Genomic DNA, 144,179 nt, shown 5'->3' with positions numbered 1-144,179 from the left:
AAGTAATCTCAAGCTGACACACAACCCCCTAAACTGTGACTGCCAAATTAAAGGCAACATTTGCCCATTGCTAGCACAATGTAGGATCAAAAATCCTGCCTTTCCCTCCCAATTTTTCCTGTTAGAACATGAAGTATCTCACACATCACTCTGTGGCAATTGCAGGAAAACATCATGATACCATAGCAGGAACAGAGGCAGGAAAGGGGTTGTTACATGAAGGGGAAGATGGAAAGAAATTATACTGTTACTTTTAATTATTATTACTGGAGAGTTGCAAACTATGTTGCTTCTGTGGGTCAAGCTGTAGATCCAATGAGAGAGCAGCATATGAAGCTGCTGCCTGTGATGTGTGTCACAGCAGCAGGGGTACAGGTCCTCTACTTGCTGAAATTTGGTGGTGAGAAAGGGATGTGTACGGAGTGGGAGAGGGGTAATACGGATGGGGGGCAGAGATAGGGATCCTGGGGGTTTACAGATACTTCCCAGCCCCTACACTCAGAGAGCTGCTTTGTCCTTTACCTTCCTGTTTCTCATTAACCTTCTCCCATCCCCTTCCCACCTGACCCCACACATTCACACCCCTCCCTCACCAGAATCCTCCTCCCCTTCTTTCCCAAAGCCCTGGCTGGGAATGGCTCCCCCTCACACACACACATTCCACAGGGCCTTTCTACTTCCAGAGTCAATATTTGTGGAAGTTGAGCTGATAAACACAAGGTTCATCCTCCACCCATTCCTCCCCTTGTCCTCTTACTCTGGATCCCTGTCCCCCACTCCACCCTCTGGGTCCCTGCTGGTTCCCCTATAATTTCCCTCCCAGTGTCCTCTGGGTCCCAGCTCCCCATCACCACTACATCTCTCTGGGCCCTACTCTTCCTCCCACCCTCAGTCTTCCCCATTTTCTCCTTCATGTCACTCCACTCTCCTCCCTGGCTGGTTGCCACTTCCAAACCCTCCCTGTAAGGGTCTTATTTCTGTTTGTCTTTAAGCTGGAGTCTATCTCCCAACACAGAAAGTTAAGCTGGTGCCTCCAACAGAGAGATTCTCTGTGGACCTGATTTTCCTCTAAATGAGGCTTTCCTGGTTTTCCAAATTTCACCATTTCAAAAGGATTCTTCTCACTGATGCCTAGATCATTTCCTGAAATTTTGGCATTGATCAGATACTGTGTTCAAAAGTTAATGTACTACAAATAGACAGAGAGCAATGCCATGAAATTCAGTGTAGATGCCTCACTTTCCTTGGCCAACAAGGACTCCTTCAAAAGCTGCCCCCTTCCACATCCCCCCACCTCCTAGTGGAGGGCTGCGGGGCTGGGATCCCATCAATTTGTTTTCCTATTTAAGCAAAAATTCTTTATACTGCAGTAATGCTTAGAGATGGTCCATACCCTGAAGAGTTTACAATCCATGTATAAAACTATAGACAAGTGGCTAGACATACAGGAAGCATGACGAACTATGAAACAAAAAAGTTCTGTCCTTTTGGCATGTTGCTACTTGTCTACATCAGTCTTGTCTTTTAGATGTAAATCTTTTGGGGCAGGAACCACCTTCTATTTTGGGTTTGTCTAGCGCCTAGAATAATGGCCCCCCAACATGCTACTGAAATAAAATTACAGAGTTCCTTGCTAAAATTTTGCTACCAAACTGAAGAGATGGGCAGGGGCAATTTTCCATGCCTTCAACTGAATAACCCCTTCTCCCCATACTGCTAAATCACTCCTGTCAGAGATTTCTTGGAACACAAACTCTGCAAACACATACTTTGCCTTTGTGATGGGATCAGACTGCACTAAGCATCAGATATTTTCAAAAACATTTCCTGGGGGAGGATACTCCTATAATCCACTACAGTATCTTTTCTGTTGCCCTCAGATGCACATACTTTTCTATGTCAAATGAGATATGTTCAGTGTATGTATACCATCATAGAATATTTTTTCAGAAACAAGGTCAATGAAGTGCAGCTTAATATGAATCAGGTTGCAGAGTGGTAGCCATGTTAGTCTGTATCAGCAAAAAGAACAAGGAGTAACTGTGGCACCTTAGAGATGAACAAATTTGTTTGAGCATAATCTTTCGAGGGCTAAAACCCACTTCATCAGATGCGTGCAGTGGAAAATACAGTAGGAAGATGTGTATGTACACACACACACACACACATACAGAGAACATGAAAAATTGGGGGTTGTCATACCAACTCTAATGAGAGTAATTGATTAAGGTGGGCTATCATCAGCAGGAGAAAAAAAAACTTTTGTAGTGATAATCAGGATGGCCCATTTCAAACAGTTGACAAGAAGACCAGCAATGCCCCTCTGCCATGTACACTGCCAAACCGGACAGTCTCTATGCAAAAGAATAAATGGACACAAATCAGACGTCAAGAATTATAACATTCAAAAACCAGTCGGAGAACAGTTCAGTCTCCCCGGACACTCAATTACAGACCTAAAAGTCACAATTATTCAACAAAAAACCTTCAAAAACAGACTCCAACGAGAAACTGCAGAACTGGAATTAATTTGCAAACTGGACACAATTAAATTAGGCTTGAATAAAGACTGGGAGTTGATGAGTCATTACACAAACTAAAAACTATTTCCGCATGCTAATTTCCCCCCTACTGTTACTCACACCTTCTTGTCAACTGTTTGAAATGGGCCATCCTGATCATCACTACAAAAGTTTTTTTTCTCCTACTTATAATAGCCCACCTTAATCGATTACTCTCATTAGAGTTGGTATGGCAACCCCCATTTTTTCATATTCTCTGTATGTATATCTTCCTACTGTATTTTCCACTGCATGCATCTGATGAAGTGAGCTTTAGCCGACGAAAGCTTATGCTCAAATAAATTTTTAGTCTCTAAGGTGCCATAAGTACTTGTTCTTTTTGCTTAATATGAATGTTTGCCAAGTGGCATTGCTTTCCTTAAAGAATCATTTTAAATTTACAGAATCCCAGTCCCTCAGCCCTCCACTCTGTAAGCCCACATGCACCCTTACACATAGGATTTATTCATCAGTTTGGAAAAATTCCAGAGGATAGCTCAGAGAGAACTTTTGAAAGAGCTCCTCCTTATTGGCAGCACATAAATGTTGACTTTTTAATGGTGACCACTTTACATTGCTTAGTACATTTAACAGGACTTAGACTAATAAAGTTGCAAGCTCTCAGGGAAAGCACATAAAGATGGTAGGAAAACAACTAGTGAGAGATGAAGTATATTGTCACTGCCAGCAGATGAAGGGCAAGCACCACATGAGCAGGTAAAAAAAAAAAAATCTAGTGATTGTGAAGGGTCTGATGACAGCTCTGGGTCTACTTCATTTATTCATCTGTTTCCATTTGTATTCACTTATCTCTCTTATATATTTAGGGTTTTTTATTAGTATTTTGGATGTATTTAAGCAGGTACTTATGCTCATGAACATTTGTTTAAGATAAACAAAAAAGTTAATGGGGCACATTAAATGACACAAGAAGGTTGGTGAGCAAGGCATACTCATTACAAGTAAAATCAATCACTGGTGAACATGGTTATTGGTTCTTTAACATTTAAATAGTTAAAGTTTTTTTCTTTGTTTTATTCATCTTAATAAGGCAAGATTGCCTGGGAAAGATTATAACAAATGCACATATGTACCATACAGGAGGACCTTCACATTCTAAGGTTTCTTTACTGGTCCATCCCATCTCCTCCCATCCCCATATTATAGGATGTTATTTTATAACCCACTTTATGATCTCATCTGCCTTCCTCTGTATTTATCTTGTGACAGAGGCACTGATTCAGGAAAGCACTTACACATGTTTCTCATCTACGACTGCCAGTAGCAAACATCCCCAATGGCCCACCAAGAGACACTAGATGGGGAGAGCGCTGATGGGGAGAGACATTAGATGGGGAAAGCCCAGGTGTCTGGCTGGTGGGTTTTACCCACATACTCATACTTGGGGTCGGGAAGGAATTTTTCTCTAGATCAGATTGGCAGAGACTCTGGGGAGGTTTTGCCTTCCTCTGCAGCATGGGGCATGCATCACTTGCCGGTTTAAACTAGAGGAAATGGTGAATTCTCTGTAACTTGAAGTCTTTAAACCATGATCTGAAGGTTTCAGTAACTCAGACAGAGGTTCGGGCTCTATTTTAGGAATGGGCTGGGTGGGGTTCTCTGACCTGCAATGTGTAGGAGGTTAGACTAGATGATCATGGTGGTCCCTTCTGACCTTAAAGTCTATGAGCTTGAGTCCCATTGACTTCAAGTTAGTCAAATTAGTCACATGCTTAAGTGCCTTTCCTGAATATAGATGCTATACTGAATTGTGGTCTAAGAGCATTCAGAATCATTGCTGATCTGGGGTCATTCTCAAAAAGTGCTCACAAGTGCTCTCCTACTGCCTTCTTGCCACTTGAGGAACAAAATACTGTTGACAGAGTGCAGTGTAAGTTTCTAGCTCTATGTAAATGTAGTAAACTATATTAACAGATGATAGTTTCCTGAAAAGCTTTAGAAACATGTATTACAGAGAATTAGCTTAAAAACAGGATTAAGTCACAAAATGTGGATCTGAGTTTCAACTTCCCTGATTCTTTAGGGGCATAAGGAGTTCTGATGCAGGGCATTATAGACTGCCCAAGCCTTAAAGTTTAGCTCCCCATCTGGAGGTGTAGTTGCCCAAAGTTCAGATCTGGGGATCAAGTTTAGTCCAATGCATCTTAAGCCCATTCCTTATTCTGCACCTGAAGTTACAGTCTTCTCTTTGTGATATCATGATCATCACAGCAAGTAATTGTGATGTCACTCAAAAAAAACTAGGACGTCTAAAAAACATAAGTAACAGGGGAAGATGAACTGAGCGAAAAACATGATTTTGTCTCTTAAAACATCCCTGAATAATAAAATTACAAAGAGAAGCAGAGAAAATATAGAAACGATTATTTCTAAACTGAAAAGGAGGACTTGTGGCACCTTAGAGACTAACCAATTTATTAGAGCATAAGCTTTCGTGAGCTACAGCTCACTTGCATCTGAGGAAGTGAGCTGTAGCTCACGAAAGCTTATGCTCTAATAAATTGGTTAGTCTCTAAGGTGCCACAAGTCCTCCTTTTCTTTTTGCGAATACAGACTAACACGGCTGCTACTCTGAAACCTATTTCTAAACTGTATTTTTCCAAGAGATAGCAGCAGATCCTTACAATTGAACATGTTTTATAAAAACTCCAAGCTTGTAATTTCCTGCAGTGCAGAAAGTCCAAAAGTTCTCTCCAAACCAGTCTTTTAGCTTCTTACTTATCTCATGGCTTTAAATATCATGTTAATGTATACATATACAGATCAATTGCCTCAAACTCTGCGATGCTTATGAAGGGAGTTGGCATTTGGCATGGAAAAATGAAGACAACAGGAATGGCACAAGCACATTCAAAGCAAGGTGACATTGAAACTCAAAGGACTTACCTTCTCTTATTACAACACGGATACATTTTCTCAATTACATACTTCTGTCTTTATACCACAAAAATCTCCTCCTGCATGCAGGACTCACTTCCTTAGTAGAACTGGTTGAAACAGCTGCATTTGTCTTACCAATAGCTTTTTACCCTAGAAAAAGAACACGCTTGTACAATTTATAAAATAAGTAGCAATACATTACATTTTGTATATGACATCATTTTTGTGGCATCCTGCTGCCATTTTGCAAAGTTTACAACAAGACCTGTAAATATGAAGTTAGTGAAACCCCATATGAAGCACTGGTTTGCAAAAGGTGCAGTGGGGGCATGACGGTTCATGAGACTTAGTACTGTTGTGATAAGGCTCAGAGATTTTATAAAAAAAAAGATATATTCAAAAGTGTATGTTGTTGACTAGGCTGTAGTCCCAAAGTGGAAATCAGGATACACATCTTATGAACACACATGAACACATATGTACATACATACATGTATGTACAGAAAAAGAGAGGGAATATATAATGGTGTTGTGTATGAAGATTTATTGGCATGAATTTAGGACAGCTCTCATTCACAAACCTCAAAGCTATGAATGAGTTACACAGGTCATCCCAAACCCTTTATACTACCCCATATGGCCATGTCCCGTGTTTTACCAAATGGTTTTTAAAAAACTTTTTTAAAAGTTTCTAAAATATTTTTTCTCTGTCTGCATATACCAGCAGGATTCTTTGGTACCATACACAACACTGTATAGCCCTTGTAGGGAGAAGATTTTTTTTAAATTCTAAGAAATTCCCTAAAATGACAATATTCTGGAAGTGAGTGATGATTTTAAGCTCGAATATGTAAATTAATGGCCGGGGCCCCACCTATCTTAGGAATTGCCTCTTTCAATGCTACACTGCCTCAGCTGTGCTTGAGCTAGATTCCCCTTGTTACAAAAGGAGCAGGGGGAGAGGGAAGAGGTGGCTGCCAAGCCATTTTCTGGGAGGGCTCCAGAATTTATTCCCCACTTTGTCCAAACTACACCAAAACCAATGACCTTCTAGGCACTCTGCAAAAGACAGCTGTTTGATAAGGTTTTGCGATAGGGCTGAGAGGTGTGCTCCTAGAACAATGAATGGGTGGAAAGGAGTTTCTGTAGGTGTCTGATTGGCTGAGTTCCTGTTAAAATGATTAATATAATGAAATCTCAGCAGCATGAATAATGGGTTAAGGTGCCTGGAGCCTTGGATAGGCATCTTTTAAGGTATTATTTGAAGTCCGAACTCCTGGAGTTAGGTTATGTAAAGGTATGTCTACACTGCACGCTGAACACTCGTTCGGCAGCATTGACAGTACGTACACTACAGTATATACGCTACATGTCCCTCCCAGGACTGATATAAATAGTAGACGGTGAGGCACTGCTTAGGTGAGTAAAGACACGTCTGAACCCTGTGGCTCTCTACCTTCCGTGGCTCTCTACACACTTAAGAAGTGTCTCCACCCATCCACACTGCTACTTTTAGCAGCGTAGTGTCCTCTTGCCTCCCTGTCTCCCCTGCCACAGGGAAAGGCTCCAGCAGCAGGTCAAGGCTCTGGCAGGTGAGAGGCAGTGAGGAAAGGTTCTGGCAGCTCCCTGACGCCTTCCCCCTGCCAGAACCTTTCACTCACATGTGTAGCTACACAGTGCATTATGGACACAGCCTGCTTTGCACGATGGCATTTAACTATGCATCCCCTTCTTTTCTTGATCTTACACTCCTGGCCAACTCTTGCTGTGGATTCCACTACTAGCGCAACTGTCGAGGCAAGAGCTCGTATTCAAGCGATAGGTTGCATGATGGAATGGCAATGAATTAACCTTCAATAGAAGGGTTAAATATTTATACAAGTTGAATGTGTAATTCTGCATAGTCACGGCAACAAATCTTCAATTGGTGTTATAGTTTGGGAGCTGTATGGCTATGAAAAAAAAAGTGATTGAGAATGGAAAAAACAGACTTGTCTGGATTGTGACCAAATGAAATATTTCAAAAGTTTTTGAATCTATGCCCTGAAAGAAAAAAAAAACACCACTGAGGTTTTTTAAACATATCAGCACCTGAAATATCACACCTTATGAAAAATATAAAAAAAGTTTTTCCAGTGACAAAATAAGTTTTAAACTAGTACTAATTCTTTAAGCTGGAAACAAAGTTGATGTTGTGTTGGCTGTAGAAGACAAGTTATTCTTAGCACAGTCAAACCAGACTTGAATCGGGGGAGAGGAATGTATAAATTAATCATGGGGATTTTCAGGCAGTAAAAAAAAAAAAAAACACCACCACAGACTAGTTAGAGGAGACTTGTCCTCAATCTTTGTCTGTTCCCTAATAAGAAGTTGTAGGAGGGAAATATTTCTAGGGTTTGCACCATAAAATAGCTGGGGAAGTGGGCAGGAACAAACTTTGTAAAAGTTTTCCAAGCATGAAACAATGGCCATAAAATTTGTCATTTTTCATTTAATATTGCAGTCTTTTTGTGGTTGTTTTACACAAAAAGTTATTTTCCCCCAAACCAGTAAAACCTGGTTTTCACTGAAAGTATGGTTAGAACTTGTGAAAGTGGATTTTTGTCATTCTCTTCTGAAAATAGTAGAATTGACCACTTTATGTGCAAACATTTCAAACAACTGTAGAAATACTTATTACTTTTAAGTTCCTGTATATAATTTAAACAAACAATTTTTGTTCTATTTTATATAGAAAATTGCTTGGATAGAAGAGATTCTTCCAATGCATATTTATATATCACTCAGGAAGTGAATCATCTTTCTTAGCCTGAATATCTAAACGCCTTAGTGGACACCTCTAAATGGTTTCTGTTCTCATTAAATCTTCTGTGTTCTGCTGCTTAGAAAGAACAGCATTATATTCTTAACAGCTGTACTGGTGGAATGATTTTATGCTCTTTTGAGAAATGACAGTATGATTTATGACTAACAAAAGTGTAACTATTTTGGCTGGAGTGCTGTCAGTAGTGAATGACAATTGTGACTGATTGGAATTTGCTGGGGAAAAAAAGAGCACAAGTTGGTATTATTATAATGTGGTAAAGCTCCAATAAATTTGAGCGAAGTCAGCTTGCCATGTTTTTCACATGCAGTGGCCATCTTCAATCTAGTCAAAGTATGGTTTGTAGAGTCTTTAAACTGAGACATTCTTTGAAACATTCATGGTGCAACTTTTCAACACATCTGAGGTCCAAGTCTGAAAAGGCTTAAGCACATGGAGAAATCCCAATGATTTTGACTACTCGGGTAGAGTTACACACATGCTGAGGTTTTTGCAGACTAAGGTCTAGATCTAAGTTTGCAACAAGTTGGCTTGACTCTATTTCTGCTAAAGTCAATGGCAAAACTCCTGTTAAACTCTGATGTGAACAGGATGATGCTCCTGATAATTGTAAGTGGAGAAAAATCTATTAAGTACATATTTTGAAAGGACTTAGAATTTAAAGTCCATACATTATTTCAGTATTAAGCCAAAATAAAGTATTTTATTTAAATTAACGTAAAGTATCCAAAAATGCCTTTTCGTTCACTGAACTTTTCAAACATGTAAGACAATGTATAACTCCAATTTTTTTAAACAAAACACACCCCTATTTTCTTCTCCTTTTTATATTTGACATAATCTTAAGCTTTTTTGAAGTTGTAGTCAGCAATGCATTAGCTGTTACACTAACAAGTGTTAATGCAGTTCCTGCCTTTCCTCTAAAGAGCTATAAAACCAGAGTACTTCAGGATTTAGGCATGATATAAATCTTGGATCCAGGTGTTTCTAAATCACTTTCCATAATCTGAAATGATTCTAGTCTTGCCCAACTCTGGCTACATTTCTTGAGTGTGGTACATGTTTGTATTAAGTTAAACTATCTTAAGAATGAGTATATAAAATAAAACAAAACTTACTGACATATTTACTTTTGGGAAAGCATATCAAGTGAACCTTAAAATCAGATTAGAAAGTCCAGCTGTGAAAAGGTATGCAAGAATGATAAATGAGAGCTAAACACCATCCAGATCACAAACTGAGCTAGATGAAACACAGAAGGTGAGTCAAAATTCGGCTTAATTTAGAATCTGCGATTAGTCTTCTAATTTATGTCAATATTGATGCTGCAGTTCATTATATAACAAAAATCATGTATTTTTAGCAAGTGCAAGCCACTTTTAGTATAACAAATGTAAGCAGTGAAGGTTTCAAGCACTGCTCCTGAAAGCAGAGTGGAAAACTTCTAAGCTGCCAAACCCAACACAAATTCCCTCAAACCTGTGCCCACTAATCATGTTTCCATTTTCAATTTGGTCCAAGCCTGCTGCCCCTGGATTAGAAATCCTTCTCTCATTAGCTTGACTGATTGCTTCAAATAGCAAATGAGTTAATCACTAGCACAACATTCTAGGCATCAACTCCACAAAGGTACAGGGTTCAGTGACATGCTTTGGGTCCATCTACTTGGGAGGAAAATTAATGTTAATGGCCTAAAAACACGATGTTAAAACAGACTGTATGTGCTCGACTGAATAATCTCCATATACTGTCTGTCCAGCACAAAACCTTCAGTGATTACAGCTTTGTTTACGTAGCATATTTATTCCAGAACAATCAAAGGTTATAATCAGTAGAACTTTCTATTGGGGAAATTGGGAATGTTTAGATGTGTAGCTGGCAAAATATTCACAATGGATTAAGAAATTATAGAATTACTAACACTAAAATTAAATGTTTTACTATAGGGATATTTTCTGAGAATTGTGGTGTATGTTTGACAGTCAAAAAATAGGTCAGTTTTGTTGGTAAAATACAATATTGCCCCACATTGACTTGTCAGGACTTTGAAACTGAGGAACAATCTAGACCAGCTTCTTTCTTGTTAAATTGTCAAACTATCTAATTCATATTTTGTTTTGTGATATTCCTATTTGCTCACCTCCTTTTGACTCCAGACTATACCTCTTACCGTCATATTGCAAGCTCTGTGTTGAAGTTAATCTCATTTCAGATTTTCTAATTGCAGTCAGTTTTTTGTTGTTAGTTTAGGTTTTTCGGGTCTTACCACTGATTGGATTACTACTTAGATAAGCACAGCTATGCTATATATAATCTTTACTAAACAATCTTTTGTTCAACTCTGTGAAAAGTAGTTAGGCGTATTTGGGGACCTATTGTAAATTTGGCACCTGTTATCCATATGATTCAGTTCTAGTCAAGCAGAATAATGACGCTAACCACATATGTGAATAATAATAATGACTTCCCCATCTGTGGTAATATACTGTCAAGCTTATTCACTGAGGAGATAGGAAAGCACTCTGCTAAACATGGTATAGAAGAGTATAGGCTTGACTCTTGTACTGTGCATCAGCAACTTGACTGACTTGGTTGCTGACTGCTTTTATGTGATTATAAAATGGGGGAACCCAAAAATGAAATACAAAACAGACTTTATTAATTTAAAACTAATTCCTTAAAGTCAGCTTTGAACAATGGAATAAAATGTTTGACATCCATTCTAATTTATCATAGACAGTTTTAGCTCTTATCAATATTTAACCTTATACCTGTATGTTAAATATAGATTCTCACAAAAACATTACTTATGCTCCCAACATATCTCTCCTGAGTAGATACAGAAAACATTCCACTTCCCACTCATCCCTCCTCCAAAAAAAGCAGTCATAACTATATTATCAAAAATCATTCCACTGTTGTCATCTCATAGAATCATAGAATATCAGGATTGGAAAGGACCTCAGGAGGTCATCTAGTCCAACCCCCTGCTCAAAGCAGGACCAATCCCCAATTTTTGCCCGAGATCCCAAACGGTCCCCGCAAGGATTGAACTCACAACCTTGGGTTTAGCAGGCCAATGCTCAAACCACTGAGCTATCCCTCCCCCCACCATAAATATCACTGCTAATATAGTTTTATTGGGGGAGGAGGGAGCAACTAATTTTTACAGCATTTTCACCAAAAGGATTGTAATATGCAAATAAACTACATTTGACAATACTTTATCACCAAAGACATAATTGTACCACCTACACACAGTGCCATTCAAAAATGCAAGATTTGCCAGACACCTTATAGTTACCAAAAACTCAGGGTGCCAATGCCTGAGATGATGGGGCATCCAGGATTTCCAGGTTTATGGATCTTGGGTAGCAGATAGAATACCCCTGGTCGGGGTTCTAGGGGTGTGTCTGTGCAAATTTGTTCCTGTGCTTTTTCAGGGATTTTTCATCTCAGGCATTGGCAACCTGACAGCAGGATTATCTGAATATGTAGACTCTCTCCTCAGGCCCTACGCTACCAGCACTCCTAGCTATCTTCGAGACACCACTGACTTCCTGAGGAAACTACAATCCATTGATGATCTTCCAGAAAACACCATCCTGGCCACCATAGATGTAGAAGCCCTCTACACCAACATTCCACACAAAGATGGACTAAAAGCCATCAGGAACAGTATCCCCAATAATGTCACGATAAACATGGTGGCTGACCTTTGTGCCTTTGTCCTCACCCACAACTATTTCACATTTGTGGACAATCTATACCTTCAAGTCAGCGGCACTGCTATGGGTACCCGCATGGCCCCACAGTATGGCAACATTTTTATGGCTGACTGAGAACAACACTTCCTCACCTCTCGTCCCCTAATGCCCCTACTCTACTTGCACTACATTGATGACATCTTCATCATCTGGACCCATGGAAAAGAAGCTCTTGAGGAATTCCACCAGGATTTCAACAATTTCCATCCCACCATCAACCTCAGCCTGGACCAGTCCACACAAGAGATCCACTTCCTGGACACTACGGTGCTAATAAGCGATGGTCACATAAACACCACCCTATACCAGAAACCTACTGACCGCTATGCTTACCTATATGCCTCCAGCTTTCATCCAGACCACATCACACGATCCATTGTCTACAGCCAAGCTCTAAAATACAACTGCATTTGCTCCAATCCCTCAGACAGAAACAAACACCTACAAGATCTCTATCAAGTGTTCTTAAAACTACAATACCCACCTGCTGAAGTGAAGAAACAGATTGACAGAGCCAGAAAACCCAGAAGTCACCTACTACAGGACAGGCCCAACAAAGAAAGTAACAGAACGCTACTAGCCGTCACCTTCAGCCCTCAACTAAAACCTCTCCAGAGCATCATCAAGGATCTACAACCTATCCTGAAGGACAATCCCTCACTCTCACAGATCTTGGGAGACAGGCCAGTCCTCGCTTACAGACAGCCCGCTAGCCTGAAGCAAATACTCACCAGCAACCAAACACCACACAACAAAGCATCTGATGAAGTGGGCTTTAGCCCATAAAAGCTTATGCCCAAATAAATTTGTTAGTCTCTAAGGTGCCACAAGGACTCCTTGTTGTTTTTGCTGATACAGACTAACATGGCTACCACTCTGAAACCTGTCACCATGCCAGGTTATAGTTACTCATTATTTCATATATAGAGCGTAAGGAAAATCTGTGGTATCTAGGTTGCTGTATGGTAAAAGTTGGCAAATGCTTACATTTTTAATAGTAATGACTGTATGCAGGGGGTCATAACTAAGTTTATTAAGGCTACTATTTAGTCCATGGGGCCGCCTGAGCGGCTGGCTGCAAAGCCACACCAGCAACAGCTGGTGTGGCTGTCCACACGCCCACCTGAGCGGCTAGCCCCGGAGCCAGTCGCTCGGGCGACCCTGGGGTCAGCCATGCTGGCTGCTGAAGAAGTCATGAAGGTCAGGGAATCCATAACTTCCGTGACCTCCGTGACAAACACGGAGCCCTAGTCATAACCACAGATAACTAAAATGAAGGGTTGTAACAGTGAAGTAAGTGTTTTTGCTGGTTGTGGGTTTTTTGTTTTAATATATTTGAGTGAACAATGTTGCAGATATACTAGACAGTTAATTTTTTTTAAAATCTTCACAGCTGTCAAACACAATGGAAAACTAGTTAAAAGTATTGTACATCCAAAGATTTGGATGACAGCCACACAAGTTTTGCATTGAGAGCTATTGAAACCTCTAATGTGTCATACATTGTAACTCATGGGTGTTGACCACCGTTACATTCACACACAAAGAAAGGGGGCAAAGTAACTGTGAACAAAAAAGCTATGCCATACCTAATACACTACCTGAGGACGAGCAAAGCTTAGGGTTGGGTGGGAGCCTTTAAAATCAACTGCCTCCCTGAGGCCATGTCTCCATCATGGCTCCAGCACCCAGGGTTTGGTCTTGCCGTAGCCCCTTCACAGTAACTGAGTGTAGGAGCATAGAATCATAGAATATCAGGGTTGGAAGGGACCCCTGAAGGTCATCTAGTCCAACCCCCTGCTCGAAGCAGGACCAATTCCCAGTTAAATCATCCCAGCCAGGGCTTTGTCAAGCCTGACCTTAAAAACCTCTAAGGAAGGAGATTCTACCACCTCCCTAGGTAACGCATTCCAGTGTTTCACCACCCTCCCAGTGAAAAAGTTTTTCCTAATATCCAATCTAAACCTCCCCCACTGCAACTTGACACCATTACTCCTCGTTCTGTCATCTGCTACCATTGAGAACAGTCTAGAGCCATCCTCTTTGGAACCCCCTTTCAGGTAGTTGAAAGCAGCTATCAAATCCCCCCTCATTCTTCTCTTCTGCAGGCTAAACAATCCCAGCTCCCTCAGCCTCTCCTCATAAGTCATGTGTTCTAGACCCCTAATCATTTTTTTTGCTCTTCGCTGGACTCTCTCCAATTTATCCACATCCTTCTTGTAGTGTGGGGCCCAAAACTGGACACAGTACTCCAGATGAGGCCTCACCAATGTTGAATAGACGGGAACGATCACGTCCCTCGATCTGCTCGCTATGCCCCTACTTATACATCCCAAAATGCCATTGGCCTTCTTGGCAACAAGGGCACACTGCTGACTCATATCCAGCTTCTCGTCCACTGTCACCCCTAGGTCCTTTTCCGCAGAACTGCTGCCTAGCCATTCGGTCCCTAGTCTGTAGCGGTGCATTGGATTCTTCCATCCTAAGTGCAGGACCCTGCACTTATCCTTATTGAACCTCATCAGATTTCTTTTGGCCCAATCCTCCAATTTGTCTAGGTCCTTCTGTATCCTATCCCTTCATGGGAGGATTTATGCTAAAATTCTTTTCCAGCAGGAGTGAGACATGCTGGACTGGATTTAGGAACAGTGCATAAGATGAAACCCCTGGCAGGGACAGGATTTAGGAAGCATTATAAAAGGAGTTCCAGAGGTTGTTTTCAGGGCCATCCTTAGGATTAACAGGGCCGTATGCAGTATTATTAAACTGGTGCCCCTATGCCCAATGGCAGCCTGGGCTTGCAGCCTGTGCAGGGAGGGACGAGGCAGCAAAGCATACCGAGCCGCCTGGCCCACCTCACGGCCGTGGAGAATCACATTTCCCTGCAGAGACCCCCGTACCCTCTGCCTCATGCAGAATGCGCGGCACCAGCGCATTCGGCTCTGTGAATACAGCCCCTGCCTAAGGAGGCTGCAGTGCGTGCTGGGTGTGCGGGAGCCAACCCGCTCTTACCTGCTGTCATGAGCAGTGGGTGAAGCTGCCGCTTGGGGAGACTAGCTCCCCAGCCCACCTCTTTTGCCTGTGGCCCCACCCATACTCCTCCCAGGCCCCGCCCTCTCCCCACTGTCTCCCTTCCCCTCTCTGCTCAACTCCTTCCAGACAAATCCCTGAACCCAAATGAAGCAAATGACATTTGAAAAAAACACTCTTCTCCATTTTCTTTAGAAAGAAATTCAGCATATTTTCCACTGCATGCCAGATGGTGAAGACTGGACATGCATAAGGTACCTAATTAAGAGCACTAAACTTGAGAATAAAAAATGTCAGTCACGGGTTTTTTTTTTTTTTTTAAATATACCCTGAAGTTTGTCAGAGATTTATTTGCAAAAACTTTGTAGTAAGGGCAAGTCAGCTGCTGAATACAACATTAAATATTATGGAATACATGATGCAGCTCTTCTCTGTTTTACATTTTCTTCATTAGTATTTCTAAGGTGATTTTATATTTTAAGTGTTCTCTTAAGCCTTCATAAAGCAATCGTTCCAGATTACTACATATTTAACTCACTGAAACAACATTATTTTAAATTAATCAGTCACAGAAGTTTAATGTGTTCATAACAATGTTCATTGCCTTTAGAAAAAGGGAACACTAATTTACTTTGTGTGATCTCCATAACAATATACATGTTATGAAATTTCACCAACTTTAAAAAATGTTTCCAAAGATTTTAGGCATAACAAAGGATTTTATATCTTACTAAGGTACTGATTTTGCTGGAGGGATTCTCTTAAAACTAGTTAATCAAATAATAAGTAGTAAAGAAAGGGAAACTCCTTTGTCCAGCTATCTGGAAGGAAAGGGATGTTGTCCTGTTAAGAGCTCTCTTCAACTAGGTGTGGGTGGGAGATGAAGAGAGAAAGGAATGGACAGAAAGGACAGGAAGACTTTGGAAGCAAGTTTTTTGTACTATATTAATTAAAATGTGTATTTTAGATAAGGTTGGGTTTTTTGAAGGATTTATTTAAAAGTCTGAAGTTCCAAGCATTTAAGGATAAAGATGAATACTCAGATTGTGCATCTAAAAATCTATGCAAGAACTTTTTAGAGATGTGATTTTATAATCTTCAACAACACACTAATGAAATATTTTTAAAGCAAATTTTAAACTAAGGTCCTGGAGACTAACATGTTCTGAGTGAATATTACAGTAATGCACAACTATTTTTGTCAGTAAATTCAGAAACTGACAGTCTATACATGGGGCTTGGCAAATGCCTATTAAATGGCTTCATTAGCACTTTAATGGCTCTTTAACAGTTTCAATATTGTGCTAATAGGTCCAGCAGGCTGGAAGGCTTTTTCACTTTTAAGAACTAGATCAGGGATAGGAAGATGCTGTTGGGTGGACACTAAGACCCAGGGGTGCCCCAAATTTTCAGGTGTCCTACGCAGCCACATATACCTAAGGATGGCCCTGGTTCTTTTGCATCTACCAATGACCTTTTATTTTCTTGGGCATAGTAGGAGGTTTGTATAAAGATCCTGGTTTTGACTAGGATTTCTAATTGTACTATAGGGTGATTCAGGAGTTTGATTACGGTTACTCATGGTGCTGGAAATATTTTAATGGGGAGGAGCCAATACAGATGGTTTATATGCTCTGCCCTTAAGGTTCCTTACTTGGACATTTGCTATCTCATGCCAGTTGCACCACTTCAATAGCCACTAGAAGGTGGCTGTCCAAGTAGAGCTATGCTGACATATAGCTACCCCAGGGAGGGAGTGGAGGTATGTTCTTAGACTCTTGGTTCTGTGGCGATGGATATTTGGCTTTTAAGGAAAGGCTTAAGTGAATCATTTATTCCCAGCCTCACAGGTCTTGTCTGAGGCCTCACCTGAAAAGGAGAAGACATCAGATGACAGGCACGCTACTTTTGGCTGTTCTCTGGCTGAAACTCAGCCTGTTTTGTTCTAGATGTTCTAGAAAAAACATCTAGATGTTCTAGAAAAAATTTAAGCTGCCATCTGCAAATTGAATTCCAACACAACCTGGACAGTTAGAGCAAACGACCAAGGTAATAATGGGTCCATGGTTAAATTCTTTGTGCCTTCCTTAGGGAGCAAAGGGTCACAGCTCCATTCAAACAAACAATAGTAGTTAACCCCTTGCTGATGAAACATCATCATTATATTGAAGACCTTACTACCCACCATCCTGTCAGTAACACACTTTTGGGGGGGGGGGGGTAGGGGGGGAAAGGAGAAGAGACAAGACCACTGAGATTGTGATGGAAAGTCCGCACTAGCATCCTATGAAATCCTTGGATTTCCTTGATCCTCAGCATTTAGATTGCCATAGGTTTGGAAAAGCCTCCAGGAGCCATTCAAAGGCTGAAAAGAAGGAAGACATACAGGAAATAGTCTAGCACTTTGAGAAGAGGCTGGAACAGCAGCCTACAGAATATAAACTTTTCTAAAAGTAAAGCAGAGGAAGCACTCACAGGAAGTTTGTTGTGTGAAAAGACGACTATCTATTCAAAATGGAGGGTTTTACATTGACCAGTTGAAGGAGACAGATCTAAAGTGGGCCTGAACCTTCCAGGTTACTGATGAAGTTAGAAAATAAATACTTGGAGTAATTGATTTAGAAGCGATTGGAAGTAAGAATTGGGATGGTTAGCATGAATAGAAAGTTTCATCTGTTTGTAAATACACCGCCTTCTTCTAAGAATGTGAGGTAAGACTACTTGATTATGTAAGGAAAGAAATCAGATGAATCCTGTGGAATATGCTATTTCCCAAGAGACTTTTTGTCATTAATGTAACTAGTCTACACATAGAGGAAGTGTGGAGCCTACTGCATATAGAAGCTTGGAGCAGCTGCCCTTCATTATGGGTTCCTAGTTAAGTTGAGGGTTAGGCCATCTGGTCTCTGCTGACAATGTTGTGACGTTGCACTCCATATGATTTTATGAAAATATGCTAATGACTGTGAATATAATGTAACTGGAATATACGTCATGCAAAAGGTCTCTTGTAAGGTATAATTACAAAGTTTATAATCTACTGAGTGTGGTCATCCAATTTATATAACTGTATCATTCTTGTATCTAAAACTAGAAATATGAAATATAACTCTGAGGTCCTATTGTAATTATGCCAAGTGTGGGCCATTAATGATGGCTTGGAATCTTGATGGCTCCCATTAACTGGGACAATTGGTTGTAAATGGCTCTGTTTACTTGTAAGACTTCCTGTACACCTGTGTGCTGGCAAGTGAGTAATGAAGTCTTACAGTGACTTGTGATGTCACCTGAACTGGAATCCATTTTTTAACCTGGTGCTATTCCATTTAAAAGGAGGGGTGGGAACCCAGAGAGGGACAAAGGATTCCCACCTTGTGCAAAAAAAAAAAAAAAGGGGGGGGGGGGGTGGAACAGAACAAAGGGGGCTGGAGTCATGAGAAATCCCCTACTACCTGAGCTGGAACAAGGACTGTACCATGGGAAAGGATTGGGCCCACACTAGGAAGGAGTCTAGTCTGTGAAAGAAGCTTATTGGAACATCTGAGGGTGAGATTTATCTGCATTTAGTTTCCTACTGTATTAGGCTTAGACTTGCATGTTTTTGTTTTATTTTGCTTGGTAATTTACTTTTTTCTGTCTGTTATTACTTGGAACCACTTAAATCCTACTTTTTATATTTAATAAAATCACTTTTTACTTATTAATTAACCCAGAGCAAGAATTAATTCCTGGGGGAGCAAACATCTCTCTCTATCAGTGTTATAGAGGATGGACAATTTATGAGCTTACCCTGTATAAGCTTTATAGAGAATAAAACAGATTTATTTGGGGTTCGGATTCCATTGGGAACTGGGTATCTGGGCGTTGGAAACAGAAGCATTTCTTAAGCTGTTTTCAGTTAAGCCTGCAGCTTTTGTGGGGCGTGGTTCAGACCTGGGTCTGTGTTTGTAGCAGGCTAATATGTCTGGCACAACCAGACAAGGTACTAAAGTCCCAAGGTGCCAGGGAAAATGGGCTCAGAGGTAGTCTCAGCACATCAGGTGGCAGTCCCAAGCGGGTTTCTGTGACCCAACCTGCCACAAACATCTGAATAATATTTTATTTGGTTAGTTCCATAAGAAAGGACTGAAATAATTGCCTCTATTGACAGAAACTTTAATAATTCAAATTTGCAATGGTACCTTTTCTCCTAGCTCTTCTCAGGCAATGTTAACTACATAAGTTGGTGGAATCCTTGATGATCTCATCAAAAGAGATTTTTGAACAGCCTCAGTGTTCTAAGTGAGGCAAGTTTCTGAGTCCATTGCCATAAACTTAGCCCGATGCTCAGTCTAGCTGCTGTGGAACAAATCACAGAACAATAAGGAATATGAAACAGCTAATGCAACATCAAGAATAAGGGCTGGTCTCCAGTACGGGGAGATTGCTGCTGCTGCAACTGATGCAGCAGGGATGGACTTAGCGGGTCTAGTGAAGACCCACTAAATCAGTGGCAGAGCGCTCTCCGGTCAACCCTGGAACTCCAGCTCTCTGAGAAGAGTAAGGGAAGTCGACTGAAGAGCGTCTCCCATCTACACAAAGCAGTGAAGACACCGGGGTAAGTTGATCTAACCTACATCAACTCCAGCTACATTATTCACATAGCTGGAGTAGCGTAACTTAGGTTGACTTACACCCGTAGTGATTACAAGCCTTAAGAGAACTGGAGCCTTTTGAGTTGTGTGTTTTTTTGTTTCAACATGTTTGATTTCAAACTAAGATGTGCATAAACAAGAAAGGTGCTAACCACAGCTTAAAGATACTTTAAAGAAACAAATTACCCAAGTCTGTAAGAGCTACCACTGAGGTTCGAGCCATGTGAAGTATATGTACCATGACTGATCACAGCAGCACTCTGGGGAAGTCACTATTTTCCTAAGGGCGTGGCTACACTTGCAGATGTAGAGTGCTTTGGGTTAAACAAGCCTTCGTACAGCGCAGTAGGGAAAGTGCTGCAGTTTGTCCACATTTGCAGCGGCATTGGGAGTGGTGCATTATGGGCAGCTATCCCAACGTTCAAGTGGCTGCAACGTGCTTTTCAAATGGGGAGGGGGTGGGGTGGGGTGTGTTGTGTGTATGTGGGGGGAGAGAGAGTGGGTTTTTGGGGTGCTGAGAGTGTGTCAGCACACTGTCTTGTAAGTACAGACTCCACCTCCCTCCCCCGCCTCTGTCTCACTCACTCAAACATTAGCTATTTGTTTTTTTCCTTGGAGCTGATTAGCGGCCGACACTCCAAAATGGAGCTTTGAAAGGGCCACTTCTTCATTCCTGCCGGAGTTCACAACAAAGACAAGAGAGACCACTTCAGTTAATGGGATTAAGGGATATTTCCGGAGGGCAATCAGAGCACTGTAATGTAACTCCTCGTTCACACTGACGCTGTAGCGTCTCACCCAGCAAACCTTATCCCTCTTGGGGAGGTGGAGTACCAGCAGCGCTTTAACCAGGGAGTCAGAGCTCTCTACATGCCTTGCCAGTGTGGAGGGGGAGTGAGTTAGAGTGCTCTGGGCAGCTTTATTGCAGTATAACGTGTAAGTGTAGCCAAGGCTTAAGAAACTGACAAAACAGGAGTAACCACTTGAGAGAATACAACAAAATTTATCACCCTTGTCCTTCTGTACTGTTTGTGACACATGGCTGATGAGTGTTTTTTCTTCTCAGAGTCCATCCCATCCTCAAGGGACTAGGAAAGGGAAAACAACAGTCTTCATTTTAAGGGGATCTAAACAATTTCTATTTAATATCTATGTTCTGAATAATATTTGCCATTAGTTGATGAAGTTTGTATCGAACTAACATGCTAAAAATCCAACTCTGACCCAGCAAAGGAAAAGGGAAAAATGGGGGGTGATATCAAGACAATTTATTTTCCATGGAAAAGGCTCTACTTTTCATGGCAGCCTTCTTGGAAAACTTCTTGGGAATTTTTGTTTTACCTTACTACTTAGAATTCTTAAGTGCTTAAGCAACTTCCTAAGAGTGCTTAAAGTCTTAGTTTCTCATATATTTTGATTAAGAGAGGAATCCAGCTAGCCCACATAACACGGACTCTTCCATCACTAGGAATTGTAGTATTCTGGACATAAGATATGATCCAGTTAGAGTAGGAAAAAGATCAGGCCAATGATGAGGAAAAAAAGTGTTTCTTGGGAAGCTGAAGACTGGAGATCCCTGTGCCTGTTTCCTGAATGTTACTAGTACAAGAAGATACTTCTTGAGAGGAAATAGTATCATCCCTGAGGAAAATAGAAGGGCCTGTCACATGTGAAGCAAGCACATCCACGCTGGGCCAAAGGTGGGCGGTCTCTGAATAAAGCATAATGGAAAATTTTGAATATGGAGCAAATTCTTTTAACAAAGAGAATCTACAAAAAGTACAGTGGCACCTTAAAGATTAACAGATTTATTTGAGCATAAGCTTTTGTGGGTAAAAAAACCCACTTCTTCAGATGCACAGAGTGAAAATTACAGATACAGGCATAAATATACTGACACATGAAGAGAAGGGAGTTACCTTACAAGTGGAGAATTAGTGTTGACAAGGCCAATTCAGCCAGGTGGGTGTGGTCCACTCCCAATAATTGATGAGGTGTCAATACCAAGAGAGGGAAAATTGCTTTTGTAGTAAGCCAGCCAGTCCCAGTCTCTATTCAAGCCCAAATTAATGGTGTTAAGTTTGCAAATGAATTGTAGCTCTGCAGTTTCTCTTTGAAGTCTGCTTTTGAAGTTTTTTTGTTGAAGGATGGCTACTTTCAAATCTGTTATTGAATGTCCAGCGAGACTGAAGTGTTCTCCTACTGGCTTTTGTATGTTACTGTTCCTGATGTCTGATTTGTGTCCATTTATTTTTATGTACAGACTGTCCAGTTTGGCCTATGTACATGGCAGAGGGGCATTGCTGGCACATGATGGCATATCTCATTAGTAGATGTGCAGGTGAATGAGCCCCTGATGGTGTGGCAGATATGGTTGGGTCCTCTGATGGTGTCACTAGAGTAGATATGGGGATAGAATAGGCAATGGGGTTTGTTACAGACATTGGTTCTTGGGTTAGTGTTTCTGTGCTGTGGTGTGTAGTTGCTGGTGAGCGTTTGCTTCAGGTTGGGGAGCTGTCTCTAAGCGAGGAGTGGACCACATCCACCCTGACTGAATTGGCCTTGTCAACACTGGTTCTCCACTTGTAAGGTAAGTCTCTTCTCTTCATGTGTCAGTATATTTATGCCTGTATCTGTAATTTTCACTCCATGCATCTGAAGAAGTGAGGTTTTTTACTCATGAAAGCTTATGCCCAAATAAATCTGTTAGTCTTTAAGGTGCCACCAGACTCCTCATTGTTTTTTGTGGCTACAGACTAACACAGCTACCCCTCTGATACAAGAGGTAGTTTCTAAAATGAGCTGAAATTGTAACATTTTCTATCTTTAGGGGTTTATCCTTCTGCCACCGTCTCAGAAACAGATGGAAGATACAGTCACATCATCATAAAATGATGTAATATCTATCATTTTCCAGAAAAACCGTCCTAGCAAGCACAGATAGAAATAAAAAAGTTAGTAAGAAGAAATAAAATGTGGTCCAGATGAAACAGTATAGAATGAAAGCTTAGAGATAGGAAGGTGCTGTCAATTTCGTTGTATGGCAGCAGTTAACTTGACCCATGTGCTGTGCTACCTTTCTTATTACAATGTTCTTGCACCAAACTTTGACTGAGCAGCCTTTATGTTGCTGAGAGGGCGGATCAAGGCTGATCTCACCTGCAGACTTGTAGATGCAGTGCAGAGGAAAATTTCAGTTTTCCAAGGAAAGGAGCACCACCAGCAGCAACGGTCAATGACAAAAAGTGGAATTAAAAGATTTTCAATTACAACACGTATTGAAACTGAGAAGTCAGAGTCTTCCCTGTTTCCATATCAACTTCTATTAGGATGGGGATTTTCAAATGCACTCAGCACTGACCTAAACTCTGCTCCCATTTAAGCCACTGGTAAAATTCCCATTGAGATCAATGGAAGCAGAGTTAGGCCAATGAGAAGTGCTTCTGAAAATCCCACCCTTAGCTTTAACTGTTGCTAAAGAGAATTCTGACACTTGATGAAACTAAGAGGTTACACTACAATTACTTGCCACCAGAATAGAAAGGAGAAATGCAAACACATTGATGACATCATGCACATTTATAAGATTTCCTATGCAAATAACCCTTCAAATAGATCAGTTTCTAGTTGACATGAAAGTATACTGCATTTGTCAGTCAGAATCATTTTCAGATTCGTGGGTTCACTGTTTAAGTGTTTATTCCCCAGTGTCTTCCTCAAGGCTGATTTATAAACCTCTCTAGTTAAGATTTTGCTAATGTACTGGATTATAGCTTTCCTGGTATTCTTCCCAACAATACCTTTTCCAGATTGCAATCTTATTCATGAAATATGATCAAAATACTTCAACTTCATGTGCTGGATACATCAACAGAAAACCCTTTCGTGCCTCCCTTTTACCAAAGAATCCCCCAAATGGTTTTATATTCTCTACAATATACGTGGAGCAGATGTCAATAGAATCACTTAAGTGATGTCAGTTGACTGATCCTATTTATTTCCTCTCCATGTCTCATAGGAATTACATAAAGCACTGAAACACTCTCAGCCAATCATACAAACAGTATTATACTCCTGCCAAAAGCACTAGTTATGAAGCAAAAAAATAATCTTAAGGAAAGAAACAACATTGTATTCACCTGAAAGAGTAAGATGTTGCATTATAAATTTTCCCTTCAGTAAAACGGGTGGGGAGGGGGGCATGAAATTGAACTACTTAGTTTAATTAATATTCAGAAAACGACTGAGGACTTAGAGGAATTTCTTTGCTTATTTACATATTAGGACAATACAGCTGTAGGAAGGTTAAAGGATTAATCTAACTATTTTTGATCTGCCAACCAATCTTTCTAGCGTACTATCCTGTACACGGACTCTACCTAAACAAATCTGATATTTTTGCTGAATGTGCACCTAGAGTAGATCATGATCCTATGACCTCAAGAACATTGGCAAGGACAATCTGTTTTTCTCCTTCTCCCCTGCAACAGCACTTTCAGACCTAAAGGAGCTGTGGGGACAATACCAATCAGCAGGAGTAGCTGTAGTATTAGAAGAAACAATACCAGTGACAGCTGAAACGCCTAATCCCCAAACATATATTCCAGATAGAATCCAATGGAGGAGATTTGGGGAAAAGAATGCACAGCTGCATTTCTAAAAAGGAAGGAAATATCAGGAGGAAAAGATGTATACTGTATGGGTGATCTCTCTTACACCTGTCATAAAACAAAGTTATTTGACACAGAAAGAGTTTCACCTCAATGTCGCCAATACATTGAAGACTATTTGAGGTACCTGCTAAATAGCGGCAACAGCAGAAGGCCTGTGAAATGTGTTGACCCATTCAGTGCATCAGACGTGATAAATTTCAGTCTTATCAATCTCCCTTTTCTACTGTGGGGAGAAGAAGTTTGAGACACAAGAAATTAGAGTGGGTGTTAATTTGTAGGCATTGGGTGTTGTAAGGGAAGGTGAAAAGACAAGTGTGCTTCTATTCTGCAGTGGTTGTCCCACTGAGAGGACATAGTTGTCAGTGGTAGTAAGGCCTAAGTATTAGAATTAAAGGTCAAAGTTCTATCCTCTAACAATCATGACTATTGAATACATGAGGTGGAATACTATCTGTGTCTACCTAACTCCAGCTTAAACAGCTGACATGATCTGTATTGTCCATTAGTGACACTAGGTCAAAAGAAAGGAAAAGGAGTAGTATTTGACTAAAGCACCATAGCTAATGTTGAAGAGATGTATAAGTGGGTATTTAACACACATTCTCTTTTGCTTTAAAAAAAAAAAAAGATGATTACTCAGGAAGCTTTGCTCTCCCGGTATATAATATAAAGTGTTCACATGTAAGGTATTAGTATTTGTGCAACGGCTTATCTTACCAGCATATATACAGAACTAATAAAGACCAGAACTTGTGATAACAATATACGGTAAATACATTGCATACCCCGCCCCTCCACCCCCGCCAAAAAAAACCCCAAGTCTTTAGTAGCTCTTTCTCCTCCTAAGTGATTCCTGGTAATGTAACTGAAATAAATTCCATCTTATTATATATAGAACACTAAATTTTTTGTTAATTAACAAGATTGCTTGCTCCCCCCATTACCCAATGACAAATTTGTCATGCTTAAAGTTATATTTAGCCTAATCTCTACCTGAAACACTTATAATGCTATTTAATTTTTCTGGAGTTCTCAAACAACCTTGCTAGCTATATGTCTATAAAAAAAATCATTTGTGGAAGAAATCATTTCAATTGAAAACTCAATTTCCCCCCAATTATAGCTGCTTGGTTAGGGCATCTATAGCTATATCTCACAAGAAACAATAATTTGGCCAAAACTCAATGCCAGAAATATACATAAAAATTATTAAAAATATGGACTATCCCCTGAGTTAGAGTTTTGTTTAATTTGCACTTCATTTTAGGTGTTTATCAGCAGTTCATTTTTCCTATAAGCTACATGGTGATTTTCCTGGACACAAGAACCAGTTGGTCAGGCTGCTGAGAAATATGTCTGTGTTTAGGAAAAGATTAAAAACTAAGGCCCAACTGCAGACCATTTATGCATACAATGACTGCAGCCAATCTTCTCCCTGAGAAGAGTGTTGGCTACTGTTATCTGGAAAAAGCCACAAATGTCAATCTTGTATGAAAAAAATGTAACTTAAAGACTAAACTGTTTACATTATGGTAGACACTTCTGTCTAAGCTAGCCAATAAACTACACTGAAACAGGAAACTCAAATTATAATTTATATGCTTCATTTAGATGAACAACCTACACTTCCAGAGCCTTACTTGTGGTAAGAGTCAACCTTATTTATTTTCTACAATGACTATTACTGGGGCAATAACAAAGAATGATCCTTTAGTAAATTCTGTGACTTGAAAAGTTCAGGTTCAAACATTATTTTTGAACAGGTTTAGTTTACTCAGTACAGGATGTTTATTTTTAGTAAAAGGTTTTGAGGGTTTTTCTGGTTCCCATGGGAGTGGGAGAAGATGCACAAATGCACATTGTCAAGAACCAAAAAGGACTAAAATGTCTTCTTTGTTTCTGATGTAAAACTACTATATTGTTGGAATAACTAAATCTTTACTGTGAGGATTTGTTACGTGACTAAACAAACCAACCAACCTTACACTCTTACTATGCCACACCCGTAGTATTGACAGCTTATTTGTGAGGGAAGTTCTGATTAAGAACTGATGGTGTGCTACAGCCCTATATTATCCACATTACACAGCTGCAATAAGAGTAGAATCTCATTCACCTTAGGTTCTGTCAAGAGTCATGTTCTAAAAGTTTTGGAACTAATTTCAGATTTGCTTTGCCCACCAGTGAAGAAACCATGTTTTAATCAGTTTAAGAACTATATTCCAGACTGATTTTTGAAAACATGGAACCAGATCCTTGGTCCTGGCCACTTTGCATTGCTTCAGGAGCAGCAGAAAGCAATAAAAAAAAATCTACCCTGAAGGGGGAGTTGAGAATTCCCCTTCTACCCATAATGGGAATGCCAAAATGTAGGTTATGGTGCTCTGCCTGATCTTTAGCCAGTGCAACAGTCCCTACAGAACCACTACCCCTAGCTGACTTAGAAAAGCCCTGTGGCTTCTTTAAGGTATGCCAGGCCATTTCAGTTGACCAGTGGTAAACTCAGCGCACGGAGGATTGAACTCTTGGTTTCTGAGAATCATTTTCAAATGTTGTTTGACATCGGCCATGCTGGCAACTCATGCACTTTCAAAACCTGATTTAAGGCGAGCAATGTTCGTACTGTATTGTGAAATGGTAATTTGAACACAATTGCCCTCTTCTATTGTAGACTGTGCCTTAGAGGAGTTGTTGAAATTTCTTAAGTTATTCTCCATCTCTTGAGTTCTACTTATCTACTAAGCAAAATTAAAAAGGATGAGAGTCAGATTCTATGGACTATTTGAGTGATTGGTTTGTTTAAAATTAAGTGGGGCTTATTGTTGAGGATTTTACTGAAAGGCCACTTTTCAAGGTCCTGAGAACCACAGTCCCATCTATTGAGAGCTGCAATGCTAAATAAATTGGAAAAGCAAGTCATATCTATCAGATTTCAACTACTCCATGTCTTAAGCAAGGTTATTCAAGGAGTTTATTGTCAGATTATGAAATATCCACTATAAATCTATTGGTCCTCACTAGCTGGGGCAACCAGAAAAATATGAGAGTTGCTCTCCTACTGCCCATTGAATCTGTTTCACATTTGAACAAGGCAGTTTGCACAGTAGTATAACCTTGGGCATCCATTAAAGGGTTCATAAAGTATAACAACAAGCCTTCGGAGGATACAGAAGTTAGGCAACAGGGACAAGAAACCTGTAAAAGTCTTCAAGGACTTGCACCAATGACGGTCTTAATACAAAATAATTGAGGTTAAGACAAAATGAAACTAGAGTGAATGAAAAGTGTGCATATGCTGCAAATTGACAAGGGACAGTTTCACAGTAAAACTAAATGGGGGAACCTGTAATGGTTACAGTGAAATAAAAGTGTTCGAATAATTCACTCAGTGCACTACTTATTATTTCAGTAGATAGTTTTTACTAACCAAAGATGTTTAGATTTGTTTGATGACTCTTTATGGTCATACATTCCAATTACAGAACAATGGCTCAGTAAATTTTAATAGAGCATTCAGTTTGAAAATGATGGCTGAATTTTGGGAGTTATGAAAATGGCTGATGTTAAAGAAGAGGTTTTGTTTGTTTGTTTGTTTTTTAAACCAAACATTTAGGTCTATTTATATCAAGGGGCAAAAAATCAGACTGGAAGGGAACATGCCATCCTTGTTGGCCAGTAATATATGAAGAACAAGGCTTTACTAGAGAATAATGCATGTGTGGATATTTAATAGTGGGGACAATTAATGATCAGTGGATCAAAGCAGTATCATAACAGCAAAAGTTGAAATCACTTTAAAATTCATTAAACCTTTTCTTAATCTCATTCTGATACTTAACCACAAGCTGTTAACTTGTTAACACTGACTGCTAGAACATCTTCATGAAAAAAAGAACACAAAAATCATCAAGGACAGATCAGAAATAAAGAAAGAATTGGCTGTTACTTAAGACCACAAAACAATGTATAAAGATTGCACAATTGCCATTTAAACTTTTTTTTTTTTTAAGTCTTCCAATTTTTATACATTTGCAAAATTCTGAACTGGGGGTAAAGGTAAAGGTGCTCTTGTTTGAGGATTTTCTTGTTAGAAAGAACAACCTGTTCAAGGCATCTGTGTACCTTGGCACTGAGAAGCACTTAGCACAACTCTGGCTGCGGAGCATGATTTTTTCCAGGAACTTTGACAGATGGACCTACGGAATAGTGAAAAAGAGTACATTGCTAGAAATAGGATGCATGGCAGAAAAAAAATCACAACTCTTAACATCAACATCACTTTGAACTATATAGCATGAAGTGGACACAGAAATGCAGGATTTAACAGTAGTGTGAGAGACAAAAGAAAGGAGCAAAATTTAAGTCGATAGTCTTGCAAGGTCTCGGTGTCACTGTAACACAGGATGAATATTAGTTTGATGAAGAAATTCAAACAAAGAAGCCCATCCAGCACCAGCTTCCATATTTTGTTACAGTACTGATAAAACTTTGAAGTACTTTGAGAGAGGAGGATTTCAAAAAGAGTTAAACATTTAAGACTAGAATAAAATGGAGCCTAAATAAATGAATAAGGAAAGGAATTGATTGGCTTAAAATTAAAGAACTCCGAAAATTATACCTACAATGTTAGAGAAATTATTAGTACTCCACATTTGCAAAGCATAAGGCAAACAACTGATCAATCCTCAAAATGCTCCCATGAGGCAAACAGTCAGGCATCACTCTTCTTTTTACAGATGGTGAAAACTGAGGTACAGATGTTACTGTATATTAATTAGCCAAGGCCATACATCTGAAAACTATGTAATTCTGAATCTTAACTTGGCATAATATGGAAATGGAAACATTACTCTGTAAAATCAAGCCCATCCATACTATACCGGTTATCAAAATAAAATGCACCACTATAATCTATTCACATGCAAATCAGAACTCCACCTATACTCCTCGATATGTTGATAATACTCAAATTACTGCAAATTTGGCATAAAACAAACTGCTGGATTTAGTTTACATCTACCTCCCTATATATCTAAGGTTGGGATAATCCTATTTCATACTGTCTTCCAAGCAAACATTTGCTCTCATTTGATCAGTTCGAATATAAAGTTTCTATACAATAAAGAACTATACAATACATACTATACATACAACTATATAATACAAACTATACAATAAAGAACAGTTTACCACCTTACAGTAACTGATTCTTCAAGATGTTCTGTGTACCTGGATCCCACTCAGATGCAGCAGGTGTATATACACCATGGGCGGGAGCCACATTCGCAGAGACTCAACAAAGAAATACATTTTCTTGTATAAGCCAAGTTCAGGACTTTGCACGAAAAGCTTTTTCCAGCTTTTCTCTCCCTGAAATCAATACTCAAGGCTCACATATAATCCCAAACATATTATCTCTAAATTCTATTCAATTTTCTGACCTACACTAGAACAGAAATATACAGATTAAAATTCATGGACAGTCTTGGAACATATCTGTTAAAAATATACCTTCAGTGACTTATTGCAGGTCAGTGATTAAACACCATATTATGTCTTGTATAAATCATTACAAACACAATACGGCCACAGTTGTCTTTCTGATGGCTCAAGGGTGTGTCACCAAAAGCTATATTCTTTTACTGCATTTGAGACTGCCCAATTACCATCAATTTTTGGTCCTAATTTCAACATGTATCCCCTCAAGATCGCAGGCAAAAACAGCTCTACTGCACCAGAATTTTAGCTTTGTCAGTGATGTCACTTTAGTTATGGGAAAAACTCCAGTGGGAAAATAAAGTGCCTTTTTTCTCGGACTGAAAACAATGATAAATTAAAATTTATTTGTTACAATTCCAATGTATACAATTCCAATGTAACAAATACACCTGCCAGGGAGACAGGTTTCAGATGTGCTTAAGATGCAGAGAGCATTTGTATACTGGAGTGTTTTTTTCAAAGCTGCACCAGTACCTCATGTTAATAGGTTAAAAGAGCGGCATAACACCCACTTCTTAGAATTCACAACATGAGCTCTACACATCATCTATGGAGTGCTACAGAAACAAACAACACTCCAGAAGATTACACCATGGGGAAATCAAACACTAGCAGATGAAATATATAAAAAGGATCTCTCCCCTCAGTAGAGCCACCTGGAGACAATAATTCCATTTCATGGCACTTTCTAGGGTTCAGAATGTTTTCATTCCACATTGGAACAAAACAGAAACCTTTCCAATGTTTTTGAAAAACAGAATTCTGTCAAAATATCCACTGTGGGTTCAAAACCTGAGCAGAGGATGAGTGTACTCTCACCTTCTACAGAATGGTGGTTAGGGCTCTGGCTGAGAATGTAGGAAAACCAGGTTCAAGTCCCTGCTCTGCCTGATTCGGAGTGATCTTGGATGAAAAAGCTCTAGAATCAGCCAGAGCAAGGACTCAAACCTGCATGTCCCACATCCCATGCCAGTAGCCTAAATGTCACCATGCTACGGAGTGTGTTAGTCTCTTTCTGGTTAAAAGTGACCAAAGAACCCTGGACCCTAAAAACTTTCCCCGTGAAAACTTCTTCAAAATTTATGGGTGTTCATGAAACATTTCAGCTTTGAAAAGCCCAGCATATTTCTGACCAGCTGGTGAGCTACTCAATAATATAAGGAAGAAATATATTTCTCCCCAAGGACCAGTGTAAAGTTATGAAATGTAATTCATAGAAACAGCATAAAAACAAGAAAGTGGGACATACTTAGTAATAATGGTGACTAAACCCCCCCCCCCACATATGCACAGATCACAGCTACTATAGAGAATTAAGAATTAAATCCTGCCCCCCAAAAAGCATTACTGTATTGAGACCATTTAGGTCTAGGGGAGTTAGGTCAGGACCTGAGTGAGATACTATTTCTGGCATCTCTATTAGAATAACTAAGCCAATATGATAAAGCCTAAAGTGCATTCTAAGGCCATATACTGCAATGGTTTCCTTACTAGCTATGCTTCACAGCATTCCAATATTAAAACCCAAGAAGCCCTCTACAGCAACCCCAAGTAAGATTAACAAAAGGGCTGTGACTCAGATTACATTTCAATAACTATCAGATTTTTATGGTTATTACACAAGCTAAGCATATTCTAAATAATTTTTAAAAAATACTGGATGACTGCTATGGTTTTGGGGTTTTTTGTTAAACTGACTCTTCAAACAAGCATGCATGTTTCAGTTCACATTTACTAGAAGATTTAGAACCCAGTCCAAGATCAACTGCAATTTTAGGAAGAGCTCCTGCTTCAGTGTTCCAGTTTAATACAATTATGCTTCATTATCCCTTGCATGATCATGAATGTCATAAGAATTGAAAGGTGGGATTCTTTTGTATGATCTATGAGGGGAGAGAGAGAGAGAGAGAGAGAGAGAGAGACTTCAATTAATTTCTTTAAATTATATAAATTAAAAGAAAGGTATTCAGGAAAGGAGTGCCTGTTCTACAGTGGACTGATTTTTCTTCTCTTTTAAAGAAGCATCTCTAATAACTTTAAAGCGTGAATAGCAGCACAGTAAATAGATAAAAACAGCAGTCATGTAAAACATCCACATTTTGAAACCCCGGAATTTTTGTTAGGCAAGTTGAAAGAAACTAGTTGTGATAAAAGCTGTTAGGAAGAACATTCTCTAATGTCTAACTCGTGGGGGGGAGGAGAATCGCCAACTGTTTCATTACCAGTCATGGAGATCTACCAGTGTGTTAGTATACATGGGATACTAGAATTTTTACCTTTAGTCACCACAATGATAAAAGTGGCATTGCTCATCTATGCTAGTGTTCCTGTTGTTGCTGCTAACAGTGGAGCTGCACTTTTGGGAGCATGCCACTGGTATATTTACACCCCCCCCCCCGCCATCGAATAATAAAAATGCCAGTGCTCCATCTCTGAAATTTCCACAGATGGATTTCTACCAAAAAATTCTAGTGCAGACACATGTAAAGACTGTTAAAAGATGAACATTCTCTATCTATAGTTTCTTCTGACTCAGAAAAAAAGTCCTAAGGTTTCAAAATAAGGAATAATATGAGGCACTTCTCAACACCTGCAATCCAAGAATCGCAAAGCACTTTACAAAACTCAGGTGTGTTACGGGAAAAAAAAGTCATCCCACGATAATGGCATCAGGCGAAAACTAAGGAAGTAGTAAAGGAAAGTCTAAATATGCTAAGTTTGAAAATTGGAAAGTGTTGGACAATTGTGTATTTTGAAATGTGCAGTACTATTTTGAGGAATATTTTAGATTGCATGTTACTTTGTCAGAGACACAAAGTTTCTTTTAATATTAATATTAAGCTGCATCAAGTATGCATCAACTTCTTAAATCCTGAACACAAATGTTTGTTTAAAATTGTTCTCCTCTTTCTTCACACTACAGCACAAAACATTAGGGTTTTTTGGTACTGAACTATGGAAACCACACACAATGGACTTTGTTTGCACCCTAATTTCCATGCTAAATTACCAGTTAGAAGCCTATTTCAATACAATATATTAAACAACGAAAAGTCGATACTCAAAACATTGTCATTACTGTTTCAAAGCCAAACTGACTGTCGGTACTCTGTATCAAAACAATTTTATTCTAAATTGCGAAAATACTTTGAATAAATATGCACCACAAGATTGTCATAAATATAAAGGGAAGGGTAAACCCCTTTGAAATCCCTCCTGGCCAGGGGAAAGCTCCTCTCACCTGTAAAGGGTTAAGAAGCTAAAGGTAACCTCGCTGGCACCTGACCAAAATGACCAATGAGGAGACAAGATACTTTCAAAAGCTGGGAGGAGGGAGAGAAACAAAGGGTTTGTGTGTCTGTCTGTAGTCGTTTTGGCCGGGGACAGAACAGGAATGGAGTCTTAGAACTTTTAGTAAGTAATCTAGCTAGGTATGTGTTAGATTATGATTTCTTTAAATGGCTGAGAAAAGAATTGTGCTGAATAGAATAACTATTTCTGTCTGTGTATCTTTTTTGTAACTTAAGGTTTTGCCTAGAGGGGTTCTCTATGTTTTTGAATCTAATTACCCTGTAAGATATCTACCATCCTGATTTTACAGGGGGGATTTCTTTATTTCTATTTACTTCTATTTTTTATTAAAAGTCTTCTTGTAAAACACTGAATGCTTTTTCATTGTTCTCAGATCCAAGGGTTTGGGTTTGTGGTCACCTATGCAAATTGGTGAGGCTTTTTATCCAACATTTCCCAGGAAAGGGGGGGTGCAAGTGTTGGGAGGATTGTTCATTGTTCTTAAGATCCAAGGGTCTGGGTCTGTAGTCACCTAGGCAAATTGGTGAGGCTTTTTACCAAACCTTGTCCAGGAAGTGGGGTGCAAGGTTTTGGGAAGTATTTTGGGGGGAAGGACGCGTCCAAACAGCTCTTCCCCAGTAACCAGTATTAGTTTGGTGGTGGTAGCGGCCTGTCCAAGGGGTAATATTTTGTACCTTGGGGAAGTTTTGACCTAAGCTGGTAAAGATAAGCTTAGGAGGTTTTTCATGCAGGTCCCCACATCTGTACCCTAGAGTTCAGAGTGGGGGAGGAACCTTGACATGGTGGCACAGTGGTGGGATTAACCTGAAATCATTTTGAGATCCAGTTGAGATTTTTTGAACTAGAAATACAGATTTTAAAAAGGAATTTTTAGGAAGTCCAGAAGGCAGCTTTGAAACTGAAAGCAGCTTGGTTTCTCTCTGCTTTGTGGCCAAGCAGAGACAAAAGGGGATTATCTTGTGAATTGCAGGTTTTCTTGCCTGGAGGCAGGGTACTTAACTCCTGCAGGGAAATTCACAGTCTTCCAACCCAGAGGTTTTTTTTTTCTTTCTTTTCTTCCTAAAAGTAAATAGGGGGTGTGTGCTCTACCCATTTGCCTGGAGACAAAAGTGGCAGGGTTTTTTTAGGATTTTGATTTTTTTTTTTGTTTTACAAGGAGCACAGGTTTGAAAAGAATTTTTTTTCTTCTTTGGGCTGGGTAAGCAGGTTTCCAAGTAGTTGGAGGGTTTTTGCTTTAATTTGGGCCCAGAGCAGAGACAAGGGAATTGTCTTTTTCTGTAGGCTGACAATCACTATCAGAGAATAGGTATTCTATTCCAGCACAGCAAAATTTTACAGCCAAGTTTTGTTTGTTTATTTCTAAACCTCGGGTGTAAAGTTAGTTAAAAACAGAGAGGTTAGAATGGCCAAATCCTCAGCTCGACTACAGCTGGAATTAGCCAAATTTCAGGCTGAGGAAAAACAAAGGGAACATGAAAGACAGATAGAACTCATGCAGCTGAAGAAGGAACAAGAAAGGGAGGCAGAACAACACCAAGAGGCTGCCCACAAGAGGGAAATGGAGGCAAGGAAGCATGTGGAGGAGGAGAGGGAAAAAGAGAGGAAGCATGTGGAGGAGGAGAAGGAAAAAGAGAGGAAGCATGTGGAGGAGATGGAGAGGATAAAGGCCCAGCAGAATATACCAACAAACCCTAGCAATCCTTCTCCAGGTACCACTTCCCATCCCAGAAAGTTCCCCACCTACAAGGCAGGTGATGATACTGAGGCCTTCTTAGAAAACTTCGAAAGGGCCTGCCTTGGGTACAACATCTCTACTGACCAATACATGGTAGAGCTGAGGCCGCAGCTCAGTGGACCCTTAGCTGAGGTGGCAGCTGAAATGCCTAAAGAACACATGAACAAGTATGAACTGTTTAAATCCAAGGCGAGAGTCAGAATGGGGATAACACCCGAGCAGTCTCGTCGGAGGTTCAGAGCCCTAAGGTGGAAACCAGACATGTCATTTACCCGACATGCCTACCACATTGTAAAACATTGGGATGCCTGGATATCAGGAGCAAGTGTTGAATCTCCAGTAAATTTGCCCTTCCTAATGCAAATGGAACAATTCTTAGAGGGTGTTCCTGAGGAAATAGAAAGATACATCCTAGATGGGAAACCCAAAACTGTAATTGAGGCAGGAGAGATTGGAGCCAGATGGGTGGAGGTGGCAGAGAAGAAGAAAACTGGTCGCAGTTGGAGCGGAGACCAGAAGGGACCACCCCAGACCACACCCTATTACCGGGGGCCGCCCAAAGCCCCACCTACCTCCCAAAGAACCCTCCAGACCCCTTATCGTCCCACCACCCCGTTCTCCAGCAACCCTCCTCGCCCCAGTGACCCGTCAGCTGGACGATGTTTTAAGTGTAACGAGCTGGGGCATGTAAAGGCCAACTGCCCCAAGAACCCCAACAGATTACAGTTCATTGCACCGGAATCACACCAGAGGTCCACAGGCCCAGATACCTCCCAGATACCCTTGGAGCGGAGGGAAACTGTGAGTGTGGGTGGGAAGAAGGTCACCGCGTGGAGGGACACCGGAGCACAAGTGTCAGCTATCCATGCTTCCTTAGTGGACCCCAATTTAATCAACCCAGAGATCCAAGTGACGATTCAACCCTTCAAGTCCAACTCTTTCAATTTGCCTACAGCCAAGTTGCCTGTCCAGTACAAGGGCTGGTCAGGAATGTGGACTTTTGCAGTCTATGATGATTATCCCATCCCCATGCTGTTGGGGGAAGACTTGGCCAATCATGTGAAGCAGGCCAAGAGGGTGGGAATGGTCACCCGCAACCAGGCTAAACAAGCCGTGAGGCCTAGCTCTGTTCCGGAAACTTCTATCAGGACCCAGTCAGAGGTGATGGACCTGGACCCCAGGCCAATGTCTGCAACAGCAGTAGTGGATCCAGTCCCAGAGACCCAGACGGAACCAGTCCCAGAACCGGAACCAGCCAAACAACCAACACCAGACCCCGTGTCAGCACTGAATCCAGTACTTGCAACCTCAACACCAGAGGGCCCCACCAAACCTGAACTGGCAGCAGCCGATAACCCTACACAAGAGGCTCAGCCGGAGCCTGAATCCCAACATAGTGCACCAGCGGAGAGCGGTTCACAGTCAACAGAAACAGCTCCATCCCCTATATCGCTTCCAGAGGGACCAAGCCTAGGTCCACAATCCCATGAGGAACTGATGTCTCCAGCATCAAGGGAACAGTTCCAGACCGAACAGGAAGCAGATGAAAGCCTCCAGAGAGCTTGGACGGCGGCACGGAGCAACCCACCGCCTCTCAGCTCTTCTAATCGATCCAGAGAATTAAAGGTTTGTCAGTTTACAGCCCAGGGAGGAGACGACGCTGAGTGGCCTGAAGGTGTCTACTACGAAGGGAAATGTGCTGGTGGTGTGGAAGAGGTGAACCTCTCCATGACCCTTGGGCGTATGCAGCGACGACAGATCCAGGAGCTGTGCACTAGCTACGCGCCAACGTTCTCAGCCACCCCAGGACTGACTGAACGGGCATACCACTCCATTGACACAGGTAATGCTCACCCAATTAGGGTCCAACCTTACCGGGTGTCTCCTCAAGCTAAAACTGCTATAGAACGGGAGATCCAGGATATGTTACAGATGGGTGTAATCCGCCCCTCTGAAAGTGCATGGGCATCTCCAGTGGTTCTAGTTCCCAAACCAGATGGGGAAATACGTTTTTGCGTGGACTACCGTCAGCTAAATGCTGTAACTCGCCCAGACAACTATCCCATGCCACGCACAGATGAACTATTAGAGAAACTGGGAAGGGCCCAGTTCATCTCTACCTTGGACTTAACCAAGGGGTACTGGCAGGTACCGCTAGATGAATCTGCCAAGGAAAGGTCAGCCTTCATCACACATCTCGGGCTGTATGAATTTAATGTACTCCCTTTCGGGCTGCGAAATGCACCCGCCACTTTCCAAAGACTTGTAGATGGTCTCCTAGCGGGATTAGGAGAATATGCAGTCGCCTACCTTGACGATGTGGCCATATTTTCGGATTCCTGGGCAGACCACCTGGAACATCTACAAAAAGTCCTTGAGCGCATAAGGGAGGCAGGACTAACTGTTAAGGCTAAGAAGTGTCAAATAGGCCTAAACAGAGTGACTTACCTTGGACACCAGGTGGGTCAAGGAACTATCAGCCCCCTACAGGCCAAAGTGGATGCTATCCAAAAGTGGCCTGTCCCAAAGTCAAAGAAACAGGTTCAATCCTTCTTAGGCTTGGCCGGTTATTACAGACGATTTGTACCGCACTACAGCCAAATCGCTGCCCCACTGACAGACCTAACCAAAAAGAAACAGCCAAATGCTGTTCAGTGGACCGGAAAGTGTCAGAAGGCCTTTAACAAGCTTAAAGCGACACTCATGTCTGACCCTGTACTAAGGGCCCCAGACTTTGACAAACCGTTCCTAGTAACCACAGATGCATCCGAGCGTGGTGTGGGAGCAGTTTTAATGCAGAAAGGACCTGATCAAGAATTCCACCCTGTAGTGTTTCTCAGCAAAAAACTGTCTGAGAGGGAAAGCAACTGGTCAGTCACTGAAAAAGAATGTTATGCCATTGTCTACGCTCTGGAAAAGCTACGCCCATATGTTTGGGGACGGCGTTTCCACCTGCAAACCGACCATGCTGCACTAAAGTGGCTTCACACCGTCAAAGAAACTAACAGAAAACTTCTTCGGTGGAGTTTAGCTCTCCAAGATTTTGATTTCGACATCCAACACATCTCAGGAGCTTCTAACAAAGTGGCTGATGCACTCTCCCGTGAAAGTTTCCCAGAATCAACTGGTTAAAATCGTCCTTGAGGTGTGGAAAATATTGTTAGTCTTTATGTACTTGGTAGTATATTTAGAGATGCATGTGTCTTATTAACTCTGTTTTCCTAGAGCTCCAGGAAGAAATCCCAGCCAGTGTTTCACCCTAGCTGAGATTTGGGGGGCGTGTCATAAATATAAAGGGAAGGGTAAACCCCTTTGAAATCCCTCCTGGCCAGGGGAAAGCTCCTCTCACCTGTAAAGGGTTAAGAAGCTAAAGGTAACCTCGCTGGCACCTGACCAAAATGACCAATGAGGAGACAAGATACTTTCAAAAGCTGGGAGGAGGGAGAGAAACAAAGGGTTTGTGTGTCTGTCTGTAGTCGTTTTGGCCGGGGACAGAACAGGAATGGAGTCTTAGAACTTTTAGTAAGTAATCTAGCTAGGTATGTGTTAGATTATGATTTCTTTAAATGGCTGAGAAAAGAATTGTGCTGAATAGAATAACTATTTCTGTCTGTGTATCTTTTTTGTAACTTAAGGTTTTGCCTAGAGGGGTTCTCTATGTTTTTGAATCTAATTACCCTGTAAGATATCTACCATCCTGATTTTACAGGGGGGATTTCTTTATTTCTATTTACTTCTATTTTTTATTAAAAGTCTTCTTGTAAAACACTGAATGCTTTTTCATTGTTCTCAGATCCAAGGGTTTGGGTTTGTGGTCACCTATGCAAATTGGTGAGGCTTTTTATCCAACATTTCCCAGGAAAGGGGGGGTGCAAGTGTTGGGAGGATTGTTCATTGTTCTTAAGATCCAAGGGTCTGGGTCTGTAGTCACCTAGGCAAATTGGTGAGGCTTTTTACCAAACCTTGTCCAGGAAGTGGGGTGCAAGGTTTTGGGAAGTATTTTGGGGGGAAGGACGCGTCCAAACAGCTCTTCCCCAGTAACCAGTATTAGTTTGGTGGTGGTAGCGGCCTGTCCAAGGGGTAATATTTTGTACCTTGGGGAAGTTTTGACCTAAGCTGGTAAAGATAAGCTTAGGAGGTTTTTCATGCAGGTCCCCACATCTGTACCCTAGAGTTCAGAGTGGGGGAGGAACCTTGACATGATGGTGCTATAATTTCTATTTACTGCACACGACACACAATCTCAGATCAGTAGGAAATTTTTCTTCTCTCTAGAAGAAACAATTTAAAGAATTATTCTTTAGGATAGTGGAGTAGTGGGTTGTGAACAAGGGGTATTTCCAAATAAACTTTAAAGTAAGTTGCCATCATGAGTGTAAAGCTTGCTTTCCAGGGAATCTGCAATTTAAGTATACTGGAAAAAAATGGGAGTTTATTACAAGTGCATTCATGTCCTTAAGCTTTTCACTGAGTTTATGGAGCAACAGATTATTGTATGTTACTCAGTTTGGATATGTAAAATGAAATTAATCACATATTTATGGAGGAACATATTCAAAATTATTATTATCATCAAATAAATCATTTTTAAAAAGGAAGAGCAAACAGATGCTCCATCTGAAAATTATACCATTTAAATCTTGATATCTTCAGCAGTTGCAATGTCATTTTTTGATCTTTTCATGTGAATCCAAGTAATATGGATAGCTACAGCATGTTGTAAAAAGGTTCCTTACATAACGCTTTAAATAACCAGTAATTTAGAAAAGAAGGATGAAATACCATCTCTCTACCCAGCCCACACTGACACTTTTGATTTGACTATATCAAGTTTATGGAAGTCTTACATCTACTTATGTCTCAAAAGAGAAATTTTATATAGTTTCAAATCATAAAAATGTTGTACGTCTTTGTACACTGGATGGTCTCCATCTGTGCTGCCGGTCTTAAAATGTGTTGGGTAATAGAGCACTAAAACACTCACCACATCTCGCATAGTCAAAGTCTGTGGACTTACTTACACATTTTAGTGTTTAGGATCCAAATGACCTTCACTTTGTCAGTGTTAATGGAAGCCATAATGTGTTGGGGTGCTTTCTGACTAACCATGAAAATTTATAATTAAAAAAACAAAACAAAAAAGGTACACATTTACAATATGTGCATTTAAGTCTTATTGAACAGTACAGATGGCAAGATGGTATGTATGAAAGTCTCTTGGGTGCAATATGCAAGTCCCAGCTGGAGTGTTTCCAACAGGATGTAAACCATGGTCCTCAAGCCTGCACTTTAAAAAACATATTACTTAGCACGTTGCCAACAAATGTCAACACAAAAACACACTTCTGTAATGACTTCTTCAACTCCACAAAAAATGCAATTTTCTATAGCAAAAAGTTAAAATTAATGTAATCATGACAAAGGTATGAGAAAACATTTATTCTTCAAGTAAAAATAAAAACATTTTAAAACAATTATAGTCCTTAAAATGGATAATATATTCAAAATAACTTTAAAATTGTACAAATTTACATAATAGTTTTGAGATCCAGAAGTCTAGACAGAAAATGGTCTACGATGTGTTACTTGAATTTTTCAGCAATTCTGAAGTTTCTTCAATCCTAAAAATATTTTTAAAATTGGTTAAAACAAAGACTAAAACAAACATTTACTACTAATTAATAAAGCTAAAGTAACAAAGCAGCATTCCTGACTTTTTGTTTGTTTGTTTTTACATTGGTCAGGCTATTAGATTTGCTGTTATTTGAGAGACATTTAAAAAAAATATACATAGAGAAGGCACAAAATTCACAAAAATAAAGTTAATGGAGGAGATAATTGACACTTTGTAGATCTCAAATTAGCTTTAAAAAGGCTGTCACCATCAGAGAGCTTAGGTTTTTGCGAAGTGGCAGACAAGATTAATGACTTCAGCTTCCTGAAGTAATTCATTTGTATGATACAGAAATCTTGTTGAATAACAGTTGCACTGTGATGATGCATTTTATTTTACTTCAGCAAGTGTAATGAGTTATTTCTACCTGCAAATTTTCATTATAAATCTCAGAACCAGCAGTAGATTCTGCTTATTATTCTGAGGTATCTTTATGTGATGCCTGGCCTGAAACTGGCCTACCTCTTTTCATTTAATATTTCACCTCAAAGTTTGAACACAAATGTTATGTAGTTCCAGTAAACTCTTATCAAAAGACAGATAATACTCCTATTAGTTGTCAACCAAATTCTAAACACTCTTTAATCCCTAGTTAATACCATTAAGAATGCATTATATTGCTTGTTAAAAACCAAAACAGTGACTCATCCCACAAACACAGAACTGTAAGTGGATTTATTATCCAGTGGAGTCATAAGGAAATGCCACACCTGATGTAGAGACCTTTGAGGTTTGGAACACATATGCACATTCTATATATGCCTTAGTCCAGTACAATTCCCTACTGGGAAATGAATTCCTGCTGCCCTTTTCTATTACTTACATTTTACTTATCCTTTCCATTCTTTGTCTTGTTGTCTCCTGCAATTGAAAAGCAACATATTTAGGCAATTCTTCAAAGCCAACAATCTTCAGAAATGGACTTTTAACCTGGAGAATTCATGCAAAAAAATTACTTTAAGCACTGTTTACATATCAAAAGGATTTTTATGAGACAGACCTAGATGAAGTTTTGCATAGTTCTGCTGTTTTTTGCCAGTAGTATATACAACGAAAACTAATGCTTACTTGTTCTCTTGACCTTAGAAAGGAAATCAACTAAGCATTTGCCAGTTTTACTTACCTTTGAAATCTCTGTCAAACCATGATAATTAATGGTTGCGGCTTTGGGAGATGGGTCTGTGGATAATAGTGAACTGTATCCAGACGACTGATGAAGACTCTCTGGCATCTCCTCCTTCCTCTCAATATCTGTGGAGAAATATTCATTTTTAGGTTTTGCCTTTTTGCTCTCTTGCAGCAGGGTCAGCTATCGAACAGTTTGATTTACAGTATGTAATAACAGAAGAGAATGCATTGTTTAGAAAGAAAAAGGCTACTGGTAAAGGTCCAAGATGGGTTTCTCATATTCTTTTAAAATAACATGAACAGAGTATGCTCAGTATGATGCAGACAAAAAAGAAATTCTAACAAAGATTATCCAGGAATGTTGCATTTGTCATGATTATGGTCAATTGAAACACTTAGGCAAGTACAATTACTAGGCAAAACATTCAATAATAATTTCAGACAGCTCACATTTGTTTTCTTACTATAAACCACTTGTCTCATACAGCTGTGGGATCTTTTAAACTTAAAAAAAAAGTTTAAGCAATATAGTAATTATCTTTGTAAACATATTTTACTATAACATGAAAAGCTTTTCCAAACATGTTTTTAATTCTTCTGTTCAGTAAGTGATTTACAGTATAAACAACTGAAATACAAACAAAAATGTAGTCAGTTTCCAATAATCTAGGGCTAGTATTCATTCAGCAGAGCCAGGCTTTAAATGTTTGTACAGCAGTAAGTGCCAGTTTCAATAGGAGCAGAGCTAGGGCAACATATCAAACACATTAGAAAATCCCTACCCTTTGTATCAGGAAAAGCCTGATGCTATCCTAGCATTTTTAAAAAAAATGTAACTATTTTAAAAACCTGTGTTCCTGAGGAAAGCAAAAATTCCCATTTAAAAAAAGGTGGGGTTTGTTTTTTTGGCTTTGGTTTTTTAATTAAAGCTACAGTCTATGGATCCAGGTTACAAGTCCTGAGTCCTGCATTCAGAAAACAACATTGTAAACGGCACTATTTAGCAGTGGATCTCAAAAGCTCCAGATGGCAGCTGATCTATATCATGTGATAAGGTAAATAAATTCAAACTTATATAGCCCACTAACACAAATTTACATATTCTGACAAAACAATTGTGGGTATTAGAGCAAGCTTGATATGTAGGACAATCTAGAAAAATACTACAGAGGTAAATGGTGTATAAGATTTAGTTTGCCACTTCACTTACCAGGCATCACAGTCAGAGACAATCCTATCTTTACTCTGCTGTCTACAAAAATTATGTAAATTAATTAAGGCTATGACTCATTAAAAATATGATTTTGACTTGAGAAAGATTTTAAACTACAGACAAAGGAGTACTTGTGGCACCTTAGAGACTAACAAATTTATTAGAGCATAAGCTTTTGTGAGCGATGAAGTGAGCTGTAGCTCACGAAAGCTTATGCTCTTAATAAATTTGTTAGTCTCTAAGGTGCCACAAGTACTCCTTTTCTTTTTACGGATACAGACTAACACGGCTGCTACTATGGAACTACAGACAGTACCATAAACATGCTGGGTAATATATATTCCTGCACAGAACACTTTAAGGGGAAGTTTAAGTTGTAGGCGCATCTCAGTGCTTTAAGTGTATATTACCAGATAAGACTAAGTGGGAGAATTAGGAAACTAAGGATGGATCAGACTTGGGTGAGTGGCAAGGCAAACCACAGTTTGAGAGGCAATATGGATGAAGTCTAAGTAGGAGAGTGAGTGAAAAATTCGATTCAGTTTTCCACATTTGTACCACTACTTCCCTGGCCTCAGTGATGGGGCTGCCCAGAGGGGGGTATTTACCTGAGAAGATACTTAGTGTTACTTTCTTCTGGGTCCCTTTGTATTTAGGAATTAGTTAACTTCAAAAGCTTGCCGTGTACACTTTCAGAAATTTACTTGGCCACTACCCACTACTTTTACTAGTATTCTACAGTTTGTTAAAGGGAAAAAAAGGATAATCTGGGTCTCTGAATATCAACTAAAAAAAAAAAAAAATCACGTGTGTGTGTCCCAGGACTTTTTTTGAGCTTACTATAAACAAAAAGAAAGAAATATTTTTCTCTAATAATTGATTATCTTTGTGAGGACAGACACAGCAACACAGGAGAGGGGAGAAAACACATCACATTTTATCAAATAGGAAATGTACATAAAAGCCCCAAAACTAACAAGGTGATTTCAGGGGCTGACTCGTACCTGAAACAGCTGAACTTAAACAAACAAACAAAAAAACTAACTATATTTCAAGTTGACAGTATCCATTTAAACAACTTAAAATCCTAACTGTGACACAGTTTTATGCAAGGTTAGCAAAAGCTACTTAAAAGAAAACCATTTCAGTAAAGAGCATTGCAAACACTCACCAGGAGAAACTGGAGTCATATTCCTACTAGAGGTATGGTCTTCACTCATATTGTTAAATTCTGTAGATAAGTCACTCTGAAACAATAATTGTTTTTGCCATTTACAAAAAAAATTGATTATAATTGAGAATTATAATCAAATAGTGAACATATGCATATCTATGTACAGTACTGACCACACTTTTCTAGCATTTGGAAGTAGCTTTATGTGATTACTCCTATGAGTAAAGCATGCAAAATTTACCCTTTATATTAGTATACCCCTTTATGTCATAAAAAATGGTCATTTCATTAAAGCATTTTGTCTTTTGAAATACCAACTTTGCTGTAAAATCTGAGCCCAAAAGTTTCACAGTGGAATGCCTAACAATCCAGGTGTGATTGATCAGACAGAGTGGTGTTTATTAAAACACTGTGCATCAACAGCTCTGAATGACTGATTACAGGTGGCAGCAAGTGCTCTGCTCCTCTGACTCTCTGGTAGCTGATTGGAGGTCTATTGCTGGATTTGATTGTATAAAATTTGTTTTTCTCATCATTTGTATCATGAGCCATGTGGGTATTTTAGCTAAAATTTTCAAACTTGATTATCTAAAATTAGACATTGTCAATATTAATCCTATATTTTCTTCTTCAGGATTAATTTGCTAAGAAAATAAAAAGTTAGTTTTAGAGTTTTTCCTTGACCATCAAAAGTTATTGTTTTTCCTTTCAGAAACATGAACTTATGTTTGTCTATTTTAGACCCGGATCTTGCAAGCTAATCGATGCAGATGGATGCCCCCACCCTTGTGAAAACCCTCTGGGACTAGAACTGTTTTCATTTCAATAATGCACCATATGAATTTATGGAGTAGGGTGTGTGCACATGTAAAATGTACATTCTAAGAGCCACATATATTCTAATACGAAAACTTCATTAAACAACATTATTTTGGTTACAAGTCAAGAACTCAAAAGTTAGCAAGTGCCAGATTTACTGCTGTCAATGCAACCTTAATTCTGCCTGCTAGCATCCATCTTGTACACTAAAGATGTAGGGGTCCTGTAGAAAAATAGCATATGATCATGTAATTGAAGTCTGTATCATAAAGTGAACGTACAAGGAGCAGAATTAAGGTTGCAGTGCCAACTTTTAATCTAGATTTTTGTATGTAATTTCCTAGTTTGATTTAAAGGAAAAGTATAACCCCACCCCCAAGAAAAACATGCCCCCCACCATTGTGAGTGATCAGCAAGGTTTGAACTCTGAACATTCAGTACTACAACACAGAAATCTACCACTTGAGCTACTGGGCTAACTACATTAACTAGCAGCAGAAGGCTATTACCCTGAGGGGGCGGGGTGAGGGTCCCAAGTTCTGCATGGGCTGTCTTTCCTACCCCCTCCCAGGGCATTTGGGGGTGGGCAAACAGTAATTACTGCCCTCAAAGTTGGGAGAAGTTTGGACTGGCTTCCTCTCCCCAATCCCTTCCATTGCAGCTGCCTTGAGAGCTTACAGGTATTCTCAGTGCAATGTGTGTTGCCGCTGATTTGACGATGGCATGGGCCTGATCTTAAAAATGTTCACATTATTTTGAGATTTCAAAGCTTCTCAAAAGACAGTTTCAAGAACCAGATCCTACTGTACTGAAAAATAAGCAACCATGGTGCACACAAACGAAAATCAAACTTGTTTTTGTGTACTCCTGCTCTTACAACAATAGTTTAGGCTAAAAAGAAACAATCTGGTTAGAAGTTTTCAAAAACGGTACTACTGTTAAAATATTTAAGTGGCAAATAAATATCAGGCTAGTCTAATCCACAGTACAGTGCAAAATAATGAATATTTATCTATATTTATCTATTGTTTTAACTGGGTTTAGTGGTATTGAAAAGTTCCAGATTAGAAGGCATTTATCAAGCCACAGAACGGATACAGCTGGGCTAGTTGAGGGCCAGCTTTTTCACACTGTTTCCACCACAATGTGCCTCAACAAGTGACCTGTGAAAGACAGGGCAATTCTCTTTATGCTCATCCAATCCTTGGCTTCCTGAGAGCGCTAGCAAGGGTAACAAACTGTTAACAATGGCTGTGCAATTTGGACAGACACTGAGAAATAAGACCAAATTCATCCACAATGACTGATTAATAGACATCGGATGGTATCACATTTCAGTCACTACTGACCTGAGACAAATTCAGACATGATCTAGAATTGAAAAGCTCCATATTCATCCTTTGAGCCATTGAATTTTCTTTTACATTTTATTAAGTGAGCATCTTGAAACACCATGGAGAGATGGCAGTTTTCCTCATTTATCCCCCACCCAATCTCTTTTAGATAAACAATGCGTTTTCAATAAATGTATAATGAGAACCATATTATATGTTTATAACACCAAGGACATCTACAACTTTCTACAACCAAACAAAATAGTGTGACTGACAACATTCTAACACTTCTGCAAGACACTGCATCATCAGTTAAGTATTTTTTTGCAAAGATTTTCAACTTTTGGACAGCTTTTCACAATAACTGAAGTATTTTGAGGACTGTAATTTACAGCATTACAGGAAGATCCTGAACACATATTCACAAATATACTGTGCTGTGAAAACTAGCATTAGATGTATATAAACTTTTTCAATATGTTTATTTTTATAAACACACCCACACACCCTACCTCTCAAAAGCTTTTAAAGTTAAAAAAAAAAATACATTCCTTTGAGGAAAAATGCTGATTTGCTGTGGCATGTTAAACATACCCAGTATAGTGACGTCACTAAATCTCATGTGCATTTAGAAAGTTTACCTGATGTCACCAACAAGGAGTGAAAGAATTGGAGAAATGCCAACCACTAAATCAGAAATCAATAAGATGATGATCAATTAGAAACTTGCCCAATGAATGAAGCAAGTTTCCCACAGTACTGAGTAAACCATCTGCTGAATTCTCATTCTTAATTTTGCATCTAGTTTCTAGATGCTGTGCCTGAAGATATGAAATAGTGCATTTTTCTACAATCAGAAATGAAGATGTCTAGTGTGAAACCAGATAATGCTAAACAGAATGAAAGTCTAACCTTTTCAAGAAGTTCTTGTAAAAAGATTCTCTATTTTCAAAATATGATATACCTTGCCTTGGGAAATTAAATAGTATCCAGCTTCATCAATGGTACTTTGGCTGTCTCATATAAATTATTACAGTAACAGGGAGAAAATCCAACTGGGTATGATGAGACAGAGTAAGAGAAAAACCACGTGCCACTAAGCAGGCTGATTTTTTTCATAACACAATAGCAACCACTCAAACTGTAATTGCATTCCTTCAGTAAATGTATTAGTACCACATACTCACACAGTGGCTATCATTGATAAACTGCAGAGCTATTTCTGTAGTTCCCTCAGGGTCTGCAGGCTCCTTCTGGGAAACTCCATTACAATGCACAGTGCTGTTCCACAAGTCCTGAAGAAATAGCTGTGCACTTTTCAGTAATAAGCCACTAACTTTTTTTTGGATGAGAGGGAAACAGGGGGCCCCGGAAGGGGGAGAGAGCGCAATTGGGAAAGAGGAGGAATAGCGGGCTCATGAGGAAATTGAGGTTTCTGCCTTGTTTAAAATTTTGTCATGTGATCATGGCAACACATCACCTTACAAATAGTAGATATTCTAATTGCTAAATATTAGTATAGATCAGAGTAGACAAAATGTTTTTTTTTAATCAAAACCATTTTAAAATTTAAATTAAATACATTTTTCTTTTTAAAAATAAACCTATTGACAATGAAATTTGAAATTACGAAAACCTACATCAGGCTTAACCTTACTAAAGTCTATTTAAATCATTTAAATTGAATGAAAAGGTAGTATTTAAGCAGCATGTGTTTGTTGCTGAAGTTGTCAAGAAAGTCAAGCCACTGAAGTGGTGCGAGTCACCAGGAACCATTTAATATGTTGAAATGCTAACCTAGCTTTTGACAGCAGTAATCTCTTCTGTAAGTACAGAAAGAGCACTCTTTCCATTTCAATTTATTCAACAATTTCAGTTTAATCACTAGGTCATTAGAAGTAAGTTGAAGAAGAAGAAACTCTTTGCTTTTCTCTTCCAATGTACAAATAAAAACAAGGTGTGAGGATGAGATCTACTAGCTCTAAAATCTTGAAGGACACAGTGACCAGAATCTCTGGATATGTCTATACACAATTAAACACCTATGGCTGGGCCGGGTCAGCTGACTCAACCTCGCAGGGCTCAGACTACGGAACTATAAAACTGCTGCATAGACACTGGGGGTCAGGCTGGGGGCCGAGTGGTAAGATCCTTGCCCCAGACCCAGCCTCCAGCCCGAGCCCGGACATCTATGCAGCAATTCTACAGGCCCATAAACCAAGTCCCGCAAGCCCAAGTAAACAGACCCTGCCCTGCAGCTGTGGCATGGGTCTTTTATTACAGTGTAGACGTACTCTACGAGTCTATGAAACAATCAGATATACCATAGATAATAGATATAGATAACTATAGATAATACGTCTGCTAAATCCCCACTCTGTCACTTTGAGTGCAGAAGGTAGGAACCTGCAAGGATTCTAAAAATTAATACATGCGACTCCAGGCTTGCATTAAACTCCCACGGTTACAGCTTTTCTCTGACCTTGGCTCGGTAAAAGCCACCACCACTAAATGCAAAAAAAAAACAACTACCAAAAAACAACCCTATGAACCCAGGAAGGAGCACTTGGGAATTCCTCCCTGTGGGATACCCTCAAGCCCTTCCTCTCCCCCAAAAGAGCTGAGAAAGAAAACAAAGGAAATTAGCTGTGGCTACCAGCTAATCAAACAACATGCACAAACCTCTTAGGACACCAAAAATCCAATCCTGATTCTTAAAAAAAGGTAAATTTTATTTAAAACAAAAAGGAAAAAAAATACATCTGGAACTTAGGCTTTTTGCTAGATCTTAAAAGAAACAATTACAAAAATTAAGCACCCAAAATAGTTTTCTTGGGGGTTCAGCTTAAAGGGTACAAGCAAACAAAAGCATCTGGGGTTAGCACAGAGGAAATCCACAAGCCAAAAAACAAAACAACCCTAATTGCATCTATTTAAACATGCTCTGTTCAATAATTTCTTCTAGGTATGGAAGATGAATTTTTATGTCTGGTTCAAGCCTTACACAGCATTCCTGCTGCCCTCTGTTCCCCTCTTTCCCGGAGGGGCACAACACACAAAGAAAGGGAAGGTCAGGTCCGTCCCGTCCCGTCCCACCCCCCCCTTTTAAAAAGTTCTAGCCCTCCCATTGACTCTTTTGGTCAGGTGCCCACTCCTTTTCCTTTACCTGAGGAACTCTGTTAACCCTTTACAGGTAAAGTAAGTTGAGAACAGCCATCAAGAGGGATCTTATAGCTAACTGGCTGGCTGGGTGTCCATAAAAGCAAACTACCCCCACCCTTCATTTATCACAATGTCCTTTGTTTCACAATTCAGTTTTAAATGCAAAACAGGTTTTGATAAAAAAAAATTTACTTTTTTTCTGAAGTACTTCTTTTCTAGCAAACAAATTTTGAATGCTGTTTTAGTATATTTTGAATTGCATTACAATTTTCATCTACATGTATCTTGATGCAAATCACAAGTAAAAAAATTAATCTTGTAGAAAAGAATTGCCTCATTCACCATTTTCTAACAAAGTAGTAAAAATTAAGAATTTGAATAAATGTATGTCAAGCTTTATAATTGCTTAAATGTGCATAGATACAGTGTATTTCCCTGTTTAGCAAAAGTACTACTAGGCTACACAGTGTAAAGGCTACACAGTAGAACATCAGAGTTACGAACCCCCTCGAGAAATGTTCACAACTCTGAACAAAACGTTATGGTTGTTCTTTCAAAAGTTTACAACTGAATATTGACTTAATACAGCTTTGAAACCTTACTATGCAGAAGAAAAATGCTGCTTTTAACCATCTTAATTTAAATGAAACAAGCACAGAAATAATTTCCTTACCTTGTCAATATTTTTTTAAACTGTCCTTTTTTTTGTTGTTTACGTTTAGCACATTACTGTACTGTATTTGCTTTTTTGTGGGGTGGGGTGTCTCTGCTGCTGCCTGATTGTGTACTTCTGGTTCCAAGTGAGGGGTGTGGTTGACTGGTCAGTTCGTAACTCTGATGTTCGTAACTCTAAGGTTCTACATACTTAGGTACAAAACAACATATTTTGATGGTTATACCAACCAATAAGAATCATCCTTTCTTTAGGCAAATAGCATACAAATGCTAAATATGATTAAAACCTCCAATTTAAAATCAATCCACCCTGCTACAGATTCTACCTCCCTAATAAAATAGAAGCTTTATGGTAAAAATATACCTTTTTTGACTGCAACATCAGTTCTGTTTCAAGGAGCAAGACCCGGCTTAGGAGATTATTCCAGTCCTTCTCATCTATAATCACCTTCCCTTGAAGTCTCTCTTCTAAAATATGTAGTTTATCTTCCATCCAACTTAGCTTATGAAGTTTTTCTTGGCAATCAGCAAGCTGGCTCTTTAGCAGCTCCATTTGACTATGATCTTCTGTGGCCTTGAAATAAGGACAATAATAGATTTTACTTTCTCTAATTTTAGGCATAAATACAATTGGACAGACGTGATATAGACTTGTGCAGAAGTGTTGACCTAGCGGGGAAGAAAAACTGTTCATGTCAACCATTGTGATGAGTCACAGTATGAATGCTTTTACCTTCAGAAATTGCTGTGAACTGCTTTATGCAAAAAGTTTGCATATTAGAGACACTTGCCAGAAACCAGCCAGCTGACTCTGAAGTTGTGGGGCAACTGGGGGTGCTTTATACTGAAATAATAATCAAGACAAGACCAACCAATATGACTATTCCCACAGGTTTGTTGTACCTCTTCTCCTCTTAACAAGTAGTACAATTGTACTACCAATGTTCTTTACACATGTATTATATGCTTATAGATCAAGTTTAATTTTGAGAAAAATCAAAAAAGATGTTTGGAAGCCACTTAGGCTATCATACCAAACTCTACATTTTAAAATTCAAATTCTTACTTGTTCACACACAACTTCCAAAACATCATCAGATACACAGGATTCTTCTTCGCTATCTCCATCTACTGGAATGGCGGTCTCATAGACATGCACATTAACTTCATTATCTGGGTGACGTTCCACTTGAGGTTTCTTTGTATGTAAAAACAATAATCCACATGTACGATTTATTACAACAAAAACATTCTTGACAACTAAATGTACAATGTTCTGCATTTAATTATTTTGCTTTTATCGATACACCCAAGTGGCCAGCACATCCCTTGGCCTGCACCATTTCCCGCAGCCCCCATTGGCCTGGAACTGCTATCGGCCGAACGTGTGGACGCTGCAGGTAAACAAACCTGACGGGCTGTGACAAAGGTTGCCGATCCCTATTTTAAACTGTTAAAACAAAAACAAAGTGATCCTTGATAATCTTTTCAGAATCATATGGCTCATCACCACTATTGCCTCCCACATATTTAAAGTCAGAAACATCTCTCCTTTTCCTCTAGAAAAATAGCTTGATTAGGTGGTTTTGTTTATTTTTTTTTCCCCTAGGTAGACTTACTGAGGAAAAGCCAAGTCAAAAGATGAGTTTTACATTTCTTTCTGAGCACAGCAAGGTCTCTTACTTCTCACAAGAGTTCCATTGTGTAAGCCCTACTCCTCTGAATGTTCTGACTTCAAAGGCTCACAAGTCTCTCACTCTACTGCTTAAGAATTTTATTGTTCCAACGGAACTTAGAAGTCATGGGAAGTCACAGTTGTGGAGGGAAGGGCACGCTCACTGGTAGCTAGGTCCAGGCTCATGAAGGGGACACAGACCTTGAACTGTACTCTAATCAGTGGGAAGCCAGTGGAAAAAGCAGAACACCAAAGTGACGTGCTCATGGTAATGTGCACTGCTAAGCAAATGAACTTTTGCATTTTATATCAGTTGAACTTTTTCAGGCTGCGTGGCTTCATTACAAGGTACAAGTTACAATAATCGAGTGTGGAAGTCACATACATATCATAAAAAGAAAAGGAGTACTTGTGGCACCTTGTGGCATTTGTTAGTCTCTAAGGTGCCACAAGTACTCCTTTTCTTTTTGCGAATACAGACTAACACGGCTGCTACTCTGAAACCTGTCATTATACATATCATAGAAACATATGGCTGGAAGGGAACTTGAGGTGTCATTCATGTACTACCTGCACTTCAGCCTGTTTTAAGAAATCTCTCAGGGTATGTCTATAGCGCAATTTAAAGCCAGGTGGTACGAGCAGCTGGCTCGTACCACCTGGCTCAGGTTTGCAGGGATTGGGCCAAGGGGCTGTTTAGTTGCAGTGTAGATATTTGGGCTCAGGCTGGAACCCAGGCTCTAGAATCCTACAAGGTGGGAGAGTCCCAGAGCTCAGTCTGCTGCCCAAGCCCAAATGTCTACACCATAATTAAACAGTCCATTGGCCAGAGACCCAGTCAGCTACAGGTGTCTAATTGCAGTGTACACATTCCCTTGATGGCTTCCTATTGGTGACAGGATAATAAAGGGAAGAATCATGTGCACTGTGGGACTCCAGAGGTGATGGCTTTGGAAGTGGAAGAGCAGGTGTCCATGATGACCTTCTGATTTCAGCACGATAAGAATCTGAGCCATTTTAGAGTACTTCCATTTTCCCCTGAAATCTCTTGGAGACTGGACAGGTGTACTGGGTGATCAATAGTATCAAGTGTCACAAGAAATTTAGCAAAATGAATAGGAATCAATTTCTCTTGTCTATGATAGAAGACCTACTCCTGTCCATAGCAATAAGCTCTTTTCCTGTATTATGCACTGGCCAAAAGCTGAAATGAAAAGGACCCAGAACACTGGCAGCTGAAAGGTAGATCTGGAGACTTCTCTGCTAGCTTCTCAATTAGCATGCTTTAAAAAGGGAGGTAACTAATGGTCAACGGTTTGCAGAGTTGCAATCATCAATCAATGGTTTCTTCAATGCTAGTTGATTAATGCATATTTTAGTGCGGCTGATAGATTCCTCTCTTCAAAGCAGATGTGGATTATCTGTCCATAGGAGTCCCACATGTTCCCCATTCTACTTTATCATCCAGAAAGGGTATGGCCAGGTGGTAAATCACACCAGAAGCAGGTAATCTTTGTGACAGGGACAGATTTTAACAGCTAGTGGTGCTATGTTCTGGCATTGAGCAGAGACTGTCTGGATTTACTAAGCAATTACAGTTCTGTAAAGTTCTGCAGGGTGTAACTTTGCTGCCTCTATGGCAAAGAATAAGAGTAAAAGCTCTTTGCCTCCCTCAGTAGCAGAGGCTAGTAGATCAAACATACAGTACTGAGAAATGAGAAATGTGTTATGAAGAGACATTTTCAGATTTTGGCAGAATATCAAAAAGTATTTCTGATGACAGATTATTGTAGCATTACCTACGGTCAGATTGGAAAGAGTTCAGACTACATTCACAGCCCAAGTTCTTCCCACCATCAATAGATTATGTTTATGCCTCTCCTTTCTTGCAATTTGATCACCAATAGAACAGTTAAATTATAATGATACTTTAAATACCATCATTAGACTTCAGTGTGAACTGAAGCAGAGCACATTTCTCAGAGCCACTCTTTACATCTGTTTCCATCTTGTTTTTACACTTATCTTCACAACTGAAGTTTTTGTTTTTGTTTATTTTAAGTGAAAGCTTACATTCTAGGAAGGTACTGGCTTGCTGAACAACTGCAGATCAGCCCTAATCTGATTTGTTAATATCACCAGTGTCAAAGAACTTTAAACTGTATACATAAAAAAGCAAACAATTTTCTATTTCATACCTGCTGAGAAATCGCAGTCCTGCAAACAGGAACAGCAAGAAGTTTCTCACAATTTGCCTGTGACTCAGATTTTAAAGACCTGTTTTTTTTTCTTGTTTGAGATTTGGCCTTCAAAATAAACAAAAAACCCACATTAGCAGTCATTTTCCCCCTGAAATAAACTGTTAAAAATTATCACTATATGATCCGATTGTATATCATACATATGAAACACATTTAGATTTTTTCATGATAAAATGTTGACCAAAAATAGAAAAAAATATAAAATTAAGAATGCTAATAGTGGATAAATCAAACACCTGAAAATGAATCTAATGTACAAACCACATTTTGCACATATGAAGCTGAGTCTAGCCTGATCATGGATATAAAAGAAAAAAATATTTGTAAGGTATTTAACACTGAATTTTTTAAAAAAAAAATGTAGAAAAATATATCCTTATAGCAATAAGGGTCACAAGTTACAAATGCATAGAATAGAACTTCTTAACGCTAGTGTTACATGCAATGATTATCTATATCAGGAGTGGCCAAACTTACTGATCCTCCAAGCCACATGTGATAATCTTCAGAAGTTCAAGAGCCGGGCGTGCCTGCCAGGGTTCAGAGCTTCAGCCCTACAGGGCTCCTGCTCTGCAGCAGTGTGGTGGGGCTAAGGAATTCTGCTCTGTGGGAGGCAGGTGCCTCCTGTGGGGCTGAAGCCCCGAGACCCTTCCTTCCCCATTGGGCAGAAGCCCCGAGCTCTTCCTGTCCCCCCCAGTCTGGTAGGCAGAGAATGGGACCGGGGGGCAATGGAGGGCTCCGCGAGCTGCACTTTGGCCACCACTATCTATATCCTACAAATTCGTAGGAGAGAGGAGCAAGTTTCAAATTTCTTTTCTGAAAGGAACTTGCCCATACACCCAGTATCAAATGATATGTTAGATTTCTTACTTGCCCTAATACTAAATCAATATATATTAAGATCTATATATAAATAAGACCCAAAATGTGTATTGTGAAATCCAACTAAAACTCACATACAAGCAGTAAGAATATATAGCCACACAATTTGTTGCAAATGCTTGGACTTAAAAGTTTGTTTTCGAACACTGTACTGTTAGTGTCACATTTTTCAGAAAATTAAAAAAAAAAAAAAAAAAAAAATCCCCACTCCAAACGAGCAAATGTTCAATTTTTGTTCCTATCTACCTTAACAGTTGTTCCAGAAGTACAATGAACTGTTTTGCAATGGTATTCTCACTACATCCAGAAGCGTAACAGAGTACATGAAACTTATTGTTAATAGGCATGAATTTGTTTATCTTTGCTTGAAATTTTCTATGTTCACTACAAAATGTTAATATGTCTATGTCAGTGGTTCTGAAACTGGATCGCAACCCCATTTTAATGGGTTGCCAAGGCTGGCGTTAGACTTGCTGGAGCCCGAGTCCCACTATGTGGGGCTGAAGCCAAAATCTGAGGGCTTCAACCCTGGGTGATGGGGCTCAGGTTACAGGGCTCCTGCCACCCTTTGGCTGAAGCCCTTTGGCTATGTTCCCCCCTACACACACACAGGATGGCGGGGTTTGAGCGGGCTCAGACTTTGGTCCCCCCTCCTGGGGTCGTATAGTAATTTTTCTTGTCAGAAGGGGGTCACAGTGCAATGAAGTTTGAGAATCCATATTGGGAGAGTACATACTGAATTTGTAAGGGGATGGACTCCGATTTACAGTTTTCCTCCCTATTCTAACTTCAGTGATCATTATCATAGTTCTTTTTCTAGTTAAAGCAACATTTGAACTGAAATATGTTACAAAATATAGTTAATCTTTTTCTCAAAAACTGTAAATCATATCTGAAGTATCACCTGCTCAGTCACCCTGCTCAGTACCTTATTCATATTACTTAATTCCTTATGCTTTTTCATCACAGCACTGATAATGTCACAAACAATCTGTATTTTCCTTTCTGCAAAGCCACACTGGAGAAACTGCTGTTTTGTTAAAACTGGTTTGTATTGAAACTGATCTCGAAGTAGCTGCAAGAGAGTAAAACTTAATTAGTTTCCCAAACCTCTGTATATTCTCTGTTCTGTAGAAACTATATTTTTGCACAATTGCCCCTTTTGCCCCCTTTGCTTTTACCAGTGAATCTTTTCACATGTTGGTCTTTGTATATTCTAAGCTGCCCCCATAATTGGAACTCCCATCATATGCCAATCTAACAGGCACTCTTAAATCAAATCACTCCTTAAAAAACAAAAGCAAATACAAATACCAAACATAATACATGTCTAAATAACTAAGCAAGTTTGGAAGAAAGTTTTGGAGAGTTCCAGAAATAAGAATGCACAGTAAAAACAGTTTTATTTGTTTCAGCTCTAGAGAGAGAGAATCATAAAATCATAGAAGTGAAGGCCTGGAAGGGACCTCAATTAGTCACCAAATCCAGCCCCCTGCACTGAGGCAGAACCAAGTAAACCTAGACCATCCATGACAGGTGTTTGTCTGGCTTGTTTTAAAAAATTTCCAATTACGGGGATTCTACAACCTCCCATACAAACCTATTATAGCGCTTAAATCCCCTTATAATTAGAAAATGTACAGAATCATAGATACGAAGTGTAGTGTTATGTAGTGAAGTGCATTGCTATAACAAAAAAGCAGAATTTCACAAAACACCTTAAAAAATCTGACAAAAGGATTTTTGTGAACCTCTTTGGATTAAATATAAAGCTCTGCAAAAGTCAAATATTTTTATTCTTAATCTATTGATATCAGTATGATGTTTATTTCAACAATAACTGACACTTACAGGAATATGAGAATTGAAACCATATTTTTACTTAATGTTAAAATGGGCAGCACATCTCTACCCAGCTAAAAACCTACATTTGAGTATTTTCCCCTCACAACAAAAGACCCCCAGCCCCCCACCCCCCAAAAAAGCAAAAATACCCAACAACAAAAAAACAACCCACACCTTTGTAAAGTGTCTTAACTAAGATGGCACCACACACCTACTTTTAACCCAGGTATACGACATATTTATAGGGTAATTTAAGGATAATTACACTCTGTACCAGTGAAAAACCTATACTGCAGTCTGTATATAACAAGCAGAAATCCCTGTAAATTTTCATATTTATGTTTAAAACATGATGACTTAAAATTTGGAAGGTTTAAAACTATAAAGAAATTTTCAAAAAAATAACTTGACAAATTAGTCTATTCAATTCCATGAGGGGGAAAAAAAACTCTTGTAAAAACAGCTGATAGTTTGATTCAGTTTGAATCAAGATCTAAAGGTTAGAAATCTTGGATATTCATTAATAGAACATTATGAACACAAACTTGATGGGAAGATTTTTGTGTACAATCTTTAGATTAAACTGAAACACACATTAACAAACCAGCTAGCAACAAATTACATTACAATATTTATTACCTAACCATATAAGACAAAGTTAAAATTAATAACTGCTGTTCAGATTTTATTTCAATTTTAAAAGAATAAAAATATAAAAAGAGGATGCATTTACAGGCTTAACAGCCTAGCTCTCAGGGTACATGTACACTGCAGCTGAAAGCATGTTTTCAGGTAGACCGATACTTGCTAGCTCTGCTCAAGCAAGCATCCTAAAAATAGCAGTGTGGCTGCAGCAGCAGCATGGGCAGCAATAGGGCTAGCCACCCAAGTACTGATACTTTTAGTGTGCTAACCTACTGTCTACCTGAAGAAGGAAGTACGGTCCCAGCTGCAGTGAAGAGACACCCTCAGTTAGTAACACCAGAAGCATTAAGCAGTCAATCAGAAAAGAACTGGCCAGGCACCTATAAAAAAGCTCCTTTTCATCCCTTCATAATGTAAGGAGTATACCCTCAACACACTCCAAAAGCCAGAGGAAAGCCCATAGGATTACCCAAAATCAAACTATTTTGGACCAAGGTGAGGGAGCAACTTCCAGAGCCATGGAGCCCACACACAACGTCTCACACACAACCCCCCATCTTTTTATAAGTTGAAATCCCACTTGTGCACCACAGCTGACTGCAACCGTGGCAGTATGCCACTGGGAAAAAAGGGATCCCCAAGATATGCAGATTGCAGGCCATTTAGGACTTTAGAGATCATAGCCAACACCTTAAACTAACTGGAGACCAGACAGACAGCACAGATCTCAATGAACTGGTGTCACATGCTCCTAATGAGATGTTCTGCTCAATAATGACCCACTATTGTGTTCTGCACCAGTTTCAGCCTGCAAACTCTTTTAAGGTGTAGCACCAAGTACAGTCTATTGCAAAAGTCTAATCTTACAGTAACAGATGTGGGTAACAGTGGCAAGGTCTGTCTTCAAAAGGAGAATTCATAACCTCTTAGTCAGAACCAGATTGTAATAAGTTGACTGGTTTAGTACTATAGAATCACCTCACTGCAACCATGGGGAGGGAGGGTGTCCAAAATCATCCATAGTTGCAAACCAAGTTAGCTCATGGCAGACACTCTTTCAAGCAAGGAAACCAATATTACATCCATCCTCTCCTCCAATTGCTTCCTGCAGCCAACATCATCTTCTCATTCTTGTCTGTGCTGAGCTTTAGCCAGCTCACTTTCATTTAATTAGCATGTAAGAGTGAAATGTGTTTTTATATATGAAATAGCAACTCTTAAATATTCCTTATGTTATTGTAACCTATGGTGCACATTTTTTCCTACACAATGTATTCTCTAACCCATACTTCCCTCCAGCCACAGAGTTTGGCATTATTCCCTCTACTCAATACTCACCATGAGGATTGATATAAAACAACTTTAAGTAGCAAATTGTAATTTCTCCAATTATTATAAACTAGATCAACAGTAAAATAATCGGGATATGATGCAAGTAATTCTTAGATTTTTAAATCTAATGTATCTTTAATATTAAGATTGTACAGAATTTCTAATTCTCTTGATGAGATTACTGGGGAAGTATCAAAAAGATCAAATTTTCATGTAGCTTAGTTATAGACACCAGTGTGAAAGGTACATCATAAGAACAACTCAAGAACAGTTGTTTGCAAAATGAACACTTAGAATTGGTTTTAATTTCCTCAGTGGCAATAAGACACACACTCAGTCAACTTTAGGCAGCATAATACATTGCACAATGAATGTTTCAGGTAAGCTTACATATCTACAGTCTGTTGATTTAAGATGTCATTTAATAGAAAAATATTTCACAGTATTTGCTAATAACTTGACACTGGCTAGGCTTCTGATATGTTGATACCACAGCTTCTCATTCTGACCACTACTGTCTCATTTTTTCCCCTGTATTCTATCAATCTGCCTGTACCTATTTGTTGTCGCTTGTCTTACACTTTGGTGTAAGCTCTTTGGGGCAGGGATTGTCTTTTTGTTCTCTGTCTGTACAGGATCCAGCACAATGAGTCCTAGTCCATGACTGGCGGGCTTAGCAACTACAATAATACAAACAATAATAGTATCAGCTAAAGAGTAAAGTTGAGCTAATATCAACCTTCACTGTTTTCATTAAGTTATAAATCAAAATTTGGACCTGCCACATACAGGTCATGGCTCTTCTGAAATCTTGACTCTAGACACCAAGCAAAAGACACATTGAATATGCTTTACAAATCAACACAGCTAAGTTTAGACAAACCTCTTGTGCAGGAGTTACCAAATGATTGTGTCACCAATATTTCCATTTCCAAAATTATTCTATTAGCCAGCAGAGACGCATATTAAATGTTTGGCCATGTAAGTATCAGGTCATACTTAAAAACTGCTTTTCTTGTTCAATGAACATAAAGTTAGATACCTTATAGATAGCTTCAATAAAACGCAAATCGCTTTTAGCCGTGAGCTCTACATCAGATTCCACCAAAAGTTCTGCTATGTAAGTTGAGAAGGATGTGAAGGAATAACTGATGATGGGTAAAAACGCAGCTGCATCACCCTTTACAAAACTGCTGGGGAAAAAAAGGAGAAGTATTTTGCACAGTAAATGGAAGTAAATACTCAACAATCAGTATAAACCAGTGGTGTCAAACATACAACCTGTAAGGTATATCTGTGTGGCCCACAAGATGTATCTAAACTGTGTCGAAGCTCAGCTTCCTTCCCCCACCCCACCCTTTTTTTTTTTTCTTTTTTTCTTTTTAAGTAAGTTTCTAGCTCTCTTGGCTTCAGAGATAAAAACATGGTTCATGTTTAGAAGGTCACCTGATTCAGTGAAGTTTGCCTGAGTCTGAAGACAGCCTGAAATTGACTCTCACTCCTCTCTCCCTATGAATCATACTGGAGTTTCAACTCTAAAATGATACAATGATACTTCACTGTCAACATTAAAGTATTTTATATTGAGCATTTTAGCAGATGAAATGCAGAAATAGGAGGGAGTGAAGCACACTGGGTCTGAAACTGGAAGTTGCTGAACAGAAGGAAATGCAGAGAAAACCGAGGGCTCACAAAGACGGAGAAGAGGAAGGATGGGAAAGAAAAGAAACAAAGGGCAGAAATAACAGTGGCCCAAATGGGAGCAGATCTTGTCACTGGGAAGTAAATGTGACAATAATGCACTGAACAAAATAGCCAAACGTTTAGTTACAAACTAATGGCCACATCATTGTCTTGATTCCTCTACAAACTTCCTAGGGAATCAGCAGGCATTTTACTATGCACTGTGGGGAGCATATAATCCTAAATTTATATCCCATAAGTAATTGAATATGAAGTTTAATGCGCTCCTCTATATGAAATAGAGCCCTGGTATAAACAAAATTTTAATAGAGAGAGTGAGATTTTTACTACTTCTGGAAAAGACAATTCCTGAAAAGAATAGATCTAAAAAACTCTCAAAGTTATAAAATGGACATTCAAGGCACATATTATGCAATTTATTTCATAAGCCACACTAATTCCTCATAGAAAAAGACACTCATATATGGTGTTCGAAGACCAGTGTTTAGTAGAGTGTAAATTACCACTTTTACCTGACCTTGAATACGGACACTTTTACCCAATTTAATTGCTTTTTCAGTACCTATTCCCATTTTCCACCAAACCAATCCAAATATGCAACACACACACAAAGAACTGGTGTTGAGCTTGTTGGGACAAAGTATAGATTTTAAATTAAACAAAACTATTCTGAGCTATGGTCCATGATTTTACTGCCACACTTTATAAACTGACACAATGAACAGTGAAAACCTCTTGTGCAAACAGATTTTGTGTAGAAATCTAGACCTACCATTTAAATACTGGAAAAGAAAAGAAAGACGGTACTCAGAAACTGAAATATAGTCCTTCACCTTTACCTAAATTCAGCCTTTGTATCTGTGATTATTATTGTAATAAGTATTTTATAGTGTCTCTGAATATTTTTATTTTTGTTTTGTGTCTTTATATCATTCCAGTTCTTTGGTGCTAATCCAATGAAGCCAGATTTCCACCCAGACTGAAAACACTTTGCCCTGATTCTCACTGATGTGTATCCTTTGCTGTTACCTTCTATCTGGATTACACTTCAGATAATAGGGGTCTGGTAAATTTTTCAAGCTCTGCTTAACACCCGTAATTAAACTGCATTTTGTTATTCAGTTCTTATATTTTTTGCAGCTTCAGCAAACCACAAAGACTAGAGGCAGATACACAGACATCTTATAGTCTCTCTCTCTCTCGTTTGAGTCCTTTTGTGGATGAGCAGGAGGCCAAAGGCAATGAATTAATGAAGCCCTATTATCAGCATTGTGTAACTGGAATACCCTCCTACCTGAAATTAAAGAAAGTTACTATTGCAGCGACAAAGACAAAAGCAGAATGCAATAATGGAATATCATAGTGAGACTAACATGAATTGCCTTCAGTTTCATTAAAGAATTACTGTAATCAAGAATTCTACTACTCGCAATACCCAAAACACGGTTATGTGGGCAACAAAAGTGTTTCAAAAAGGACTATTCCTTCATCAATACATTAAAGGCCAGTCTTATTGAAGTCATATGCACTCAGCCTGAAAACTGATGGAATTTAAGACTTTTCAGAAGGGATTATGGCCACAAAGAGGCATAAACACTTGCAAATACTCACCTATTTATTAAAACAAGCCTAAATTCTCTATTACTTTCCATTTGCTTATTTAATCCATTGACCAATCTTGAGGTCTAGTAATAATTCAAAGAACCCATCTAGCTACAATACCTTTGTTACAATTTTTGGGCTTCTATTAAAAAAATGGTTACTTACCTTAGATAAACTGTGTCTTTTGAAGATTTGTTGCCCACAGACTCTACTGTTGGTGCACATGAACACCATACACATGAGATTGGATTCTTTTGATCAGCATCAATTGAGGCCACATATATGCCCTAGAAGTGTGCTTCCATCCATTCAAGGGCATAAAAGGCAATTAGCCCAACCATCCCTCAGATTCCTTCACCAATGCACAAACCTGGAGGAGCAGGGATTCTGTAATAGCCAGAAAGGAAGGTAGGTCATGGAATCCAGGTGGACAATGCATCTCGGAGAATGTGTCTTGAAGGTACAGTAACCTTTCTTCAAGTGATTGTCCACTTTTGGTGACTAACAAGCAGTTGTCCATTTGCTTAGAAGTAGGTAGAAGGAGTCCTACTTAAACAATGGTTATGGGACAGCCCTATCTAAGTAGGCATATGAAGAGACTTTGTTCCTTCTGTCTGAACACTTGAGTGTGGCTGGAGTCTGCCAAAGGTCTTCTGCAGGCTACAACAACTCCTCATTTGTCAGCATTGCTTGCCTGCCAGGTATGGAAGAGTGCAAGCTCTCCAGAAGCTTGTCATATTTCTCTTGTACCACTTCCAGAAATATCTCCAGAGTCTTTTCCATATGCTTGATGAAGTCCTGGAACACCCTGAAGCTATCCAATGAGTTCTTACTGCCTCCTAGGGGAAGGATGAGGAAATTAAAGCAGGGAAAAGTTGTTCCTTCCCTTGTAGATGTTGTTCCATATAATTTTCCTCCTCCTCCTGTCTCTGTATCTGAGGCTGCAATAGCTGGCCTGCTTAAGTTGGTCTATACTGCCTCTTTGGGAAGGGCAGTCTAACTTTAGAAAGGGAAGAAATTACAGGCTTATGAGAATATGACTGCATATGCAGAGGTATCCAGCAGGGCCAAGGCTGATAAGGGTATAGGTTCGGGGATGGGTGTACCAAGACAGATGTTCCCTGTGACTCCCAGGTTGCTTCCTGATGATATTGTGCTACCCAAGTGGGAGAGAGTAGCTATACAGGAAAGGATTCCCGACTGAGTCTCAATGAGGATCAAGAGAAGGAGTATACTTCTTTCAAAAAGGGGCGAGAAGGCCATCCTTTAAGGAGTGCTCTGGCTCTGCTGTATTTTCCCTATTTGGGCAGGGGATGATGTTGGTACTGGAGATACCTCCTTCATTTGCTGTACTGATGACTCATTAACTGGTGGCTTAGCTATCAGCATCCTCACTGACACTGTTACTAATCCTACAGTTAGATCACTCTGTAAAATATATGCTTTAAGTGCCAGTACAGATGGTACCTGCACACCAGGTACCAAGGGGCCAATGATGGAGCAAGGGCAGTCCACATGTTTTGTCGGTACTACATATACATGCTAAACACTCAGTAACGAGGCACCAGATGTACTTATGTCAGGCCACTGGACTATGCTTTAACTGTTGAGCCCAAGACAAGTCAGATGCCTGCTCGTTCGTGTCCTGACTTGGTAGGCACTGGAGAGAATAATTTATGCCTCAGCTCATATCTGATGCTAGAACGGAGGTAGACAACTGAGGCCTCTTAGTCAACATAGTGTGCAAATTCAGGGTGAAATCTTAGCCCACTGGAGTACTCATGGAGCGGGACTGATTGGAGAACTGAGGTCTCACTTCAGCCTTCCTTTTGGCATCTGTGGAGGCGGACATAGAGCGTTACATGAGGAACTATTTTAAGAATGCTTCTCTAGCTTTCTGAATCCACTTTGAGAAGTGATATATGAAATACTAGAGTGACAATGTGGGTGAGGTAATATCTTTTATTGAACCAGCTTCAATGGAACATATCTCTCACCTAGGTAAACAAAAGCATCTAGAGTACCTATTAAGTGGTGTTGAAATTTCTCTTGAGAGAGTCAAGTTTTAAATGCCAGGGATTTCACTTCTTCCATATTGCTAGAGCTCCTGTATTTTCTTTTTTTTGCTGGAGGGGGTGAAGCAGGCCCTAAAACCTAAACATCTGACTAAACACATTTATTTTTTCCAACAGGAAAAAGACTAAAACTAACTAACTAACACTAAATACAGAGAAGTAACTGGACACTGCAGGGTTTCTGTCTTGCTGCCATCGTTAGTAAGAAAGAAACAAGGGATGGTTGGGCTTGCTCTGCTCTTTATACCCTGTTTTTTGGGGCATGGAAGAGGAGAACAGGCAAGGAAATATAGAACACAGGTGCAGACCCAAACATACACTGCAGGCCATAAGAACCTGATCTCACGTGCATGGGCCAGATGCACAGCAAGAGTGGAATCCATGAAGACAACAACTCAAAGAAGAACATTGACATACACCATGTTTTCTGCACTAACATTGTTTTCAATCTTCCTGCATAGCCATATAAATCTTTTTATTACTCCTCCACCTCTACCAATAGGCCTTATGTATATTAAAATGTATATCTTCTAATAGACATGTTAACTGACATTTACTCCCCATTTTTGAAGAAATAAAACTTCAAAGGGATTAAACAACATTTTTGCTTTATTCAGCCACTTAAGTTTAAGGAACTGGTTAATGTACTAAGATTATTTATAAAGCCAGTCCTCTGTTTCCAGAAAAATGTACTGCTTTTTCCTCTTGTACAAAATTCATAAACATGATTATAAATGAAAGAATTGCATTAGCTTTAAGATCAATTTAAATGAAAAACTCCAGCTGAACTTTCCTTAAGCCAAATGTGAAGTATTCGCTATAAACAACTTTAGTGACATGCTATTGGTTCCACAGCACAGTGGAAGAAGTGTATTTTTTGCAAAGATCCAACTTTAATCAAGGCATTACAGGAAAAACTAGTAAACAGTAGATCAAATTATAATCACCAAATATGCCAAAAATCTCCCTCTCTCTTGCATTTGTGCATGCACCATTGGGAATTTTTGGATAATATTTAAGTTTTGCATGTTACACTTTTCATAATAGCCCTACTGTTACCCTGGGCCTCTAGAATTCTGTTGCACTTAAGTGCCTAGCTCTGCAGCAAGCATAAGGAAACTCTGGCTTATTTTTTTTTTTAGCTTTTGCAATAGTGTTGTGTCATTTAGTCAACCAAGTATATAGCACATCTGCAGTCCAGTAGCTTAGGATCCACCTTCCCTTGTAACAAGCTGTTTTTTCCATTTACTGACTCCTGTGGAGATACTGTGCCCAGGAGTCACACAGACACTAACACTATACTCTTGAGCACAAGTACTTTCCCAAGTGAAACTGAAAAGGAACATATATGAAATGTGCCTGTTCAGTTTCACACTGCAGGGGTTGTTGCTCGGGAAATGCTTGTATACAGAAGCTCTGAGCTAACCAAATGCCTGTTCTGAGGCTGGCAAGACACCAAATAGGGTGGGAGAAGAGAAAAAGACAGCTTTGGGAGGTAGGAAAGAGAATAAAAATCAGGCCCCAAGAACTTTTTCCCAAGCTTTCTTACCTCATACAATAGCTCAGAGAGCCATCATAAAAGTTAGTTAAAATGCTCCTCCTCCCTGTTCCACAAGTTATAGAATACTGAAAAGGGGATATCAAAGTCCAATTACATTAGTGAAGTAACTTCAAATCCAGAGCCAAATATGGATTTTGACAACATATATTGCAGAATTCTTACACCCTCACTGCGAAGCTGGTATTTAATGGTTACAAAATTATAGTGTTTATGCCTGCTGTTTACATGGATCCTGTCATGAGTCCTAAACTGGATATGGCTCCCATTTCCAAGTCACCTGTGATGTTAAAGCATTGCTAAAGAGAAAAAAGGACAAATACACTTCACTCAATTTGTTACTGAGCAAGTCATCTTCATTTGAAATTACTTACACCAATGACTGGTGATACCAAGGAAAACTGAACGTGCAAGAACTGTTGTATTAAATACTGAATATTTTCATTGTGACATTGTACATTCAACAGATTATTAAAATACTGAATCCATTAAATAGGGAGAAGAGTAACTTCTTTGTGTAAACAAGGCAAATCATCTCAGATTTATAACCTTTTCTGTGAAATCTCTCAGCACTTCAGCTGCACTTGGGGTAGTGATACAGTAGAAAATGCACAAGCATTTCATCACTGTGTCATCTGACTCTGCTCAGGTCTAGATGACAGTGAGGGAAGAACTGCAGGGCTTTCTCTCAGTACTGAACTACTACCAATGAGTGCGCTAGTATAGAGAGCAGTGCCACTTCTTATCACTACCTCTCTAGACCTGCACCAAGAAGAGGGCAGTAGTAAAAATACCAGTGTCTTTCTATCCTAGTGCTCTCACTGTTACCAACACTGGTGAAGCTGCACTATTAATAGATTTCCCATAAGAGATATGTAAATAATACCTAGTGCTAGTCATAAAGTATCCTGCTTCCAACATAGGACCCTACCCTAATGCTTCAGAGAAAAGTGAAACCCAGAGAAGTGTCCCAACTCAATTGTGAAATGCTGAACAGCTGCAAAAGGTGATATTAGTATCTATACATATGTCTACTGTTCATTAAAATACCTGCAGTTGAACCAGGTCACAGACTTTAAGGTCAGAAGGGATTCTCATGCTCATCTAGTCTGACCTCCTGCACATTGTAGGCCACAGCACCTCACCCACCCATTCCTGTAAGCAGGTCTGTAACCTCTGGCTGAGTTACTGAAGTCCTCAAATCTTCATTCAAAGATTTCAAATTACACAGAATCCATCACTTATTCCAGTTTAAACCAGCAAGTGGCCTGTTCCTCATGATGCAGAGAAAGGCAAAAAAAAAAAACCCCAAGGGTCTCAAGTCTGCCAATCTGACCGGGGGGGGGAATTCTTTCCCAAACCCAAATATGGCAGCCAGTTATACCCTGAGCATATGGGCAAGACCCACCAGCCAGACACCTGAGAAAGAATTCTCAGTAGTAACTCTGCTTATAGCTTTGCCAAGCAGGTGCATCGTAACTTTAATAAGAATCTGGTCAGTTTCAGATTATTTCAGATTATCCTGCCCCTTCAACGTCCCATCTCTGGCTGTTGAAGATACTTGCTAATAGAAGTCATTACTGCCTACAATGGCAAATGGCCCAATCTCAACCCAGAAACATCAGTATTCTATCAGCTTTGTCAACAGGAATAACCTATTTCTTAGTGCGCACACTCAAAATTTGACACGATATAATTAAATGCTTTGAAATGTGTATTCAATCTGCCTACGTATCTACCATACCCTGCCATTAGCACACGCATGCACAGATCATAATTTCCATATTAACTCTGTGGTGGAATTTCTATTAACAATTACCAGAACTGTTTACATTCTTGTGGTCATCATGATGTATAAACACAAATTCATTCAAAATATCTAATTGCCTCTTACCCTGTGTAATCCACTTCCCTAGGATAGTTTAACAAGCGAAGTCCTTGTTCTAGCTTGCGTAAACTTCCTTTTAAGTCTCCGGTTGCCATTATTTCACACACTATTCTTCTTTTAGATTTTTGGGACAAGTTTAATACAGGATATTCTCTTTCTTAAAAAGAAAAAAACAAACATGACAATTATAAACTGCAATAGGATTACCAGTGAAGTCCAGTTTTTCTTCCCGAGACAACGTCCTATTTCTGACATTCTATAACATTTCCCAATATGCTATTAAGCCAAGGTACCACACAAATTAATGTCTATGTACTTCCTCATTCAAACTAAAAGCATGGAATATACAGGTCAGTCAGTAAACTAGAATTATTACTGTTAGAAAGGGAAATCAGAGTTCAAATTTTATAGTTGGGTTACTGCTTCCTAAATAGCTTGCTCAGGTGGAACAAAGACCTCTGTTTTACTCAGTGTCAGGTAGTCGTATCATTATAGTCTGAAGACAGCTCTATACAACCAGCTTATGGGATCTGGATGAATCTTTATTTCAAGGAAACAAAAGTTTTTTAGCAAAGACGAGAGTATTATAAGGGGAAGTGTGTAAAGCAAAAAACCTTATATAAAAGCTTATATAAATGCTGCATAAGCCCTGAAAAAGCATACTTAACTGTAATAAAAATACAAAAAGGTGTTGCAGACAGCAGTTCTGTGGCATTAGGGGATGGAGTTTAAACTCAGTTTGGGGAAATATGTAGAAAGGCAGAGAAAGAAACTAGGTGAACAAAAAACAAAAAAAATCTTTTGCATGAATGTCTCAAGTCTTATTTTAAACTTAGAGATTTTTTTTCCTTTAAGGTTTAAAGAAAATCCAACCATTTAAGTTAGGAATGTGTCTAAAAAAAACCCAAAAACAAAACAAAAAAACAAAAAGCCTTCAGTGTTTTCAGTGCTCTGTGAAAACTATTCTGATGTCTCTTCAGTGTCTGATAAATTCAGAACAATTCAGACTGAAATCTTCAAACTTGACATGTCTGTGGTATTAAGTGAGGAATGTGCACTTTACTATCATAAATTTTGGTGAAAAGAGTAAAATTAGCTGTAAACCATCCCTACTGGGGGAAAATATCTTTCCCACTAAGACCAGTGTAGGTATTAAACAGACCATAATCAATTCCGTAGCAACTCAAGACCAAATACTTAAAAAAATCTAAAAAATTACTGACCGGTGTAACAAGCAGTTCATCCACAAAATAAATTGCTATTCATACAGCACTTCAACCTTTCTAGCATATTGTGGATACTGGTATATATCAATCAGCCATATACAGGAGAGTCCAACTGTGACAGAACACACATGCATGGTAACAAAAAGTCTACACAGCAGTTAAAAACCCGTGGTTGGACCATACCAGATAACATGGGCTCAGGCTAAGGGGCTTTTTAATTACCATGTAAATGTTCAGGCTCGGGCTGGAGTCCAGGCTCTGGGACCCTGTGAGGTCAGACCCTTGAGACAATTGTTGATCTCTCTCTATTGCCCTAGTGGAGACATGAAGGGCATCCCGAGGAGAAACACATGAATGCTGCTGACAGATATTCCATAGAAATGTGCTTCAGCCATGAGATTTGCTTTTTAAACATTCAGAGGTGCCCATTCTAGGAGAGGGCCATATCCACTTTGGATCAATTCACTAGTCCTGACCTATTGTGTAGCATTTTACAGAATATTTTAGCAAGTTTTCCCAGATACTTGTTTTTGCAAAAGTTTCCCATTCAGGTCCAATAAGATCCTTTAGTAATCCATACATAGAAATTCTGATAATTCCAATTTGTATTCCAAAGGGAAAAAATTCCTACTAATCTTATTCTCTTTCTTGACCCCACCCATACCCTCTTCCCTTTTTTTCCCCTTTTTCTTTTGGGGGATTGTCCCAGAGGAAGAACTAGGCTTGTGACAACTGAAAGCGTCTCAAATATCCTGGGGTTAATATCCTGTCTTTTCCTACTGGTCCTTGGGTTCCAGCACCAACAGCTAACCCTCATTCCAGGTACAGGAGCAGAAGTTTTCCAGTCTTTTTCTTTCCAGCCTATAGATGTCCTAAGTTTCAAGACATTATGCTCCAGTAATTCTGATGAAGAGACAGAAGTTCCTATGGCAAGATTTAGGTTTGTGTTTTCTGGCCACCCGAGCCTTGGCCAGTTTCTCATTGCCAGAAACTCCAACACAGAGATTTGGAACACCAAGAAAGATATGTTTCAGAGTAGCAGCCGTGTTAGTCTGTATTCGCAAAAAGAAAAGGTTTCAGAGTAGCAGCCGTGTTAGTCTGTATTCGCAAAAAGAAAAGGAGTACTTGTGGCACCTTAGAGACTAACAAATTTATCTGAGCATAAGCTTTCGTGATTCGATGAAGTGAGCTGTAGCTCACGAAAGCTCATGCTCAAATAAATTTGTTAGTCTCTAAGGTGCCACAAGTACTCCTTTTCTTTTCAAGAAAGATATGACAGCTTCTTCCTGATTTTGAAGGAAAAGTGGGGAATCTCTCTCCTTTCTGAGGGGCTACCTGTTCTTCTTTCCTTCCAATTATGTGGGTATTCAGGAAACGGAAGAAAAATCTGTGGGTCTCATCAGAAGAGCTACCTGAAAAAGGTGAACACTCTTCTCCTTTTTGATTTAGTCTCTATTTCCCCGAAAGGGTCACTCCACAACACCATGGAGAGGTTCGGAGTAGGTGTTTTTCACTTTTGTGTTGGGGGAACAGGACTGCCCTGGCCCCTGAAAGTAAATCCTATGGATTGGTAACCTCCAATCAAGGAGGACTTTGAAAAATTCCAATAAGGAGGGCCTTCTTCGAAATTAGGGCTGGCCAAACTACTGGAAAAGAGGAAGAAAGAATAGGCTAAATGAATAAAGAGACGGGCCCTTTAATGCCATCCTATTGCTTTTGCTGGGTCCAAACTGTTTCTAAATCCATCCCTTCACAGTTTAGATTTGGAAAGCCCGGGGTGGGGGGACACGACATGAGGGATTATAGTCAGCAGTAGCAACTTGCTGATGTGAGCATGGCGGGTTCTGCAACATTCCAAACTGGCACAACTGTTTTGTGCACCTCTCAGCAATTCTCCACCTTAGAAGGCTGCTCTGAGTGCACTTGGCTCCACTGCAGCCTGATCAAAAGGGGGCTTGGGCAATATCTAGATAGATGAGCCTCAGAAGACAGACCTAGCTTATCCCACTTTCTGTGGTAAGTATCTCCATCTACACATTCCATAAAGGAAGAATGGGCAATAAAGATCTTTCCTTTTTGTTTGTCCACCACATTTGCACTCTCAGCAGTGCTGCAGGGGCACTAATCGCTGCAAAGCCACAACAAGAGCAAGACTAGGAGCCAAAAACAAAACAAAAAAGCTTTCTTTCAAACCTGGAACCAGACCATACAGTTCTGAAAGGATCAAATGTATTGAATTAAATACTTTTCTTGGTTTCAGTTTCTGATTTGCATTGTCTGAAAAAGCCTGTTTACACCTGAGAAGGCAAAGCAAAATTGCTGGGCATTTCAGGGTCACTCCCACCCTGCATGTGACAGGTCTGGCTCTGATGCCCAAGCTGTAAGCAAACTGACAACTTACTGTTTAAGATCTGTGGGCCTTCCTTCGCAGAAGAAACTAAGGCTTGTATTAGTTTCACTCAGTCTGATCTGCAGCAGAGATTCCTACAGAGGAAAATGCCTGTCTTGCCGAGAAGTTTCAAAATTGTGCACAAGGAAGAGGGGACAAACACAGAAAAGACCAAGATTTAAAATTCCTGTAATCCCACAATTTAACTCTTCCAGTAGAACATATGGAGACTGGAAAAAGCTGTGTTATATACATTCTTCCGAACAGAAAAACAGAGGAAATTCTTACATGGAGAGGGGAGGAGAATGTTATGAAGATTAGTTGCCAAAAGAGATCTGAGGCTGTTGACAGTGTTGGATCATATTAAAGAAGTTCTGTATTAAAATCACAAATGAGTTTGATCCCCCATAGTTTAAATTCCAGGGTATTACTAATTAAGAGGTCTCTTGGTTTTTGATACTGTTTCTCTCCCTCTCTGTGTAAAACCTGCAAGCTGCTAATTGTGTTAGTACATTCTAAGACAGAGTCTGTTCTCAAAGCAGTTCTTTGTAACAACTATTCACACAGAGAGAGACTCAAAACAATACTCTGTAACAACAGAAACAGCACCCAGAGACTCCTTGCCCTTTTGTTGTATTCATCTCGCTTTGTTAACAATTGTGATTAAAATAGAGATAGAGGATGTATGCGGATGGATGCTTGGTGTGGATAATAACTGAATAATCAGGGAGGTGCCAGCCTAAGAATCTACTGTCCATCGGCTGAAGGCGGCGTCAAGTGGAAATAACCAGAGGACCCCCGGAGGGCAGACTGGAATCCACCCAACAGCCTCAAGAATGGGAGGGCTGAGGGACTACTTGTTCTTCTTTCCTTCCAATTATGTGGGTATTCAGGAAACGGAAGAAAAATCTGGGGGTCTCATCAGAAGAGCTACCTGAAAAAGAACTAGATAACATCTGGCAGCACGGAGCTGTCAGGAATGTGCCATCTGCTGATTGATTCAGCAACAGCATGATGAAGCAATTCCCATAGACTGTCATAGGAAGAAATTCCTCTAAAAATGGACTCTAGAAAGTGAGGACTTTGGGGTCTGATTCTGCAAACCAACCTCCAGGAGCATCAGATGAGCATTTGACAAGGCCCTGCTCCCTCCTCATGTCCAGGCCACCTGGCCAGTGGCTTGGCATGAGCAACTCTAAGGCTGGTAACTATGATAACAACCTTGCAGAACCTGTGTGTGTGTATGAATGAATGTGTGAATAAATATGAAATTGAATGGAATGTTATAGCTATAACTAACTGCTTACTATGATTCTGTATTCACAATAAATGTGGCATTTTGCCTTTTCCCCTTTCATAAGATCCTGCTGGTTTTTATTTTATTGGTATTACAGCAGCTATGCCTGATTGACATGTCTTGAAAAGAAATTAATCTTGAATGGTGGCTTTGGATCACAGAATCTGAATTATCACATACTAATTTCCCTTTTTATAAAAAATTCATATTGCTTCATATTTTTAAATGTTAGATTTCTATTTAGAAAGGCTTTGTGAAGAGCTTTTGCAGCATCCTACAAGTACGTGTTTGGAAGTTACATGCAACCAAACTTGGTGGCTTTCCAGAATGGTTAGACTTTGAAAGTACAAACTGGCTGACAGCCCAACTTTTACAAGTCCCAACTGAAAACAAATGGTCAGTGTTTCAGAATTCTGCATAAACTATTTGAACACAAGAAGATCCATTAGCAAACTGCCAAGATTCCTCTATCAGTGCTTTGTGAAAAGATTTAATTAGTGAAAGAGTGAGGCAGGTTTCCAAGAGATAATTAGTTCAAAGAAAAATTCTGAAAAATATGCAGTGCCGAATTATAGAAGATGGCATTTTCCCCATTATGCTTGTTTACTACTGTATATGTTTCAATCGGCGTGGCAAGCTCTACACAAAACTGTATGCAACTTCCCCAGGAACTATAAATACAACAGAATCTCGCTAATTCATGTAATGAGAGGGAGATTATTTGCAATTTAGAAAGTAAGCAAATCAATGAAAGGGGTTTTTTGGGGGAGGGAAGTCATTTGAAAAGAGTAATTTTAACTAGTTACAATAATAAATATTCTGCAGTACATTTGTTAAAGCAGGATTTGAAAAATCCACTAGTTGAGACCTCAGTGAGTGAAAAGATCTATATCATAAATTTCTGCAGAATCTAAGCTTTAATTAGAAGAATATGTTTCTAGTCCTTTTAGAAGGTTTTCAGCATACCAAACATGGACTCAGTGTAGAATGATATAGTGCTATAGCCCTGAATCTGGAAACAGGCAGTCTCAGTGCCTCTTCATGTGCTTATAGCTTTGTCAAGCAGGTGCACGGTAACTTGAAGAAGAATCTGATCAGTTTCACAACTATTCGGAACCTCATGCACAACAATGACACTTTTAAGAACCATGTGCAACTTGGGCAAACTGTAGGTAACACTACAGGCAGGATCTGGAGTTATGACTCAGAGGACCATCCGCTCCTTCCCCCTGAAAAGAATAGGCTGGGAGTTTGGGGAAGCAGTCCTCTTTCCACCAGCCAGAAAATTCTGGGAGAGGACAAAAGTAACAAGGACCTCTGTCCGACCACAATGGCCAGGAAGGTGAGTTAGGGTAAAGTAGTTAAAATCCTCCCCTCGTGGCCTGCCTTGTAGTTACCTATAGCCCCTGGAGGTAATGGAAAAGGAGATGCAGATTCAAGTTTCAGACCTACCAATAACCAGAGGCTGATGAGAGAGATGGAGGTCCCCTTAAGTAAGGTCTAGAGGCAGCACACTAACAAAAATTCTAGAAGCTGGTGGGGCAGAAAAGCTGAGATTCCTAGCAAAGGTGGTGCTGCTTCAACACATTCTTCTGGTTTTTTGGTTGTGTTTTGTTTTTTTAACTCCAGCAGCTAGTATGTTTGGTCTTTTTTTTTCCCAAAACCTGGGTAATTTAGTGAAATTTGTGCAATAATACTTTACACTACAGCCACCTATTAAATTCTTGCTAAAAATTGGGGAGAGTGCCCTGGCTGAGTTTCCCCATTGTGATCAGAAAAGAGACTGTTGTACCGCACCCAACCTCTGGATACGGCCTACTATGTCTGAGCAACATCCACGCAGTCTCTAAATCCAGCCTCTCTGGCACAGTCCTGGGGTACAGACCCTCTCTAGTAGTCCTCCTAGGATATGGGACCCCACAGTCTAGCTGCTCTAGGTCCAAAGACCAGTACAAAAGCCCCAAGCCCCCCGATAGCTTTATTATGCCGTCCCCAGAGCTCTACCCTCGTGGGTATCTGGTTTACAATTGAACTCCTCAGGGACAACAAGCCAGTTAAAGCAAGTAAAAGACTTTGCAGAGGAACTTAAGTAAAGCGAATAGTTACAGGCAAGCACACGAGTTACAGATCTAAGCAAAAACAACAAACAGCTACACTCATGACCCTCCCTCAGTTTCCTCACCTTTCCTATTAGTCTTTTGAGTCTCAGTGAGTGTCCCTCTGAGAATTCAGGATCCTCCTGACCCATCTCCTACTGCTCAATCTTCTCTTCTTTGCAATAGTCTCCCTTTTGCACGCAAGCCTTCATGTATATAAGTAGTTTTGATCAGGAGTCCTGCTCTGAAGCCCTAATGTCCCAGCCATGCTGAACTCACATCAACAATCCCCTTTGCTTCAGAAGAGGGATGGAGCCAATTGAGTAAGGAGCAAGTCAGACCTTGGGTGCAAGCGGGATGTCTCATTAAGTGTTTTCTCATCTTGGGGAGTGCTTCAACTCCTTCTTCTCTTGTTATACATTACAACCAGGCTATATGTACACTAGTTTAAACTAGCTCTTACATGACACAAAGTAGAGTCCTATAAAAAATGGAGGTTCTAATCTACAATGCGGGGTACAATCATAATTTTGTTTTGAGAGTATCATTTAAATTAACAAGATGACAGTTTCCCACTGCCATTTTCACATTGGAACGACAGAATGTGAAAAAAAAAGCATTGAAAACAAGTTACACTACCAGAGTTTTAGACATTTATCAGAAGCAGAAGAGCCCATTAAAATAACTGAATAGGTAGTCAAAAGATCCCTTAAACATATGACACCCCTACATTTTAATGGAAATTCCTTGTGTTTACATAGGGGCCAGGGGTCCATTTTACATGGAATACCAATAAGAGCCATTTTTTGTACAAATAGGCAGTAAGATCAAAAAGACAAAAGGAAAGACCTATTCAATATGACTAACAGAGTTCCCACTGAAGAATTACACTTCCAACAGAAGAGGAAGCCAACTGCTGTTTTTACACTTAGGCAATGTCTTAACTGTAAAAAAAGATGGTGTTTTTACTGTGGGATAACTAATGCACATTAGCTATCCTACTGTAAAATTGTACGGGAAACAAGGCACCTGTAGTTTTTACCACAAAGTAGCTAGGTGACATCAATATAATAACCCCACCCATTGAAGAAATATGTAAACTTCCTTCTAATGCCTGTAACAGAAAAATAGCAGTGGCATTCAGTTAGTGTGGCTCTTTCTAAAAAAGCTACAATTTAGCCCTTCCATTTTTCTCACCCTACTTCCCATTTTTGCACGATTTAAATACTGAGGGCATTAGCTTCCAATAAAACATTTCCTTTTGCAGTGATGGAAAGAAGGAAAAAGGATCATTCTCTGCCACAGACTATATATGCTGCAATAGATCCATAAAGTTTTGAACTTGAGATCGACACAAAGTTGTGCATTATACAGTGTTACATATTGTTATTGTAAAAGATAAGAAGTTACTAACTATGAACAGTAATAAACTGCCAATGATTGTTTCAAACTGCATGGGATGAGACAATCACTTAAGTGATGAAGCAGCAATGGGAACAGTTCTACTGGTTTATACCAATGGCAAGAAGCAGCATTAAATCACTATCCTTAGCTTTGAGGTACAGGTAGGAGGATTACAACTAGAGCCTAATCAAATCCACAGCCATGAAAAAAGCATCATAGACTGTGAAATCTGGTCTTTTGTGTGCTTTTACCCTATACTGTACAGATTTTACAGGGGAGATCAGCATTTCTTAAATTGGGGGTCCTGACCCAAAAGGGAGTTGTGGGGGGTCACACGATTATTTGAGGGGGATCGCAGTATTGCCACCCTTACTTCTGCCCTGCCTTCAGATCTGGACGGCTGGAGAGCAGTGTCGGCTGTTAGCTGGGCGCCCAGATCTAAAGCCAGTGCCCTGCCAGCAGCAGCACAGAAGTAAAGGTGGCAACACTACACGAGGCCATCCTTCCTTCTGCACTGCTGCTGGCGGTGGCGCTGCCTTCAGAGCTGGGCTCCCAGCCAGCAACCATTGCTCCCCAGCTGCCTAGCTCTGAAGGCAGCGCCACAGCAGCACAGAGGTAATGGTACGAGTACCACAACTCCCACCCCACAAAACCTTGTAAACCCCCACACACACACACACACACAACTCCTTTATTGGTTGGGACCCCTGAAATTACCACACTGTGACATTTTGGATTTAAACAGCTGAAATCATTACATTTATGATTTTTTAAATCCTATGACTGTGAAATTGACCAAAACAGACCCTGAATTTGGTAGGACCCTAATTATGGCACTCTCCTATTTCACTACCTGGCAGAAGGATCCTGGCGGTTGTGACCAGGGACCTCCCAAAATGGTGAGCAGCCTAGGAGTCTGTTTTCCCAACAGGAGTCTCAGCAAAGCAAAGGCGGGCAGGGTGCACGTTTTGCCCTTTTTCTGCCTTGCAAGTCCTCAGGAAGCTGCAATGACCCCGGACTCAGGTACTGTCCCGCTCCGGAGATGCTGATGTAAGACCGGGAAAAGCAGGGCCTCTAACCCGGTGCTTTGCAGCTGGAGAGAAGCACAAGGGAAGCCCCTCTCAGCCCCTCTCTCGCCCAGAGCCACTTTGCACGGGAGGGAGCAGACTGCAGCCCCTACAGAGAAAACAGAGGCCGGGGCCCAAGAGACTCGGCGGCCCCGCGGAACAGAGCCGAGAGGCGCCGGGACCGTGTCCCACCCCAGGGAAGACGCACAGAAAACTTCGCCCCACCCCCCATGAGGCTCGGTTCCCCCGGTATGCGGGGGGAGGGGCAAAGACTGAAACAGACACTGACCAGCGGGTCGGGCTGGATCAGGAAGCCGGGGCCGAGAGGGTCGCACACAGATAAAGCCCCCACCCTTCCTCCGACTCCCTCACAGCGATTCCCCGCTCTCCTGTACTCAGCGCCCACACCCACCTAGGGCTCCCGGCGGCGGCGGCGGTTTGTATTTTACCGGCGATTCAAGCCCAGCAGCGGGAACCGCCCCCACGTCATCTCCCAATTCGCATTGGCAGATTCATCGCTCGCTCTCCACCGCCTACCTGCCTCAGGGCGCCCGCGTCACCTCCACAGCGAGGCCCTGTTGCCAGGCGACTCCCACTTGCGGGCGGGGCGGGAAGGGGCGGGACAGGGAAGATTACTTAACTCTGGGCACTGAGCAAAGTCGGTTTGTGCAGAATCTGCGGACACAAATCTGACAGTAGTTTCCACTTCTGTGAACTCTCGCGGCGCCGACATCACTTCCAGCAACAGCAGCAAACGTCAAAACTCAGGCGCGAGAAGGGGGCGGTGGCAGCGACGGCGGCGCAAGGGCTCACTTCTCCTCTCCCTCCCCCTTTCCCCCCTCCCCGTGCCCGGTGCTTCCTGAGTCTGTTCCCAGCCGGCGAGGCTCACGCACCGACTCGGCTCGTCGCGGCGGCGGTTGGGATCGGAGCTTGGAGAGGTATGAGAGACCCCCCCGAGCTTGGTCCGTGGGGTCGGTACGGAGTGATGGGCGCCGCGGCCAATCAGAGGTCGGCGCTAGGGTGGGGCTGTCTGAAAGGGCCAATCTGGCTCAGGGGCGGATCTTTCCCGGCCCGGTTGTGTCTGGGTGAGAGGCAGAGGCTGGCGCTGGGAGCAATGTTATCGTAAAGCTGCTCGGTGACCGCTGAGCCTCTGCTCGGCCGGCTCCTGCCTGCTCCGCGTCGCGCACTCCCTCCCAGCACCACACAAGGCACCCCCTGCCAGCACACACGCACGCCCCCTTCACTGCCTATGGGCGAGTGATCCCTCCACCTTCTCCCTTAGAGCGCTGCGGGGGGGGGGGGGAGGGGTTTGATGGCTTTTATTCCTTTGTTGTCCATGGGTGGGAGCTTTATTGGTTTGAAGGCGGGGGCAGATAGGTGACGATACAACAGGTTGATCGTGATTCCGAGTTGCTCGGAGCAGCGTGTGTGAGTAACGTGTAACCTAGAGTGGGGGCTGCCTGGAGTCCCCAGCAAGGGAAAGGGGCTGTTGGCTCCTTTGGATTTCCCAAGGAGATAGTGACAATTCTGACAATCGTGGACATGAGGAAACTAAATAATCTTTTAAGTAACTAAAATAGTCATTTGAAAAAACTTTTAAAAAACTCTGTAATAAATGCACCTTTGGCTTCCAAACATCCATGTTCAGTAGTAATATTAATGATGCTTCATGACCTGCATACCTGACTAGAGGGGAAGGTGCACAGTGCTCTAGCCCTTGTGCTCACGAAGTGGTGGGATTTTCAAATTTGCTCTAAGGAACTGGGATTTATCTTGAACCAAAACAGTCACTGATGTAAGCACAGGCCAGTAGCATTATAGGGTACATCACTGCAGTTTCACACAGTTCAGACAATATGGTATTTCAGTGAGACCACGGTTTGACTTTTAGTATTCTGCAGCACACACCAGCAATGTAATACTTACTATAAAGTAGCACACAGAAGCTGTGTCCAGGATTGGGGCCTACTTGTGATAGTCTGTACAGAAAAAAGGTAGATAGGATAGTGAATATATAAACAAGTGTTATTGGCTTTCCTCTACTCACAAGGGCAGGCCAATCCATCAGAGTCTCAATAGGTAGGGAACAATGTACAATTTTGAGGTCTTGGAAATACGCCTAAATGATTTATTTTGGTATAAACATTAAAGATGGAGACTTTCAAGTAGAAAATTAAACTGGCTACTATTTTATATAATACAACTACATTTACTCTTATTTACTCCTTCTCTCAGATGTTTTTATGCCCAGAAATGGATTTACCCATCACGTAATAGTGAGTTTCTAAAGTGTTCATCTTGATTACTGCAAAACTGAAAATAATTGCTTGATGGGGGGGAAATAAGACACCAGATCTAACAAATGGCAGATAAGCTCTTAGCTACAAAGGTATTACATCTTATGGCTTTATGATGATCAGTGAGTGCTTAGGTAGTTAAAATGTGTCTCAATCTGTCGTATCTGTGAAATCTGCTCATTTGGTATTTAACTTAAAATACCTATTGTTCTTTGTTTTATCATTCCTATAATGAGTAAGATTTTAGTGAAGGATTTTGATTTTTTTAAACAGATTTTGATATCTTTCCATAAAAGTATGGGAGTATTTCACAAAGAACGTGTTTTTTTAAATATTCTGCCATACTTCTTGCATTTGTATCCTTGGATATCAGCCATAATTACTCTCTAATGTGAAATTGATTAGAAGTGATTGTGGTCTGACTTCTGAGGTGAAAAGATTATCAGGAGCACGAAGAACATGTTTATTTTCTTTCATTATAAATGAGTGTTGACTGGTTTTTGTGTATAAAAACCCTGTGTAGCTGCTTTTTCCATGCTTTACTTACAGCTAAAGGGAAGGCTTTAATCCCCTGCAACCATTATGAACACAAGTACTACCTTTAGACAGATAATCCATTTTGCAGAGGATCAGAAGCTAGTATAAAAAAAAACTTGAGTGTTTACCTGGCGGTGTTAAAGTCCATTAGATAATTCAGAAGGCGTGATCATTCAATGCCCTATTTCTGATAATGCTCTTTATTTCTCACTTGTAAACCTCTCTTGAATACTCAGACTTGGGGAAAAAAATGGTCTTTCAACATCTTGTAATACTGGAAAAAGTGACAGCTTGAGTTAGCAATCTTAATTTGTGGGATTCTCCTCACACTTTTCATAGCCCAGAGGATTCTTCTCCCATACCCTACATTCTCCTTTTTCACACCTCAGTAGTGTTGATCTCCTGCTATCTAATTATTATTTTATCATTTATTTAGTTCCAACAATATCCTCAGCACTGTACAATGTGCAAAAATAAAGATCATCACTGCTTCAAAGAACTACAGGTCAGAAGATATTCTCAGAGGACAGGGTCACTAGATATATACACTGGTGGGGATATATTAGACTCTACAAGAGGCTATTAGACTTTGATGGGCTTAAGACGTAAGCTTAACATTACTGTTTATCTGTTAGTAATCTATTCACTCAAAAAGACATCAGAAGTTCTGAACATAAAGAGCCTCTAACATTTACATCTACAGTTTTTGCAAGTTTAATTACTTGCTGCCAATGCTCAAATTACATGCAGGGCTGGGGATGGCTGAAGTCTCCCACAGGTCCAGCAACACACCAATTTTCGAAGACCTGTACATGTACAGTGCCTAGCACAAGGGGACCCCTAATCTCAGTTGGCATATCTAGGGACTGCTATAAGACAAACTGCAGCAGTAATGCCGGATAGAGATTAATGGAAACAGTAAAAGCCTCTTAGAGTCAATCCTTCCCTGTCCTTTGTGGCCACAAAACAAATGGAGTTCCACTAGACTGTGCAGTAGCAGGAGAGGGGGCAGGGTTCTGACAGCCGACAAGGCACCACAGAGCTCAACTCCAGAGCCTCTGTGAATTAAATATTAATCACAGGACAGGAAGCAGCAGAGTTGGTGAATCTGCCACTGTACAGAACCACCAGTTATTCTTCACCATGTGGAAGAGATAAATAGCCACTGAGCAACTCAATCCTTCAGGATGATCTCCATCCCAAAGGAGCTCCATAACACAACTGCCCAGGTTGTGTGCTGGGACCAGGGTTTAGGCCTTAAGCAGTTGCTACCTCTTGTTTCAATCTGCCTCCAGAGTGAGGAAGATACATTTACATTTATATTCTCTCCATGTTCAGAAGGTTCTCATTACAAGGTTAAGGGCTAAAAACTTGCTTTTTCTAAATGAAACTTAAATTTTCCAGAAACTCCTGCATAAGCCCCTTCCCACCAACCCTGGTCACTTTAAAATATTGACTTGCACTAAATTGGGAACATTTTTTTCATGGTTACAATTATATTTGCGTTACATACATTAAGAAGGAAAAATTCAAAAGTATACCTTCCTAATTTGATCATTACTTGCTATTGAATTAGATTGAAGCTGCTAACAACCTTGAGGGTTTTTTGGTTTTAAGCTTAGGTGTTCCTCTCAAAGAAAGGCAGAAGTAAATTGCTTGTTTTCTCATATGTATGTGATTGATTGTGTCACTTTATACATGCTGTGATTAAGCAGTTTTAAAATAGGTGCTTAATATTTTACAATAGGATTAGTTGATCATGTGCTGGTTTAATCTGTTGTCCAGTCTAGTAAAACTCAGTAAGCCATGTTGTAGATTTGAGAGAGTAATAGTAGATCAAGGAAGGGAAAACTTTTCATATTATTGAATTGAGAAATATACATCGTGCTGTTCTAGTTATGTGAGGAAACAAATTAGATTTACCTGGTTAAGAAGCTTTTATGTGGAAATATTGAACTGCTTAGAATTTTTCAAAATCAAGAAATTTAAAATCTAGCTGTTTTCTGAATTTTACTTCTGGAATTAGTTTTATTAAAAATCTTCACTTTCTAACTTGCAAACAGCAATTACCTATGACTGTCTTTTATCATTAAGGTTTTTAAGAAGAAGAAAACTGATGAAGGGATGGGAAGGCAAGTATTTAATACAGCTGAAAAACAAATCTCATTCAGTTTTTAGTTACGTTTAAAACCTGTCTAGGAAAAGGGAAGCTGTGTCTTCAAATCCATGGAGACCTCTCACTAGCTGCTATTTGTGCATTTGTCTTTGAATTAGTTATGTGACCCAAAACCTGGTGGAGCCCTTCCTGTAAATGTTGATGACCCTGTCACTTTTAGAAGAACAAATCTGTGTTGAATGTTCATATCATCAACTTCAGGTCTTTCCTAGATTGGTCCTTTTGCTAGAGGACTTTTTTTTTTTAAATGGATATAGTGATATTTATAGTTCATAGAAACAGCTTGTTAAAATAGTGGAGAGAAAAATTGGATTAATTGTAATGGCTGTATATTAATTATATTTCAGTTTAAATATGCATTTGAAAACACATTACTGTTACACTTGATTTTTGTGTACAGTGATGGAAATGGTACTCAACTAATGAGCAGCTGTTCAACAGATTTTATCTTTATTGTTCAATGTGTGACCCCATGCCTTATTGAATTCAAAACTGCTCTGAAGACAGAATTATTGATATTTTTTTCATGGTCTTTTCTATGGTGCTAATCGCTATGGTATATAAGTGCTTCACACGCAATTAATTTATATTCACCCCATGATGTGAGGGGATGGTATTATTCTCATTTTACAAGTGGGGAACTGATGCACTGAGAGATTAAAATCAAAAGTAGCCACTTATGTTGGGCATCTAATTTGAGACAGATAGGACCTGAGTTTTCAGTGTACTTATAGCATTATATAATACTTCATATTTTCATCCACAGTTCCCAGTGATTGAATTAAAGGGGACAAATTCATGTAGCACAGGCATCTTATAATATTTGCGTGTTTGACTTTGCAACCTTAATAATATTGTTTTACTGCAGGGGATCTTTTATCTAATTTCCTAGATTTTTAAAAAGGTAAATTGAAGATGCAGAAATGTAATTAGGTGCTGTCATATTGACATCCACATAGTCATCATTATGGCTAGAACCTTTAGATGTTCTGCAGTGACCTCAGCCACTTAAATTAATGGAGTAACTCATAGCAATAGTAGGTTGTGATCCCCTGTATGGACCAGTACTAGAGGGGGATGAGATGCACTTTGCCAATGGATTTCCCATATATTTACTGACACGACTAAAATGTGGACTCAGGAATCTTGGTTCCATTTCATGCTCTACAAGAGAGAGTGTTCTAGTAGGCTTATTTCCTCCCATGCTTGACCCATTCTACCCAGCCTCTTCACCCTTCCCCTGTCTGGTCTCTTTCCCACTCTTGGCTCCTGTCACAGTTCCAGCCACCTTGCCCAGTCAGTCCTAGTTACCCCACCCCAATCTTGCTCTCCAAGTCCTAATCTTCATGCCTTTCTTTACTCCCAGCCTCTTCCCCTCACCACACCCAGTACCCTTGCCCAACCTGTGCAATTCAAAGTTCCCTCCCCCACTCCCTCCCACTCTTTCTCCCCAGGCTCCATATTCCATCACAGTCTTCTCTCCCACACACACACATCTTCCCCTCCTCCCCAGCATCTTGCCACAGTCTTAGCCCCAGCCAGTCCCAATTATCCCCTTATGTCAGATCCTTTTCAGATCTTTCTTTTTCTCCACACTGTTTTCTAGTCCCAGTCTCTCTCCACTCCCCCAGCTTTGTCCAATCTCAGTGTTACCCCGCAGCCAACGTCTCTAGTCCCTGCCTCCATTTCCCTCACCAGCTCCGAGACCCAGTCTTCCCTCTGCAGGTCCCAGTCCCAGTCTCCTTGCCCAGCTAGTCCTAGTCCTCTTCCCTCCAGCTCCCAGTCTCTCTTCCCTCCTCTTCCAGTCCCTATCTCACCAGATTTCTTGTCTCAATCTACTCCTTTTCCTCACTCTCAACTGGCTTTTGTCGCATGTGCATTTGAGATATATGGGGTGCCAGCAGGGGGTTAAGAGTGCAGGAGAGACAGGCTTCAGTTCTGATGCTCATCTCAGGCCCAGAGCAGCCATTACAGGAAGAATCCTTCTAATCCCCATTGCCCTGTGCTGGAGCATGCTCAGCCACTCTGTGGGAATGGCACACACAGCATCTGGTCAGCACTAGCAGTTGTGAAAGGAGAATGGATTCTTTTGAGAGGTTCAGTGAGGATTCTTTTGAGATTTTAGCTATTAAGCTCTAGCAAGTCTCTACTGAACATGTGCAAACTGTGATTTTTTTTCAGATGCTTGTAACTTGGCCAGATTTGGGTGGCTTTTTTTTGCAGGTCACAAAATACACATCCCTACCCCATTCAAGTCTCTGATCCAAAGTGTAGAGGTGCTACAGCAAAGTAAAGGTTGCCAATTTTTTTTACATGGGGGAACATGTTTTTCCTAGCCTTGATTAGAAATGGTTGAACCAGTTGGTTGAAATTATCCCCCCAAAAATTCAGCCTGAGGTGGATACCTGCATTTCAACCCAAATGGTTATAGTTTGACAAAATTATTAGCAACTGAAAATCATGGTTTTATAGTGGAAAGCATCAAGCGCCTTTAATAAGTTAGTGCAACCAGCCCCTCCTTTCATTTTAAGCTTTGCTGCTGCTCACAAACACCTTCTCACAAAGCCTGGGGAAGTGATGTAATGTTTGCATTGATAGCTTTGGTGTTGTCATGACAGGTCATCACATTCTGATGCAGTGTCTTGACATTGTGACAGGATCCTCCCACTCAAATACAATTTTGGAATTGTTAAGCCTGCCAGCCAATCTTGCAGGCTGTTGACAGATCTGAGGCAATTTGATCTGTCCTTCAAAATTCAGCCTAAATGAAGGCACAAGATACCAGATTCTGGCAAGTGTATTCCACTATACAGCCCACCCCACTCCCATAATCTCACAGCTGTAAAGATCACATTTCCTCATGACCCCAGCCTCAGCAAGAGCAGAGCCAAGGGAGGAAGGCACCATTATCCACACCTGACATAGAAACTAAATTTTCTTGAATTTGTTACTTTGACCTTAGATTCCTTCAGCTGCAGTTAATGGACTTTTCAATGGACGTTTAATGGTAGTTACTTGGTTGCCTCACCAGAACTTTCACCCTCTTCCTCACCTACTCCCTCTTCTCCATGCCTACGCTTTTTCTTCCCATCCATTTCTTCTTCTTCGTTTTTCGCTCCCTCCTTCAGTGTTTTTTAGCCTCCTAAAAGCACCCACTCCCCACTAAGATGTATGTGTGTATGTATATAGATATATAATGAGAGAAGTGTTTATGTAAAAATAAGAGGTTTAAACAGGAAAAAAAAAAAAGACAGACGTTCCAGTAGAAATAGAAACCATTCAAGAGTTCAAAAAGTAGAAATGGGCAGAAATAAAAAACAAAATAGCTTGAATATCCCACTTTTGCAAGCTTCTGTAACAATTTAATGTTTTAGTTTTGTGACCATTAACCTCATTCTCCCGCCACCTTCTCTTATTGTTAGTTTCCTACTGGTTACCTTTTTAAGCTCTTTTGGGATCATTTAATCATATGTCTGCCCTTAATATAATAGATCCCTGATTCTGATTTCCAGGTGCTACCCGAATATGAATAATAGCATGCATGTGAGCTCCTACCAGACCAGTGTCCAAATGCACAAGTCAGATCAGATGTGTTGTGTGTGTGTGGGAGAGGGAGGGAGAGAGGGAGCGCGCACACCAGCAACAGGAGACTGCAGAGCTCTGGAATGAGTGCTTATTAATTTATGTTCTGCCATCATAGCGGGGGTATAAAAATAAGACTTTTTCACTGTGTAGTTCTAAAACATACTAGCATTCAAAGAACGTTCCTGATGTGGGTCGTGAGTTCAAGTGTGGCCTACTTTGTGAGCTAACTACTTTCCTTGTCCCTTTGATTAAATACAAGTTATTACTGAAATATTTGTCATTGAGATTTAATTGTCTAGTTCAGAAGGTTGCTGACTTAGATTTCAGAATCTGCTGCATTTACTACTCTACAGCATAACTAACTAGCAATAAGTAAGAAAAGAAGTCACAAACACAGCTGCTGCACATCCAAGATGCTGGTAAAAAGAGGGCTAAGCCAAGTACAACGTTGGTTGTGATGAAAAGAAAGGCCTGGATGCCTTTTGACCAATGCCTTGTGTTGTGATGAAGATTCTCTTTATTACTGAAACATAAGTTCCACATTTAAAAAAATAGAGTCCTCAACCCACCCTTTCTAAATCTCATGATATTTAAAACTTGCCGTAGAAGAATATATTGCAATCTTTAATAAAAAAAAAAAGGAAAGAAAGAGGGGAAGAAGAAGAAAATAACTTGTGTTAGCTGAGAGAGTGAAGGAAAACAGAAAATGACATTTTTTCCTAGTATTTCAACCTAATCTGATTTTTAAGTTTTCTAAGCAAAGGGGCTTCTATCACTTTCTTGGAAAACTGTTCCACATCATAACAGATCTTACTGTCAGGATGTTTCTGAAAATTCAGCCTACATTTTTCTTAGTTTCATCCTATTACTTCTAACTATACCCCCTTTCATCATAATCATCAAATAATTTCACTAGCAATGATGAATACATCCTTCAGATATTTGTAGACCTTTATCATGTTTCTTGTCTTAATCATTCCTTAGTTCTTCAAAAGTTTTTTTTTTTTTTCACATTGATTAGCTCTTCTAGGTTTCTTCGGACTCTCCAGCCTAGCCATCTGATTTTGTTTTTTAACATCTTAATTGTTTTTCTGTGAACTCACTCCCATTCAATATGTTTTAAGTAAAATGCCCAGAATCAAACATACTAATCCAGGTGCAGTCACACCTGAGCTACACTGAGAAGAACTATACCTCTCTAATTTGTGTTACAATGTTTCTTTAAATGCAGCTCGAGATTGGTCTTTTTATAGCCATATCACATTACAAATGTATGTTGCAGAGTTGTCAGCACTTGATTTTATTACAAATCTGACAGTATTTTGTATATCTGTAAAACGGTGGTTCCCAAACTTGTTCTGTTGATTGTGTAGGGAAAGCCTCTGCCAGGCCAGGCCGGTTTGTTTACCTGCCGCATCCGCAGGTTCTGCCGATTACGGCTCCCACTGGCCGCGGTTCGCTGCTCCAGGCCAATGGGAGCTGCTGGAAGCGGCACGGGCCAAGGGACGTACTGGCTGCCGCTTCCAACAGCTCCCATTGGCCTGGAGCAGCGAACTGCGGCCAATGGGAGCCGCGGTTAGCCGAACCTGTGGACGCAGCAGGTAAACAAACCGGCCCAGCAGGGGCTTTCCCTGCACAAGCGATGTACCAAGTTTGGGAACCACTGCTATAAAAAGCCCAGTTCTTGGACTCAGTTGAATACATAGGAATCTGATTTTGTTTGCAACACACACATAAAATTAAGTTTTTGTGTCTGTAACCATGAGAGCTAAAGATGAATCCACCTTCTCTTTTTGGAGCATTTTGAAGACAAAGAAACAATGCATTGTTTGTGTCTAAATAAATGAATAATAGTAGTCGATCTTAGTATTATTTCTTTGTCTTCACCAATAATTGCAGATCTTCCTAAATTAGAATAGATTCCAAAGTTGTTAGATTTTACCTTAATACCAATCCCTGCCTTTACTACACACTACCCCACATGACAGTGCACTACCATTTATCATTACCTCTTGAGTATAGTCTCAGTCTGCATTACATTGTTTCCAGACAGGCCATTTGAGTTAATTTGCAAATAGTTCTGAAAACACTAGTTCCAAACATGGTGCTTCCTCTTGCAAGTCCTGTTGAGTTGAATGGAGCATTATTAGTAGGCATTGTGCTCAGTAGTATTTACAGAATCAGGCCCTGAATTTTGTAATTCTGTCCAGAGCTGCAATAATGTTTGGCAAATTTTATTTTCTAAGTTTCATTGACTTTTTTGGTTCTCTGTAGCTGTTCATTTTACTGGGGACAGAGATAAACTTATGGCATAATAATTGACAAGGTTACTCTTTTCTTACTATTTGAAAGTCAGTTCTACCTTTGTTTTTATTCAGCTTTTCAATATCTACTAGATATTTCCCAAAACTTTTCATAAATTGCCAATGCAACTGTAAATGTATAAGCTAATTTCCTTAACAGCCATTAAAATGCCCGCTGAGGTTTTTTTCTAAATAACCTTTCTTTTGGATTTTATGACTCACAGGCTCGCAGATGGGTCAGGGGCTGTGGAGAGTGGCTAGGAACCAGCAGCTGCAACACCAAGGATACAGTGGGCAAGGCTATCTCACCAGAGAGAATGGTAGAAGATTAGCTACTAACAGCATTTCAAACACAAGCCACCGTAAACAAGCCCAAGGAGGAATTGACATCTATCATCTCTTGAAAACAAGAAAATCGAAAGAACAAGAAGGATTCATTAACCTGGAAATGCTGCCCCCTGAGCTTAGTTTTACCATTTTGTCATATCTGAATGCAACTGACCTCTGCCTGGCTTCTTGTGTCTGGCAGGATCTTGCTAATGATGAACTTCTCTGGCAAGGGTAAGTTAATGTGGGGTCATCTGCATGGGATAAAGAGGATTACTAGATTGATTGTTGGTTGTCACACTGTTTACCCTTTTAAACAAGGTTTCAAATGTGAAAAGTTACTGTTTAACTCATGCTAATTAACTGTTTTATATATTTTTAAGGATTTCCTATTTGTCTTTTTCCAAACAAATACTACCCAGATCAATTCAGACTTGACGGGAAAATCTGAGCCCAGTGCAAATAGAGATCCATGTGAAAATTATAATCATTCTGTTGTTTGTGGCATCACTTCTAGAAAGAAGACTAATGGCTTGTCTTCACTGCAGTGTAATTCAAGGTTTGCCCCTAATCCAGCTCCCCCCATGCACACACAAAATATTATAGTTCAGATTCAGTGGTACTTTAAATTTGAGCTAGCTGGCCCATCAACAGATGTGGGTTGAAGCTCAAGTGATTGCGATGCTGGAGTTGATAATGTAGAGGTAACTCAGCTAGTCTGTGCTGCTCAAGTGTTGTCGGCAGTGTTGTCATTCTCACTCAAGCTAGAAAGGCATTAGCTTGAGTTATCTATGCTCACTTTAGCACTGAAATGAAGACAAGCCCTCTAGCACACTGGTGTCTCTACAGGTGCTTTTCATTGCCCACTGTGTGCCTGACAACAAAAATGTTAACCTTTGTTGTGCAGAGTGGGTCTAAGTTCAGCATATAGAATCTAAACGGAAAAGCATCAACAAAGAGAAAGGATTGATGCAGTAAAGCGGAATTGTCATATTGCAGTGGCAGTAAGTCTACATTCCACATCACCTTTATGTAGTCAGTAATGAGAAGAAAAGTCAGGAATCCATTGTCTCTGTCAAAAATAGAGAACTTAAATTTAAAACGCTATAAAAATTGATTTTACAAAGTTCAGATAAGAGTCATCCTTTCGTAAGACCCAGTTTCAAATTAAATGAACATGTAGTTGAAACTGCAAGCAGACTCTGGCCAGCACTGAGTCCTGACCTGGACTGAGCTTCTAGAGGCTGAGGATCAGGTTTATAGTGCCATGGTCAATTCTACTTTGCTTCAGCCAGTGGGCTCCTTCTGCCTTTCCTTTCCATTCTGGGTTGGTTGGTTGTTTCATATTGTGTGTGATTTTAAAACTTGTTTTAGCTGTTAAAAACAGTTTGCCATCTTATCTTCCTCTGGTCAGGAAGAAGTAAGGAACCAACAACTACCACCACGCCTGGGCACAAGAATTAAACATCTGGCAATTTCACACTTTACAGTGGAAAGGTGCAGTGATGCACTTCTTGCACCCAATGATGCTGTGTAAATGTATAAATACCAAAACTTGCAAGCCCTCTCACATGACCTAACATGAGTCCATTTGTGACTGGGTATTACTGTTGTTTTGTCCTGGTTCCATAGAAATCTTAGACTAGGCACAGATATTCCCATTAAAATAAAAGTGTATACATAAAGCATAAAGACTAAAGGAAGAAGAAAAGAAATCAGCTCTTCAGTCTATACTGTATAGTTGAATCTTCTTCTGTTTTTTCCTTTGAGGTATATTATACATTTACATGGGAAAAAAAATGTAAGAATGTTGTTTAGGTTACATAGTCAAGCACTCAAATGTTAGGAAATGTCAGAATTAACACCATCTGTGCAGTCTTTGTTCAGCTCCCTTGTGCATATGGATTATAATACTGTCATTAATTACGTGATCCCATATAACTTTTCACAGGGCCTTGCCTCATTTAGTGCATAGGATGACTGGTTATCAATTAATGAGCAACTATTCAATATTTTTTATCCCCATTGTTCAATATGCCAAGTATTTTCATACTAGATTTATTCCTATTTTGGTAGGTTGTGCAAATCCACTTGGGGACACTGCTCTATATACAATAAGAATCCACCTCTAGGGTTTTCTTTTAGAAGATTGTATATGCAGCTGGATGAGGGCAGTCTTACCTTTAATGCCAACCCTGATGAGGTAAGTGGAGTATTGCTAACATCAATAACAGTTGCAGTAATTTTAATACAGTTTAAAAAAAACTGTACATGAGACCATTGAACTTGTAGCAACATTAGAAGTCAATTTTTAATGGCTACTGTGTTGTACTATGTGAATCCTGAATACTAAGTTATGGCCCTATACTGATCTTTTATGCTTACAATTCCCAGGCATATCATTTACTTGCTTGACTCATAAGTACTCTGCCCAGCAGTCTAACAGATGTCAGAAATTCATAACCACATCCTGACATGGGGGTGGGATCCTGGTAAATAAGACCATGGGCAGTTTCAAAAATGGTTGTGATATGCCCACAGAAATAAATGTTTAAAAAATCTTATTATGTAATATGGCCTTTATCCAGCTTTCATTGAAGTCAATGCCGAAACTCTCATTAACTTCAGTGGAGCAGGATCAAGCCCTAAATGCAGATGAAACCTGCCATAGAGCGGAACACCAATTGAATCTAGGATGGTGGGGACACTGTTCATAAGTCCTCTAATTTCAAGGTGCAAATGTTGAAATAATATCTGTTAACTTACCCTGCCTATAACATATACTATAAAATTACACTAATGGAACAAAACTGTTAAAGGCTGAACATTTGTAAATAGAACTGATTTTTATTTTTCTGAATGCTTCCTTTTTAATAAACGTAACTCATTCTGTTACGTTAAATATGTACATTTATTTTAAATAAATCTCAGAACTAAACAAAAGTTATCTATTAGTTTGGTTTTGATTAGTTATATGAATTAACTTCTGCTTTTTCCCAATCTAGCCACATCTTTGCTTGTGTAAGGAGAAATTTGAGAGTTGAACCAGGTTTAACCTAGGATATATGTGGTAAAAACCCCACCAGCATTTTGAAAATATTCCCTTGTGTATAAAATTAGACTCCTCATGCATCACATTTCCTGCAAAGAGATGGTAAATCACCCTGAACAAAACTGAGTTTTCACTTTCTAAGTATATTTATATAATAAAGACACACAAGTGGTAATTGGATAAATCAGTTTTGCGTTTAGAAACAAATGATTCACTATGCCAGTATCATACAGATAATGTTAACATACAATTTCTGGACAAAATGATAAAGCAGTCATATAAGCCAATACAGCAAAGTGATTTGGTTTAAATTCTTTGAGTCTCATTTGCCCTGGCACACATTTTTTTTTCTTGGACTGCTGAAAGCCATGCCCTTTTTTATAGATGACAAAATATAATACTCAGTTCTTTTGATACTGTACAAGAAGAGGGCAGAATACTCTAGACTCCCATTGAAGTTATCGGTATCTTGCAGCTCAGGTTAAGAATGATTCATATATTAATTTCCAAAATAATCTTAGTGGAGATACTACTAGAGAAGAAGTTTTACAAATGAAACTTTACACTGAGATATTTAAGATTTGTTTACAAGAGTACAAGTGCTAACCCTAGGCCAAGGCCAGGCCAAGTCCTAAATCTGGTAACAGCTCTGCCTACATACAGTTCCCCCTGCAGTTTTAATTGGATATAATATTATTCTTCACTTCCTGTCCTAAACTGCAATGTGCAGTTACGCTCCAATTTAGCGGTAAAGTAATTTTTGTATAGTGTAAAGCACTTTGGGATTCTTTAGAATAAAATGTACTATATACAAATAAGTAATTTTTATATTAAATGAAAATTAAAAATTTGTAAATATTCTATAAAATAGGCTAATTTATATATTAATTTTTTATAATACATTTGCTACTTCAGAATTCATGATGGTCCATTTGTCAATTGAAATATGAACAGTCAGCTTGAGGTCCCTTGAGAGCCTGGAATTTCATAGTATCTCCTAGGCACTTCTGGTCTTCTCTCCTTGTGGAGCACCATAGCCTGGCAGGAAGTGTTCTGGGTCTGAAAGTTCCAAGAGCATTCACTTGTTTGTTTTGTTTACAACTGTGATATTGACAGAATTATTACTATAAGGACACTGTGACTGATATGATATGATATAAAATGACATTCCATTATTACAAATCCTGTGTCTAAAAACTTCCTGCCCAACTCTGCTTTACATTTAGTAACAGACCTGATTAAAATATTGTAAAAATAAGAATACTTACGGCCACAGGAGCAAGATTCTCCAAAGGACACCGCCCATGTCATGAAAATGGGTAACCAAGCTCCACAGCATCAGCTCCAGAGCTAGCAGTGGCTCACGGGGTGGGGGAGAGCGTCTGCACACTTTGTGGTAGGATTATCTGGTTCGCCATTGTTGTATGCATGGCGTTGTGAAATCTGCTGTATATGCTGTATTGAATGTGTGCATGAGCTTGCATAATTCATGGCAGGTGACCACATTCTACTGAAAGATGTGCCTGACCACCGTGTTTACACATAACATAACCTCCTTATGCATGTGCAAGACTTATTTTTAATTTTTATTCCATTGGCAGTATCCTCATAGCTAAAATCTATTTTGTTTTTTACTTCCAAGTGTATCAAGAATTTTAAGAGTTTGAGAATTATTTTTTATAATAGGCCAACTTAATTTCTGCCAATATATTATTCTAAATAATGTACAGTGTGTGAAACTTTCCCTCACAATACTCATTTCATATCATGCAGTTATTACTCAAAGTTTGGAGGTGTCATGGGTAGATTTAACTTTCTCTCTAAAATAATCATAATCATAAAGTATGCTTCCAAAATTATTATGAGGCACAGTTATGCACTTAAACGATAAGTGGAGGTGGGAGGGAGAACACTTGCCTCAGAAAAGATGCCCAATTTCTGTTTTACTCCTAACATTAATAGTCTTTACTGAATTCCTGGTTTTATTAATGTTTTCCTTCATGGATAAAAGGTGAAATTTTGGCCTCACTGAAGTCTATGGTAAAACTGTTATTGACTTCAGTGGGCCCAGGATTTCACCCATACAATATAATAATGTCCTAAATTGTAGTGAGTATAGTGTGTCTATACTTAAGTTGGACATTCGGCTTACTGTCTCATCCTCCTCCTTTTTTTTTTCAATTGCTCCTAATTTTGTCGGACTAATTCATGATTTGGTTGGTGAGAGGGATTTTGAATGCTTTCCAGTTTAGAAGTGATTTTTTTCAGAAGTTTTGAGCAAAATTGATTAGTCTGGTTTGTTTGTTTGTTTTAGAGTTAAGCTTATGTGCAGAAAATACTCCCTTTCCCATTTGTTTCTGTCCAAATTCTTGTGCAAGGTTAATTTAACAGCTCATGGTAAAAACATCAAATTGGTTTGTTTTATACATCTTTAAGGAATAAACTAGAGGGAAATGTTCAGCTGCCTTAAAGTTATGAGAATTGGAAGTGGAATATCATATGTATGTAGTTTATAATTTTTTTAATTGACCTGAATGTCACATTTCAGGGCAACTGCATCTGTATTACCCCTCTGTGGTCCCACAAGGGCACCCACGCTAGGCTCTAGGCCACTCAGATGACTCCTTTCTTGAGTGGAGACATGCATCTCTGTCCCTCCTGACCAGGGCATTTCCAGGCTGCACAGTCCCCATACTATATTGTGCAGCAAAAGACAGATTTCCTAAGCATGTCTGAATCACTTCTCTAATCAGAGGCAGCACACAGTGTAATTGCCAAAGTTCAGTTACAAAACTTAGTTCTTTCTAAGCAAGCATATTTATTTTTCAGGTAAAAGCATTACAGAAAAAAATTAAAAACAGGAAAACCCCTACATGCATGCTAATAAGCTGACCAGAGATGACTCCCTAACTCCAACAAAAGCTTTGGATGGTGATTAGTCCTTCAAACCCCACCCGGGTATTTCCCGTGGTCATAAATTCATCGCCGTTTCAGCTCAAAAATAGCATCCACGTCTTATGGGGTCTCAGTGGGCCAAAGATCTTTCAACCCTTCCCTTAGGGTTAGGCTCCCCATTGGGCCAAAGGTCCTGTCCACTTGCTGTATAAGAAGGAGGACTTGGAGTCAGTTTTAAATCAGCCTACGTAGTAAAAAATCCGTTGTGGTTTTTTTTTTTTTTTTTTTCTGTTTTTGGTCTGTTGGTGCCTGGAGAATCCAGTTTGAACCAGTATGTGCCAGTATCTCTCCAGGTGGTGAAGTTCTTTGGAGGTGTTACAACCTGAGTGAATTTGCCTAACCACCCTCACTGTTCTTAGTTCAAAGGGTTGTAATTTTCTTTCTCTGTGGATTTATATACAATCCCTTAATATTACATTAAAAATTGCATTTTTAATACAAAGAACTCCTAAAATACTTAAGCTTAACTCAGTTAGGTTTGTGGAGGATACTGCAGGATAATGTCATATGTCACACTGAAAAGCAGAGTCATCTAGAGTGCTGAACCACATTAGAAAGTCTATATTCAGGAGATGTCAAGTCAAAAAGCTCTGATTCTAAGAAATGGCAAGTTCTGGAAGCTGGGTAACTTTTAATTTTTTAGGCTAAAAATAATCCATAACGTACATATATTGACCTACTTTGTAAAATGCTTTGAGATCCACAGATCTATACATCACTTTTTATCTGTAGATCTCAAAGCATTTTACAAAGTAGGTCAATATTATTCCCATTTTACAAATGGGCAGACTGAGTCACAGAGAGGGGATGTGACTGGCCCAAGGTCACTCAGCAAGCCAGTGACAGAGCTGGGAATAGAACCCAGGTCTTATGAATCCCACTTTAGTACCCTATCTCCTCTGCCTCCCATGTTGAAAGACAGTGTTTTAAAGGCATATGCACCAGGAGGTAGAGTTCAAATTGAATGTTCAACATTATATCTGCATTTCTTGACTCCTGAATGATTGGTTTCTGAACCTTAATATGCTCATATAAATAATCTATAGTAATGTTGACACATTATGCCTTTTAATATGTTTAATGGAATACGTTTTAGTACATAAACAGTCATGTATTAAGCTTAACATTTAACCAGAAGAACAGAATAGTGCTTGGAAATTCCAGTCAGGGAGAGACCCCACTGTGCTAGGCACTGTACACAAGGCCCTAGAAGAGCTTACAATCTAAGCAGTTGAGTTTACATTACTGTTGAAGCTTTAACCTCTCTATTTTCTAACTTTTAAAAAATGTTAACTGCACCTTAAAGTTTTAAGATGGTGTTGCTTTTGAAATCTTTTTCTTAAAAAAAAAAAAAAAAAACGTGGGAAAAAAGGAAAATACCTGGATTTACTATTTCCATTTTGCCAGTTAGGCTTTCAATTATACAGCATACTGAGGTGAATTGTATGGGGGTGGCATGAGTGCCCCCATTGGACCTCAGTGAGAGTTGAGAATGCTTGGCACTGTGAAGGAGGCATGCTGAGTTAAGTAGAATCAGGCCTATCGTTTAGCTGAAGATAACTCCTTCTTGCAGAAACCGAAGAGAGCAGTCACACTGCAACTGTTTATTTTATACTGGCCGTATCTTTGTTATAGTGCAGTAGAATAATACTTAATATGTATATAGTATTCAGCCATAGATCCCAAAGTGCTTTACAAAGGCAGATAAAACATCATTATCCCCTTTTGGCAGAGGAAGCACACAGAGAGGAGGCAATTTGCCTAGCTTCACATAGTGAGCCAATGGCAGAACTGGGACTAGACTTCCAGTCTGGTATTCTTAGACTCTTTGTAAAGCAAAAGATTACAATCTGCAGAAAATTGTAGAGTGCAGTAAAACTTGTGGAGAGAACATACTTCGTAGTTTTTTGTTATGTGTATCAATGATGCATTTACAATCTATACTAATTCATACTAATAGTGTTAGCAGCAGACTGAGAACAGCAGCCCCTGCTTCTACGTGAACTCTCTAATGAGTTCCAGCAGAGAGAATGTCCCATGCTGTCACATACGGGAATAGTTAATGAAAATGTGCTAAAAATCTTAGCAGATGGTCACTGACCTGCTCAGTAGTGATTCTTTATTTCAATCATCTTTTTGTATTTTAAACGTATTTTAAAAGCTAAGCAAATGCACAAAACTCAGAACTATGTATGCCAAATGTTAAACTTTATCCAATTTTTGCATTAACCTTGATCAGAAAAGTATAGTTAGGGTGGGTTTTTTAGGGGAGGGGAGGGTGATTAATGCCATTGGCAAAAATGTGCTTCACTGTCCTATAACTCAGAACTGTCAATTAATTTTATTCAAACTTTTTTTAAAAAAACAAATCATCATCAGGCGTAAGCATAGAAAACTTCAGCCCAAAAGGTGAATAGTTGCAGAAAGTTATAGGCATATGAAAACAGAGCTTTTATAATGTAAACCATTTGCAACCTTAATTATCTGTAATAGCTGCTACAAGATACCTACCATAATATATCTACAAGCAATATAGCTGTAAACAAATGATAAAAATAAAAGCTGTCCAACACTGGCCCCTTTCCAGTAACCAGATTCTCTACAATTCTGAGTGGCATCTCGAATAAATTCCTCCAATCTGATCTTCCCTCTTTCAAGACATCTTTGGCAATCCAGTCTGCTAATCACCCAGATATGTTTCAAAGAGCATCTCAGCCCCCTCACGCATGTCAATTGTCCACTCTCCTGCTGTGCATCTATTACTTTTAATCCATTTCCATGTGCTACAAGAAATAGTATGCCAAGAAATCTTGAATAGTCTAGCTTTGGCATGTTGAGTACATCTGAAACTAAATTTGAGGAAAAGACAGCATTCAAAGGTTAACCAGCATGGAATTTGCATCTTTGTATACGTGTAACGGATGCTGGACCCCTAAGGCAGAGGATGAAAAGTAGCTAAAAAGGTCTAACATGCATATTGAAAATATTATGGGTAGAGAAGAAAACAACCACAGGAGTACTGCAGTAATGTGGAGTGAAGTGAATGCTGATGAAGAAAAATTAAATCGATATTGCACAATTTCAGACATCCATTTAGGAAAGATGGAGGTATTCTAAAGACAAGGGGGAAAGATCAGAGGGAATGCAAATGAGAACTGGTGAACTGCATCAAAATTAATTGGTAACACGAGAAAGGGGTGACATGAACAACTAGTGACCATAAACTAGAACCTGTTGTGATAGTTACTTGCCTCCCTAGTCAAGCATGATGACTGTTAGTTGCATATACTTTAAATTGCCCTTCTTAAATTTAGGATTGCATCCTGGGCTTTGTTGAGCTCATAAACAGCACAATGGGGAAGGAAGACATGGATAGTTCTAAATCACCTTTTCTAAGCCCCCAGTCCTGAGGATAGCCAAAGGACAAAGCTGGCCACAAACAATTTAGAGCAGCTATGAAACTGCTGTAAATCATGGCTGCTGGAAAGGTCTTCTAAGGACCATTTCACTAGACCATGATTGCCAGAGTATATTGTCCTTGTTCCACCCCACCCAGTGTGCCCCCACCAGCCTTAAACCACTCTTACCCAAAAATTGGTGAGAAACAGGTGACATAAAGCTCAATAGACTGGCTTTACTCCAGCCAAGGATTCCCCTTTGCTGGGGAAATCCTCAGATGCCAGTTTAAGATGGATCAGTGCAATGGGACTTTAAAGCGGATTATCTGACATTTAGTTTTCGCTTCCTTGTAGAATTATGCCCTTCGAATAGTGTCCATTCATAGCTAAACATGCTTATCTAACAAAGGTGATTTATTTTGTTGGGGAGGAAGGTGATGGAGATGCCATAAACATACAACAGTTTACACACTTAGCGAGCAGATTGTCCAGTGTCCTTACAAATAACCTTCACTCAATGTGAGCAAACAAAAAATGGGGAAAATCTTTTAAAAGAAACCATTTCAGTTTGGTTCAAATTATTTGTTATTTGAGGCGAAATAACAGTAACTCCAAAGTGTCATTGTTACTGTGTTGGAATGAATATGCAATCACACCTTGTGTGTGTGTGAAAAAGAGGAAAAGGAAATGAGTGAGGAGATGGCAGTGGCATAAGAAGTTACAATAAAAGAAGGAAGTAGAGCTAGGGTGGGTTTGAGGATGTCAAATGAGGAGCTGGTCGCTTGTATAATGAGTACCAACAACACACTGCTGGTTCTGAAGAGCCTTATATAGCACAGAAATATTTCCCAGCATCTCCCAGTTCTGGGAGAACAAGTTCAGATTGTCTGTGTAGAACAGGTGACTTTTTTCATTGTGAAGGTAGATGGTAAATCCATATCTGTTCCGATTGTCCAATGTCTCCCTCTTTTAGTAACACCCTGTAGTAAGAAGAGTAAGTGCTGTGAGGACACAGCTTGTTTAAAAATAGGATATTCCGCAAGGCACCAGTTCATCTGAACACTTTTAAGCACGTGCTTATAGGTAAGCACCTACTTTAATGTTTTGCTGAATCAGAGTGCAAGATTAAGGAGGCAGAGTTAAACAGAAGATGTAATGAGATATTGTAGTGTTGATGTTTTGCTTTTTGTCATATTTAAGCAATTGTCAAAATACTTGAGGCATCAGTGAGCAATTGTTTAATCATTTTGATAATCCATTTTAGTTTCCCATTTAAGCCTCGATTCAGAAAAGCACTTAAGCATGTGTTTAAGGCCATTCCTATTTGGAAAAGCCTAGATAAATCCCAATTAGGTCAATGGGTATTAAGCACACACTCAAGTGCATGCTTTAATTTAAACACATGCTTAAATGCTGCCCTGAATAGGGATGCTTACCTGAATCAGGCCCTAAAGTTGCCTAGATTCCTTGTTCCTAATAGAAAATTGTTTGCATATATTTAATTTTTTGCATATATTTAAAACATTGTTTCGATTATAACTAAAGAACTATGTTACTTCAGGTAACATTTTCCACAAATATAAAAACAAATTATGAACCAGTTTAAAAAAAAGAAGACTAAGTAGCATATTATGTGTGTTGTGTATGTGTGTGCTAGTCTTTCAGGTCTCTTAAGTGAAGTCCCTGATCATCATCTCAAGGTGTAGTTTCTAGAATCATGTTTGCTTGACATGGTTCAGCTTTTCTGTCTTACTTAACTGTTTCACTTTTTATAAAATAACTTTCCAGATTAAAAGCTCAGTCCTGCACTCCTTATTTATGTAGAACTTCAATTGACATCACTGGGAAGGTTGCTTATAAACAAAGTGTTAGGTTGCCCCCACTGTGTCTTTATAGATATAATTTAATCCAAAAGGGGAAATTTGGAATATATTGTAAAGTACCTGGAATCAGAAGATTTATAATGAAAAAAAATTGTAAGGATTATCTTATTTGGTGATTTAGGGAGTTGCACTGATACACTGATGTCTAAATCAAATTAAGATAATGCATTAGATTGCACATTGGTACATATTTCAGCATTATATTATCACTGTTGTGTTGCCATATTTACTGCGGAAGACGCAATTTGAGTTTAAGTCCCTTCCCAAAAAAGTTTTATGCTCTGCTTTTAAATAGGTCACGGTTTTTCTCCCTCTACCCACCCCTCCCCAAAATTTTTGGTTAAAATGCAGTAAACTGCTTTTGAATTATAAGACCATGACAAAAGTAGTTTTTCATGCTTTAAGATACTTGAATTCAAGAAAAGCATCCAAAAAGATTTTAAATATTGTATTTACATGTTCAAATTTGGCATGTACATACTTCTTAGTGAAAAGTGTGTGCTTGGCAAAGTGTGAAAAAATGGTTGTAATGTAGAAGTAATAAATAATTGAATAGATAGCATATGATATATGTTCATTCTGTCACTTTCTAAACTAGTTTTTTTTTATTAGGGAGAGGCAGAGTGCTGTTGGATTTTTTTATACATATATACTATATGTATATGTGTGTGTATCTTGATCTGCACTTTGAATAAACACACTTGCATTATTTGAGTTGTTATACATTTAATTAAATGTATATAGTGCATTTATTTGAATGTGATTCCATACACATGGAAGAACATTGATATCAATGCTTTAGATAAAAATAAAGGCAAAAAGCCAAGATTTTTATATGCACCATAATTAGGAAATTATAAATTATGGTCCCTACAACAAACATAATTTAATCACCATGTACATACATATGACAGAAAAATAGTAAGAGAAAATACAACAGAATCAAATTATGCTTGCTGTGGGCTGTGTAATTTTGAATTTCCTACTGTTAGTACATGTAAAATCTCAACCATAATGTTGCATTAATTTTATTTGCATTTGATTTATATTAATTTTAGATTGTGTTGTGCATGTTGAAATGCTGTTTAGAGGATGAAGGAGGTATTATGCTAAAACGTTAGCAGGCTTATGTTCCAATATTACTCATTACAATATTTGCCCATAAAAGAATTGTTAAGACCAATTTTATTTATATAAAAATGTCCTTTTTTGTCTCAGGGAGTTAACTACTTTATGTCCAAGGGTATACTGGATGATTCACCAAAGGAAATAGCTAAGTTTATCTTTTGTACAAGAACACTAAATTGGAAGAAACTGAGGATCTATCTTGATGAAAGGTAATTTGAATCTGTAATGAGGAAAAAATGCTATATTTCTTTTTTTCAGTCTGTAGCACCTTTCTGTAATCACTCTTCTTACATGTACTAATCTAATGAAAAATAATCTTTAATTAGAAAAATTTGAATTAAGAGCTCAAACAGAGATTCAGCTAAAATATATTATTCCTAAAGCAGAACATTTACTCTGTTCTAGCATGTGTGTGCATACACCACTATATGTATATAAGCATACTGTGTTTATCTAGTAAAGGTCAGATAGTGTACTTATTTCCATGTTTTCAGTTCCAAGCTTAATTGGAATGTCACCTTACATAGGAGATCTTTGCACTCTCTAGCATTGGAATGTTGTTCTTAATATTTTGCTATGTATATTTTCTCTTGTTTCTTAAGAATGAAATTCACCTTTCCTCCCGAAAGAATGAGTAACCAGGCTTTAAGCAAGACACTGTGTTTAGACTGGGGCGTGGAAATTGTAGATGTGCAAAAGAATAGACCATAGGCTGGAATTCTGGATGCTGATGCTCCACAACCCCTAGTTGGGACGTTTTCAGCCACTGGATCAGTACATTTGTGGCTCTCTTGCCGCTCCCCTGGCTTGCTTCCAAGTTTCCCTTGCACACCAAGCCATTTTGATATTCAGGGAATAGACTGAGCATGCATTCCCACTGAAGCTGAGCGTTGCGGAGGGCCTCTATGCCAGCCCTATGCACCATCAGTGAATATCACCTTAGCTGAGCCTGGTTTTAAGAGAGTACTGCCTTAACTGCTTGTTACTGTACATAGGCCCTGAAAGACATATTGTATATTTATTCCTTTGACTATGGTTTCCTTAGTTTTCTCAGGTATTGTTGCAGCCTCAATTTCCTCTGTACTCTGTGTGTGTATGTGTACAAATTTAGAATACTGCTTTTATTATAATTTCTCTAAAGTATTAGGCTGAACTGTACGCTGCTGTGGTAGGAGTCTGAGGAACGTGTGTTTCCTATTCTTGCTTTATCATTGTTGGATTTTTTTCTTCATTTTCTCATGACAGAAAATACCTATAATTAAGACTCTTTAAGAAATCTTCATTTTAATCTGTGAAACCTTGTTTCATGTTTAAACAGTAGAAAGGAAATTTCTCTAAATGTTTTTTGTATTTCCCCCCTGCCCCCACAACCAGGAGAGATGTTTTGGATGACCTTGTGACACTGCACAACTTCAGAAATCAGTTCTTGCCAAATGCACTGAGAGAGTTTTTCAGGCACATTCATGCCCCTGAGGAGCGTGGGGAGTATCTTGAGACTCTTATAACAAAGTTCTCACACAGATTCTGTGCTTGTAATCCTGATTTGATGAGAGAACTTGGCCTTAGCCCTGGTAAGAAGAGAGGACTTCTGTGCATTGAATCAGTCTATATTTATCTACATATACTTTGAAAAATGTTACTTTTCATAGTGGGTTTAAATCAGGGTCCAATTAAAAATTTTCTAAAAGTAGAAAGATTAGTCTTGGGAGAGGGTCAGGTCTGCGTATATTGTATACAGTAAGCAAACAGACACCTGTCAGGAGCTACGGTAATACAGACAAGTAATAGTAATTTAAAAAAAAAAAAACTTTTGACTTACTGATTTTCCTCTTGTACATACCTGACAGGCAAACAACTTTCATGTACAAAAAGTGATTTTAAAAAATGGTTGTGTTACATCTTTTCCCTTCACCCTTGTTTGCCCTTTATCTCTGTGGTCTCTATAGGTTCTGATCCTGTAAAGACTTACACATAAGCTTAACTTTACACCCTGTGAATAATCCCACTGAAGCAAATAGGGTGAATTCCTGGCCTCATTGAAGTCAATGGGTGTTTTGCCATTGACTTCAGTGGGGCCAGGATTTTACCCAGTGAGACTGCTCACATACTTAGTCTTTAGAATGTGCCTCGCAGTTGTGGGATCAGGGCCTTAAAGTGAAATCTCTTCAGGGAAGGGATCAGTCTACCTTCATGTTTGTAAAGAATTTTGCACACTTTAGATACTCTATATATATAAATAAATTCATTGGTGTTTATTTAGCACTGCATTATTATAACTTTTCAATAATAATAAATTGTTTTCAATGGACTACTCATGTGAGTAAAGTTACTCTTGTGCCTATCTATTCATGCAAGCCCTTAAGATTATAAGATCCTTGAGCAGGGACTGGTAATTTTAGTTGCCTGTAAAGTGCCATCCATACTTACGGTTCTGTAAACAATAACTTCATAATGTTCTCTTTTCTTTAGATGCAGTTTATGTACTATGCTACTCTTTGATTCTGCTTTCCATTGATCTTACCAGCCCTCATGTGAAGAACAAAATGTCAAAGAGAGAATTTATCCGAAACACACGACGTGCTGCTCAGAACATTAGTGAAGATTTTGTAGGGCACCTTTATGACAACATCTACCTTATTGGCCACGTGGCTGCCTAAAAGCACAATTTGCTAGGACTAAGAATTAGTAGTTTACAAAAACTAAAGCTACCCAAGGAGTTAATTATTTTGTAGATATGGGGGTTATATTAGTGCTGGTCATTCTAACCTCTGTATACAATCACAATGTGTGTTGTATGTACTACCTTTTTTAGAAATTTACCATGGGAACGGAAGGATTTTGGTGAATTTTTTCTTAATTTTGTTTATGTTTTGCACAAAGCAGTGCCATTAGTCTGACACAGCCATTTATGAATGTTAAACTGACATTACAATCTAAAGCTGACAAGATGGTGGATTTGTGCATTAGATTTGCTTGAAAACTTTAACCAGTTCCATTATTTTTTAAAATACCATGTAATGTGTACATATTTAACTAAAGAGATTTATAATCATTATTTTATTGTAAAATATTTTAACTAAAGTTTTTCCTTTTTCTCTCTTAAAAATAGTCTTGTATTTCTTCACTTTACATTGCAAACTTTGCTCTTGTTTTCATGATGTTGGTTTTCTCAGATACCTGAGTTAGAGAAATGCTGGCCATGACATTCCATCAACGTTTGTTCCAGGACACACCGAACATTTGTGGAGTGTTTAAACTAGCGTTTACTATTGCATTAGCTAACTTAAATTAATTGGCAGTCAGTTATTAATGCAAGTTAAAATGGGACCACAAACTGTAGTTAGACAAATCCTGAGGACCTATCTACATGATGAATAGACTAGAAACACTGATTTTTTAAAAATTCAAGTTTGAAAGCAGCCTTGACACATAGCAGAGATGAAGTTACAATTGTGTTAGCTCATTGTGTGATAAGGCGGAGCATGTCAAGACTAGCTCACGATGGAGGTTAATTAACATGTTGTTCCTAACCTTAACCTTACCTCGACCAGTTTTCTAATCTAGATATTCCATTGATGGAGAATTTGGGATAAACACAGCCAATGAACACAATTCTGAAGTTGTTAAACTGTGCCAACATGAGGTGATATATTAGCTAACACAGTTTTTAAAAGCACCTTTTTCCTCGTCTAGTGGTCATGTAGGCAGGTTCTAGACTCAGGAACATAGTTTCAGTTATGTACTAACTTACAATTTAAAGGGTACTTTTAGCTTTGCAGCTTCTATTACAATGAATGGGGAGCTGTGTGGCTGTTAGCCAAGTAACTCTCAATACACATTTCTCTATATTATGCACGAGGTTTACTTATTCCTTAATTTTCTTTCCTGATGATGTGTATTTAGATGCATGTACAGCCACATCACTGCAGTATCTGTGTTAGTCATTTAATGATTTTATCCTGGGGTCCACTGTGAGATTTGTAAGTATTTTTATTTCCATTTTACATATGAGGTCACACAGGAAGCCCATGATAGAGCTAGGAATTGAACTCAGATCTCCTGAGGTCTAGTCAACTGCCTTAACCACAGTGCCACTTTCTTTAGGTGCTATCAAGCTGCATACGGGCTATTTAAACTGAAGTAAAGAGAGTTCTGCTATTGGTAAATGCAGTATTTAGTGCCTATAGTATTTCTAATATATCTCTCATCCACATACAAAAATGCACCCAGATATTGCAGGTGTGGTTCAAGTACAGTACCTCAAAACAAGTCCTCACTCCAGTTGTACTTGTGCAGCCTACACCAGAGAGGACAAGAACCACTGGTATTGCAGATGGTCTTTCGACCTGAGTTCCACAGTACTGCTCTGTTCCACATGACTACTTTTGTCTGTATGCCAGGTCTATTAGCACATCCTCTTTCAGAAAACCTAAGAGCAGACGCAGCAATGACAGGTTAATCCTAACTCTACTAAGAAACCTCAAGTTACAGTGGCCTGGATGCAAAAAAACGAAATTAGGCACCTAGAAAATCACCGGAACAACACTGCAATCCACAAAATCAGCACACAAGCACAGTGCCACCTAAGCTAGCCTCTGGGAGATGCTGGTGAGAAGGGAGTGTCTTACGCCCTTCTCCTCTCTGGGATGTAGGTGTCTAAGTCTGGGCTGCAGGGAGATGCCTATTGCTGCTAGTGATCCACGAACTGGGGAAAGATAGGTGTTCCACTGTCTGAGCCATGTAGGCCTGATCTGGTAGGTGAGCTCAGAGGCTGCCTAACTTCATAAAACTGGGGACGTGGAGGACTTCTCTTATAACCTTTACCCCAGTGGCTAGGGTACTCACACCAGATGTGAGAGCTCCCTGGGTCAAGTCCCCCTTCTGCCTAATGAAGCAAAGGGCTTTGAACAGAGATCTGCTACCTCTCAGGTGAGTGCCCTAACCCCTGGGCTAGAGAGTTATTTTAATTCTCAGGTCAAATTAATAATCACTCAGTTATTTAAAAAGTGGAACAACTTCAACAGGAGAAACTGAAGGAGTCCCACATCAGAATATCCCATTGCCCAAGGGGTAGCACACTCATCTGAGAGCTGGCAGGCCTAGAATCAGATGGCTAGTGGTAGGAACATAGGTGCTTTGGGAACTTTTACTACAGAAACTTAAGCACTGAGTTTAAGCACCTACAGAGTTAGGTGGCAGCTGAATATGAGTTTTGTGGAACCCACCGTGTGTCTTCCCTGGTCCTGTGACTCCACAATGAGTAGCACTAGGATTTCTGGGGGCATCTCCAATGGTTCTTTGTGATGCAGTAAGTCACTCTATAGTTCTTTTCCCCATGAATTGTAGGAGAACTTGTCTGTCTTTCAGGGTATACAGGAGGAATTGTGGGAGGGATTGGAGGACTAGCAGCACCAGATTTAGTCTTCATCTTCACTGCAAATAACCCAGGCTGCTTCTTCGAGTGATGTCTCTATGGGTGCTCCACTGGAGGTTGGCAACACCCCCTGTGCCTGGAATTGGAGATCTTCACCAGCAGTGCTTGTCGGACCATGTATGCACACCTTCTCTCTCGCACGTTGCACGCAGTATGTATATAGCATTGTGTGGTCTAACCGCTCCCAATTCCTTCTCTAGTGCCTTTCATCTGGGACGGAATCCGCTAGCAGAGCCTGCTTCTCCTATTCCCTCATAGACAGTGCCTTACCTGATAGTGTAGTTAGTTTTCCCCCCCCCCCTTTTCTTCTCCTTCTATTTAAAACCAATGTTTTTGTTTTAACTTTGCAGTTCTTCTCATAGCTTAGGTTTCCATTTTTCCCACTTCCTGTCCTTCCCAACTGGGAAGCCTTTTCCCTTCACCCTTATGCCTGGCTCTCCTGGGTTTAAGAGGTGCGTTTCATGCAGGTCCACCTTCTCAATAACAGATGGCCACCTGCAGTGTATATCTGGGAGAGGCACACATTTCACAAAAGTGTTCTCACTGCCTCAGCCTGAAACCTAGAGCCAGAAATGACAGGGCATTAGACTGAAACTTCTCCTCATGGAGAAAATGCTACGTCCAGCATCAGGCTCGGGCCCAGATTCTTTCCCAAAGATACGCTCACTTTCTGCCAGGTCGTCTGCTGCCTCCCCCACATGCCCTGTGAAGAGAGAGTCATCTTGTGATCGTGCAAATGACAAGAAATGGGCTTCCTCCTCCTCACACTCTGAGGCGCAGCCCACCAGAACATCTCTGGCTAGGTCAGTGGCTTCAACCTCATCCAACAGGGGACATAGTTCTGGGGTTCATTTAAGTATACTGGCTCAAATAAATAGTCTCAAGATCCTATCTGCACAAACCTTCAGCTCTCAGCACCGTTCCCCAGCTCTGGGCACCAAGGCAGCCCATTTGCAGGAGTTACGGCACCGATGAAGCCGTTGACTGAGAGTAAGACCTCAGCACCATCAGAATCATCGGCACTGACCAAGTCACCAGCAATGACCGACTCATTGACATAGAAATCTTCGGCACCAGCCAAGTCTTCAGCACCATCTTCTGAAATTTCAGGGACATAAACTCTTCCCTCCCCACTGTGTGTTACAACGGCATCAGTGATGCTCCTTCCACTTCTACGAGACTTCAGATACCCTAAAGACCTGCTGGTATGTGACACTCCAGAGTCTCTGCTTCTTCAATCGGAGGTCTCCGCACTTCTACCCACCTCTCCAGACTCATGACATTTCTCCCTCTCTCCACTGAGGATGGCATCTCCCTTCCCCAGTGAGGAGGAGGACAGAGTTCCATTGTTCCCTACTGGACAAATTGCACCATCTTATCCTCACTATATGGAGACTACCTGTGGGCCCCCAATCCTGGCAGGGACCACCATGGATGCAGCCACATGTGCCACTCCCACCAAACTGGCCATAGGGGGACCCTTGGGCCAAGTACAGGGCACAATTCAGGATCCTCCCAGAAAGCAAAGCCAGAGACCTACACCTCTCCCTTCTCCATTAGTGTCTCACCCTCAGGAAGTCGAACTGCCACCAGTGCCAACTGAGAAGAAAGAACAGGAGGAAGAGGAGGCTCCCGCAACTTTACATTTTTCCTCCTCACCTGCCAACAGGTCTGGTATACTTATCTTCTATGCATGATGGTATGCTGACTGATCTCTCTCCACCTAACGCTGACTCCTCTCACAGGACATAGGATGCATTCTCCGTCCCAATCCACAGATGCTTCATCTCAAAGCTTGGCTCCTCCATGGTTCTAGGGCCCGGAAATAACCTGCTCAGACACAGTCAAAAAGATACTTTACAATAACAGGAGTGACTCGACCAAAGGCACTTACATTCACATGGACTAGATTTCACTGCTGATGCACCTCACACCAGGTTGATGCAGTGGCCCTTTTGCCACTTATTTTTGACTACATTCTACACCTCAAACAGTCAGGATTGGCCAATAGCTCTAATTAGGGTACACTTGGTGACAATCACTACTTTTCACTCACCCATTGATGGTCACTCCATCTTCACACACCCATTCATGAAGCACTTCTTGAGGGGTATTCAAAATCTCTATCCCCATATACAAGACCTGACCCAAGCCTGGTCCTACATTCTCTGACTAGGCCTCCTTTGAACCAATGGCAACCTGTTCTTACATCTACCTATCAATGAAAACGGCCTTTCTTGTCACCATCACTTCTGCTCGATGAGTGGGCGAAATCATGGCCCTCCTGGTATATCCACCATACACAGTGTATTATAAAGGCAAAGTTACACTACCATGCCCAAGATTCTTATCTAAGGTCCCAACATCTTTTCATCTCAACCAACCAACACACCTCCTTTTGCTTCTTTCTGAAGCCACACAGTAATCAACAGGAGGCAGCTCTACACACCCTAGACATGAGGTGCGCATTACCCTTCTACTTGGACAGGACTAAACCCTTCTGGAAATTGCCACACTTATTCCTCTCCACCACCGAAAGATCCAGAGGCACTACTATATCGAAACAATGCCTCTCTAAATGAATCTCACAGTGTATATGTTTATCTTACGAACTCCATGATAGACAACCTTCTATCTCAGTCAGAACGCATTCCACATGATCGTTGCCTACCTCAATTGCCTTTCTTAATAATGTCCCCATTTATGACCTTTGTAAGGCTGCCACGTGGGCATCGACACTTTCACCCAGCACTACACTATTATGCACACTCTCCTTGGACATGCTGTCCTATCGTTGGCAGTACATGTCATTCCAAAGCCCATCCTTCCAACTAGGAGCACTGCTTTATAGCCACCTACAGTGGAGCACCCACAGCGACATCACTCAAAGAAGAGAGAGTAACTCACCCTGTGCAGGTTTCAGAGTAACAGCCGTGAAGTGAGCTGTAGCTCATGCACAAATAAATTGGTTAGTCTCTAAGGTGCCACAAGTACTCCTTTTCTTTTCACCCTGTGCAGTAACTGAGGTTTTTCAAGATGTGTCCCGCTATGGGTGCTCCGCTCTCCACCCTCTTCCCCTCTGCTTTGAAGCCAAAAACATAAGCTCTGCGGCAGAGAAGGAACTGGGGGCAGTCGGATTATACAGTCCTATATACACATCCCGCACACAGCGCGGGAGAGGGGAGGTGCGCATGTGAAGTCCATCAGGCACAGTTGGTGAAGATCTCTGTTCCCAGGTGCAGGGGGTGCCGCAGCACCTAGAGTGGAGCGCCCATAGGGACACACATCTTAAAGAACCTCAGTTACCGCACAGGGTGAGTAACCCTCTCTTTAATTCATATGCCCAGCTCTGCCAGCTAGACCAGGTTGAAAGCACCACTAAATTTGAGTGACAGTTCTAGTGTATGGGCTGGGGGGAGGGGATTCAGAGCAACACCCAGGTCAAAGCCCTATAAAACATACTCTGAGAGACCACATTTTAAATCTTTCACCATGGTGGCTTCAGCCATACTTGAGTGTGACACAAGCACAACTGTTCTGCATACATCCAGATGAAACTAGTGTGTGTGTGTGTCAGTGTGGAATGTTGTGTACTTATTTCATTAAAGAATCTGATGTACTGCACATGCTCAGTATGTCATCTTCAATCTCTTCTAATGTCTAAGGTGTTTTTTTTCCAAAACCACTTGTTACAAACTTGCATAGCTACTATCCATCACTGAAGATCACAGATTTATGCCAAATTTGACATTCTAAAATAAAATGAAGCTGTCTGAGATATAATGACACAAAAAAACAAACATATTTTAAGTATAAAATAGGTCTGTTTATTTTAAGGTTGGGAATAGAAGTTACCAGTCAAAACCAGTTCAATTTTCTTGAAACTTTAAAATAAAAATCACCTTTCAGATGAGACCAATTATAAAACCATATTGGCCCACACTGAAAATCATTGAGAAAATTGTAAACAATTTGAGAATAAGTATTTAGAAGCATGAAATGTCCAAATCAGCATCACTAGCTCCATTCTCTAATGTATGCACAATAGATTTATATACACTATTTATTTAATTTGTCAGCAAGAATTGTTCTTTTCATAATGGTGGGGTTTTTTTTGTGTCCAAGCTTGTCACTGTGGAATCCACTCCGTTTTGTAAAGTGAACTACATTATAAGAAGCAAATCTGAAACCATTTTCAATCCTTGGCAACACTGATGCGCTATTTTCATTTAGAAAAGGCACACAATTACACAGCTGTAAGTGTTTTAAAAAATCAGATTTACTTCCCTTCTATTGAATTACTGTTGAAAATCAAAGTAAAGGTTTTTATTTTTTTTCTTTTAACATATTTCAAATAAGTATCAAAACTAATAAGCATTAAGGTTGACGACTAGCTTTCTGCCGTTGTAAAATCTTTCGCTCTAATCTCAAAAGCACTATTAAAATGGACAAAGGACAGACTTGAAGGATTTCCTGCATCTCCCATAGGCATGCTATGGTTTCATTTTGGTTTAAAGAGCAATAATATACAAAACTGTATGATCTACCTACAATCCTACAATAGCGATTTTAGCAACTAAAATAAATCTAAATCTTTTGATATATTTAAGATATATTTTATTAGTATAAAATATGCATGAGTAAAAGCATAATAGATTTCAGCTAACATTAGTTGTGGAAAAAATGTCTTTACTGTATTTGAAATGTACACATTTCTGTTACTACATCATTTTACAGAGTTTGCCAGCACTGTTAATTGGTTTGTAATTTTCCTTTCTTACTCCTTCAAACTAAAAAGAATAGATGGGATATAAAACCATTACAAAGAAAATTTCCTATCCTCATGTGGAAGTTTTTCCATTTTTTTAAAAAAAGTAAATTTCCGTATTTGCTTAACAGGTTTTTTCAAAGTTTTTATTCCTGAGATTCTGGGGAAATAGTAACTAAACAAACAGGGTCTGCTTTTCAGATGGGATGCTGCACACTCATAGCTCCATTTAAAATCAGCAGGACCCGAAGGAGCTCAGCATGTCTGACAATCAGCCCCAAAGTTGTTTTTTTAAGGTTAGAAATAATATTAGTTCGTGTGTGTGTGAAATATATTTATTTAGAGAGCAACAAGGACAGGATATCAAATCTTTTCAGAGGGAATGTTCATTTGTAAAAGTTTAGCTTTCTTCTTGGCAGTGTTGGAGCGGAATGTTGGATTTAATTTAAAATGATTAATGAGATTTTGTCAGACTCCGTGCCTTTACCACCGCTGCAGTTTGTCAGCACAACAACCTGGGAAACCCGGACGCCACTCTGTCGCCCCAAACAGCTTTCCAGGAAAAAATAAACCTGAGTAACTAGTGCCAGGTACATGTCAATGGTATTGTCTTTCAGCTGTTGACAGTTTAACTCTAAGTTAGGACGTTTACACATTCTGAGGAAGTGAACATCATTCATTATTTAAATAGTCCGGTTTTGAAAATGGATACAACTATACTCTTTTTTTAAAATGTTTTCATAGCAGACGTTTAACTTACCTTTAAATATATATAAAAAAATCAGATCCCCAGAAATTAGATTTTAATTAAAAGGAAGGGTGAACAAGCTAATATGGTTCAAAAACTTGTTCAAATAAGTTTTTCTGGAGCAACCTGTTTCATTTCTGATTATAAATCTGAGAGTTTGATCCTTACAACCCCTAATGCATGTGAGTAGATTATTGCAGCCAAAAGAACTACTGACCATAAGTCAAGTTTTGCCATATAAGACCCTAAGTCAGGCAAATGTATACATGCCCACACATTGTGGTCAGAATTTATTTCATAATCCTGTAAAGATCACTTATGCAATAACCACATTAAAGAAAATGAGTAATTCATTGGGAGGTGCTTTTTTGTTTGTTCATTCTGTTGTTTAAGAAAATTCTTTTTCTCACCTTCTGTGATTTGCATTTTATTCTGTTGTGCAGAAATTTTACGTTGCCCACACAAAGCTTGCGTGTTTGGACTCTTTATGAATGCGGTGTGAGGAGGCTAGGGAGGTAAAATTCATTCCATAGCCAGGGTTAGGGGCACCCACACAGCAGCCCCTTTTGGCCAGTTGTATGGGGCACTGAAACCATTAGATCTTTATGTGTATGCATCAACAGTTCCCCACCTCCAAGCCATCACAAAATGGACCTTTCCTTTCTGACCTTGCAGAGACCAGTTCTCCCAGCCACTCAGCTGGCCAGTCTCCCCGTGCAGCCCCATGTGAGCCAAGCACGATAGAGGGCTTTGTGCTGGCCTTTTATACCATGGGTTAATCTGGCCCTTCTATAATCAGAGAATGTCCTAAACAACACAGTTATTGCAAAAACACTTTTCATTGCAAGACTTACATTTGCATTCTACAGCTTGGATCATCTGTGTGACAAAGCTAAAACAAGGAAACTATCCAACTGCAAAACTGTTTCTCCTTTCATATATTCCTTGATGATGACTAAGACTTTCCATATGGTAAAATGACATGTAAGCTCTTATTAATGGACTCCACTTAATTAAGTGCATCTGTCATATTTGTAACTGGCAGGTACCTTCCCTTTCTCATGTGATGTGTCAATGAAAGACTTGTGTATAGGAAAAGTACTCCAAGCTAAAACTGTCTTATTAGAAATATGATCAGAATTGACTAATTTCACCTTTACTAATAATGTCTAAACAATTACTAAAATAGAGAACTTATAGTTAGTAATCTAACTCTTTTGGCAACTTCCGTTTCAACCATCATTTTTATAAACCCATTAATATTATTTCCTTTTCTTGGTATTTATCATTATTGTTATTATTTAAGTGTTGACAATTTACTCAGTGCTATATAAGCCACAGTGTAATATTCACAGTATTTAAGACTTAATTTGAGGATTTAAATACCAAACAGGCCTTCTACTAGCCCTCTAGATAGTAGTGAATTTCACCCAAAATAACCTGAAATGCTTACAGTATAAAAGCTTGATCCTCTGAAGTGAGTCATATTTAATGTTACTGAGGAGAATAAACATGGATCCTAAGAGACAAAATGGAGAAGAAGGATGTCCTGGACTCCTGGAAAGCCTAGAAGAAGGATTAGCTTTGAGTTACAAGATTGTTGTGTTTGTTCACTTTTTATGGGCATCATGAAAGTAGTGAGCTTGAATACGGAGAGGGTAATGGCCTAGAATACACAACACATCTATAACATCAACAATCTTGCTCCTTTTAAAATACAAACTGTATTCTATGTATTTTGTTTTTCAGAGTACAGTGCAACAAACATAAGAAATTAGAAATGTGAAATTATTTTACAATGAGTATTGGAAAGTTAAATTACAGATATAAGCTGTATATAAGCTCCATACCAAAATCATACAAATAAATGTTGCAACCAGTGCATCTTTATGTCTAATAAATTTAATAACCATAAAATGTACATAATGGTTGTTTTATACCAGGAATATCTAATTAAAGTCATCCATGCAAGATTGTTAATTTTATGTTTTAAAGGATTGTCCATTACTTTGTAAAATACAGCAACATGAAGCATCTCGTGTACAATTTGTGCTACTTTAGAGGATGAGTATGCTAAGAACTAGGAACTAAACTCAATAAAACCATGTTGTTTTTATGCTGCATAAAAAACCTACTCAAGTGAAATCCTGGCCCCACTGAAGTCAATTGCAAAACTACCATTGTCTGCAATGGGTTGGGATTATACACTCTGTGTTTGGAATGAGTAAAAACTGATTAGTAATTTAAGAATTTGTCCCCCTGACAGCATTCCTTTCATAGTTTGAAGATTGTTTCTTTTTTGCATACCATATAAGTAGATGAACATTGCCATAATCCCAGTAACTATAGAACTAGACTTCTCGCACCCTCTGAAAAAACTCTTTTAACAGTGAGGGTGATTAACTCCTGGAACAAACTACCAAGGGAAGGGTGGATTCTCCATCTCTTGATGTCTTCAGATCAATATTGAATGTTCTTCTGGAAGATCTGCAAAACCCAAGATATGCTTTAATCACACACAGAAGTTATTGGGCTCAATACAATGGTCATTGGGTGATATCTGTAATGGCCTATGCTATGCAGGTCAAACTAGATCTAATGGCTCCTTCTGGTCTTAAACTATGTGAAACTATACAGACAGAACAGTGTATTGGCTGTGACCTTGTGTGAGTGGGGCAGCGCTCATTGAAAATACCAAGGTCAGGGCAGGCTGCAAAAGGGAGAGCAGATAACGATTAGTTTTGTGAGTAACACTGAAGTTAAACTCACCAACGAGTCACAAACTGTGCTTCTGATCCCCCTACACTGGTTACTGAGACAATGAAAAAAGAAATCATACAGCCCCCTTTATTGCATTCCAATTCTCTGGCTCCCAAGCAGCATATGGGTCCAGTACAGTGAGAAGTTATTTAAAAACTCTGCTTACTATTCAAAATGTTCTTCTGACCCCAAAGGGTCAGCCATGTTACCAGGTCAATATTAGTTTGGATCTTACCCAAAATACCATGCTGACAGCCAATCCTTTAGTGTCTAAAACTAAAGCTTTATAATAAAGAAAAAAGAAAGAACTAGAAGAGAGTTGTTAAATGATAAAGAACTCAGATACATACAGAGACTTCAAAGTCCATAAATCAGGTTCTTAGCAATATTGGTGAGTTTGCTGGCTTGAAAGTCTCTCTGGAATACATCCACAGCTTGGATGGGTCATTCACTCCTTTGTTCAGACCCTTGTTTGTATAAAAGTCACTACAGAGGTAAGAAGCAGGAACGAATACAAAATGGAAATGATGCAGCTGCCCTTTATATTCCTTTTGCCATCTGGTTTGTACTTCCTGTGTGCAAGCTTCACAGCACATGGCATGGAAATACCTTGGAGTCCCCTGTCCAGAGGCATGCCCCTACAAGTCCTGATGACTCAAAGTGTAACCCCTAGCTTCTTTCAATGGGTTCTTTGTACAGCTGATAACTCTGGATGGGCCATCCAGCAGGCTCAGTGCTGATGCCAATCTGTCTGAGGGTATCACCAAGAAACACAGCACAAGTTTGGAAATACAGATATATCATACATATCTATAATTCATAATACAAAAGTGATACAAACATATAAACAAGATTAGCATACTTGGTCAATTATAACATTTTCACAGATACCTTGCATGGCATATCTGGCATGATTGACTGCAATTTTATAATATTGATATTAATAATATTATAAAGCACTTACATATTCCGTACAGTGTCACATTGGCCAATGTGAAAGAAAAAGTGAGTGATATCACACTTAGTAAGAGCATCCAGCTTTGATCGGCGCGCTCAGTTGATAACCCAATATCAAAAGCCAAAAGAACCCATATCTCACACACACATTTTGGAGTTCCAGACTATAAGACTGACCCTTCTTCTGATCAAAAGAAAGTTGACGCACATTCTCACAGGCAACACAGTGGTGCTCTTTTGCATAAATTACCAGGCTTCCATACTGTATTCAGTAACAAGTCACCTGTAGGAATGTTGTGGAAATGTTGTGGCTCAAACAGAGCACTCCAACCAGCAGTATATCTGACCAGTATGATGCACACTCTGGCTGACAATCTGACTACCGGGTGGCCTCTGAATGGATCTTTACAAAATAGAAATAGAATCTTTGTCACCAGCCACATCATAAAGTGTTAGAGCTTCTGCTTGAGAGCTTAAGTGGGGTAAAAATATGATTCCCCCTCTTATGCTGTGGGATATGTCTAATATTCACCTTTCACCCATTTTTTTTTTTTTTACTCCCAAAAGTCCCATAGAAAATTTGACAGGACAAGGCATAAATAATGATATATTCAGCATGGGCTTGAACAGTTAGTTTTAAAATCTCCTAGTCTTTCTGAAAAAGCCTCTGTTCTTGTTGCTAAAGGAAAATCAGACCCTGCATCTGGGTCTTAAATCTCTTCATAGCAGGTTTGGACTAGGTTTGTTAGCAAACTGTACACATTATCAGTACATGTTAATAACATACTGAAATCATGAAAGCCATCCACCATACGTTTCCATGCTGTCAGATAGAAGCATTTTAAAGTTTGGGGAAATACCAGGGGAAATAACTTCAAGATCTTGCCCTATTTTTATCATTCTTGTCTATCTTTTATCTTTAATGAAGGAAGATCTCTCTCTCTCTCCCCAATGGTGAAAGATACATGGCTTGCTACTATGTTCCCACAATATATTAAAATTCCATTCCTGCGAATTGTCACAAAGATACTTATGGATAAGGACTATGTACTTCATTTTAGACACAAATTTATCTCCATTCTACTCACATGCAGACTAAAGCCTTTTTATTCTCAACAACCGACAATTAGAATGCTGAATAGTGATGTGCTTATATAAAGCATCTCTTATGTCAAAGCTATTAATTATTTCAAGAGTCTTCATCTACTATTTTAATTGCATCCTTCAATATGAATTTTCATCCTACATTATGTCCCACAGCTGGGCCTCAGCAGAGTGAGACAAAGGAGTTATTTTTATAGCAAAAGCTATGAAGATGCCATATAATCCATTGCTATGGTAAATATTAAAGCAATCATTAACCAAGTTTACAACAATCAAGACTGGTAAATAATACATTGAACTCTGTCACACTACCTTATGTGATGCTGAGTGGTAAAAAGAGTCTCAGATATACATTTTTGTCAGAAAAACAAAATGTACATAGCCTCAATTCAGCATACTTTATTCATAGGAAAATATGCTTAACTTTGAGCATGTGAGTAATCCTAACTTTATTCAGTAAAATCCTTAAGTATGTGTTCAGATTTAAGCATGTCAATAATCCCATCCCTATTCAGTAAAGCACATACTTAGCTTTCAGCACCTGGTTAAGGCCCATTGAAGTCAATAAGACTTAAGTGCGATGTTGAACTCCATATGATTTTATGAAAATATGCAAATGAATGTCAATATAATGTAACTGGAATATGCTTCATGAAAAAGGTCTCTTGTAAGGTATCATTACAAAGCTTATCATCTACTGAGTGTGGTCATCCTATTTGTATAAATGTATCATTCTTGTATCTGAAACTAGACATATGAAATATAACTCTGAGGTCCTATTGTAATTATACAAATTGTGGGCCATTAATGGTGGTTTGGAATCTTGATGACTCCCATCAACTAGGATAACTGGTTGTAAATGGCTCCGTTTACTTGCAAGCCTTCCTGTGAGTCAGGCCAGGAAGAATGTAGGCTTGGGGGTCTCATAGGACATGTGACCATGTCACCTGGTGCTGGAATCTATCTTAAATGTGGTGCTTTTCCATTTAGAAGGAGGGGTCGTGACCCAGAGAGACAAAAGATTCCCACCTTGTGTCAAAGCTATATAAGGGGGTGGAAAAGAACAAAGAGGGTTCCAGTCATGAGAAATCCCCTAGTTACCACCTGAGCTGGAGCTAACAAGAATTGTACCAGGGGAAAGGATTGGGCCAGACTAGGACGGAGTCCAGTCCATAAAGGAAGCTTATTGGAACATCTCTGAGGGTGACATTTTATCTTTAATCGGTTTCTTAAATGTATTAGGCTTAGACTTGTGTGTTTTGTTTTATTTCGCTTAGTAACTTACTTTGTTCTGTCTCTTACTTAAATCCTATTTTTTATACTTAATAAAATCACTTTTGCTTATATATTAGCCCAGAGTAAGTAATTAATACCTGGGGGAGCAAACAGCTGTGCATCGCTCTATCAGTGTTACAGATGGCAGACAATTTATGAGTTTACCCTGTATAAGCTTTATACAGAGTAAAACGGATTCATTTGGGGTTTAGATGCCATTGGGAGCTTGGTGTCTGGGAGCTGGAGACAGGAGCACTTCTTAAGCTGTTTTCAGTTAAGCCTGCAGCTTTGGGGAGCATGGTTCAGACCCTGGGTCTATGTTGCAGCAGGCTAGCATGTCTGGCTCAACAAGGCAGGGTTCTGGAGGTACAAACTGGCAGAGAAAACAGGCTCAGAGGTAGTCTTAGCACATCAGGTGACAGTCCCAAGGGGGTTTCTGTGATCTAACCCGGCACATCAAGCAAATGCTTAAGTGCTTTGCTGCAGCTGGGTTTATAGTGCCTATGCAGATCCCACTGAAGTCAATGGAAGCTGAATCAGGCCCTCTATGATTTGTATTACAAAAGGTGACCACAGTATGCAAATGAGAGTGATAGAAATGCCCATAAAATGAATTAAATAAAAAAGAAATGAGAACAAATCGGCCAAAGCTTATATACAGGGAATACGATCACAAAGAAATAGAGTTTGTACCAATCTATGGCCAGTAGCCTGAGTCCTTCTGGAGCTAGACCAAATTAACTGCTTTTAGAACCAAAGTTGTAGATGTAGATCATGATCCTGCAAGTAGTTCCATTTGGGTGAGTGCAAGAGTTCTTCTAGAACGTGGAACAGCTTGCAGGATGGGACCATACTTCTCATTGTACTTTCCTCAAAGCTCTTTATCACCATTCCCATTTTACAAAAGGAGAAAGCTGCAGCTCAGAGCAGTGACTGTATATTGTAATTTCTTCTAATTAATTCACTAGTCAAAAGTACATGACTAATTTTTTTGTAAGTTGTGTTATGGGAGTTTTTTCCTGGTATTTTTGTTTTGTTGTTTTACTTTTAGAGGATGATGGTAAAGAGTTTATTGGGAGTATTTGATACTCAATGGGCCAGGTACTTGGGTACAGCCAGAATGCATAGAACACAAATCAGAATGTAGTGTGCAATAGTAGCTTAAATCTTTCCTTTGCATAGCCCTAATATTGGTACTGCTCTGTGCATGCTATTCCTCCTGGGTTGGGTTACAGCAGCCTGAGGGCTCCTCTAATTTATGCCAGCCTTTAATGGCTAGTGAATGTCAAAACAACAACCTAAGATCACTTCGGTGGGCCTATCCCTCATTTCTGCAACATCCCCTTTCCCCTGCTAGGCTGGGAATGGGGAGAACATGTGGCATACCAGCCCATAAACTAGCTTTACACAACCACAGGATCTCCCTTGCACTGGTGTGATCCTTCCTGGGGGATACATGGGGGAATGATAGTGGCAGCATGGCATAAGAGTAGCCATAATGCACTGGAGGTAAGGCCTTTTGTTTTTTATTTTATTTAACATTTCCTGGGAATGTATCGGTGTTTATAAAAAAAATTAAAAACGGATGAAAATCAGCAAAAACTGAAAATGAAGGAGCAACAGGCAGGGAATTGATAGGTGTCTTCCATTCCCCGTTGGTCTGTTGCTTAAGTGGTCAGATCGTCTTGGCTACTGCAATCTGGCTATTTGCCTATCTCATTCCCTGCTACACAGAAGAAATAGATGGGGCTGAGCTGAAGGGCTGGGGTCAGGAAGGGGCTCTGTCCAGCAGGGAAAGCAGTTGGGAACTATCACCCACTTCCCTCAACCACTGTGAGACAGGCAGGGAGCCTCTCTCAGCTGCCAGGACCCAGCCCACTGTTTGGCTTGCTCCCCCTCTGCACAGCAGCCAACATCAAGCAGAAGTTACTCGACACTATGCCATTCGGTGAGGACTCTGCAAGGGAGGAGATAGGTGCAGGGAGTTCCAAACAAGTACTTGCAAAATTTGGGTTAAAAGTGGGTAAAACCCAAATACTTTCTTTTTAAAAACTGGGGAAATTTTCATATAAATATGGTAGAGCTGAAAACAAAGGGCCTAAGGCTATACCCAGTCTGTCTTTGTTAGTCATGACTGGTTATGTAAGTCACATGGTATTGTTTTTGTTCCTCAACTAGATACCCAGAAGGAGCCAAGAGGGTTTGAAGCCAGTGTGAATTTGAGATAGTGAATAAACACAACTAGAGAGACATCGTTAAACCTTTTCCTTCCTGGCCCACGCAGGCCTTCCCCAAGGCATCATTCCTATAAATATGAAACCACGGTAAGAGCAATTATCTGGATGCAGAATTTAACTTTCTGTCATCATATTCACACAAAGTAATTGTGTGAGGGGGTGTTCTCCAGAGCAAATACTAATGTGAGTTTAAAACGTCCTATGCCAAAGAGCTCAGGCATACGTGTATAAAATTTGCTCTCTACAAGCATTCATGCAAGTAAAATTCAATTGCTCAGATATTGCAAAACTGAACACAAAAAGAATGAACAAGACACAACAAATTAATTTCTACATTTGAGTTCACAGTTTCAATTTTTGCTATTGATTACTCAATTTATTCCTTGTCCTATGCATGCCTCAGTGCACAGAAATTACAATGATGCACCCTATCTGTCCTCTATAAATATCTAAAAATAGAAATGCCTCAGCTCTTATTTCCTCTCCCTCACCACTCAGTGCTGTGTGCCTTTTTAGGTGCTATGCCTTGCGCCTGAAACAGCACCCCCTTCTCATTAATGCCAAGTAACTTGCTCCCCTTCAAGTCCCTCTTCAAATCCGTACTAATCTAATTCTAACCTTTCCAGTGGCACTGTCCACTCCTTCTGAGGCACCCGATATGCAACAAAACAGCTATCTATCTATCTGTCTATATATGCTACAACACACAAGAAATCTTCAAAGAGGAACAACTTATGTAAACTGCTTTCCTGGTAAGATCATGCTTTCCCAAAAGTCCTATTCCCTTTGACATATTCTCTATTTTTTCTTCCTACTCACCATAGTCGGCCTTCATTATTTGTTTGTGATCTCTGTCTAAATTATGCAGTAAGCTTCTGGAGAATGGAACTGGTGAATTTTGGGGCTTGTAGTTGTCATATCTTACTTAATGACCCTGGAAGCAGAAAATGGGATTCCTGTGATTTGAAAACTGGCATATTTAACTGGGGTGCGTATGAGAAAAATATACATGACCATGATCACACTGTAACAGGGAGCTAAAATTTATAAGGGATATAAAGGAACTATTATAGGACATGCTGTCTTTAAATAATTATGTGATGTGTCGAAGGGGTAACCATTTAGGTCTTAGATCTTCAGATGTAGAAAGAGACTGAGGAAACTGGTTGATAATGCAGATGAGATTAAAAAAAAATTGACGTGCATGTTGACACTGTTTTGGGGATTAGTTGTGATGAATATAATGGGAGTTAAGCAATTACTTTTTGAAGTAGTGTGTGACTTTTATGCAGTTTACAAGAGCAGATATCCCATTCTGACAGTGTATGGGATTGGTGCTTTTTATTTGTGAATTGTACCTGTAGAGTCAAGGGGACAGATTCAGAAATGGTGGAACAGTGTGCAGTTTCATTGGCTTTAACGGAGTGGCAGACATTTATACCAGATCTGAATTTAACCAAAGAACCCATTTCTCTTCACATTTTCATTTTTGTGTGATAGCAATATACTGTATAGAGTACAATATTATTGGCTGGATTTTATGATGCTAACATTACAACCATTAAACATTACCCGGTGGTGATGTCACAACCATGAAATCTGTAGTTATTCCTGCTAGCTCACATTGGGTGTGCCACTCGTTCTCTCTCTTGCTCATATTGCAGTGCAATTACCGAGGATCTTCAGAGTATATACAACTGGGAAACCAAGTAAAGAAAGTTTTAGTTACTTCAGATAAGAGAAAACCAACTCATCAATAGCACCTCCTCATGTATTTCTATTATTTAGCTCATACTGGGAGTAATATACATATAGGCTGGATCCTAAAATGGTTTATACTAACAGGTCTGTTGACATCAGTGGAACTATGCTGATTTTCACTAGCTGAAAATCTGGCCCTCTACTCTAACCCAAATCAAAGTCAATTATTTTCATATTTGGAGGGGGAAAAATATTATCCCAGTGCTCTTGTGATTTCACACCATAAAAAACGTAACAGGTTTGTGACTTCTGTTTGGTAAACCAAGTCCTGATGCTGAAGTCCTCCCACAGACAAAACCACCCATCGACTCCAAGAAGTGCACAAGTTTTCTTTAAGGCTCATATATTTCTTTGCCATTGAACCTTCTCAATGGAAAAAACAGAGCATTATATTTAGCAAGAACTGTAGCCTTCAATTACAAATATGTTTCAAATTAAAGTAAAATTTACCAATGACTGAAATACAAAGACTCCTTTTGTGACTGGAATCTCCAGTAAACTTTGATCAGTTCTAGTGATATTATAAAGCATTTCACAATTCCCAGATTTAACGTTTTTCAGCAGTTTATTCCTGAATTCCAGTCTTCTCCAATACAAATATCACTGAGAATTAAAAGGCAAAACCTGCTCAAATGTGTGTGTGTATACCTTAGCAGAGGGAAAACTTTTAAGGAAGACTGACTTCATAAATAAATAAATAAAAATCCTTTATTATTTGTACATCTTGCTCGTCTCTGGCTCTTTCTATGTAGTGTTTCTTCTAGAAAGGTGTATAATTTTAGAGGGGAAAATGTTAATATTGTTAGAACTTTTAAATGGGTGGGCAGAATAACACTTATGCCCCAAATATATTTTAGGCTCTCCGGACAGGATATTTTAGGGTTTTTTTTTTTTTAATTTAATGTACTAATTTACAAGTAAGTTACCTGTAGATATCTGAACTCCCAAAGAGAATCAAAAGGAGAGTTACAATATTGTGGATCATATTCCTCTGTAGGGTTTAGACAGAACAAATCCAGCATCTTGGCAGGGGGGTTAGACTTGATGACCCTTGCAGTCTTGTCTAACCCTATTATTCTATGAAGACACACAGAATATTGCTGAAATGGTGTGAATTTTGCCTCCCTATCAAACAATACTATACCTTTAAGAGGAGAGGGTCTGTGCCAGTTATCTGCTGTAGCATCAGAGACATGAGAAGTTGCCATAAGTAAAGAGTTAAGCAAAGCAACCTTTGGAGATTTAAAGGGTGACCCAGGAAAAATTAATCATCCTGTCCTTGCTCAAACTCTAAACTTCGGCAGGGCATTTCCCGGAGAATAAAGAAGGGGGAACCCCTAATTGAAGGGGGAAGGGTGCGCGACTTCTCGCTTTATATTTCACTCTTTTGGAGGTCTTATGATCTTCCTAGGTGGTGAGAGCTGGGGAACTTTTTAAGCCATGTAAACTGGAATAAATGCATTAACAATGAAGGATTTCCAGTGCGCTTCCCATCGGCAGCGCATCCATGTAGTTACACGTGCACGACGGTCGTCCTGATCCCCAGTTCAGATGAAATCACAATTTGCAACTGCACCTCCCTATCGCTGCTTCTCCTGTGCAGGGGAATCATTCTTCTTAAGCGAAGTGAGCTCCCTTGCCGCCTCCTCTCCAGCTCCGCCTGTTCACTCCCTACTGCGGCAAAAAAACCCCATTTCCCATGCAAATCGGCGGGATCTGTACACTTTTCTCCCCGCGGAGAGAGTCAGGGCATGATGGAATCCTTTCCTGGGTTCTTGTCCTTGACAAGTGCAGTAGCAGCAACTCAAGTCTCAGCAGATCTTCAACTGACCGAAAGCGTCCATTGAAGTAAAGGGTGCCATGGCAGTTTACCCCGGCTGAGGATCTGCCCTGAAAATAATTAAAAGGAATCTAGTTGCGAAAAGACACCCAAGAACTGGATCAGGTGGACTATTCGGTTGCCCAAGGTATGCCATGCAGGCTGTCACCGCTCATAGAAAGAGAACGCACTCTTTCTATACAAGACACTGCATGAGAAAAGAGCCACCCTTCTTCATCTGAAAGGCACTAATATAGGAAGAGGAAGAGAGAGAGAGAGATCTTGTCACCCCTTGGGGCACAGAACCTTTGGACTGAAACTGTTCAGTCAAATTAGGAGAAAATTGAAAAACAGCAACAATAAAAATAAAAACGAATGCGACTTGTGTGCAATGCTAGGGATGGTGAAAGGGCATTTCAGTCATTGAGGAGAGTCAGACAAGCTAAATTGAGATTTACCGATCCCACTGAAGGCATCGGTCAAAATTGGTCTGAGATGCAAATCTGTTGGTTTCCTTCTCAGTGAAAGTGAAATTTAGTAATAATGAATTACTGGAACCATCTTCCTTTTCCAAGCAGACAGCACACATTTATCTTTTCACTGCGATTAGGGGAGAGCCCTAGGAGCTGCTGTTTGATCTCAGATGTAAGCCACAAAAGAATCCGAACAGCATAGTTGAGTAGTAAAAGATATTTTATCCCCGAAGATTATTCGGTAGATAAATTTCACATGTAAAGCCAATTTATTCTGTCTTTATCGCAGAACAAATGTAAGGCCTCAACTAGTACCATTTAAGTGGCTGTAGATAGGGTAAATTATATTGCAATTATTGTCCCTCACAGGTGATATTGATGATAACTTTTTGAAAACTCTCCCCTAAACTCCCTTGTGTTTTACCATTATTTTGCTCTGCAGATTCAGTGTAAGACATGAAATAACTTGCACGCCTCGGGAAAATAATTGACCTACTAGGCACCAGCGATGTAGATTTCACAGTTTATTTGATTTGTGAAGGTACAAATGCAGATTGGATTAAAGAAAAACCAAGTCCTCCATGTGATCTAAGAGCCTGCTTAGATCCTTTGCAGGTCTAACTATTGTAAAACAACATCAGGTTTACGGTCATTTCGCCTGTGTCACCAGCACATAAATCACCGTCTGGGTTCCCGCCGCAGGATGGAGAGACAGCAGGGCAAACCGCTTCGGCACGGTGGGGGTTGGAGTTAACCTGGGCTACTACCACTAGGTTATTTGCCGCGCAGCTTTTTGCAAGCTGCCCCTTTGCGATCCTGTTGTCCTACAGGACAGCCAAAAAGGGCACGTGTATCTTGTAACAGAAACAAGACGCGAAAGCATCCAGTGCATTCTAGCGTCACTTCTGGTGCAGTTATCAGAGCCAATTACATCTCCTCTTTGTTTTCCTTGTGTAAATGAACGGGGGAATCTGGCGATGTCTCGAGTATTTATCAGTTTATTTGAAATGAGAATATACAAAATAAACCTGTATTTTTCTTGCATTCGGGTGGGTTGTTTGAAGTCTCCAGGTTAGGAATTTAGATAAGAGGAATCGCAGGCAAGCATAGCCAGATATCAGGGTGCCAGACACCAGATAACCTTACAAGTGCCTCCCTCTCCGCCCCAGGGGCTGCCTTCACAGACAGGGGGAGAAGAGAAGAGAAGGACAAGCTAGGGTCTCCAAATCGGGACAATCAGGAGTTAAATCTCCACTACCAGATCGGGGGGAGACCCTCGTGATAAAAAAAAAAGGACCCCAAATACTGAGGTCTTCAAGATGCAGTTTTGATTATTACAGTTTCCCAGCAATCCCATACAAAAAGCAGGAAGGGCACATCTGGGGTTCTGAGGCAGAAACATGTTATATATTGGGCTTTTTCCATACAAAGGACCAGAGCCTGTGATCTTTACTAAAGCAAAGCTTTCACTGGGACAACTAGGAACTTTGAGTGAGTAAGGACCAAGTAAAGACGGCAGGATTTCATTCTTAGCTTACTATAAGGGGCCCAATAAGGTGAAGCCCTTGCGCGCCCTAAAAAAGTCCTATTAGAAGTGCACTGTCCTTTATCCTGCTTAGTGCTGAGCACCAGATGAGAGTAGGGACTACGGAGCAATACGCTGGGTCCGGCTGTCTGAGAGTGTTAAATGCGCAAGAAATATAGGATCTTTTCACGCGGACTTTGTTCAGATAATTTGTTCCCACTAGGAGGAGGATTTGCGATTAGAGTAGAAATGGAAAGAACAAACAACTCTTTTTATGCTCACACTGATTGCAAGAGGAAAGCAGGGTGGGATTTTATTTTATATTTTTAAGAGGGGGAACCTTATTTATTTTTTTTAAAAAGACCAATGGGGGGGGGGAGGCTAAACTGTCAGCTGTTTTCCAAACATCACATTAATGCTGCCCAGAGCTTTGTCGTAATGTGACTTTACTGTTTTCAAATGTGTTTTCCAACCTGTAATCGTTTGTTTGTTATGTCTCGGCAGAGAACAATGAAAGCAAAATAGGAAGGGGGTGCACTGGGATTTGTTATTTATGTGTGTATTTATTTTTGCAAAGCAAAGCCACATTTTTCATTTTGAGCAAAGCAATAATCCCAAAGGGCAGGGGGGGCATTTAAAAGCTGCAGATAGTTTTTCCCTGTATTTGATTACAGACCATTTCGTTGACACTCTTTCGTCCCCCTGTACTTCAAATAAAGGGTTTTAAACAAGTGTAAAATACACGGCCACGTTTGAATCGGAGACTCAAGAGCGTTAGTATTTGCATTTGCCTCTGTAATGCAGAACAACGGCCGAGAAATATTTACACTTCAAAAGTTTAACAAACACACGCAGGAAACTTTTAACTTGATGAGCATATTAACAGCGACCTTCAATACTCTATTTCAATCCTATGTAGGCCATCAGAAAGAAAAGTGGCATTTGACAACTATATGGCATAGTTTTGACCACAAGACCAGTGCTCTCTTGTTTAACCTACTGGCTCGAAAATACTGGAAGGTGTTTATATTTACTGCCCGAAATTATTTTCTAAACACAAGTCCTCCAAACAGTTAGAGCTTTCAAAATAGGAATAATTATTAATTATTATTAGTAGTAGTAATAGTACTAGGTCTCCAGGAACATTGCAAAATTAACTGTTATGTCTCCAAGTATTTTACAGAATAAAACTGACCGATTAACTTTAACGGCCACGAACTAAATTCTTTCAACGATGCAAAATACATGTAAAATAATGTTCAAATTTTAAATTGGCGAATGTGTGTGTGGCAGGAACCTGCGAAAAACAGCTGGTCCACATTGTTATTAGTCTAATATTTTCAGGCAGAAATTAGATGTGAATAAATTTTTAATCGGTGCTCACTTTGTTTGACTGCGAACAAATAGAATAGCAATTATTTTCTTGTTCCAAAAGCCGCAGGATCACTACAGAAGAGTAATATCTCTGGTTTCAGAGTAGCAGCGGTGTTAGTCTGTATTCACAAAAAGAAAAAGAGGACTTGTGGCACCTTAGAGACTAACCCATTTATTTGAGCATAAGCTTTAGTGAGCTACAGCTCACTTCATCGGATGCATTCAGTGGAAAATACAGTGGGGAGATTTATATACATAGAGAACATGCAACATGCACTCTCTGCAGCTGACAAGGATAATAAGAACATTACAGATGTTCTGCTTGAAATAGCTACACGTTGCTTAGATTTCTGTCCTGACACTTTTTAAAGGGCGTTTTTTAAATAGCCTCAATTGATCTGGTTGTTGTTATTAAAATAGTAGCTTTCTTAGGGTGAAATTCTATTTCAAAGCACAGAAGCGTCTTGATTCAAAAGGGAAGAGTGCGTTTGGGGAGAGGTGAGGTGAGGAATCCCAATTTGGTCAGGAGTTATTTTTCGGCTACTAGAGAGGTTACTGACTTTAAATATTTTTTCCCCTCAATAACAATTATTGGACTAAAGATTTTACTCTACAAACCAAATCCTCCATCCTTGCGCTCCTTTACGAGCAGCCAGTTTACTAAACAGGTTTTATTGCTGACCAATGCCCTTTACCCAGTGAGTCTCGTCCATAAGCTAGAGCTAGACAGTATATTTTCCATCCACTGACTGGCTCATTAATGCCAAATACGTGGGTGCTAGTTGCTTCTCATTTACTAATAAAACGTTACTACAGCTAGATTAAAAGTGTATTTGGAGTACACACTGTATCTGAACGGTACTTTCATGCTATTTTTCTCAATGCCTCCTTTCCTGATCTTATTATTACTTGCTCCCGTTTGAATGTTTATAGGTAATAAAGAACTAATTCCATTCTTGGTAATGATTTGCTCAAGGCGCGCATCAATCACTGGCATCAGGACCCATCACAGCCACTAGGGTCCAGTGTCTTACGTATACAGCTGCTGAGAACGAAGCTCCATGAAAACAAAGGAGGAAATAACAATGTGTATGTATTTCAAGCATTTTGTTTACTGAAGTCTAATTGTAGTGTGGTGAGTACAGAGAATATTCTGTTGTTCAGGAAGGAAAATATTTGAACACAGCGTTGAAGGAGCAGGTGAATATTCTGCATTTGGACGGGGTTTGTAGCATTTCGGATCTTTGAAGCCTCCGTGTTTGCTGAATATAGGTTCTGTGTCCCATCCTACTCCTATTGAATAGCAAAGCTTTAATAGTGCAGGACCAATCCCTCAGAAATCAATATCAGGACCGAGTATTCTTCTCGCCCGCCTGCCAAACCGGAGATCAAGAAAGCTAACGTGTGCAAAATATCATGGCCCGGGTTTTGTTATTTCCCCCCTCTCAAATCCTACATTAATTCCCAGGGAAAGGGCGGGGTGGGTGGGGGGAAAGAGTTTTCTACACTGGGGCTTTTGAGCAGAAAGACTGTGTTCTCTGATTCCACCAGTTTTATTTATATGGTTTAGGGTAATATATATTGGACAAGAGCAACATGGAATCCGAAAAACCCCAAAGTCTGGCAATAATTCCTCCTTCAAAGGATCAGATGTTACAGATAAGTGACATCATGTAGAATCTGAATGCCTTCCCCATTATTCACTTAGAGCAGGTTTTAAGGTTATGTTCCAATTTGAAAATGAGAGTTGGTCTTGCTGCTCCATATTATATTACCCGTCCCTTATGCAATGGATCATCACATTAAATGTCAGACAGAAGAAGAAAATGGAAAACAAGCTCAAATAGAGAGTAGATAATATTTCCATGAAGGAACATTTCGCTCTTTAACAAGTTCCCTGCATGCTACAATTATGCTATAAACTCGTTTTGATTATGCACCAGATTGTAGACTGCAAACCATGGAGCTACTTTTAAAAACTATTTCTGGAGCAAACTTTTTCCATGGCAGTCAATTAACTGAACAGTGAAGTGTCTATCTTTGCAGAAGGAGTTAATTTCTCATTTCGATCACTGATGCTGGGGACACACACCCAACCAGGGCTCTGGTTGTCAGGCACAAATGCAACATTTATAACTTTGTAAGCTTTTTTCCTTTAGTTAGTGCTTCTTTTGGATGGGGTGAAAGGAGGGAAAGTTTTGTTCTAAGTATTAAAGCTGTCTAGCACTAGACGAAATCACCATGTACACTGGCAAACTCATTTTCGCGCTAGCTCTTTTATACCGAAAATTCTGAGTGAGACCGTGGACGAGAGAAATCACTTTTACCTTTATTCTTTGGAACCACTGTCACTATTCTCCTCTCTTGCGACATCGGCTGTCTTTGGAGATCTCCTCTGTCCTCTAGAGTGTCCCTCCGCCACCTAGAATGACACACAATTAAATTAAATGTTTAACAGCTTCTCCCACTACACACATACTTACATTTTTGTTCTTTGCATTTTGACAGTACAAAAAAGCCCCCCTCCCTTTCCCATATATGGCACTCCTGGAAAACAATCTGCACCTACTCTGGGAACCCATCAGTTGTTTAAACAGCCAAGTCTATGCCAAACGCTGTCACAAAGTTCCTTTCTGTTTAAGATATTCTAAATGCACTTAAATCCCGGTACTCTGCTAACAATATTTTATTATTATTTTTTCCACTGGCTGATGCTCCCTCCTTTTGTAGGAGACCCTGTCCAGCTGCAGCAGCCCAGAGAAAATCCATTCGTCTGACTCTGAATCGACTCCAAAGTGCTAAGAAGCAACAGCAGACCAAAACAGAGCCCAGCATACATTAGTACCTTCAAGATTGTTTAAACAATTGTATAGACTGGTTCACTCTGATTCAAGGATGGTTCTGCTCCCTTTTATTATACCTGTCTCAGAGATCTGAAGACACTTGCCACAGGCAATTAACTCGGTGTCCATCTCTTTGCCACTCCCGGCATTTTAGCAGCTCTGCTCTGGAGGGGGTTCTCTATTTTAATGATAAGAGATTGCTACACTGGATCTGAGACTTTTGTTATTTTGCAGCGGGATCCAACCTTTCGCTCTTCTGACGGCTGTCATGACCCCCTGCTGCGTAAAGGCATTTGGTTTTTTGTTTGTTTAATGTTAATGTCCACCCATCAAGATGAGCTTCAAACTCTTATTAAAACAGCCTCCAGCCCCCGCACGTTACGCAGGGCAAAATCAATCAAATATTGAGAGGTCTGGTTATTTGATGACGTTAGCAGGGCAGCCGACTCCTTGACACGGACATTTGAGTGAAAGCTGCCTCGTCAGAAATAAAAACAAATAACTCAGAAAATAAACCTGACAAGAGCTACAACTCCAAATACGTGTATGGGCGGTAGAACAGAAAAGTAAATAAATCTGGGTTACCTAATTGAAAGGAAGAAGAAAGCCGGTTGCATAAACAGTGCTTCACAAAGAGGAAAACCAGAACACGAGTGACACGAGACAACTGGCAGCGCATACGCATGCGCGGCGATACGGAGCGTCCGCGCGCAGCTGGGATGGAACCAGCTCCTTCAAAGCCTCACGGCGCTTCCCCATTTGCAGAACGACTGCAATGAAGAGCTGTTTGGCAGCTGAAATCTGCTTTGTGCAATTACTGCTGAGGGATTAGACTCTTGCCTTTTCATAGAGGAATTTGAATTCACTGGGAGCTTTCCCTCCACCCTCTATTTCTGCTCTAGCCACCTCAGAGAAAGATGCAGGAGGAATGGGGGTGGGGAGGATTCAGTGACAAGGGGGGAAAGGATTAGAGACATGGAAAATTTACATAGGAAGAGAGGTTGGAAAAACGGAGAGTGATTGCTTTAAGAAGGGGTAGGAATAAGAAGGGACAAGAGAAGGGTATAGAGAAATTAGACTGGCACTTCTATTCACCCTGTCTCATTATACAATAAGGAAACATCCAGGGAAAACAAAAAACCAACCAACCCACCCTGATAAAAGGAAATACTTTCTCCCCCAATTAGTCTGTTGTACTCAAGATGACAACGAACAAAGGAGCTTCAGAAAAGGACTAGACAGCTCTGTACATAAGGAGAATACACAGAGATGCTATAGTAAGGGTTACAAAAATAGACAAATGTTTTGGAAAGGATACAAATTCTCATGCCTTGCTCAGGGCATAAGCCAAACGAACTACCGAGTGTTAGGGGAAAATATGTCTGGGGACTGTTATTCCGTAACTACCTCCTGCAGGATTTTATCCATCTTCCTGTAATGCAGCTGGTACTGCATTGTAAGATACTGGACTATAGGGACCATTGGTTCTGCTCCAATATGGCAATTCCTTGTTTCCTATGAATCAGGATTACAGGATCTCGCCTGGAGAGGCATTACAGGATCTCTCTCTCTTACCCAACCCCCTTTTTACCCCTATATAATTATGACAATTCTGTACATTAAGACCTCAAACCTGTAAAAATGTATGTGCGTGAATATCTTCACTGACACAACTGGTAACAAAATGGGACTATTCCCATGCATAAAGTTACTCCAATGCACAAGTGTTTGCAGGATTGTGGCCCTACATTTCAACATTAAACTGCAACTAATCCAGAAGAATGCTAATCTACATGCCAATGAAAAATATAGTTCTCTTTTTTTTCAAATTCCTTTTTTAGATATGTGAAGTAATTGTAATCAATTATAATTTTATAAATGATTATGGGAAAACAATTCTTCCAATGTATGCTGCAATAATTATATATAATTTAAACTACTATCCAGAATACCTACAATCTGCATTAATGTTACTATTATGCACTGACAAAGCAATTTTCATAGAATCATAGAATATCAGGGTTGGAAGGGACCTCAGTAGATAGGTTGGTCGGGACCTTTCAAATCTTTCTCTTTTTGATCCGATCCTGCAAGTCCCACACGTTCCAAACTTCCACTGGAACCAAAAGGAATTCTGTTTGCAAAGTATTCACAGGCTCACGCCCTTTGTGGGACAGCCCCACCTTGTCCATCCATCTCAACCTTGGGCTCAGTTCTGCTCCCATTAAAGTCCAGGGTAAAATTAACCAAACGGAGCAAGATTAGTCCCCTACTCTTGTATCAGTGTTTAAAAATAGAAACCAGTGTAACAGACCCACCCCAAGCATCTATGTTTTAAATTGTAGGAAAATTTACAAGTAAGACATTTTCTGTATCACCACAAAAAAGAGCTTCACTGAATAATCTGCGCACCATTTTGTCTTTTGTTACGTATCGGTTTCTATCCTGCATTCTCTGTGTACCAAAACCTTCATTTGAAATGTAGTTTGAGCCCTCTTTGGCACATATAGGGCCCATTGTTTGGGTTAAGGTTACAGTCTTAACATTATTTCACATATATTGAGGCTGGGATTTTCAAAGAAGCCAAAGGGAGTTAAGTGTTCAACTCCCAGTTTAACCTTAATGGTTTAACTTCTTTTCTGTAGGTAATTTGCAGTTACCAACAGTATACACATCCATACACTTTTTTGGAGCATAGTTTGTGTGCTGTTCATTGCACCCTCCTATTCACTTACATGTCTCTCTTCAGAATCATTATAGCCTATGATCTGAATGACCAAAAACAATGCTGTACATAGTATATACAGTATGTATATACTGCAATATATAAAATGTAATTCTAATACTTAGCATTTGTATAGTGTCTTTCATCTGAGGAGCAAAAAGTGCTTTAAAATGTTAATTCAGCCTCGCTATGCCCTGTGGTGAAAGAATTTGGAAGTATTATTATTTCTAACTCATAGATAGCAAATGGCAGCACATAAAGCATAAGTGTCTTGCCAGAAGCCACACACAATATCTGTGACAGCGAAGATAAAAGAATGCCGATTACCTGGCTTCCAGGCTCACGTCCAATCTACATATTACAGGTTCAAATTAAACAAATAATAGAAAGTCTTATGAAAAGTAGCTACTACTTGTATGCACAGTAATTACATTATGCCTCAATTTTCCTGATCTTGAAAATCTTTGTGTTTTAAAAATAATAAAACATAAAAAGTTATAACAATTTAACGTTAAGTTTTTCTTTAAACAAAACAACTTAAACACGATCAAGTTACAGCACAGAGAAACCATTAAACTTTAAAGTGAAGCAAATTGTTTGGAAAATTTAAAAAGAAAGTTGCTCCTGAGCAAAGTTCTTGAATGCCAAGCTTTATCAAGGATAAGAGATCTGTACAATTAAATTCTTACTGATGGGCTTTTCAGTTAACTATGGGAATGCTTTCAGCATCTTAAGATGCAGTGTTGCAATAGAGATAATTATAGTTTAAATTGGAGTTTTTGGATAAGAAAAGTCTGTCTATTGCTCTTAAGAGATTATAACAGTGACCTCCAATCACCATAATTGATAATGCAGAATGTTATTTAATAAAGTGAGTTCTGTTAATCAGGAACTTACTACAAGTAGTGTAAGGTATGGCATATTCAATCAAGAGGCAATTAATAAGAAGGTAGGATTGTTATCTGAGCATTCTTTAAATAAAGATCCACTCCTAAAATCTTAGGGATAAATCCTGCCTTGTGCTAGTGCTTGAAAGTGTAGGAAAAAAGGTGTAGAGAGCCTCTTCTTCCTGTGCAAACAGCACAGGATCTCCATTCCATAACACCAGAGAGCTAGGAGAGATGTTAGCTAATACATTGGCTGATGCACCATATCTCCACAAGTGTATGTCATGCTGGTAAGCATATGCTGATGGCTGGATTTTCACTTTGCTCATGCTCAGAGAGCCTTGGCTCTGCAGTTTCATCTATCTGCTCCCATCTTCTAGCAGAAACAGTACAAACACAACTGCTACAACTAACATAAAAAAAAAATCCTCACCTCCCACAAAAATGAGAAGCACCCAAAAGACAGAAGAAAAATGCCTTTTTACCACTATTAGGAAGTAAAGAGAGATCCCTTCCCTGCCACCAGTAATTAGTTCAACAGCTGAGTTTCCTGGGTCTTGTTGCTGCACTCCCAGATCTTAATCAACATGTCAACAGAGGAAAGGATAGCTCAGTGGCTAGGGTGTTGGTCTTGGTTCAGTTCTCTGCTTTGCCACAGACTTCCCTTGTGATCTTGGGAAAGTCACTTAGTCTCTTTGTGCCTCAGTTCCCAATTTGTGAAATGTGGAGAATATCTGGCTTGCTGTTAAGTTAATTACATATAAAAGACTGAGGTTCTCAGATATTATAGTGATGGGGACCATGTAAGTATCTTCTAGATAGACAGAAACTTAACTTGGATCTGTGGGGAGGTGAGCAGTCTTGCTATTTTGTGGTGTACTACTAGCCCACCAACAATTTCAATTAGGTTGATTGTTCACCTGCATCCCTCCTTCCAACAGTTTGCCCCATCCACTCAAGTAGTCGCCATGGAAGCACAAATGGCAATTAGGGCCACCACCTTGTGACCCTCAAGACCATGAGAAAAAAGCTTAAAAGCATGACTTGACTGTAACTGATGCAGTGATGTCTGTCAGAGTTTGCAGAAAGTCTAAAATCACAGGTGTGAGTGCTCCATTCATCTTAATGTAGTGTTCACTCTGAAACCCACTGTGGGGGACATGCCCGACTTACTCCACCTCAGGAGAGGACTCTGTGTGAGTGGAAAAGGGTTCTCTTTGCTGCTGCCCCATCATGGCTCTGCTGGGTGGTGTTAGAGGGCGGCCTTCTACTTGGGTGAGTGGGATTGATGACAGAGCACAGTGGTCTGTGGAAAGGGGTAGTCCCAGCATGCCCAAAAACAAGTGATGTTTGGTCCCCTAGAAGATGTTTCTTGTGGCTTCCAACCCAAACAGAGGTGAGGTCACAGTGTAGGAGTGGGACCAAAGTGCAGTTACAATCCCCTATCTTAGGTTTTTATACAACACTAAGTACCTGTGCTAAGCTAACAATGAATTTAAACAAGGGCATGAATAATTCCATATTTATTATTCTGCTGTGTGGCTCTTGAATCATTATATCCATGCAAACACGGAATAAAAACCAAGTGAACATTCTATACAACCTGCCTCAGAAAAATCCTCCGTATCTCAAACCAAGATCCATTGACATAGTGCAACAAAGAGGATATGAGTACTATCATTTCCAGGAGGCGCTGGAGATGGATTGGCCATGTGCTTCAGATGGAAACTGATTCCATCACCAGAATAGCAGTAAGCTGGATACCTGAAGGCAAGCAAAAATGAGGCCACCCGAAAACAACATGGCGAAGAGCTGTGGAAGCCGAGCTGGAAAACCTGGGGCACAGCTGGGGAACCATTGAAAGACTTGCTAGAAACAGGAGTGGAGAAGCTTCGTCACTGCCCTAAACACCGGAGGCGTAATGGGAACATGATGGTGATGAAGAAGAACAAATCTTTACTGTTAGATCTGCTTTTGCAGTGAGCCCAAAGGCAGTTACTGCTGGTTACACTGTGTGAATTGAAAAACAGAATGTCGTGAAGCTGGGGGGGGGGTACATTGCCAGAGATATCCTAGGAAAGATGTGAAACTGTGCACAGAGTCAGCTATTTGCGAGGAATTATGCAGCACTGACAACAGCTGTAGAAATAATTGGGGACCGTATTTCTGAAATGAAAGGCAGAGTGCCAGATGCAGCCAACCAAAAGAACAGAGAATTAAATAACCCCCCACAAAAGAACCAGGGAATAATTATTTTGGGGAACACGTATTTCACTGTGTAGCATCTAAAATCCCATATCTGATTGTTTTTCAGAAGGGCACATATTCTGAAACACCTGTGATCAAAATATTGCAAAAATGTTTCTTAACTATTTGTAGATGAGAAAGCTGATCTACTGAGAAAAAAAAATTTCTTTGGGGTGGGGGTGGAGGTTGGCTGTTTAGCCTGCTCTGTCATTTTTCCTGTCTCTCTTCATAATCCCTATGTAATCCAGAAACAGCCAGTAAAAAGAGAGGACCTCTGCTTGTTTAATTACTTCCTGAAAATTTGACAACTACTACTTCAGTCTCATTGGCTAATCTACCTTTAAATAGCCTAGTTTTTCAAAGACAGCATAATTATTTGAGTAGACTTACTTCCCTAGCTATATATCATGCCTATCAAAATTAAATGCTTCCAACATACCGTTATGGTATTTTAACGTTTCACTTCAGTAATACATTTAACAATAAAGTGATCTTGTGTTTCCTTGCTAACAAATTTTCAAACATTTAGAAGTGACAAAGCAGTTAGAAGACAGATTTTTTAGAAGGTTTGGAAAAGAAAAAAAAGAGTGACATTTATAGAATTAAGAGACTTAGAAAATGCAAAATATAAACACATCAGCTGTGATATTTAAGAGCAACTTATTTTAATAATCGGATCTTTTTTCCTCTAATTCTGAACAAAAAATATCAGCGTAGATAACCCAATATGTTTACAACTTTATTTTCCATGTATCCAGCATAGTGCAGATAATTTTCCACTCAATTCACGATTGTCTTCAGAAATTTTAAGAGATTTTTTTTCCAGCATAAAAGTAGGTGTTCACAGAAATAGAGAAGTCGAGAAACAACTTTGTGTATTAATGATTAATAGCTTTCTACCTAAGTAGTGTTATTTTTAGAAAGATAAGATCAATAATATGAAAATACGTTATCAGTTCTGTTTATAAACACAGTCATCCATAAATACTCCTGGAGTCATGGGACTGTGTGATCATCTAAGCATGAACAAATTTGACTACACATTAAGGCCTGATCCGGGCAAGTTGTTGTGTGCACTGGGCATGCAACACTGGGCCTTAGTTATAGAAATCGCTGTGTAAAAAACAGTGTTGGCTAAAGTGAATAAAGTCAGCTACCCAAATACCAGGTTCCAAAATGAACCCAATCATTTTTCCAACCATTATTCCCATCCTTCAGATTAAACAGCACTTTTAAAGCCTCTCCTCTCCACCTGTTATAAATATACATGATTAATGATTTGAAAGATGCTGAGATGAAGAATTGGAAAGCTGAGAGCAAGCAGGACTACATACCTCTCTCACGCAATAACATCTCTTACAAATATCCCTCAAATAAATATACTTAATGCTCCTTCCTTAGAATATGCTGAATTTCCTGGCCTTGTTGGCAGCAGGCTGTTTCTAATGATCATGTGTATAATGCTGGTTTATGCACCACATACCTATATGTACATAAGAGTCAGAGGAATACATACAGCATATCTGTATGTAGGCTGAGCATGAGCAAAACTGAATGAGGTAAAGAAACACTTTTGAAAATTTGGTTCTAAATCATCACAGAGACTGCACTATTATTTATTGTACTAATATCTGATACAAACAAAATATTCTGCTACTCTGTGGATATAGTAAATTGGAAATACATTTTAACACAGTGTATGAAAAGTGCCAAACAGACAGTGCAAGTCCTTTGTTTATCTACTGAACAGTGCACACTTCTTTACATTAGCCATCAGCCCTTTTGTGGAGGGAGCACTCTGACAGGAGAGACAACCGTTCAATCTCCATGTTTATTTTACACGAGTCATTTTGTTGAAAGTGGCCCCAGAGTTGCCATCTAATCCTAATGATTGTGATGGTTTGGGAAATATGGATACCTGTCCAGTGGGATATGCATGGAGATCATTGACAGTCACCAATGGTAATGATGGAAGAATGACTAGATGCCATTGAACTTCTGACAACTACAAACCTGAGCCAAATCCATACAAGTGAACTAGAGGTGAATGGCTTTGTACCCGATTCCCAGCATATTTTTACTACTTCAAGATCTAAGAAAGATGGAAATGTGAGAGTAAAAAGCTTTTCCTGTGTATTTTTTTTTTTTGGTCAGATGACAACAAAAGTCTTTAATCCTAAAAAAACATGACCCCAGTCTTTCTTGGATCAGTGTTAATTTTAGAGCATAGATATAGCACGCACACAGTGCTTCCCATCTGTGTAAAATTCTTCCTGAATTCTGTTAACTGCAGCCTATTTTTATCTTTCTTGTTGATATTAGGAAGGCAAATGCTAAAGTAATGACATGAAAATAGCTCAACTACATTAAGGGACAGAAAGGAGCTTGAATTTTTAAAAACTATAAAACAGCTATTAATTTGTTTATAAGACCAGAGGCTTAGATCATTGACCTATTAAGTCAAACTTTCTTCCTGTCATCAGGGGGCCAATATAGGGGGCAGCTTAAAAGGTTCCACTAGTTTGTAAGATTCCATTCGTTTTTGGAATATTCCCAATCTTTACAACAGGGAATTCTGTTAGAACTGGTAGAATCTTTCAAGAAGCTGACGAAGAAGAGAAGACATGATAGAAGTATATAAACTAATGAATGGTATGCAGAAAATAAGAGTAGAACTTCTATTCACCCCTCTTTCCTATTACAAGAACAAGGGAACAATTAATGATGGTCCCCTTCTCAGCTGGCCTTTAGGCAGTAATGTAATAAATCTGATTAATAATAATAATGAAACTGAAGATAAATTTAAAACGGAAAAAGAAAACCTTTTAAACATAATACATAATCAGTCTATGGAACTCATTGAAACAGGGTATCACTGAATCCAAGAGGCCAACAGGATTTTAAAAAAGAATTTGCCATTTATATGGATAAACAAGATGACCTACACTTCCATTAGATAGGATTAAATATTATAGATTATAGGGCCAACATTTTCAAAATGGATGCCTAAAGCTGGGCCTGAAGACCCTATTTAGTCACCTAAATAAGTTTGGGCTGGTTTTCAAAAATGCCTTATACCAGTGGCTCCCATTAACTTCACGGGAAACTGCTCAGGACTCAGCACCTCTGAAAATTAGACTGCTTACATAAATGACTAAAACAAGTATTAGCAGTAGGAAAGGTAAGAACCGGTGGCTTGCTATCCTTCTGACAGCTTTGATGTATAGCCCACACTTCTCTTCAGCATCCTTGATGAACTTACCATAGGTGAGTATTGACCTCTATATCCCACATAAATATTTGAGAAGTGTCAAAAAACAACCTTCCTTTCTACATTGTAATAGGGACTGCATGCAGCTCTTCCCTACCTCTGACCATTGTTTTCCTTTGACTGGCTTAGGTAGTGCATAAAGTGACTGCACAGCATCAGCCAACTGGGGAACCAAAATCAACCAACCAGGTAGGGATCTGAAAAAATATTGTGTATAAAACTTTTGACTTTCTGCATATAATCAAATCCAACTATCTGTATTCAGAAAATATTCTAGCACTTGTTTTATTACTTACCCCAGTCATGATAATTTAATATTAAAGAACTGAATGGTAGCAATAAACAGAAATCATTATTCTTGAAATGATCAAAGTTTCTGCAATGGTTTATAAAATAAGCATAAAAACTTTATATCTTAACAATTAATTTGGCTAGTTCATTCAAAGAAATTCCAACCAGTTTCCTGGTTAATTGCAACAATATAAAAAAACTAGTACTTCAATAACTCATGCTTAAATAGCTATATCTTATATGGTCAAAAATGTCTTGATTTAATTATACACAGGGTGTTTTACAGTAGATGCAAGGTAGTCTGGGGTGTTTTATACTTTCACTCCACTTTCAGCAAACCAGCATATACTCAATAACAATAATTACTCTACCTTTAAATCTTTAGATTTACAGATGACTGTATAAATATTAACTAATTCTCACCGTATTTTCTTGACAGCATCTCAGGAATAGGTATATTATCCCCATTTTTTTTTCAGATAGGAAGTTGACCATTTTTAAACTTGTGGGAAATCAATGGTGGATTGTGGGTTCTCAGAATCTCTGAAAATCAGACCACTTATTGGACTTTTGTGACTATTTTATAGGCTCCCACTTTGAAAACCTTGAATTATGTTTTTGATCTTTCTAATCTCACAAGCAAATGAGTTTTCATGGTTTGGAGCCAACACATACCTAAGGTGATAGTGTGAGAGCTTGATTCATTTTGGTACTGACCACAGTCAGATAATTCATGTCTTTCTAACGCGTCCTTTAAACCCACCCCATTAATAAAGCACTACAGTGCTGATGTCTAGGATTGCATTTCACCTTACTTACTTCTGTACAGATTATTTGCTTGTTTTATATTTGTCTGTCTTAATTTGATTGCAAGATCCTTGGGGCAGAGATCTGGGTAAAATCCTAGCTCCATTGACATTAATTTTGCCATTGACGTCAGTGAAGCCAGGATGTGTGTGTATGTTCGCAAAGTGTCATGTTAAGTAAAAAGTGCCCTGAAAGTAAAAACTCAGTTGCTTCTATAGACTGGAATATGAGTAGTTGCAGTTATTCCACTCTATTGCCCTAAAATAGTTTTGAATAAATGTATGATTTTGTGAAACTCTGCAATAAGGAGGTCCAATAGTCGAGTGGACTTTATGGAAAGGAATAATTGTTTTGTTAAAAAGACATTTACAGAATAAGATTTACACTGTACATTTCAGTTATTATCACTTTTAGCAGGGACTCAAAAGAGTCGGTATCTTTTTAATTAAATCTTTTTATCAGATAACCTAAACCTCTAAAGCCATATATTTTATTTTAATTAAAAAAATTCTGGTTGTGATCATTGTTCGGAATTAAAATCCCAAATAAAATATGGGAAGAAAGGAGGTAAGGGGAGGTTATATAGTGTTACCTGATAAAAGGAGACAGTAATATTTAAAGTGAGGTAAGTGTTACACCGATTTATGATGTATTTTATCTTCTAGAGAAACCCTAGTTTATCGTAGTGTCATTCAGTTTGAAATGTCAGCTGTATATCTTTCTGCTTTTGAATGCAACTCTGGGTTGAAAGAAAAAGGTCTGCAGAGATGTGATGTATAAGCAGATCAAAAGCTTTTAAGCAATTTTGTCTTGGTAGTCCAAATACATTTTTATTGAAACTTATTCTGTGGTCACACATGCAGAAATATTATAGATTGGTTGAAATAAAATTAATGATTAACACTTAGTACTTCTCATCTTCAAAGTGCTTTACAAACATTTACTAATTAGAAAGGATGAGACTGTTTCCTTTGTTTTACTTGAAATATCACATAAACATAGCTGGCAAGTAATCGCCAAATCCTGCCCTTTCTTTCCTCCTTGTCTTTAAAACAAAGAAAGAAAACACTCTTGTGGTGTGAGTGGAAAATCCTAGATCTGATTCTGCTCTCATTTATACCAGTGTAAGTTACTAATAACTCTGTAGCAATATAGGAGTTATAACAATATGAAACTGGAGCATGCAAGAGAAGAATCAAGTCCTCTGTGTGTAACTAATGCTGCATGTAGAAAATAGAAATATACATTGTCCTCTTCTTTCACACTAGTAACTCCATTGATTTCAGTGGTTGCAATCCTATTTACAGACCCTTTTTTCTCAGCTACCTACTGTTAGTATTTGTTTAAAGGGCTAGATACTGACCTCTGTAACACTCAAGCTTTGAAGAGAAAGGAAATAAGGCATAGTGGAGTAACAAGGCAGAATCTTCCCCTACAAAAGATGATGTGGGACTATACCAGCCCGTAAAAACAAATTAAGGGGTCTGCCAGCCACCAGGCATGTCTAACTTATAAGATACAGTCAGAAATACATGCCTGCTGGGAGGCACAGGATGCTCTTGTTTACATTAGCTACAAACTGCAGCCCGCACATTTTGGGTGGCAGTGCTCATAGTGGGGAGTTTTATAAACAACTTGACAATGGCTGGGCTGCTAGTGTACAGAGACCATAGTATCGTGCTGACAATATTGTCTCATTGTTTCCCTGTACTCCCCTGTCTGTTGGTATCCATTTGTTGTCTCTTGTCTTAGATTGTAGGCTCCTCGGGACAGGGACTGTCTTTGTGTTTTGCGGTTGTACTGCACCTAGCACAGCAGGGCCCTGGACCCGGAATGGGGCTCCTGGATGCTACAGTCATACATTTTAACCATAACATTTTTCTCATCAGCTGCGTATGTTTCAGTCTGTATCATTTGCACCTGTTTAGTTATTAGTCAGCTAACACATTATGGTAGTATAATGTTTGCAGTGTTTATGGACAGTTGCCATACATGTCAGTGTAATAAAAAGTGCTCTGAAATCACAGGACCTATCAGTTTTTGGTCTTTAAAATCTAACTTTACTCTATCCTGGTCTAGTTTGTTTTTAACGTGTAGCCAAAGCGTGAACAAGATGATTTTACCTTAGATTAATTTACTGTATTTGTATAATAGGTTTTCTGACCTCATAGCTTGTTCCTGGCGTAAATCAGATAATAACTATTGAAATCAGTGGAATCATTTCAGTGTCAAACTGGTGCAAACTCAAACAGGGCCATGTTTTATGATACTTTTTAAGGTTACCATTCTGAAAGTGAAGTATTAGTAAAGAAATGATGTGTTAACAAAGAGAATAATTTTTGATCAGAGCTGAATTAGCCATTTTCTTTCTTAAATAATAACTTAAAAAGTTGAATGAATTTTCCAGGATCACCAGCTCAGGAGAGGCTCATTTTAACTTATTGGGAGGAAGGGTGCTAAGCATGTGAATGTGCTCTTGGGTACTTAATAAATGCATATAGATCAAACAGATATTCATTTATTTATGGTAGCATGGTTTAATTTGTTCACTTTTGATCACTTAAGCCCTTCCCCACTTCTGTCTGTTGGCACTTTGGCCTGACTCAAATCCCATTGATGTCAATGAAAAGACTCCCAGTGAAACTATAGTGTTTGTATTTTCTGCAATATTCAGTGTGGAGGGCATGTTCATTATTCTATTTTTATAGCACTGGCAACATGCAACAGTTTATTAAAAAGTGTTTAAATAAAACAAAAAAAGCTAAAGCAAATGGTTTAGAGAGAAGCCCAATTCACATTCTCCTTCCTTGCTCTCTTCCTCACCCAGATCTAAATTCTGCTCTCAGATCTTAATAGTGGATCTTGACTCTGGTATTCTGCTTTCCTTATATGCATGGCTGGCCTGAAGAACAAACAAAATTAGCAAATATTCAGGGCTCTTTTACTCAGTCCCTGTTCCTAGAAAGCTCTGTAACTTTTGGAATTTTGGCAGCGGAATCAGACGAAAAGCAAACTTGCTGCCAGATCCCACTTTCTCCAGCAGGAGCACAGGGAAAGGCAACTCCCAGCCAGTGTCACTCCTACAGGGCCCAAATTGTGAGACATGGAACTCCCACTGGTTTGAGACATCCATGGCTGAAAGGAAAGCAGAATAACTGGGGCCTGTGAAGAGCTCAGAGGAGAATTTTGTCCTGACTCTCTTGTATGATTTTTGCTATTAAGGGGCTTACCCATGGTATCTCATTTCTCTCTCCATTCTTCAGAGTTTGTTCATGCCATTAAATACATAACATTAACAACTAATAATTAGCACGAATATAGTTGTCATCTTTGGATCTCAAAGTGCTTTATCAGCTACATCTTACACTAGGGAAACTGAAGCACAAAGAGGTCAAACAAGAAGTTAGTGGCAGAACCGAAAATAGAACCCATTCTTACGATCCCAAAACTATTGTCTAGGCTATGTGTATGCATCATTACATATCTTGTAGTAACCCGATACTGCAGCCAGAAAAATGAGCCTTAATACTTCAGGTGAACCCATTTTAATTCCAATAAAGAAAAGCTTTGACATGTTTGCTATGCTTCACTTGACATTCTGCCTCCAGGGCAATGTTCAAAATGACCTTACATAACAGTTTGCATTCATAATCCATCATAGTAGAGAAAAGTCAGAACAATGGAATCTTTTCTACTACAGATTATTTTGAAGTGCCATTGTTGTTCTAGTCTGTTTCCCTAGAAAACTACCAGTGATACAATTAGATTAAAAAAAATAAAATCTGTCAATTTATATTTTCAAATTAATTGAGAGAACTAAATACCTTGGGAAAAACTCAATGAACTTTTTGTTTCCTTTGATACTGTAAATCATAATTTTTGATAGCCTTGTGATTATATCACACACTGCCTTGTGAAATATGAAACATCACATGCAATATGTCTTATAATTATTAGCGTATATATTTACAATTTATGAAGTTTTACATACACAAAATTCTTTTTTTTTTTCTTTTTTGGTAAATGAAAGAGGTAAGGAATTTGTCAGAGCTTCACCTTAGAATGTATTTAAGGTAGATGTCTCTTTTCTTTTCCCTCCTTTAGCTGCTCCCATCAACAAAGGATCTCAGCACCTCATAAAATAATTTTAATATTTACCACCAGACAAAAT

General features: G+C 39.5%; 2 protein-coding genes and 1 long non-coding RNA gene across 15 annotated transcripts; 1 reads left to right on the top strand and 2 right to left on the bottom strand.

Annotated features, from left to right (window-relative positions):
* Nucleotides 1–28,480: 28,480 nt before the first annotated feature.
* Nucleotides 28,481–77,566, bottom strand: CEP44 (centrosomal protein 44). 7 transcript variants are annotated; one of them, XM_084627551.1, is made up of 11 exons: nucleotides 77,474–77,566; nucleotides 67,589–67,739; nucleotides 59,798–59,948; nucleotides 55,838–56,008; nucleotides 53,989–54,096; nucleotides 51,182–51,313; nucleotides 50,480–50,689; nucleotides 44,123–44,198; nucleotides 41,734–41,861; nucleotides 41,434–41,471; nucleotides 28,481–28,586 (listed from the first exon to the last, which is right to left on the bottom strand). In XM_084627551.1, the coding sequence occupies exons 2-11, from the start codon at nucleotides 67,675–67,677 to the stop codon at nucleotides 28,496–28,498; spliced, it is 1,194 nt and encodes a 397-aa protein (XP_084483677.1). In that variant the 5' UTR covers nucleotides 67,678–67,739; nucleotides 77,474–77,566; the 3' UTR covers nucleotides 28,481–28,495. The 7 variants fall into 7 exon arrangements, with proteins under 7 accessions (XP_084483677.1, XP_084483679.1, XP_084483678.1 ...); XM_084627553.1 differs by having other exon boundaries at nucleotides 55,862–56,008; nucleotides 77,474–77,565; XM_084627552.1 differs by having other exon boundaries at nucleotides 59,798–59,945; nucleotides 77,474–77,565.
* A 231-nt stretch (nucleotides 77,567–77,797) lies between these two features.
* FBXO8 (F-box protein 8) lies at nucleotides 77,798–103,737 on the top strand. Of its 2 annotated transcripts, none has more exons than XM_084627559.1 (6): nucleotides 77,798–77,999; nucleotides 88,184–88,520; nucleotides 90,363–90,489; nucleotides 100,793–100,911; nucleotides 102,077–102,273; nucleotides 103,172–103,696. In XM_084627559.1, the coding sequence occupies exons 2-6, from the start codon at nucleotides 88,192–88,194 to the stop codon at nucleotides 103,357–103,359; spliced, it is 960 nt and encodes a 319-aa protein (XP_084483685.1). In that variant the 5' UTR covers nucleotides 77,798–77,999; nucleotides 88,184–88,191; the 3' UTR covers nucleotides 103,360–103,696. The 2 variants fall into 2 exon arrangements, with proteins under 2 accessions (XP_084483685.1, XP_084483684.1); XM_084627558.1 differs by lacking the exon at nucleotides 77,798–77,999 and adding an exon at nucleotides 82,007–82,027 and having other exon boundaries at nucleotides 103,172–103,737.
* A 9,825-nt stretch (nucleotides 103,738–113,562) lies between these two features.
* On the bottom strand, nucleotides 113,563–130,478 carry LOC311520079. 6 transcript variants are annotated; one of them, XR_014711477.1, is made up of 6 exons: nucleotides 129,858–129,980; nucleotides 129,265–129,359; nucleotides 121,558–121,682; nucleotides 120,805–120,919; nucleotides 114,763–115,163; nucleotides 113,563–114,139 (listed from the first exon to the last, which is right to left on the bottom strand). It is a non-coding gene; the product is annotated as an uncharacterized lncRNA (long non-coding RNA). The 6 variants fall into 6 exon arrangements; XR_014711475.1 differs by lacking the exons at nucleotides 114,763–115,163; nucleotides 129,858–129,980 and adding an exon at nucleotides 130,366–130,478 and having other exon boundaries at nucleotides 113,564–114,139; XR_014711476.1 differs by lacking the exons at nucleotides 114,763–115,163; nucleotides 129,858–129,980 and adding an exon at nucleotides 130,026–130,091 and having other exon boundaries at nucleotides 113,564–114,139.
* Nucleotides 130,479–144,179: the final 13,701 nt, after the last annotated feature.

Source organism: Lepidochelys olivacea (assembly GCF_965140295.1).
Source record: "Lepidochelys olivacea isolate rLepOli2 genome assembly, chromosome: 4".
NCBI lineage: Eukaryota > Metazoa > Chordata > Testudines > Cheloniidae > Lepidochelys > Lepidochelys olivacea.
The sequence above is the reverse complement of the archived record's forward strand: the minus strand, read 5'-3'. Positions and strand labels throughout refer to the sequence as shown.

Bases quoted from the DNA above. Each gene is read 5' to 3' on its own strand.
- CEP44 (XM_084627551.1), bottom strand. From the start codon at position 67,677: ATGGCAACCGGAGACTTAAAAGGAAGTTTACGCAAGCTAGAACAAGGA. The intron at 59,949-67,588 runs GTAAGAGGCAAT...TTTTTTCCCCAG, and splicing joins AGGGAAGTGGATTACACAGG to CAGTTTTGTAAAGGGTGATG. The intron at 28,587-41,433 runs GTAAGTAATAGA...ACTATTCCGTAG, and splicing joins ATGGAAAGGATAAGTAAAAT to GTCCATCTGTCAAAGTTCCT.
- FBXO8 (XM_084627558.1), top strand. The intron at 90,490-100,792 runs GTAAGTGGAGTA...TTTTTGTCTCAG, and splicing joins TTAATGCCAACCCTGATGAG to GGAGTTAACTACTTTATGTC. The intron at 102,274-103,171 runs GTAAGAAGAGAG...TCTTTTCTTTAG, and splicing joins AGAACTTGGCCTTAGCCCTG to ATGCAGTTTATGTACTATGC.